The sequence below is a fragment of the Ptychodera flava genome, chromosome 19, assembly GCF_041260155.1.
Source record: "Ptychodera flava strain L36383 chromosome 19, AS_Pfla_20210202, whole genome shotgun sequence".
Lineage (NCBI taxonomy): Eukaryota > Metazoa > Hemichordata > Enteropneusta > Ptychoderidae > Ptychodera > Ptychodera flava.
The window spans coordinates 9679390-9784514 of record NC_091946.1 but is presented as its reverse complement, the minus strand read 5'-3'; the positions used below and the strand labels follow the sequence as shown (position 1 = coordinate 9784514).

General features: G+C 36.6%; 2 protein-coding genes and 1 long non-coding RNA gene across 12 annotated transcripts; 2 read left to right on the top strand and 1 right to left on the bottom strand.

Moving 5' to 3' along the window:
* Window positions 1-23724: 23724 nt before the first annotated feature.
* On the top strand, window positions 23725-41947 carry LOC139118510 (uncharacterized). The gene is made up of 3 exons (XR_011548749.1): window positions 23725-23950; window positions 26023-26301; window positions 41715-41947. It is a non-coding gene; the product is annotated as an uncharacterized lncRNA (long non-coding RNA).
* A 565-nt stretch (window positions 41948-42512) lies between these two features.
* Window positions 42513-82048, top strand: LOC139118509 (uncharacterized). Of its 10 annotated transcripts, none has more exons than XR_011548748.1 (11): window positions 42513-42737; window positions 65325-65402; window positions 68147-68230; window positions 69101-69184; window positions 70635-70718; window positions 71397-71613; window positions 73188-73231; window positions 73970-76631; window positions 77608-77784; window positions 78525-78633; window positions 78746-78879. XR_011548748.1 is itself a non-coding variant. In XM_070681827.1 (11 exons), the coding sequence occupies exons 1-11, from the start codon at window positions 42717-42719 to the stop codon at window positions 79601-79603; spliced, it is 3843 nt and encodes a 1280-aa protein (XP_070537928.1). In that variant the 5' UTR covers window positions 42514-42716; the 3' UTR covers window positions 79604-82048. The 10 variants fall into 10 exon arrangements, 9 of the variants coding, with proteins under 9 accessions (XP_070537928.1, XP_070537927.1, XP_070537934.1 ...); XM_070681827.1 differs by lacking the exon at window positions 78525-78633 and adding an exon at window positions 79398-82048 and having other exon boundaries at window positions 42514-42737; window positions 69104-69184; window positions 78746-78934; XM_070681826.1 differs by lacking the exon at window positions 78525-78633 and adding an exon at window positions 79398-82048 and having other exon boundaries at window positions 42514-42737; window positions 78746-78934.
* LOC139118725 (uncharacterized) lies at window positions 43428-49658 on the bottom strand. Its single transcript, XM_070682140.1, has 5 exons — window positions 49650-49658; window positions 46968-47076; window positions 45980-46225; window positions 45550-45697; window positions 43428-44641 (listed from the first exon to the last, which is right to left on the bottom strand). Exons 1-5 carry the CDS (start codon window positions 49656-49658, stop codon window positions 43822-43824), a joined length of 1332 nt encoding a protein of 443 aa, XP_070538241.1. The 3' UTR covers window positions 43428-43821.
* Window positions 82049-105125: the final 23077 nt, after the last annotated feature.

Here is a 105125-nt window from a genome sequence, read left to right as displayed (position 1 = left end):
AGAACCATTTTGTCACATTTCATGACTTTTATCTTGAAAAAAGAGAGTGTACGTTAGCAGACAGTTGTATCGGACCAAGTAATGGTAGTGTCCTTGTAGCGTTTCTTATGACATCTACGTTACGTTTGAAACATTAACAACAACACAACAGTTATGTTCGTAGAATTTTATTGGTCAACATCAACAATAACCCATTAACAACAATACAAACAACAACAACAACCAGATGTCTGGGTTCCCTATGGTTACTCTAACATAAGCAAGCGATGTAATCTTTGTATATCAGAAAAACTACACATTATCAACGCTGACAAATTTACGCTATAATTGAACAAACGCTCGGAGTTGGTTTCAAAATGTCGCCACCAAAACAAATATTATTTATCAAATTTTAACACCACCTACAAATAGAATGGTACGTCCCGATAATACATATATAAGACTGTCAAGCTAAGAATCCTTTCACTTCTTCTGTCTGATGATTGCAGGATGCATGAAACTTAAGTAACAGATATCATTACTTACTAGGAATAATTTTGTGTTATTATTTATAACGCTCTGCTTTAGCATCGCGTCGAGCATTGTAATTCTCCCTACGAGGACATCTGTATATATATATATATATATATATATATATATATATATATATATATATATATATATATATATATATATATATATATATATATATATATATATATATATATATATATATATATATATATATATACACGCTTATGGGTTGTAGAGTGGTCGATTCCGAAGCGGAGATGGGTAAATTACTATTTTTACCCGTGTAAACCAGTTTACATTCCCACTGCAAATTTGTTTCGTATAGTCAGCAAAGGCTGGCTACACTCGTCGGGTGGTTGTATCAGACTGATGAATTCAAGGCACGGGCTTGCATATGTTATCTTGGGAAATTGATCCTCTACAAATCTTTTGACACTTGCTGAAGTTTCAATAGAAGTTTGCACATATTAAACTGATAGTGATAACGTCATGGTTATGGCGGTTTCCCTCACTATTTGCACGATAGAAATTTCCTCCGATGTCTACAGGTTGAAACTAATTCATTTCTGTTATTGAGAGAGCCTGTTTCTGGATGGCAGATGAGAACAATTTCTCATGTAAGCGCAGGTTGCATCTTTTAGTAATATGCTTTACATTGTTTGATGATTTTCCATTTGACGGTGTATTGCACATTTGAGTAATTTAAAGTCCAAATATATTTGCATAGTTCTGTGTTGTTTCTGTATTTCTCGTTGCGGAATGTAAGCATATGATTTCTGTATCTGGTTTTGAAGTTTTTTTTCCGTGAGGCCAATGTATGTCTCTTGTGTCATATTGTCGTCCCTGGTTACCATGGCTTTGCACACTGCTCCTTGCGTGAGACATTTCCCCGATAGTGGACATTGACTTCTCTGTCTACAGTTGCACTCTTTATTTGAGGTTGAATTATTCTTGTTGTCTAGTTTTTTGGCAAGCACTGATTTGTTGTGTGAAGTAATGCGCTAACATATATATATATATATATATATATATATATATATATATATATATATATATATATATATATATATATATATATATAGGCTATATATATATGACCTATCTTGTCAATATATATATATAGACAGGATATAGTATATATGTCAATATATATATATATATATATATATATATATAGATAGATATATATAGAGAGAGAGAGAGAGAGAGAGAGAGAGAGAGAGAGAGAGAGAGAGAGAGAGAGTAAGTATTAAAAAATCTTTTGATGACGAAAAATTGTGAATTTTATTTTTGACCGTCAAAAACAAAGACTGTCAAATAGCCACCGCTAGTATTTATGACAAATAAACCAGATGGGCGAAGACTATCGATTTCTGATCTCTCACATACCTAAATATAATATCTCTACTGGTTGTTTGTTGTCTGGGCTTTGATGAGATGAACCATGTATATCTATAACACTAGTGAGTACCTGTAAGTGCCAGTCCAGTATAGGAGATATACGCCAGCTCACAGTCCCTCCACAAAAGCATTGTGCCTTAGCCACACATATAACTTGTGTGTCGTAGACGGCACCAAAACGGGTATTTGGAAAATTATAAGTGATCCTTTTTGTATCAGTTTCGTAAGAACAACACATTAAAAGTCACTTGTACAGTACCCAATAACTCTTCCACTCATTGACTCGAAACAGCCAAATTACACCTGGTCACATAGCAATGATCAAATGAAAGATAGAAGTCGATTGGATAAGTGGGAGCTGCACGTAAGATCACGTGTCACAAACCCGGGAAACTATTGCGCAAGACCTTGGACAAAGGTAAGAATTGTTTACACAACACTCTCGAACAGAATGGAAACTTACGCACTGAAAACGATAATATTGCATACTTGTAAAATACGATGTGCTAGGATAAAACATGCCAGTAACCTACCAGCTTTTCGCCAAGCTTTAAATCATGGGTTTGAAAAAACGGCGATTTAGGCTTACGGGTTGTGCGTATGTACGATCGCGACCACGCCCGTCATACATATTGTTATGCACTGTCGAAATTTGCCATATTATGCAACGATATGTAAATGACGATGAGGCAATTCTTGTCATTGTTACCATGAAGCTAAAAACGTAGCACCATGGTTTAATCCACGAAAAAATGCAAAGTTTGCCTGCTACGTGACCCTGTTAACTATTAATGTTTTCTTAGAAATCGGTGCCGGTCTTTGTGACAGCATTTTCGTAGGCCATGCGGAAATGAAATGAAACAAAATGGTGTTATTGAACAGAATGAAAATTGACCATGAGTTTGTAACTTATCACAAGTAAACGGCTTGTGTTTGTTTGGGCTCGACAAAATGACAACTTGACAAAAATGATGCTCCATGTCGCAACACCATCTGACTTCAGCGTTGTGCGTGAATGATTGGGATCCGTCCATCCACGCAGATATCTCAGACACGCCTGGCCTATTTCCTTGCAAACATGGCCACTCACTCACTCACTCCCTCCCACCAGAATTTCAATACATTTACTCTTACAGAAAGAAAGTACAGAATCTTTGCACAACTGGAATGACTGTTTTACAGTGACAACCAAACTTTTATTTTTTTCAATCTACAAATCAAGACGGCATGTTTGGGCCATGAAGACGCAGCAGGATAAGTATTTGAAAATCTCAAAAAGGTATGTTGGTCTTTTAATCTACAGTAAAAGGGACAATGATATTCATAAAATCTAATTAATACTATATTTTGTTTCTTTCAGGTATGTTTATTTTTAGGTGTGCTTACCAGAAGGCAAGGGCTGTGAAGACAATGGTGAGTTAATCCAAGGGTATGTCAATAATTTAATATAAATTCAGATTTTTAATAATAATTTTTCATCACATCTAATTAATGTTATATTATGTTCTCTTGTAGGTTTGATTTTTTCCAGAGATGAAGAATAAGAAGAAACGGGCTGCAAAGACAAGGACTGGTATTTTGGTGAGTTCCCCCAAAGGTATGTCAAGAATTTAATCTTCGTTCAGATTTTTAATAATAATTTGTTCAACACATCTAATGTTATATTATGTTCTTTTGTAGGTTTGATTTTTTCCAGAGATGAAGAATAAGAAGAAACGGGCTGCAAAGACAAGGACTGGTATTTTGGTGAGTTCCCCCAAAGGTATGTCAAGAATTTAATCTTCGTTCAGATTTTTAATAATAATTTGTTCATCACATCTAATTAATGTTATATTATGTTCTTTTGTAGGTTTGTTTTTTTCCAGAGATGAAGAATAAGAAGAAACGGGCTGCAAAGACAAGGACTGGTATTTTGGTGAGTTCCCCCAAAGGTATGTCAATAATTTAATCTTCGTTCAGATTTTTAATAATAATTTGTTCATCACATCTAATTAATGTTATATTATGTTCTTTTGTAGGTTTGATTTTTTCCAGAGATGAAGAATAAGAAGAAACGGGCTGCAAAGACAAGGACTGGTATTTTGGTGAGTTCCCCCAAAGGTATGTCAAGAATTTAATCTTCGTTCAGATTTTTAATAATAATTTGTCCATCACATCTAATTAATGTTATATTATGTTCTTTTGTGGGTTTGATTTTTTCCAGAGATAAAGAATAAGAAGAAACAGGCTGCAAAGACAAGGACTGGTATTTTGGTGAGTTCCCCCAAAGGTATGTCAATAATTTAATCTTCGTTCAGATTTTTAATAATAATTTTTCATCACATCTAATTAATGTTACATTACGTTCTTTTGTAGGTTTTGATTTGTTTTTTTGCGGGAATGAACTAGAAGACAAGAGGACGACGTGGGACCCCAAATGACTCTCGGATTTAGGCTGACACCATGCAGTACTGCGTGCCAACCAAATGGACACAATCTCTGTTCACGTGGAATGCCAATTTCTCTACCCTTCTCAATAAGGAGGCAATGTGATGATAATCTAAGACGCGATAATGCATTTCGGTATATAATATTTGGGATACATTTAAGATACTTTTCACATGTCAAGTGAAGTTTAAATTTAGAGTAGGTACATAACTTTGAACTTTGACATATCTCAGAATACCACTTTTGCATCGCAATATCGCAACATCGCTGTTTAAATTGTAGAAGAAAGACTCCATTATTTGTCACATGTTGGTTCAACCATACCTCACCAAAACCAAAGTTACAAAGCAAGTTTTTGACATATAATGCCCAGCAGTTAAAACCTTTCTGTGCTCTATCATATTGATATTCATAACAATCTTTCACAATTTCAGGGCAGTCAACCTGTATACACTTGAGCCAGAAACGTAAAATTTGCATATCTATATGAACTCTGATAGGATGTCTTCCGAGTTCCCCCCTTACAGCAGAATTTGTAGTATTCATATTAACCCCCAAAATAAACTTACAGAACTTATGATGTATTTTCTCAATTTCTACACAATTGTGGGTTCCATACATAGCACTGCCATATAGGAGAACAGGAAGGATCTTACAATCAAAAATATGAAATGCTAAATCAGGTTGAACTCCATTATATTTATAAAGTGTTTTTTCTAAACTAAACAAAGCTTTCCTAGCTTGAACAGCAATATATTTTTGTGCTTGAAACCAAGCACCAGAACTAGAAAATATAACACCCAAGTAATTATATTTTGGAACAACTTCGATTCTTTGGCCTTGCCAAAACCATTTCTCGGTTTTCTCAACCCCCTGCTTTGCGGAACACAATAATTTTAGTTTTGGCAAGATTTACATTAAGTCTCCATTCTTTACAATAACCAGCTAGTCGGTTGAGGAGACATTGCAAACCAATGGGGGTACTACTAATTAAAACCAAATCATCAGCATATAAAAGGTACAATAGTTTTAACATACTAGAATACACCACTGTTTCAGTACCTTGTTTCAGTGCCTCCTCTAAGTCATGTATGTAAAAACAGAACAAAAGTGGGGAGATTACAGAACCTTGTTGAACACCAATATTAATGTCAAAATAATCTGTGATGCCTTGGGGTGTTTTGACCGCAGCTTTCACATGAGAATACATGGAAAAAAGAGAAGATAAAAATTTCCCTCTTATACCAGTTTTAGCAATTTTATAGAATAATGAATAATGGCGAATCCTGTCAAACGCTTTTTCAAAGTCTATAAAGGCGCAATACAGTCGACTCTTTAAATGAAATACATACTTTTCTATAAGGGTGCGCAAAATAAAAACATTATCAAGAGTACTTCTTTTTTTCCTGAATCCACATTGTGCTTCAACTATCTCGTTATGCTCATCAAACCACTTACCAAGCCTGTCAGATATAATATTTGTGTAAATTTTACTAATAACATTGTAATTAGTTTAGCATGATACTACGATAGTTACCCGGAAGGTCTTTACTTCCCTTCTTGTATACTGGATTTATCAAACCTAACGCCCATTGTTCAGGAAAACTACCACTATTACATATTTCATTAAATAAAATATGTAACATGTCATAAATTTCTGTGGGTGCATATTTCCAAAATTCTGCTGGAATCCCATCTTCTCCAGAAGCCTTGTTATTTTTCAATCTATGAATACTATTTTTTATTTCTACCATGGAAATGGGACAATTCAGACTTGAACAGTCAATATCAGAACTGTCCAAATCTTCCCAGTCCAATTCATCAACAAAGTTCTGAATTGAAGAGTAAAAATCTTCCATGTGTTCTGCTTCCGTTAAATCTGGGTTAAACAAATCATTGAAATAATTAAACCATTCCTGCTGGGAAATTTGACTTGAAATACCAGTGGATTTCTGTCTCAGTCTTTGCCAGAATAACTTTGAATTTGGATTGGTTGCTAACCGTTCAAGCTCTTCCCGTTTCTGTTCTGATACAACAACTTTTTTCTCCTTATTAAATTTCTATAACTATTTTTAATCTGAATGTAATAATCTAGATTCTTTTGATTCCGAAAATTTCTGAAATGATTTAATGATCTATAAACTTCTTTCCTTGTCATAAGACATTCATTATCAAACCACGGATTCTGTCTATTACTTCTATGATATTGTAACTCCATCTTCATTTCACTACAACATGAATGAACAATATTTACCAGACACTTTGCTGCATCTTCAAGCTTACTGTGGGCAATATTCTCATAAAAAGTAAAACGCAAATTATCAGTAGCTTTAGGGTTGAAATTCTGGTGGTATTGCACCTTTTTCTCAGGATTCCATTTCAACCTAAAACAATTTAAGTTCTGAGCTTGTATACTTGGACAAAAGTTATCTCTGCCGCCTTGAACCATTAAAATAAACTCTAAAGGCATATGATCCGATTCAATTCGGCTATTTACTCCAAAGTCAACAAATTTAGAAAAGACATCTGCAGTGGTTAAGACATAATCATTAACACACGTTCCAGTACTTGCAATATAAGTAAAGTTACCAACCTCCTTATCACGGTACGGTCTTCCATTTACAATGTGGTAATTTACACATGAACAAAACTCAAGTAATTGTAAACCATAACTATTAACACCATTATCCTGTGACTTCCTTTGAGGAATGTTATAAGATTCTGTAGAGTTCATTGACTCATCGATAGGTAAGTGTTCACAATGCAAGTCGATGTAATGACTAGAATTACCTGTTCGACCATTAAAGTCTCCAGCTATGATTACATCACAATCATACTGGGATTTTTGTTTAATAAGGTCACTTTCAAGAATATCAAAAAAGTCTTTATCTGCAAATTTTGATCCTTCTGGTGGTCTATACACACCTGCAATCAACAAGATTGGACGCCCTTTACTTGTTAATAAAGACCAAGTGATGTTTTGTGAGCAACTTGGAAGGGATTTTAATCCTACATCACATGTATTTTCTCTAAAGAAAATTGAGATCCCTCCAGACGCTCTACCAAATTTTGTTTTCCGTACTCCTGAAACATGTACACTTTTAAAACCATCTATAGAGATGTCACTTTGGTTATAAAGCCACGTTTCAGTCAGACATACAAAGTCAAAAGATCGTAAATATTTGCAAAAGTCATCATTTCCAAGCTTATCTAATAAACCGTTGATATTCCATACCAAAAATTTCAGGTTGAAATTTACAGCCTCAGTATCATCGCTGCAGTTTACATTTTCACCAACGTTTGTTCTCACACAGTTCCGACCTTGGCCAATATGTCCTGAGGATGAATATCATTTTATTCTTGTATGTCCAAAATATGAGAACATTAGATCTAGATTTCTTTGTCAATTTTTCTACTTACCTGCAAGTGAATGGAAATTCCTTATACTATTACAGTCAGAAAATCCAAATACCTTAGAAAACCTAGGAAAGTATGTATTTCATTCTTTGATGATTTTTGTTTATGTGAGATATCATCTCAAGTGACTGCATGTTCTTTTATAAACTGTGAAGATACATTGTACATGAAGGCCAATGGCCTGTAGTACTGAATAAATATCACTTATCACAACTGCGTGCCAAAATGCTCCAAATTCTGCGCTTTAAATCTCTAAGAGAACGTGAAACTCTCTTCTCTTGGTTTGGTGAGGCCTAACACCAACGTCTCTGCATGCAAAATAGGTGTCGGGTATTATCAAAAGTATGTTGTCAGATTTTGAAATATGGACCGAGCTGTTCTGTGTTCAGAAGAAATTTGCGTCAGTTCAGCGAGTGATCTCCGTGTGTACGGATCATGGAGAATTGTGTGGGTAGCCCAGGTATGTAAGCGGTCTGAAATCACCAAAGTGCGCCAGCAAACTGCGCCGGCGCATTTCAAAGTGCGCCCCCCATTTTGCGCCGGTATATTGCGCCGCCAGATATTACAATCTATTGTATATATATATTGTAATATTGTAATAGCTTAATAGCTCAATAGTAGCTGTTTTGAGACCACGTACATACGTACGTGGACACATGGAGGTAGTTCGCGGACAGTACCGTAAGTTACTTCTCGAACAGGAGCTTGCAGTAAAGAAATTTTCTTTCAATAGGTGTGAAAATAAATCTTTCGCCAGTAAGATTTTTGACATGTTTTAGAATGGAGTCTCGGAGGTACGGGACCATGTTATGTTTGTATGGGACGGGTTGCATTCACTTGGCGGTATCGTGAAAGGATATGGCTTCAGCAGCAGTCAAAATTTGTAAATTTTGCATCTCCCTTAAAGGCCAGGGACTTGATACTCGGGATCAAGTTAATCCCGTTCACCTTTGCGATTCACGGACGGGATCGAATGTTTATGTCTGTGTAAATTACGGTCACGATTAGTGTGCACAGGAGGTTGTACACAGGCCAATGTGTTGACATGCAAACAACAGATTATACGACACTGAATATAACGGCGAGACCAGTATACATGTACAGAGAAACAACGTTTCATGAAGCCCGCAATGCTTGTAGCAATAACAGGTGTACTTCAACAGAAATGACAAAGGTACAGTCATTCCATGAGGCCGCTGCAACTGACATTATTACGTTCCGAATTCGGCTTGAAACACGGGGCTCTGGCTGCAACTGTACAACCATTGCAGCTAAACGATAGCGTAGACGTCGTGCAATTGCCAAGATACTCTGCTGTTTCCGATCGTTTCGTCTACAGAACTACTAAAAACTCTCTCAATTCGACCAGAAAAAATAAGTACGGTTTGATATCGGTGAATTTATATTTATAAAAATAATAAAATGTGACATCACCGATTATAAGAAACGTGGTGTTGAAGAACATATATATTTTTTGAACAGAAGACTACGGCGATCATTTTCTGTAAGTATACATGTAATCTAACTTTAGCAAACTTGCGAGTCAAACATCCGGAGAGTAACTTCAACATTTTTGGTTTTGTTCTACTCTTGTTATAAAATACGTCAAATTTCGGGAAAGATATGTAACTGATACTTACGAATGACAGCGATGCAGTAATTTGGTCAGTAACTATTGATTGGGTCTTTCGCGGCTGTTGTTTGAGACATCTGTTATTTTGTCCGGTCTCGTTTTGACCTCGTGGCCGAGGTACCACGTGTAGTGTAAGAAAGACTACGACAACCATAGACGTATTGTCTTGACGAAACGCTGAATTCACATTCAATAATTCGACTGAGGTCGTTGGAATAATTCGACTGAGGAAGTGAAGAGGCCTCTCCATTAAAAAAAAAACCCTGAAAATACTAAGTGGTATTTTCCTTGAGAGCTACGCTCGTGATGACTTGCAAGAAGGAATCTCTCCATCCGTGACGGCTTCAGATGTTGTTGTATGATGTGTTGTACGTCAAGGTAAGCTTACAAGGAATTTGAACTTGTCTGAACTTTTACGGAAAATGAAATCAACCGGTGATAAATCATTGTTGCGTCAATTTAGAACAGCTAAGAACAGAGTCAGTAGACTCGTTAGGATCGCCAAATCTGAGTTTTTCAAATCAAAACTAAACGAATGTGGGAATAACAGTAAAGTTATTTGGAAAACCTTGAAGAATTTGGGCATGTCTTTGAGAAAATCAAAAGCAACTTTGACTAACATTAGCTTGGTCATAGGTGACAGTCTATGTTTTGATAAGCATAAGGTTGCAAAGAAATTCAATGATTACTTTTGTAATATATCTTCAATACTGGTTGATAAATTACCACAGGCGTCTGGTAAATATGGCCCCGATCATGTTAAACGTTATTACAACAAGAAAGGTGTTGAACAAAATTCTTTTCAGCTGTCCATAGTGGATGAACACGAGATTTTGAAACATATTTTAGCTTTAGACGTACATAAGGCAACTGGTTTGGACAACATTTCTGCAAGATTCCTCAGGGATGGTGCGGAAGAGATAGTCACACCATTGACGCATATAATCAATCTTTCTATTCGTCAATGTATTATTCCCGCAGATTTCAAATGTGCAAAAGTGATGCCAATCCACAAGAAAGGTGATAAGACTTTTGAGGGCAACTATAGGCCCGTGTCAGTTCTATCAGTTGTCTCAAAGGTTTTAGAGAGAATTGTATTGACCAACTGGAAGCATATTTAGCGAAGTATAATTTGTTGTATGAATTCCAATCAGGTTTCAGACCGGGTTATTCCACAGACACCTGTCTTATTCACATCACAGATCATATCAAAGATCAAATTGACCGGGGTAATCTGACGGAATGGTTCTCATTGACCTTCAAAAAGCATTTGACACTGTTGACCATGTTATTTTGTTGTGTAAACTAAAAGCTATGGGCATGACAGATGAGGCCATTGATTGGTTTAAATCATATTTGACAGATAGACAACAGGTGGTTAGTGTAAATGGGTTACATCTTCGTTAAATCAGGTCAATTGCGGTGTTCCCCAAGGATCGATATTAGGCCGCTATTATTTTCGCTATATGTAAATGACATGTGTTCAGCTGTTGATTGTAAACTCTCTCTTTATGCCGACGACTCTGCATTACTTGTATCGGATACCAATGTTTGCGCAATACAAAACAGATTAAATCAGGATTTGAACAATTTAAATGAATGGTTGATCGATAACAAGCTATCACTGCATCTTGGTAAGACAGAGTCGATTCTATTTGGGTCTAACCATAAATTACGGAGGTGTTCCGAACTTTTCATAACGTGTAATAACACAAAAATCGTTGCGAGGGATGTCGTCAATTACTTGGGAGCTGATTTAGATCAAACATTATCAGGTGAGAGTATGGCCTGGCAAGTGATTCACACGGCAAATTCCAGATTGAAATTTCTCTACCGTAAACGTCATTTTTTGGAAACTAATTTAAGAAAACTCTTGTCAATTGCCTTGATAAATTGTCTGTTTGATTATGCCAGTGCCTATTGGTACCTTGGGCTGAAAACATACACGAAACATCGGTTGCAAACAACTCAAATAAAATTATTCGATTTGTCCTGGGGTTGCATCCGCGAAAACATGTTGATGCTTCTCACTACAAAAAATGGGGTGGCTCCCTGTGGACAAAAGAATTGAATATTTAAGTCAAATCTGATGCATAAAATTATTCATGGGAAAGGCCCTTCTTATCTCTCATCTATTGTGGTGATGAAAAGCAACGTTCACAATTATAACATTCGCCATGGTGACCTCTCTATTTATATTCCATTCGGTGCGAAATTCGCTCAAACTGGTTTTCACTATTCTGCCTCGAATTTATGGAATCAATTACCATGTAATATACGGCTGACTTCATCAAACAATGTTTTTAAAACGCTTGTTGAAGAGAAATTTTTATAGTGTACTTGACCTTTAGATTGATTTTGTATATCCATTTTACCTTGTATGTTTACAATTGGATGTTTGTTATTACCGATCTTTTGTCGTTGTTGTTTGTGTGTCTTAAACCGGCAGCAGGATTGTCTTTTTATTCGACTGTTTTCCGCATTTTTGTCTTTTCACTTAATTTTGAATTCTTTGTCATCTTTTATATTTATATTTATTGTGTAGTCTTCTTTTCATGGACCACAGTGGAAATAAGTCTTCGGACTTTTCTGTGCTATCCATGCACAAATAACTGCGTTGTCTCCTTTGGTGTTGTAAATTGTTACATTCTGTACTATTTTCTTATTAATTTGGTTATTTGTGCTAAATAAATAAATAAAAATAAAATAATCTTGTGTTCATCGCATCAAGCCTGTGCGAAAACTTCAAAGGAACAAAGTATTCATTATATTTCACACCGTGTCCGGAACGGTCGATTGAAATTTCGTTCCTCTTTTCTTGCCTTTACTGATTCATGTCAAATATATCCTTCCATTTTATTCCGCGACATAGAAATTATTTCCGCGTGTACGACTGATGCGTACTTTTTTATGATAATTAAAATTAAAGTTCTCTCAAGTAAGGTGATGTTCAGCACTGATCTGTAGCAAAGGCGTAAAAAAAATCTGCAAAAGTCTTTAAAATTTTGAATTTTTTTTAGATTTTACCGACAGGAAGCAACTTTCTGTATTTTTTAGTACATCCTCCAGGCACATTTTTACTTTTAATTTATACATGTAGAGTAACTGTATCCCTTATACTGGAAGTTGTGATTATCTTATCTTTTCAGGACTTTTGTATTCTGATCACTTGAAAATTATGAAATTATAGAGCCTGTTTTCTACTTGTTTCCTGCGTACAAACCAAGCAGGTACACTAGGTAAAACATTGAAACTATGGTATGGTTGTCAAGACAGAAAGTTGTATTTGCCTTTTAAGACCAAGGTAAACAGATGCAGGCCACATCAGTTTCATTTTTTCACAGCATTTTATTGCAATGATGAATGCAAGAATGGGTGAACAAGTAGAAACACGTCAATAATGATAAAACAACATATCAAGTCATTATGTATTATTTTGCTTTTAAAAAGGCATTTTCAATTCTTTTTTCTCAAAAAACAGCCTCAAAAAACAACAGCAACACATGTTTTAACATTCAACAATATACTACGTAGAATACTATCTATCCAACAAATCCCAACACAAAAACACACAAAAGGGTTGAACTTTGAAATTTTCTCGATAGCAAATACTGAATAAATCTGCATGAATAATCGTTTTTGTGTAGCAAATTTCAAAGAAATTGGACAAGCCCTTTGAGAATACAGATTTTTTGACCATGAATGGCATAAATTGCCCTAAAAAGACAAATATTGAAATTTCAACACAATCAATTTGGACATGCTGCTACAGAGAAATAGATGTTTTGATCAAAAAAGGGCAACAATTGCTCTAAAAACACAAATATGCAAATTTAACTATATTATTTAGCTTATTTTAGCTTCTCAGCTTGTCAAAATCAATTGTAAATCATGAGATATGCATGATGTTTGGTGGGGTGAATGTAGGCATTTCACCACGCAGTAGAAAGGGAAGCCAGGAAACCACAATAGTCAATTTTCTAAACTATAGGAAGCTAATGAGGAGCAAGAAGACCATGTTTCAGAGGAAGATGTGTAATCCGAAAAAAATGCTCCCCAAGTGCCACCAAATAACACCATTTTTATCTCTATTTTTCAAAAGCTCCAACGGCAGGAGGGGACACCCCCTCCTGACCACCCCCCGCAAAAATACTCCCCAAGTGCCACCAAATAACACCATTTTAATCTCTAATTTTCAAAAGCTCCCCCCGCAAAAATACTCCCCAAGTGCCACCAAATAACATCATTTTAATCTCTATTTTTCAAAAGCTCCAATAGCAGCAGGGGGACACCCCCCCCCCGTGACCGCTTGCGTGGCCGCTTGTGGTGCTTGGCACAACATCTTTGCCCTTTTTATCTTCAGACAGCGACAAACTAAAAAAAATTATAAATCTGAAAATTTACTCTGAAAAAAAAAATTTGCACAGCTAATCTAAATTGGAAAAAAAAATTTCAGAAATTTACAATAGTAAAAAAAAATTTTCACAATTTCATTGTGACCACCCCCCTCCCAAGGTCTAATGGTCCATCCCTAATTGATTTCTTTGCATTCCAATCGTTTTCTGTACAACGATAATACAAATGTATACACATCAGATCATGGTCGTTGATCTGAAGGTTTACGCGAAAGTCACTGTGCGTCACTCGATCTTAGTTATTCATTACTACTTGACTCCGACAAAATAACGTTTCTAAGACAACATCGCAGGGGATACTTATATATAATCCCATGGTATTTTTCTCTGTTTGACGTCATCGTATACGAGTGTTTTCGCTTCTCAGCGAAAAACACTCGACGCGATGACGTAAAACAGAGAAAAATACCATGGGATTATATATTTATCACATGAACAGTCTTCTTATTTTTCTTTTGACGTGAATGGATCAAAATTATCGTAACAAATTGCATGAATTTCGTCGCGATTTGTGTTTTACTTACGCGGATTACTTTCTTTTAAAGAGTAAAGCGGCCCGTCACCCAGGAGATACTTTCATTCATAAATCCCATCAAGCTGAAATATGCTACATCAAATGGTATCTCCACCAACTAGATGTACGGATTCGGTCACGTGAACCTGTCAATCATTGTCTCGCGCAGTACCGATGCCAAGGCAAGTCAGCCATCGGTACGGTGGACATAACTTTCATCATGCTAGCGACGGATAGCCATAGTATTCAGAGTTATTCAGAATATTTACAAATAGATTTATGAAGTAAATGCAACGACACGATCGAAACAGTTATTCTCATTCTCAGAGATTCCGTGGCTTTTGAAAATATCACACAAGTTTACGACCGTGGCGAGCGCGAAAGATTCCGTTCGATGACACACAGAGTGTACCTCATTGCATGTTTATGCCACAACACTGCCGTCACCGGTCTCTGCAATGTCGGTGTCAACTCGTTAATTCTGATCTCGGTCGTCAATGTTTTCGTCTTAAGGACTTTGATGTTTGCAGTGACATAAATCCTAATTTTACTTGACGGAAACTCTGTTTTGAGTGTTGTCTGGAGTCAACTTTCGAAGTAGCCTACATCGGATTCCACAGTGCACCGCAGTGCTGCAATGCATATACAGCTCAACAGTTTATGTCTTCGCTATAGCGAAGATAGGCTTACGCCGCTACAGGTTTGATTCCGAGCAAGATTACGGAATTTTTTGTATGATGAAGGAAATTTATCGTTGTTAGTCGAATGACTTTATGATTGTGCCTGTATGTCGCTTTCCCGAAGATTATACTGTACTCATTTATTTAGTTGAACTTCCGTTGAGGTGAAGATTTCAGGTTTATCGCCAATCGGGATCGCAAGGTACGACGTCCACTGAGCCTTTACGAGGCGACTCGACTGGATCGGCGGTATCCCCATTCGATTCTCGGGAACAGCTATAGTTTTAGCGACTCGAAATTTCGCTGGACGTGCCTTTTGTGTTTCCACGTGTGGATTTATTGGGTCACCTTTTAAAAAGTGTCATGAGAGCACGGCATCGATCACGACAAATCTATGTTCACGTCGCGACCCGAATATATGAACGCTACCATGCAAGAAAAAAAGTTCCGGTTGATGACGTACTACAGGGGTAATTCGGATTTCTTATCCGTCCTGTTCTACGTCACACAGGTGAGAATTCGGGCCATTTCATGTGATAAACAAATGTAGTTGTCTTAGTGTTGAATTTGTTCAAGGATTATCAAATTATTTCAATACAATGATGAGTTCCACACAAGCCCTTAAATGATTTTTTACTATCTTCACAAATTTATTACAACCGTTTAGCAACTTTGGTGTGCCTGAAAAAATCAGATACTGCATATCAAACCCTCGGTATCGATTATCTGGATTCGACCGTCCTAGAAAGCATCTCGAGAAAGCGGTTTTTGTTTGTCCAAATTTGCACGCTGCTTAGATCTTCAGACCAAAAGTTTAATCTAAAAGTAAACATTTCACAACCTGAAAAAAGAAAATAATTGATTCCCTACAGTTCCCTAGCAGTCCGAAAATGTTGATTATTATTCTCTGGCAAGTTTGTGATTTTCACAAAAATTCGCACAAACGTACGTAATCATAGCACTGGATTGGCGTATAAGAATATGGTATTTCTTACATGGCATAAAAGCAAAACACTAAATATTTTTTATTTAGATACAAATGTTTTGTGTTGTTACACTGCATTGTTTGATCATAGCATGGAAGTAGCACACAGCATGGACATAACAACTACTTGTATGGTCGACTAGGCGTCCATGCCAGCACTGTTTGGATCTTGTTACGGAACCAACTTGGATTAAGATTAAATACAAAGCTCACGATTCACCTTTATCTAATGGGGAATCGGGGTCAATACACGTAAAATAGGTTTACAGAAAGTAAATTTGTCGTGAAAAGATCTCTGTGGCAATGCAAAGCATCGTTCACGAAATATATGCTATCCTTTGTGGTTACGATGAGTATAACGTCATCTCTATAGTCAACGGATGAGACGCTTTTGAGGTTGCTATAACAACACTTAGACTCTCCATTTCCTCCAACATTTCCTTTCAGGTGGCGCTGTTCCGCATTTTTCCTGTAATGGTTGATTCAACCATTTCTGCTTCAGACAATCATTGTGACCACATGATAAGATCACTATTGTGAAGCTACAGATATCCAAAACCGTTCAGATCTAGATTTTCTCAAAAACCATCTGTTTTATCAACTTCAGAGCAAGTTTGCACGAAAACACGAGTATAGAAATTGTAGTGCAATTGAGCTTCTGAAATCTGAGAAATCAGGGTGGGCGAAAGTAATTGACAGCCAAGATCCTAGCTTTCTCTGTCCAAGACAATACATATCGTTTCACAGACACCTGCTTTCTAAGTTTACCATCGCCTTGCCCCCGTGCCCTGTAGTGTAACAAACGCACGACCCTCAACAAAAACTGCATGAGTCGCATTTAGCTTGAGAAGATAGAGCCATTTTCACTGCCTTGACGCTGGTGGCGCCAATAAAAAATCTTCGACTAACTCCATTTGGGCTGCTTGTATTTTCTGTCTGCAAACTAAGAAGGTCAAGGTAAGTTTGCTTTCAATCGAAGTACATCCCTGTAAATATAAAACCTACAAGGCTTAATTCCTTTCCAGAGTTCTCTCCTCCCGTTGACATGGAGACTCCCCAACTTCCCCTAAATACTGATCTTGCTGAGTTCACTGAATCATCACTGACCGCCAGTAAAGATGTACTGTATTGCGGATATTGTGACTCTCTGCGACAATTTTCTAAGACGAAAAGAAGTAACCTAACTTTACCTGAAGTTTTAGATGCTCGAAATTGGTTATTGCAAATTAACCGGTAATGTAACCGTCAGTCAAATATAGGTATCATGATGACAGAAGTCAAAATCTTATTATGTAATGTAAGGCTGCGTTCACAAATAACGATTAGGGGGGGGGGGCTGGAGGAATCGCGATTGAAATCTTATTTGTTTCAGCTCCCCCCTCAATGCCCTAAAAAAAATCAAATGCCCCCCTCAATATGATCAAAAATTTTCAAGTCCCCCCAACTATCACAAGCCCACAAAAAATTAAACACGTGTCCGCCGTTCCGCTCACATGTGTTAGAGACTACCTGTTATTAGCACTTTGTAAAGTCATATTCCTAAGGCAAGTTCTTAAATTAATTCATTTTCAAACGCATCAGTGAACTTTTTGGATTTATTAATCTAAGCCAACTTGAGTTAATTAAACTCTGGCCAGATCAATTGCTCCTGCCGAAGAGCACACAAAATGACGATCATGAGAAAGTAGGCAAATTGTGAATTCTGGCTAATTGCCATTATTGCCATTATTGTCATATTGTAAAAACCAAGCACAGTGACTTACCAAAAATTTGTTTCAAAAGTATAAGACATATGAATTAGATGCTACACATAATTGACAATACTAGGAAGTTACAATATTCCATCAAATAAATGTTTTAATCTTTGAAATGTTGGGCGTAATAATGGCAAATTTGGTTAAAAAATAGATAATTCCATTTAGTGTCACATATTCTTTCATTTAGTCTTTACTGTTCAACATTTTACTTTTGTATTATTTTATGACGAGAATTTGAAAATGTAGAAAATAAGCATGGTGACCCTATCTTTTTTCTTTAATATTTGATTATTCTCATATGCCAGAATTCAAAAATCCCTAATAACGTTTCAAGTCTCCTGGTCTTTCATGTGTTGCTCTCTGGCCTGATCTTTGATACAAGTATATGTTCCACTGTCATGAGCGTCATTTGACCCAAACTCTTCTTCAACTACCATATATAATTTTGACAATGCATTTGTATCACTGACAAGTGACTGTCAGTCTGGACTCTAATTAAATTATGACCTAATACATATTTATATATACAGGCTTTGTCAACAAACTGAATATTGTGTGTTTGAGCATGCTGTACGGAGACAGCAAGAAACTGCATATATTGCATAGAAATATTGCAAAAATCATCAGCAGTTGTAGCTTCTGCCCTGTTACTACGCTCAATTTGGGTTTTTTACAAATCACACGTTTAGATTTTTTCGAGATAAATGTCATGAAATGTAACAAAATGGTTCTAGATTTTGTTAAAATATTACTAATATTACAACAATTGGATGACATAAAAATGGTATTCACATTTTATTGAATTACCTACAAATACTTGAAATTGGAAAATCTAAAACACAAAAGGGAACCAAAAACTTTTCAAGTCCCCCCTACAGGCAGAGCAAAATTTTCAAGTCCCCCCCTCTACTAACCCAAAAATTTTCGAATCCCCCTAAATTCCTCCAGCCCCCCTAAACGTTTTTTGTGAACGCAGCCTAAACAAAACAATCCTTTCCGTGAATTCTTTGCTGAGCAATGAAATGTTGATCAGGAAATCTTGAGAGAAAGCCTCTAAAGAGTAAAATATAAATGCTATGTGTTGAATGTCGCTTTGTATAGTTGAAAATGGGGAGTTTGAATGTTGAATGTCGCTTTGTATAGTTGAAAATGGGGAGTTAGAATATTGGCCTTGATTACGCGCCATATAAATGCAATACAAGTTTTACGTCGGTTTTTAGCTCCTCTATAATACATGGAAGCTGATTGCCTTCTATAGTCTGTCTGTCTGTCTGTCTGTCTGTCTGTCGTTAGGGACTGGTCAGTTTCTTTAGCCTGGGGGGCGGTGGATTCATGGGGGGTGTCACCCTGTTTTTAACTTGGTGATGGGGGGGGGTCACCATGTTTTTGAAATGCCCAATAGGGGGGGGGGTCAGTGTGTTTTTGAATTTGGCACAGGCTCATCATTGCCTAAAATGCTAGTGTCAGCCACAGATTTCATCATTCAGTTGTCTTTTTCGGCGCGCCCTTTGGGCGCGTAACTTTAATAATCAGTCATATTTTTCAGCATGCCCAACTTTAACATATCAAGCATACATACATCAGAGATATCTGTATGTTCAATATTTTTCAGTGTGCTCTTCAAGCTCATTACTTTTAATATATCAGACATTTTTTAGCCTGCCCTTCAGGTGCATGACTTTAATATACAAGGCATATATATCAGAGATATCAGGATGTTTCATATTTTTCCGCCCGCCCTTCGGGCGCCATACTTTAATAAATCTGAGATATCTTGATGTTTGCTGAGTGAAAGTGTACCATTATGAAATCTGCATTTCATATGAAAAGGATGACAAATTCATGATACTTTTCTGTTCTCTCTATGAGAATTCAGTATGAGAAAGCAACATGCACAAATATTTCACAATATATATTTGATACAGTGACTTATATTAGAGATAGAGAAATGACAAGATATCTTTCCTTCTCCTTTGTGTCACAGGTTTTCTGTAGAAAGATGCTTTTTTATGAACAAAATAACAGTTAAAAAGGGCAGTTTTTGTCATTATTAGCTGTGCTTTTATGGTTTGAATGTTACAAGAAAAGGTCCTCTCAGATACTGTACACATCAGATTTGGCTAAAAAAGCTCTCTATGGCTCCTCAGGAGATTTATTGGATGGTTGGCAAGTCTTAACACCCATCAAAGTTTTTGATTCACTGCTTTTTCCTCTTTGATATTAATGATTGACATCCATTTCTGTACAACAGTTCAGGACATCTGGTTAAGCATAGAAAGTGTGAAATACATCCACAGCTCATTCAAAATATACTGCATTCAAACTTTAAGATTGACACTTTGAAATTCCTATCTTCAACTGACATGTCAACAATTTCATTAAAACATAGAATGACTATTTAAAATATAAATATATGTAAAATGTAATTTTATATATATATATATATATATATATATATATATATAAAATTTATGTCCACCTTTTGTTTTACCTTTTTTCTCACGCCGGGGGGGGGGGGTCACCCTGTTTTCGAAATTGGAATGGGGGGTCACCCTGTTTTCAAAATTTGGAATGGGGAGGGGGGGGGTCAGCCACTTTTTGACGTCGGCAAAAAATAATCCACCGGCCCCCCAGGCCGAAGAAACTGACCAGTCCCTTAGGAACAGTTCTTACCTTTGGGATTATACGTGTTATCGTTGCTACATCCACATTTACCATATTTTTGGGGGGATAAGCGCGTAGTAGCAGAGAAAAATTGACAATAGCGTTTGAATGTATTTTTCCCGCAAGCTGGTGCAGGATTCGGTAATTTTATAAAGATTCAATAGCTTGGTTTTCATCGTAGTATCGGTATTTCGAGATTCTAAATATAGATGTCATCATGAATATCACTGTTTCTGAGGAAATAATACTTTTATATGGTAATGTAAACAGTGGCACTTCTCCCTATCTTTAGTACAATCAGCTGCCAGAGTTGAAACAGCAATGCACAAAACACGTATTTGTACTGTCTACTTTCAGTAAAACAATATACCTGAAGTTCAATTTTACACCAGAACAAGTTCGCGATATTAAAGGTATACAGTCACCTGTAATCTAAATATACCTATATATGGTCAAAGGGGCGATCCTTGGTATTCAAAATGCTCATGTGAGGGCGCTGTTTTTAAAAGCGGCCACCCGCTTAAAATCTGTGATTGGTTAGATTTTCTCTTTCCATGGTAAATGTATCAAAATTGGAACAGGTGACAGTATACCTTTAAAGCATTGTTAGAGTATGTACACATTTTACCAACAAGAATAACTTATATGCCACGGAATCGTTTCCCTCTTAATAGCCTTCGTAGCTTCGTAGGTTTTTAAAGCCGTACTACTTCCCATCTTTACGTCTGTCTTTTGGAGTGATTTCTGTTATCGCGGCTCACACGTTTGATCAACAACAAGGTTTCCTCAAGAGTTGTTTACTAGTGTTAGGCTTTCCAACACCTATTGCATCTAATTTATTGAAATTTATTGACATCTCATGACATTAGGATATCAGCCGTATGTCATAGTCGCGTGTTCTCAGTAAAACTCACTGTTGGCATACCAACTGTTGTACAGGGCCCTGTCACACCTTGGGGATTTAGTCAGCGTATGCCGACGTATCAAAATTTCTCTAAAACGCTAGCTTGCTGAACTAACGATGTATTTTTCAATTTTGGGCGTATACATAGCGTATTCATAACACAGCATGTGCGGGGCGTATGAGCCATACGCTGGCATACGTCGAAAAGTTCTGTGCATGCACAAACGGTTTGGACGAAGTTGCCGTACTACGACGTGTACCAGCGTGCTTCAGCGTGCTCTTAAATTTACCCATAACGCATTCGGCGTACGCCCAGTGTATTCGCCAAATTTTTCATACGTTGGCATACGCTGGCTTAATCGTCAAGTTATGACAGGGCTAATAATACCAGCTATCTTTTACCTCTTACGGCTGTTGCAGGGATGTACACTACCTTCAGGGTTTGGACATAATTTTCTTTCTTTACGATTTACAGCGCTGTATTTGATTATGCACCGACTAGCAGCAGCTGTCTGGTACACTATGGAGGAATTCCTTGTAAGTAGCTGTATTCTTTTTTACAGTGTCTGGATTCAGGGTTGATAAATCTCAAATAAATCCCAAATCCTTAAAAATGAACTTTTGAAGTACTTTTGAAACTTTGAAGTACCATGTAAAGTACCAGATCCCCCATTCAGTTATGACGTCATGTTCATGGTCAGTTCATGACTGATCAAACAGTCGTAAGACTTTTACTACTCTTGTCGAAACAAAGATCTTAAATTTACAGTCAGGGCATGTCATCTTTGTCCTTTTTTAGGTTGCATTACCTCTCCGTTTCTTAGGGGAGAACCATTTGATTTCTTGGGGGAATATGGAGGATTTGGGAAAAAAATTGTCACCAGGTGAGATAGAAGAAAAAAATAATTGATCCTGTCATGGCCTGAGAAAAAAAAATTGTCATAACAGACAGAAGAGAAAAAAAATTGTCACAATGCACCAGAAATTAGCAAAATTTGGAAACCTTATTCTCATGTATTCTCATGTATTCTCATGTATCCGTTAAGACGAATCACTCAATCAAAAACATCATTTAAACATCCATCATTTAGTTTTGTCTTCTCTGCGTCTGTACATGTGTCTTGAACTGTTATTGTTTTCGTTTGAATTCGTGTCCTGACTAAAACTCACTAGTAAAAAATAGCAATACAGTCTGTACATGTAGGGGTTGAGTTGACAAGCTGAATACTGGGTAACTCAACATGCTTAGGGTGTAGAACAAGAAAGTGTAGTTAACACCGAAAATATGGAACAGAAATCATCAAACGTTACAGATACTAGCCCTCTAACTAAATGTCCAGCAACGAAGATATGAAGGCCCGACTCTGCCGATAATGAATACTGAATTGGACATCGAACTCAGACGGCCGTCATTCCCTATGGACAGGCTGATAGTGACAGTACTTATATACACTGACTACTTAAACCATATACAAGTCTATGTTCGATTTAACAAATTACCAAGGTAACGGCCAATTCAACCCCTGACGAACTAACACAGAGGAAGTGGTGTATTTCATGTAACAGGGCGTTGGTGCAGCGTATCGATGTACGCCCATGTTCAGCAAGGAAGTAAACGAGACCTGAATTAAAACTCCTCATGACAGTCACAATCAATAATTATTTACAAAGAAAGTAGATTAACGTGTAACGTTCTTATGACCGTCATTCACGTATACCTCTGTAGAGTTTAATTTATGATGTCAGCAAAAACGCGCAGTATTCGCGATGCGTCTCTTGAATAGTCTGTTGCACCATACGTGTATTCTCAAGCAATGGTAGCTTGCAGTTCATGTGAGAAGCATGACAAATTCCTGATATTCTTGTTTTGTGTGAGAATTCAGTATAAGAAAGCAACATGTACTAATATTTTACAATATATTTGATTCAGTGACATATTTTAGAAGGAGGTAAATGCCAGGATAATTTTAATTTCGTTGTCATGGATGCAACTAATTTCCTTTGTGTCACAGGTTTTCAGTGACAAGGTGTTTTTTCATGACTAAAATGATAGTTAACATAAAGCATATTTTGCCATTATTACGTGTTCTTTTATGGTTTCAATGTTAACAGAAAGGTCCTCTCAGACACTTCGTACGTCTTATTTGGCTACAACTCATAAAAATAGCTCTCTATGGCTTTCAGGAGATGTAATTGAATGACTGGCAAGTCCATCAAAGATTTTGATTTACTGCTTTTTCTCCCTTTGAAATTAATGATTGACATCCATTTATATGCAACAGTTGCTATGAACTGTAGGTACAATGGGTAACAGAAATATCGACAAATGAATATAAATATTAATAAATATTATTATACAATCATCAACCCTTTGAGCGCCAAAGTCAATTTTTCCACTACCCGATGCAAACTGTCCGGAAGTTTCTTTTGTTTTTACTGTTCCGCTTTCTGAGCTGTAAACATCGATCCGTCGCCCCTTCTTTTGTTTGAGCTGGGAAAGCGATGCACCGTCTTGAATAAACCTTTATCGGCGTAACAGAAGATTACTACAGTTTTGACATGAGAAGGTCGGAATCTATGCCTTGTGGGTCTACGTCGCATTTTGTTAGGGACTCGCGAACTATTCGCAACGCGCAAAAGGTAGGCCGATGAACTGTTTTCTATCGAAGAATTGGTGCAAACATTTGTTCCTTACGCATAATGTGCTTTTCTGGCAGTTGATCAGTAAAGTGTCCACGGGGCAGTTCAGAGCAACCCGTACACAATTCTCAAAAGTTCTTTCGGGAGACAAAGAAGGAAAAAATAACTTCAAAATTGAACGCCTCTTCGCGACGTTATTTAATAGGGCTACAGTCGATAAGATATTTTTCAGGCTGATTTAGTTAATGGCTCTAATGATACAGCCCTTTGATCAAGTGTATTTTTTCGTTTTCCACTCAAAGTTCTTTGTATACAGTCAAAAACACGGACAGGCGTCTGTGTGCCTGTGTACGCGCGGCTGTTTGCGTGGCTATGTTATAATTTTGTCTTGAAAGTGGTAATTTTTCTTTCTTGTCTTAAAAGAAAACGCAAGACAGATACCATAGTAAAATAACTATTATAGAATGCCTGTACTTGCATACTGGTTCTCGTCAAAGCAAAGTACAGCATGTTTTGACGATTTTCTTTAAAAACATTGATTAGCCGTACACTAAAGGCAGTATCTTAACTTCATCCATGACAAAGTCAATTAGTGGGTTTTAAATCACATGGAAGTGCAAATTCAAAAGAAACCCCAGATTCCATTAATTTTTTAACGACTTATTGACGTCATTGCCCGAGACGCCATATTGATTGCATGATTAAAAGCACACACTGCATTTTGGATAGCAGGTTGACGTCCTTTTTTACGTGCAATGCGCGCGGCGGTCTGCTGTTATGGAAGCTACACGGTAGGGTTTAGTCATCATCTAATTTTGTCAGTATCGTTCGTTTTCTTCTCGTATGGTCCAGTCTAGTCAAGCGTCGTATTGCTTATAGAAGAGCATATGCAGTACCCGGCAAATGAAAAACCTGACTTAACCCTTTTCCTGCCAGACAGTATCACTTCCCCATCAGCCAAGTCAGTAAAAAGCGGTATTGAGCCAAAACATGACGTATTTTCACCCACTTGGCTTGGTCTGTTATAACATCTTTTATTAAAAAAAAAAAAAATTAAGTTTACAGTATTTTTGTTTACAACAGCTTTCAAATGTACGGTGTTATGTTAAAATACACCGTATGAAATATGTTAACCATCTTGACCTGGTGGTGAAATATGGACTTGGCAGGAAAAGGGATAATGGTGCGTAGCTGAAAAGAACTTTCAACTGAAATAGGTTTTAAAGACAGATAAAAAGTGCGGATCATCGTACAAGACGTTTCGTTTTCAGTACTTCACATTGTGGTTGTTAGTTTCACGATGTTTACGCCATTGTTTGGTAATATAAACATTTAATAATCGCTATTTTGTCTTTATCTTTTATTTCTCGAGATTTCATGAAAATAATTGTCTCTTATCTTGACATGATTTTTCTACACTAGTGTGCAACTGCATGGGTGTTATAACTTACCGGAGGTTTTCTCAAAGCTTTGCTTAAATTAATGCACCGGGAAAAATGCATGGTGCACACCTGTCCTACTTTCAGACCAGCCCGTAGCCATATCAATGATTTTAAATTTTCTCCAATCAACAGATATATGAACAATTTTAATGCATTGGTTCATTAATATTGATATTTTCCGTGATTCATTTAAGACTGACATTTTGCATATTTTGATGACTGTTCTTGTCGATTTGTTTGCATTATTTCCTGTTCTGTGTGTAATCTACTCTCGATTTCAGTTTTGTAAATATTAATTTTTTTGTTACTCTTTGTTTTCTTTTGTCTTGTTCACCTTTACGCAGTATTTTCTCAAAAATTTTCATTTGAGATTATAAATACCTGTAAATGGTTCTTCAGCTCTTTGGATTTCCAAATAAATGAATAAGCAAACAAATAAACAAATAAATAAAAGAAATCAAATCCAATAAATCGCATAAATAATCCGAGTTGACTGAATTGTGCTGTGCCCTTTGACCTTTTTGGCGCTAAGATCATGGTTTGTACTGCACTACTGTATTTTCCATAAATTCATAGTTGTATATCACATATTTATCCGATAAAATAATCATCTCACGGTCCTTTTTTTAGATTCACACTGGACCAACCAAGTGGCAGCAATCGATACAATCGTTTGTTTACTTTATTCACGGTGTGACGTTTGCCTGCAAATACAAAGTCTTGGGAGAGAGTTTGTAAAGTCACACCCAGTGATTCTCGCCAGACTTAAAGAATGATGTTATGTCATTACAAGAGACGACTGTTCTGCATATTTGTACTGGTGTCAGTGATCACTTTTAGCAGTTATTTATTGCTGTACTCAGGAACCGATACAAACTATGTTTGGATTTCAAAGGGAAAAGGAGAAAGGTACTATTCGATGTTAATAGTCTTTAACCTGTTGATACTCACTCATATGTCTGTCTGTCTGTCTGTCTGTCTGTCTGTATCTATGTATGTATGTATGCATGTATGTATGTAAACACACACACTTATATAATTTGTGTGTCGTGACTGTTACACAGTTGAACAGTGTATCTATGTTTCTTTGTTTCTTGGTGACCACATTCAGTGTCTTTCGTTTTCTGCTCTACTCGTTTGTACAGACAAAGATAAAAATCACCAGCGTAACCATGATCGTCATTGTAACTCATACTTACCTTTTGAACTGTCATATTCACTGCATGTTTGATAGTCCTAGATATTCCCACCGAATTGTTTTCCCACACTTTTACAGTGTAATGAACATTGAGAGTTTATCTAATGAAACAGAAACATTGCTATATCCAAAAGTCTCTGCACTTCTGAATGTCTAGAGTGACATTATTCATTTCTGAAACAACTAAACAATTACAGCATAAATAAATAAATAAATAAATAAAATAATTTCCGTATTCGAATAATTTTATTTGTGTTCACTAGTTGGCTAGTGGTACCAATCATCTTTCATTTATACGACGAAAGTTTCTGATCAGAAGCGACGAGTTATTGATGTATCTTTCTCTACCAGCCTGTTTTGCTCACGTGTTTACACACGTGAGCATATGTCGCAGCGATGTCTGTCTGTCTGTCTGTCTGTCTGTCTGTCTGTCTGTCTGTCTGTCTGTGTGCTCAATATCTCAAAAACGGCTCATCAGATCAGAATCAAATCTGGTACATAGATTCAGTTTGCAAATGGCAAGAACTGATTAGTTTTTGGTGGATGTGGCTTGCTTACTTTTTGCTTATTTGCATAATTAATGATTTTAGAAAAAACGGCTATACATTGAGAACGACTGCACACAATTTGATGAGATTTGCTACAAATGTTGATCACATCAAGATATATCAGCTGTGCAAGTTGTTAAGGGGTGACGTGAAAGAAAATGACTAATTTGCATATTTAATGAAATCTACTAATTAGGCATATATATCTGAATTTACTCGATCAAAATTGACGAAACTTGGTATGCATATTGAGGATACTATGATCTAACATTACTGAAAGTCAATAAGCATTTTTACTTCATCCAAATCCTAATTTGCATATTTAATGACCTTTTGAAATAAAGGATATATATTTGAATTTACATGACCAAAATTGATGAAACTTGCTATGTATATTAAAGATACTATGATAGAACATTATTAAATGTCATTAAGCATTTTTACTTCAGCCAATTCCTAATTTGCATATTTTATGAACTTTCCTAATTAGGGGTATTTATCTGAATTGACGAGACCACAGTTGACGAAACTGGCTATGTACATTAAAGATATTATGATATAACATATTGAAAGTCATTAAGCATTTGAACATTAGCCAATTCCTTATTTGCATATTTAATGAACTTTCATAATTAGGGATATTTATCTGTATTGACTAGACCAAAGTTGACGAAACTTGCTATGTACATAAAGATACTATGATACGACGTTACTGAAAGTCATTAAGCATTTTTACTTCATCCAAATCCTAATTTGCATATATAATGAATTTTTGAAATTAGTTATATATATTTGAATTTACATGACCAAAATTGATGAAACTTGCTATGTACATTAAAGATACTATTATGTAGGCTAACATTATTGAAAGGCATTAAGCATTTTTGCTTCAGCCAATTCCTAATTTGTGTATTTAATGAACTTTCCTAATTAGGGATATATACTTGGATTTATTTGATCAAAGTTGGCATAACATGCTATGTACATTCATTTGATGATTATACCAGGTTATACCAATATTGATAGTCATTTCGCACTTAAGTTTTCGTGTCAGCTAATTTATAGTTTGCATATCTAATGAGCTTTTAAAGTTTGGAATATATAGTTTGAAGGACTTGACCAAAGGCATGCAATTACACTTGCTACATAAAGTGGTTATACAATGACAGCAGTCAAAGAAATTAACTATTTCTATTTCAGCTAATTGCGTATTTGAATACTTAATGACCTATAAAGTTAATCTGTGGTGAATATTGTTCATTATGTTGATCATAATACTTTCAATGAAGTTGCAAACATGTGGCAAAGGTTCAAATATACACATAACTTCAATATATAACTTCAACACGTGAGCATTTACAGTTCATATCTGGTTTCATATGTGGAGCAGGGTCAAACCCAATAACATGTGCAGACTTAAAACGACGTTTTTCGTAGTTTCATATCATTTTTTGCTCACGTGTTGACACACGTGAGCATATGTTGCAGCGATGTCTGTGTGTCTGTGTGTCTGTGTGTCTTTCCGTCTGTTTGTGTGTCTGTCCGTCTGTCTGTCTGTCTGTCTGTGTGCTCGATATCTCAAAAACGACTCATCAGATCAGAATCAAATCTTGTACATAGATTCAGTTTGCAAATGGCAAGAACTGATTAGTTTTTGGTGGGTGTGGCTTGCTTGCTTTTTGCTCATTTGCATAATTAATGATTTTAGAAAAAACAGATATATATTGACAACGACTGCACACAATTTGATGAGATTTGCCACAAATGTTGATCACACCAAGATATATCAGTTGTGAAAGATATTAAGGGGTGACATAAAAGGTAATGGATAATTTGCATCTTTAATGAACTTTCCTAATTAGGGATATATATCTGATTTGACTTGATCAAAATTGACAAAACTTGGTATGCATATTGAAGATACTATGATTTAACATTATTAAAAGTCATTAAAGCATTTTTACTTCATCAAACTCTTAATTTGCATATTTAATGAACTTTTGAAGTTAGGGATATTTATTTGAATTGACTTGACCAAAAATGATGAAACTTGCTATGTACATTAAAGATACTATGATATAACATTGTTGAAAGTCATTAAACATTTATATTTCAGCCACTTCCTTATTTGCATATTTAATAAACTTTCCTAATTAGATATATATATCTGAATTGACTTGACCAAAGTTGATGAAACTCACTATGTACATTGAAGACACTATGATATAACATTATTGAAAATCATCATATTAAGCAGTTTTACTTCAGCCAATTCCTTATTTACATATTTAATGAACTTCACTAATTAGGAATATGTATCTGAATTGACACGACCGAAGTTGATGCATCTTGCTACATATATTGAAGATACTATAAAACAACATTATTGAAAGGCATTAAACTTTTGTACTGCAGCCAATTCCTAATTTGCATATATAATGAACTTTCCTAATTAGGGATATTTATCTTTATTGACTAGACCAAATTTAATGAAACTTACTATGTACATTAAAGAGACTATCATACAACATTGAAAGTCATTAAACATTTTTACTTTAGCCAATTCCTTATTTGCAAATTTAATGAACTTTCCTAATTAGGGATATTTATCTTTATTGACTAGACCAAATTTGATGAAACTTGCTATGTACATTAAAGATACTATCATACCACATTGAGAGTCATTAAGCATTTTTACTTTAGCCAATTCCTTATTTGAAAATTTAATGAACTTTCCTAATTAAAGATATTTATCTGTCTTGACTAGACCAAAGCTGACAAATTGTTTTGTACATTAAAGATACTATAATACGATATTATTAAAAGTCATTTAACACTTTTACTTTAGCCAATTCCAAATTTGCATATTTAATGAGAACATTTCAGTCAATTCCTTATTTGCATAATGAACTTTCCTGATTGGGGATATACTTGGATTTAGAATTAATCTGTGGTGAATATTATTCGTTCTGTTGATCATAACACTTTCAATGAAGTTGCAAACATGTGGTAAAGGTTCAGTTTGCATATAATTGCGATATATAATGAAACACGTGAGCATTTTCAGTTCATATCTGATCAATACTAGTAGGCTGCTGCTGTTTCCTTTTACATCACCAAGAGAGAGCTCAACAATTCCTCCTATAATTTTTGACTTGTTACGAATCCTCTGTGAAACAAACAAACAAACGAAAAGATAAACAAGACAACGATATGATATAGAAATAACGGGCGACGCGCTGACCATTAACGTTTATTTGTGGGCAAGGGCGAGAGGAAAGCCAAAAATTAACGGGCGAGGCTTGCCGAGCCCGTTAATTTGGCTTTCCTCGAGCCCGCGCCCACAAATAAACGTTAATGGTCAGAGCGGAGTCTGTTATTTCCATTATATTATCAGCGAACCCAAGAAAACCTTCAAAATTTCCGAAAATTTCAGGAGCGAACGACAACTGGGCCCCAGAAACTGAGCAATACGCGACGCACTGTCACGCGCGCTGTAAAAATTTGGAAAAATCCAGAGATGTTTTCAGAAAAAAGTATCTCAACTTGACCTACAAGTGCTCCATTTTATTTTGTGATTGATTATGATTTCCGTTTGAGGTGTAAAGTTGCGATACTTTGAGTTGTTCATCTTATTATTCATATTCACGGGCGTGTAAACAAACCATTACTGTGTATTTGTGGTCAGTCACGTGGTTCAGCTTGACCAATCAAAGTGCGACGGGCAGGGCATTGTAATATAATACATTGCACTGGGGATGAGGAGGTAAAGAGTAGGAAAAATGCATCGTAATCTGCATAATCTGGAAACGTAATAGACCACGGCGAATCTTGCCTGATAGCGCCCTCAAGCAAAGTTAACGAAAGCAGGGAGACTTTCGCGAAGCGCATAGCGCGTCTTTGTTCTTTTTTGCCGTGTTTATACAAACGACAAGTAATATTCTCCAGACAGACATCCAGCGATAGCCACGATGTAAAGAGACTACTCGACATTGCGTTGATAAAAATTGTCATATTTATCCTTATATACTGTTTAAAAACAGTATACTCAATTCTAAACTATACTTTCCGATAGTGAGTTCATTCGTCAAAGTATCTGAAAGAGTTTTCTTCTTATACCTGTGGTCACAGCTGTTGGTTAGCCGCATCGTCAGGAATGCCGGAAGGTTCTGCTTCGGCGTCACGAGATGGTGCGTATTTCTCGCGCTCCTGCCAATTTACATTCCTATTTGGATTACAAGTCGACTTCTGTACCCAGTGTGTAGTAAAGTAGTGGGAGATTCTACACAAGGAAAAGCAAGCATTGGTTCCGTATTATCCGTGTTGAGATTCATCGTACTCAGCCTGCCTGTGATTGGCTCAATGTTTGCCTATACTCTGTAGAGTGCAGGATTCTGTTTCTCCAGCACATTCCAATCAGCACTATTATAGCTATGCAAGACAATGTGATCGCCGTCAAGACAGAGGTACTTGCCATGTTGGATCAAGTTGACCAAATATCCATCTCCAAGATCATTGTGGGATGTTTGTCAACTCAGAGAGTACAGGCGACTCCTCCAATTTCAACAAGAAGAAATGAAATACCCACCGGTGATGATCATATACTCTCTGCAAAGGCAAATGAAACCTCTACCCTGAGACCATTCAAAAGGCTCTTAGGCTGCGTTCACAAAAAACGGTTACGAGGGCTGGAGGAATCCAGGGGGGATTCGAAAATTTTGGGGGGTAGTAGAGGGGCGGGGGACTTAAAAGTTTTACTCTACCTGTAGGGGGGACTTGAAAGTTTTTGGTTCCCTTTTGTGTTTTACATTTTCCAATTCCAAGTTTTTGTAGGTAATTCAATGAAAAATGAATACCATTTTTATGTCATCAAAATGTTGTAATGTTAGTAATAATTTAACAAAATCAAGAACCATTTTGTCACATTTCATGACTTTTATCTCGAAAAACGTGTGATTTGTCGTAAAAAACAAACGAGCCTATAGTACAGGGTAGAAGCTGCAACTGTTGATGATTTCTGCAGTATTTCTATGCAATATAACAACTATAGTTTCTTGCTATCTCCCTACAGCATGCTCAAACACACAATATTTAGTTTGTCGACAGAGCCTGTATATATAAATATGTATTTGGTGATAATTTAATTGACTCCAGACTGACAGTCAGTTGTCAGTGATACAAATGCATGGTACACATACATAGGCTGTGATAGCAAGCTGAATACTAGACAATTCAACATGTTGTAGGGAGTAGAACAAGAACGCAGTTGTAAAACTGAACAAAAATATTGCAAAAATTATCAAAGTTAATACAGCTACTGCCTATGGGTAGTGTCACTATCATTAATGCTCTGCTACTACAGTGTCACTGTCACTGCATACCTGAACAGTGACAGAGATAGCTCTGACTCTGATGTACATGGTAGTTGAAGAAGAGTTTGGGTCAAATGACGCTCATGACAGTGAAACATAGGCCAGAGAGCAACACATGGAAAAACACATAGAAATTTTTGAATTCTGGCATATGAGAATAATCAAATATTAAAGAAAAAAGATAGGGTCACCATGCTTGATTTTCTAAATTTTCACATTTTTGCTATAAAATGATACAGAAGTAAAACTCTGAACAGTAAAGACTAAACAAAAAATATGAGACCAAATGCAATTATTTATTTTTTAACCAAATTTGCAATTATTGCACCCAAAATTTCAGAGATTAAAACATTTATTTGATGGAATATTTTAACCTTCCAGTATTGTCATTTTTGAGTAGTATCTAATCCATATATGCCTTGTAGTTTTGAAACAAATTTTGGTAGGTCACTGTGCAATTCGGCAATTAGCCAGAATTCACAATTTTCCTACTCTCTCATGATTGCATTTTGTGTGCTCTTCAGCAGGAGCAGTTGACCTGGCAAGAGTTGGATTAACTCAAGTCGGCTTTTCGACCAATAAATCTAAAAAATTCACTGATGCATTTAAAGAACTTGCCTTTGGAATATGACTATGCAAAGTGCTAATACAGGTACACTGTAAAGTTAAGTGTTCAAGGATAGAACACCAATTAAACGCCTTTTTGTAACACTTTTTGAACGCCTCTAGACGTTCAGAAATTTAACACTACGTGTTCAACCAACGTTCAATTTTTGAACATACGTGTGCAGATTTTGAACGCTACGTGTTCATCAGACATTATATTGAACACCATGGTGTTCCATATCTGAACACACGTTGCACGGGAAATGTGTTCAAAAAATTGAATGCTTTTACGCGTTCAAAGGGCTGTAACACTTTTTGAACGCATGGACGCCGTTCAACGATAAGTGCTAGAACACATGATGCGCGCTTGTTGAACACCTTTAATTTTGGGCGTTCACGGGGTGTTCAAGCCTTGAAATAACATGACAGACCATTGATATCCAGTAAAATTATTTTAGTCTAAAAATACACGAAATCATTTCTAGAGCAAAATACAATAATTTACTGTAAAATGGGCAAATAACATTGCAACTTTGTATGTAAAGTTTGTCACAGGAAAAAACCAACAGTGTTGACACCTTCCTATCAAAAACATAAGCAATAAAAATCACCATATTGTGGATGACGTTTTATGTTCATACTTGTTTAAAATGTACAAAAATCATCTGAAAAAGCTCAAAATTTGGCATACTTATTGTGTTGAAAAGACGTATATGTATGAAATGTATACTCCATTTTTGTAAGATGGTTTCTTAAAGACATTTCCTCTTGTATAGACAATTGTAAATTTTGAAGAAAAAAGAAGTTAGTCAAGGCTTCTCTGGTTTATATGGTATATAGTTGTCAACACTAAAGTAAACACAACATGTCAAGTTGTCAAAGTGTCACAGTAAGGCACAACATGCAGAAAGTGGGGAAAGTGGGTCCTTGGCAGGGTAAAACCTATTTCCTTGTCCAAAAAAGTCCTTCATAAACAAAAAGATTTGTTTGTTTGTAATATCTTTAAATAAACCCTGAAATAAATGGGTGACATTTCAAAAATATACTTCTCAGAAATTTAAAACATATTCATAAAGACCTTTCAAATTCTGGTGTACCCTGCTATTAATTTTTATACAATTTTTTTTACCAAAAATGGTAAAAATCACCCTTAAAATGAAAAATATGCACATTTCATCATAACTTGAATATATCACATTCTGGTAATCCCTAATGTCTTAAAAATGTCTGAAATGTCTTTAATGTCCTAAAAATACAAAGTTGCAAATTTCTGCATAATTTGAACAATCTGAAAAAGACTATCAGTAGAGATCTATGTCCTAAATATCAAAGCTGTTTGATTAGCACTTTTGAAATAGATTTTTTAAAGATTTTTGACCAAAAAATGACAAAAATTGCCATGAAATATAAAAATTTGAATATTTCATCACAACTGGCACAAATTTGACTAAGGTCATTTTTAGGGACATGTTTACCGAATATTGAAGACGGCAGTAAAAGAGAAGAAGATCTTTGCCAAAGAATAGCAAAATTAGCCTCAAAAATATAAATTTGCATATTTCATCATAATTTGAACATATCTGATTAGGGTAATCCCTTGGGACCTGTAATCCAAATATTAAAGGATTCGTACAGGCTGTTTTGAAGAAAAGCCTTTGGATGTACAAATTTGAGGACAATGCTACACATCCACATATTTAGCTGTCAGCAAAGCTAAAAACCACTTGCTAAGTACAAGAGACGTGTTGAGCCACAATACAAAATAATCTACGGTTTGGTAGCAGGCTATGATCAAATAAAAGTTACAAGGGCATAAGCTTTCAAAGACGTGAAGTCTCCTTCGTCAGATGCAAGGGGTGTGATGAAAAATTGAAGCAGAAAGTGACAGAAAATTCAGAGTGAAAATTTCAGAAAAATCAGTAATTCAGAGTGGACATTTTTACTCTGAATGGTCTGTCGCTTTCAGCTTTAATTTAAATAAGGGAGACTACACGTCTGTGAAAGCTTATTCTCCGACAACATTTAGTTGATCATAGCATGCTACCAAAGCTTGGATTAATTCAGAACAAAAATACAGAAATTTATCAAAATTCAGTTACTGACCCTTGGAAGTTTATATCTGCATTAGAGATGAACTGAGGTTCTCAAGCTTGTTTCCAGACAGCTACCTGTACACTCATCTTCTTCGTTATCTGTACCACCAGCTTCTATAACAATTCTTCGATTTTCAGTTTGATCCAACTTTTTACATCCTGAAAAAAATGCAACAATAGGTAATATTGCGAGATAAAACTTTAAATGAAAGACAAGGGGCTGATTAGGTTAAGGAAAAGGGGAGACTTTCATATACAGTGCCTCTCTTCAATACTGTTACATAATATTTGCTGCTTCTTGTCATCAATTGATTAAAATAAAAAAGCCAAACTCTCATATGCTGAAAAAATACATTGTATACTCTACGATGTTTAACGATGTTTTACATGCGATTGTGTTTACTAAAAGACATGTGTTAGCTGCTATTACGCAGCAGTACTATGCAAGGCGTATCGATCGCTCTCAGGTCAAGGTTTTCGCTACAGTTGTGTTTTGATTACCCTTGACCCGAGTGAGATCGATCGATAGGCTATGGCCAAAAGTACCACTGCGTAGTCACAGCTAGTTGTTGGTATAGCAGCCACGAAAGAAAAAAGGTTTCTTCACGTAGTTAAGCTATTTCAAGGTACAATACAATTAATTTCAAAGGACGATAATATAGATGCTTCAAAAATCTAATACTTTTTACTATTTTGGAGAGGAATCTTACCCTTTCTGGTCTTGCTTCTTCACGATCACGACTTCAGGGTGCGCTTACAAGAAAAATGTCGCAACTTCCGTTTTGATGCATCATGGGATAGGAAAAGACACCAAACTTGAACACCAAGTGTTTAGAAGTAGAACGCCTCTTGCACGCCGATGTTAAAATTAAAACGTTCATGGTGGTTTTCTGATTTTCTTTTCTAATTTTTAAACTTTCAACCCGTAATAAACGTGTAAAATTATTTTGTATACTTCCTTTTTTAGAAAAAACATGCTTTCAGCAATTGCATGCCGGAAATATTTTTCACTTAGTGGGAAATTCGTTACACCAAAATCCGTGTACGTTTACCTGACAGTGAAGCAATAGTAAATTTAATATAGCCATTGTAAAGTAAAAAACACAAAAGACTGTTAATTGTTTCACAGTATTGTAAAATTTCTGTGATGCTGAGTTTTTGAACACTTGAAGAAGATCGTTGTTAACACATAGTGTTCAGGTTTAGAACATCATTGTTAATATTATGAACACTGGTGTTAACAATGTGAACACTAGGCGTTCAAATTTGAACACTGACATGTACATTTTGAACGCGTAAAGACGCGTCTAGCGTCCGCTATTTTTACAGTGTAGTGTTGAACACCTGTGAGCAGAACGGCGCAATACATGTTTATTTTTTCTACACTCACATCCTTTGCAAACATGCGGCCTGTGATAGTTGGGGGGGACTTGAAATATTTTGACCATATAGAGGGGGGGGGGGCATTTGAAAATTTTTAGGGTACTTAGGGGGAGATGTGAAAAAAAAAAAGATTTCAATCGAGATTCCTCCAGCCCCCCCTAATCGTTATTTGTGAACGCAGCCTTAGTGGCGTTGCCATTCGGCAAGTACATTATCTACTTCATTGAAACAGTATTCGAACTCCCTTCTGCCTGTCGCACTCGCTGTGAAGACGTCGTTCGCAACACTGTTGAAACGATTGAAACCATTCACGGGTTTCAACAAGAAGTCATCAGTTCAATCAACGATTTGAACGACAGGTTTGACAAGATGGAATCGGACAGTGCAAAGCAGCCTCGCCGGTTTGATCAACTGGAAGATGACGTTGCCAGACACTGCAATCAAATATCGCAGGTACAGAGAGACTTGGCATGTCGTTTCGTAAAACTGGACAAAGATTACGAAGAGAATTTGGAGAAACTTCGGCGGGAATTCGTCGCATTGCAACTGATGACCCAAAATGATATCTCGGAGATCCTTTGCAAAGTGGATGGAGTCATGGAGAAATTTGAACTGGTTGCAAAACACCTAACAGTTGCCGAACGTTCAAACGGATAGAAAGTGACACTAGCAAAGCCCGAGGTAAGCGAGGTATCGCTGCATTCTTAACTGCATAAGAACGCCGTGAAACGTCACCAAGTCAACCAAAGCTCGTCATTCTCTTGACTGGCCTTGACAAAGCTATTGTTCTACAAGAGCGGTTGATAAATCGAACCAAAGAACTGAATTTCTTTTGCACATCTTTGCAGCAAATGTTTGACTGATGATTCTGCTCTAAGTGTAATCGCAAATTTGCCATCGAGAAAGGACATTTCAGTCTATCGTTCATGTACTTCTTTGTTGTTGGTGATGATTGTCATAAACTATATGATAAAATCAAAATAAATGAAATCACGTAGCAAAACTATGTTTCATATGTTTTTGTTCCTTTCTGACTCTGCATCTGCTCTTGTTTGTCTCTGTGTCACATGCCTGCTTCCTTGTTTTCTGGTTGCTCTGTTTATCTGGGCATCTGTATTTCTGTTTGCAAATCTTACCTCCAGCCCAATCAGAGACCCATGCACAAAAGAAAATGTGACCCGGGGGAGGGGTGTTCTACGCATATTTCGATTTCCTTGCAATGGATGATATGCAGAGAAACAAAGATACTTGCAAAAGAAGTCAAGTATTATGTTTCACAGCTGAGTCTTACTCATAGTTTGCGCGACAATGTTTCCATGAACAATGTTAGGACGTAGGGTAAACGTTATGGTAGAATGCGCCTCGGAGATAGATATTCGGACTTTTACAGTACATATCTGGTCTGCTACTTGTGGGGGCTCATATTGAAGCTCATGAAATAAAAACAAAACAAAACAAACTTCACCAACTTCATTTCGTGAAAATCGAACATTCAATTTTCAACATAGAGTTTACACAGGGATGGCGGCCATTTTGAATTTCAAGTGTCGGGAAATATTGGTTGATTTGTTTCTCTAGTACTTAATTTTATACTATGATTTTCTGGCTTTTCTTGATTTCAAAAGGAAATATTTTGATTTCGAGCAGCCAACTACCTTAGCTTACTTAGCTTACCAGCTACTTTAGCCAGCTAAACTATTACCATCACTGGCTTTAGCTCACTCCGTGCGAAAACTTTCGCTTTAACGAAAAATTCCCTGACATTGTTATTTATACTAGTCTTTGACTGATCTTTCTCTACAATTCGGTCCTCATTAATTATGCAGGGAAATTATATGTTCAGTATATTCTTGCTTTCTGCAATGCCAGATCGACACATTTCGAATTTTAATTTTCGGAACTTCTGTTTAATAATTTTACATTATTATTGAGAGCTTCACAAATTCCTCCATGAATTTCCTTGTCGAGGCCAATTTGCAATTCTTTCCGAAACAAAAAAGGGGACAAACAATATTTGCGTGCCACAGAACAGGATAGGTAGAAAAATGGGAAAATGCTAAGAAATCGGTATCGTGCGGAAATGCACCATGATTGTATATGTTTTCTAGACGGGCATAATCGTTTGATACCTCTCCTGCCTTTCGTTCCTATGCAGTAGCTACTAACACGTCAAAACATGGGTTTCGCTAACACCCACTATCTACGCGACATTCCGCTTCAGTTTATTTCTTCAAATTATCCTGGCATGATAACAATAATCCCACATACTGCAGACTCAGAGTAGGTCTGTAGAATATGCCACAGAAAACGCAAACTGACGCAGAGCTCATCTATTACGCCCTCTAGCGGGCCAGCGAATCCCAAGGAGGCTGTCAATGATGCGCATCGCGTTCTACATGCGTCACTTGGAACAATCGCGATTCTTTTTCTCCGGGCAACATTGTTCCATTTTGCCATGTTTACACAAGTAAGCAGTCTCAGAGAATCAGCGATAGCCACGATGTCAAGATTCGACTCGAAATGGCGTTAATGAAAATTGTCATCTTTCTCCTCATATACTGTCTCAAAACAGTATACTCAATTCTCAACTACGTTCCGGTAGTGAGTACATTCCTCAAGATTGCTGAGAGAATTTTCTCCTTTTACCTGTGGTCACTGCTGTTGGTGTGTCGTACCGTCCGAAATTTCGGAACTTTCTTCTTCGGCGTAACGAGATGGTGCATATTTCTGACGTTTCTGCCGATGTACATTCCTATTTGGATTACAAACCGACTACTGTATGCAGTGTGTAGTAAGGTTATGGGAGATTCTGGACAAAGAAACGCAAGCATATCAATATTATCCGTGTTGAGACTCATCCTGCACCGCCTACCTGTGATTGGCCAAATGTTTGGCTCTTCAGAGTGCAGGTTGCTGTACCTCCTCAACATTCCAACGAGCACTGTCAGAGCTATGAAGGGTAAAGTGATCGCCTTCCAGACCGAGATTAAAACCTTGTTAGATCAAGTTGACAAAATCTCAGTCACCAAGATCATATTGGGATGTCTGTCAACCCAGAGTACAGCGACTCTTCAAATTTCCACAGGAAGAGAGGGAAAACGCACCGGTGATGTTCAGATCGTTTCTGTCGAGTCATCTTCAAACGCAAATGGAAGCTGTGACCTGGCGTTTTTCAAAAGGCTCTTATCGGTGGTACCATTTGGAAAAGACATCCAAGACTTCACTGAAACTGTACTCGGACTTCCCTCCGCTTGTGTCACTCGATGCGAGGACGCCGTTCGCAACACAGTTGAAACTATTGAAGTAATTTACGGATTTCCTCAAGAAATTATCAGTTCAATCAACGATTTGAAGGACAGGCTTGCTAGGGTGGAAGCGGACAATGCAAAGCAACCACAAGAATACCGTCAACTGACCGAAGATGTAGCCCGACACTGCAATCAAATATCCCTGGTACAGAGAGACTTCGCTTGTCGATTGGAAAGACAGGACAAAAATCACGAACAGAGTTTGGAGAAGCTTCGGCTGGAGTATGGCGAATTACAACTGGCCACTAAGAACCAACTCTTGAAAATCCTTTGCAAGGTGGATGAAGTCACAGAGAAACTGGAAATGGCTGTAAAAGTTGCCGAACAATCAAATGGACAGAACGTGACACTGGCAAATGCCGAGGCAAGCAGTACTGCTGAGGTACCGCTGCATACTGAACTGCAGGAAAACGGCGCGACAGGTCAAAAGGCAAACTACAGTTTTTCGTTCCCTGGACTTGCTTTTGCAAAGCGACTGTTCTCCAAGAGTGGTTGATTTGTGACATCTATGAACTGCGTTATGTGCTCTGTATTTCAGATTCAGAAGACATTTGAGTGGTGGATAGAGCCCTATAAAGCGCAAATTTGCCATCGAATTATGTCATTTCAGCTTTGCTCTGTTTTCTTTTCATGATTAAAATTATTTAAAGAAACCAAAAATAGTGTCTGTCTGCTCAACTCCTTTACCAACAAGGTAATCAATTTATGGTGGTCCCAATGCACTCCGCTATCCCCCAAAAAACCCCCAAAAAACCCAAAAACAACAACAACAAAAAAAAACCCCACAAGCTTGAGATGAAAACCCAAGGAAAGCGATCTTTTAGATCGATTTCGTTGTATTTAACAACAACACATGAATGGTGAGAAGTGAATGACATATTTATATTATCACACTAAGGTACAAACACAGACTAGCGCTAAGATCAAAACACACTCTAGTTCACTTGACCTACATTGTCCTGTTTATTTGATTTATAAATAAATCTATAGGAGAAAATGCCAGTTCAGAACAAACGTGATCACTTTGAAATATTTTTGCGACATTTAAGTGAGATATTTCAGTAGATTTGTAGCTTTAACAGCGACGGAATCAATAATTGAAGATCGAGAACAGTATTTGCCATTTTAAATTCTTGATATGATATTTAATTCTTAACCTTATGGATCGTTTCGTTGATACAGTCTTACATGATTGTCATCCTGTGGTGGCTTGTTCGCTTTTTTGTTGTTTATGATTTGCGGCCTTTTCGTCCGGTAATACTTCAGTGAAAGATAACCTACATTATTTAAATTTCTTCACGCTGTTTCTCAACTTCTGACATTAGAGCGGTCGCTTAATTATTCACCATCGTTTTTTGAAATCTGATACATGAGCAATGAAATTGCATGAATGTGAAATGTGGTTTGTTATTAAAAAGCCTGAGAAAATGTATGTATGTATGTATGTATGTATGTATGTATGTATGTATGTATGTATGTATGTATGTATGTATGTATGTATGTATGTATGTATGTATGTATGTATGTAAGCTTATGTATGTATGTATGTATGTATGTATGTATGTATGTATGTATGTATGTATGTAGTATGTATGTCTTTGTGGCCTGACTTATTATGACGCCCACTCTCTCTTCCCCTCTCCCCTTACATCTCTCTCTCTCTCTCTCTCTCTCTCTCTCTCTCTCTCTCTCTCTCTCATATATCGGAAATATATAGGAATTTCCTTTCTTATTTTAGTGTCCATATTCTCGTTACCATGATGGTCTTAACTATACTTGAACATATTTCCCTTTTCTGCATGATACATCCTTAGGTCAGCAGATTTTCAGATCAATAGGGGAAAGATGAGAGCCGAAAAAGAATTAAATGAACAGGTTATCAAGATGGCACCGAACCTAAAGAAACTACCTGATGTACAGCCTCAGCTCGCGGCAAACGAAACCTTCGACGAAGAAGACGTAGAGGGCGTTCCAACGACAGATACCGGTGAACTTTTCGACTGCCCGCCACATCCGAAGTGGGCTCAACGGTCGTCAACCCCGGGGGGGGGGGTAACTCCATGGCTAATAGTACGGGGGGGGCTCCGCACGAACATGGAAACCCAAACTGTTGTGATACCAGTTTTGAGCAAAAAAACCCTACCCTTTCTGATACCTAGTTGTGGAAACGCAGCTATCTCTTGGCGGGGTGGCGTGAGTTGCTATGTGAGTGGCGGGGTGACCTTTGACCCGCATAGCAACTCACGCTACCCCGCCAACAGATAGCTGCGTTTCCACAGCTATCTGATACCATACAATACCATACGTATACAGATACGACTCACTCGCCTTGCGTACCAGGGGTACCAACAGTCAAACCGACAGATCGGAAATATTGATGGTAGATCTGGGATGTAGATACATGGGTTTCCAGTGTTGACAGCATGATTTTTAACAAATGTCAGTTTGTGTTTAAAACCGGACCCTTTCTCATACCAACACCTCGTGAAAAGTATACCCTTTCTGATACCAAACAGTGCAAAAAAACGACCCCTTTCGCGCGGACCCTCCCCGGGAGTTACCCCCCCCCCCCGAAGTGGGCTCAACGGTCGTCAACCTTGCCACCCGGCGAAAAAGATCCTGTTTCTCAAAACCCGACGCACGGGAAGTAGCACGGTACAAAACATACTATTCCGCTACGGCGAGAAACACAATTTGAATTTTGCTTTGCCACGAGAAGGCATACAGTTCAGTGATGTATCTGGGGATGCCGTTCCAGAGATCACAAATGATGAAAACTAACCACACGCCTGAAGAGTATAATATATTGTGCCACTATGCCAGATTCAACGAACCAGGTATGCTCATATTTTCGTTTTGTTAATTTTGAGGCAAAATTAAAAACAACTCATATAGGTAAAGTTTTCAAACGAAGTGAAATGCATCAAATAGCATAAAATCGCAAAGCTGAGAGGAAACGTAATATAACTATACTCTTCCAAAAGAGGAAAGTATGCAGAAATCGGTTCAAAATATATTTAGTAATGGTCTCGATATGACCATTGGGTGGTCGTCTCGAAAGATTGTCATGCGCTTCAAGAGGTGGGATCCTTGGTTACAGGTATTTATACAGCTACTCTCAGTAGTGAAAGATCTCAAACTTGTTCCTGTTAGGACCGAATATAATACACAGTGGCCGGGTGTGAACTGTAATCAAAAACCTGTTCGCATGTTTTTCAAAAAGGACTGACAGGCAAATGTACCCGCTTCAATGCTCCAACTGTCGTTTGGTCTTAATTGTATGCAAGACAACGTCTTCTGACATTTTGATGTTGACTAGCAAACACTCTTACATTAGTAACGAAAGCGCGGTACACTAGTTCGCAAAATATCCGAATATGTGCAGAACGTTACACATACGGACCGCGTATCCACTCTACGTTACGTTCTCGTTACGGATGAAATCTTAACGTCTCTAATAACCCTAACACGTACAACTGGTACAACGGCTTGAAAGACAGTAGCTGTAACTTTGGTCATTTTCTAAATTTTATTTGTTGTGTGTATCATCTGCAGTTTCTGGTTTTGAATCCCTGAACCATGGAGAAATTCATAATATTTAGCTTATAAATATACCCTATATGAGTATAATCTGCATTGTTATTGTTCAAATTTTGTATTCAGGTCCGGACTAGAATACATTTATCAACAATAGCAATGGTCATTTCACGTATACAGGCTGTGTTGGCAAGCAGGCATTGGTCATGATGATCGGATTATAGTAAAATTCTGTATTTGATACATTGAAACAGAGTAGTGAAAAATTAGTTAAAAGTTACAGCTAATGTCCCTTTAATAAAGGGACAAGAATATACACAGCCTATTTTTACGGGTAATATCTTGCTCCACTAAGCGACAACGAACACAATCAATATTGGGAATCTATACCAAAATGTTGAGATAGAATGTGCCTTGGGGATATATAGACAGTCTACGACTTGTTGGGGCTCCTGTTGAAGCTGATGGAATGACTAAAGTTTTCACCGGCTTATTTTTGTGAAAATTGATTTTTTCTTCAATGTCGACAACTTTTTTGCCACAGTCATCATATCTTTGAATGAAAATACCCCTTTTTATAACTTCTCGTTTACCTCTCCAAATAAATTTCCATAATTTACTATTTGCTTCATTAATAATTTCCTTAGGTACGTGATCAAATGATGCCAGGTACCATAATTTTGATGCAGCCAGCATATTAGCTACTATTGCTCTGCCTTTAAACGACAGATTTCTAGTATTCCAGATCTTAAGGCAATTCGTAAATTTTTCCATCACTGTTTTCCAGTTCTCCCTAGATGTGTTACTGTTTCCAAACCCAACTCCCAAGATCTGTAAAACCTTGTTTGAAAAATCGATCCCTTCCACTGAATCAGTGCGGTTTTTAAAACTCCCAGTCCATAAACCTTTGGATTTCTTTTTGTTCAGCTTTGCACCTGTTGCTTTTTCATATTTGTTGAACATTTTCAATGACTGAGTAATGCTTTTCAAATTTCTCAAGTAAAGAGTCGTATCATCTGCAAAACTCTTAATTTTTTCCTCTTGTTTGTCTGGTAGTATATATCCTGATATGCTGTCATCTTTACGAATATTTTCGGCTAGCACTTCGTACTCTTTAGGGGATTCTAACGTGACTGCGCCCTCAACGTCAAAGTTGTTTAACCTGATAAATCCGCCGTTTGTTGCTCCGACGATGATCTCCATTCTGTCGAGGGAAGGCAAAGACGGATTCAATTTTAATTTTAAAAATCTCTGGCGTCTCAAAAGTTTTCTCTTGAGTAAGCTCGTATTTGTGACACGTCTAAACTTTCCATATTCCCAACGTCTCAGAAAGAAGCCTCACAAACCAACGCCATTTTGTTAGTGATGTGATACAGTCAACTGGTTGAGCATGAATCTTGTTCCCATGACTTCTGTCAAGTGTAAGAGTTCTTTACATGATTATTCTTATTGCGTATTTCAAAACAGAGTTAATCGGTCACTTATATTATATTTTAGTAACTCGAGATTTTGCTCTCGTGTTTTCGTGCAATGATCGGTCTGTCGCTCGAACGGGGAGGCCAGAATCAGTACATCGTGATAGAACTGTTCTGTTTGATCGTCTTTCGGATAATTTGTCTTTCCTACCTACAGCGTCTTAAATTTGTGAACTTTTTATGGGCTAATTGATTTATATAGCGTTTGGCCGCCCTCTATTGTTCATTAAACCTTCGTGACAATTTCTTTGGTAACTCTGTATGGCCTAAGATCGGCTAAATGGCTGTCAAGGTACGCTGACATGAAAAAGTGTATTTTCTTGAATGTGGTAAATGTTAATAATCTTACGACCTGGTATTGAAATCCAACGTACTCGAGGATGATCAAAAGAAACAATGACACTCTATTTTGTTACAAGTCAAGCGTTCCCATCCGAGAACTTAGTTTTTCTGTCATAATTGCGTCAAAACATAGAAAGAAAATGAAAATAATTGTTCTTCATAATATCGCTAGAATAAATCTTTTATGATGTTCATTAAAAAAAAATATTAACATAGAAATGCACGAGAAACGTGTGAAATGACTAGGTAACGGTTTGCATGTAAACACGGAGCGGCAAATGTATCAATTACTTACAAATCATTGTGGTTGATTTCTGCGGTGATGGTTATGGTATGTTCACAGTTTCTCGTTTGTGCTTCATCGAGAGGAACATCAAAAACGTCTATGTTTAGATCTTCGAATGCCACACAGGTACTGGACCCACTGTCAATAGTTTTATGCCCTACAGAAATCAATGAGAATCAACAACCAATAGAAATGTGTAATACAGACGTACTTCAGTATGTATGTATGTATGTATGTATGTATGTATGTATGTATGTATGTATGTATGTATGTATGTATGTATGTATGTATGTATGTATGTATGTATGCGTGAATGTGTACTATATTCATACATAGCTTATGTGTTTGCATGTTAATGTAAAATTACATAATTTTATTTCCGTTCGTAGTGTATGTCTGCATGTATTGCATATGTCTCTCTTAGCCGAATATATCTTACCTCTCTGCAGAGTCCACTGCAGTTCAGCATCAACAATACCCAAGGCAGTATCGTTCACGTAAGCTGGTGTTTCAATGTTGCTTAAATCGGGCACGAAGCTCGTTACCCAATCAACAACCACGCTCTCGGCTTTAATAGGACAGTACTGCGGCGCGCCAGTACTGCAGTCAAGTGTGCTCGGCAAATAGCCGACACCTGATCTGGTTAAAGTACCTGTGCATTGGTCGATGGTTGGGCTTGTATCAACTGAAGAGAAAATGTACAAAGATATAGGTCAATATGTAACGGACTGGCTTTTAATTAGATTACATGTTTTGTCAATTCAAGTGCATGACACTGCTGATAATTCGCACAAGTGAACTTAAAACAATGTCCTATCATTGCGGAACATAAACATCACTGGTCATTTTTCGGAATCGCAACATCCACAATGAGGCCATGCAAGTTACATCAGTGAGTAGGATTTCCAGTAAAGCAGTCTGCCTGCCCCTGTTGAATATTTTCCCTCATTCATAGAAGTCGCAACAGCAGAACTCACTGCTTGTGCATGGTACAATGAGGTAGATATGAAAACAGTTTTGAAAGTCGACTAGAAAATTCATTCAATGTTCTCAAGGTGTAAGGACAAAATGTAGATAGATAACGAATTTGTTGAGGTAGTATGGGCCTTCAATTTTCACAAAAAGTTTCATTATTGCTTGGAAATTAGCTCCCCCCTCCCGAAAAAAAAAATACAGTAGACAAAAAGTATTGTAAAAAATTGAGAGTCCGAATAAAAGTCTCCGAGGCGCATTTTACCTTAATATTGTAAGGAAGGCAAATTCGGGAGATTTATGTGATAAGTATCATTTCACAAGGGTGTATTTCCATTCATAAGAAGAGCCTTCTTGTCATAAAGGTGCGAAATCTTGCATACGAGTGAAGAATGCTGGTTGATAGGTAAAAAAATTTAAAAGAACACCGTAATGCAAAATTTTATGCTACTCACTTCTCAGGCAGTCTGGGCCACTGAAGCCCTCTGCGCAGACGCACGTACTCGGAGCACCTGGACAGGTGCCAGGATAACAGAGCGTGCTGTCAGGTCGCCAGGAGCAAGTCTATTATAACAACAAAAACAAATCAATTTATATAGTAATTATAATAATAATAATAATAATAATAATAATAATAATAATCAATCATCATCATCATCATCATCATCATCATCATCATCATCATCATCAAAATCATCATTATCATAAACTTTTTAGGTAGTACAAATCACCATTGAATTTCGTAAAGCTTAATTAAAGTTGTCATGGTCAAAGTTTTAAAAAAATTGTCGTAGTCGATTCTTATCACTGCAGATTGTAGTGTTGCAGCCAGGATTTTTAAACCAGGGAACACTTCTGTTTATTTTGGGGGACATTTAGTACAGTTTGCATCCGTTTTCAAAATTGATTGAAGTAAATTTTTGAACAAATTAGTTTCACATGACAAAATTCAAGCTACCGGGACAGCGTTGCTATGCTTAAATTTCAGGCAATTGTTACGGTACACCCGTATCCACCGCCAATGAAAGCTCAGTCCGACTAGATTAATCACAGCTCCAAAAGTACATAGATACTGTACGAGTCTAAAATAATAATCATAAAAAACAAAGGCAACCGTCGGTTTCAGATATTACTTTCTGACTACATCCAACACAGTTCACTCATGAGTGCGCCACAGGTGACCCGCAGTATGCGAGAATGCGAGACGAGTTCCGTTTTAGAGATATTGTCGCAAGGGCGCGTCATGGCTGCAACACTGATCAGATGGTATATAAATACAGCATTAAGACATTTTCCAATAACATCAAGATCACAGTATTAATAATTAATTATGAATAAAAATTAGTTTACACTTATTGTGATACAGTGACTTTCATAAACGCGAGCAGTTATTCCGCTATGTAGATATGCTTTAGGGAAGATCTTGACGCCGTCATTTCGTCCAAACTTTTCTTTTCATATTCTCGTCACTGACAGATAAATAAAACATCAGCAAAATAGATCACAAGACTAGTTTTCTAGTCATAGCCTATAGGGCACTCCGAAAGGTAATTTATAATTATGGATAAAATTTTGTTATTTGCTTTCAGTTTTTGGCCCTTGCACTAATAGTACAAGTACATTTTACAAACAAACAAACAAACAAAAGCAAACAAACAGACAATCACCTTGAAAATATGCATGCATTGCGACCGACACCTTTCATCGTTCACGACCGTAGGACTTTATTTGTCGTTTACGCTGATAATATGGCAGCAGTCGAGAGAGCATCGCGCCAGAACCGTTGTCCGACATGTTTCCGTGGATGATTTCGATATCCAGATAATGGGTTACATTTAAGCATAGCCAATAATCGATCACAAAAATACGACTGCACAACTGAAAATACAGAATAAAGACGATGCACATGTCCTGTATTCCCGACTTGTAGGCCTACAGTGATTCGGAGAGGCCATGATTGATGGCGTTCCGAGGGAACAGTGTAAGTCTCAGGGATACAGAAACCAGTTACAAATTATAAGATACTTCCAAGAACGTCAAACTTTAGTGTAGGTCATTTAGCCAAGAAATTCATCTTCTACTCGGGCAAGCCAGTGACGGAAATGCAAAAGAAGGCGGTCCGAATACCTGCTTTTTGAAATATTCGTATTGAAGGAAAACGCCCGATGAATTTTCAAATGAGTTAGGGCGCTGTACTCACTTTGAGTTTTCCCTAATCCACTCAAGACTGATTCCTGTCTAAGATGGTGAATTCAGCAAAGGGGGAGGGGGCTATGGGCATGTACATCCTTGAAGAAAGCTGATTGCCAGGGTTACGATATCCATATTTCGTTCGTTAATGCTGGTGTACTAGTCACTCTGCGAGGTCGCTCGAGCACCCTCTTGAATCCTAGCTGAATAGCGCTAGTGCGACCCATTTTGTGAAGGACCCCATAACTCTCGTGAAGGGTTATTGTTCACAATACGGAAAAAAAACACTCATTTTACACACTCCGGCTTTGTTTTACATCTACCGTCGTACTGGATATAAATGCATTCGTCCTTAAATTATGAAAACAAGCGTCGACATCTACATATTTGAATTGTTTGCTCTGGCAATGCATGACAACCCCTCAAGCCGAGTGGAATGGCCCTACTACGGAATAATCTGCGTCTGAATATTACTATGCAGTTTTCCTTCATATGTACAGCATTAAACAATGGTGTATTACAACATGCTACATTTTCTAATGAGAAACGTTGCTTACAAGTGTGAATGTCTGCAAGTTTTAGGGGAAACAAATAGCAAAGTTTGCGTGTCACCAGGTGTTTACATTTATGTCATATATGAGCATGCGTACTTCTAACAATATCTCTTGATCGCCACAAGATGGCTCATTATTCTGCTGAAGGCGTACATTAAAGATACTGATACTGCAGATAGGTTTTGTCCGGTTGATTCTGAAAGTAAAATAATCACCAAACGATATAATGCCAGGTGGCGAATCCCGAGGGCAAAGCAGCTTGTCGGAGAAGATTCTAATCAAAGTTTTACCAAGTCTGTATAATGAAACTTTCACTACAAAACACGTTTGTGTCAGCCATGACAAAAATCTACTGGCCACACATGTTATGCTAATCAGATCGATCAATCTTACATTCGTCATCTCAGTTGTAGTAGTATTTTGATAGTGTTTCTTTACTCGAAGTATACTAGATATCCTCAAAGTAAGCAATCGCCGTACTTGCTGGCAACAAAAATGGCATAATTTACTCCACCATTACTTGACAATTTAACTTAGCAATCGCTCTCGCAACCTGTCTTTTTTGCAAAGAGTAGTCTGTGGTACATGAACCAGTCCTCACCACACGCACAGGCGATAACACGGCACCATGATGCGTGTGTAATTGAAGACGAACGTACCGGTAGAATTGAGGTTGATGGCTTTGCATGTATTTACATAACGGGAACTCACTCTGCCTTAGTAAAACTTCAACTCTTTTTTATCGTCTCTCTGAGAGTGAACTTCGTTTCTCATTTATTACAATTCAGGTGTGCCTTGTCACTCAATCTACATTTACTTTGACGGAAAATATTTCAATAGCAAATCGTCTCAAAATAATAAGAATTGTTGATCGTCTAATAATCCGTGGGCTCTGCAAACCTACATTTACTGTCCCGTTCTCTAATACCATGTGGAGACATTGTCAATTTGAAACATCACGCAGCATCACCTGATGAACAGGTTACCAGGCCGCGTCGTACCGTACAGTGTCAATAATATAGGATGTATTTGAAATGTTTTGTCGGATTGAATGTATATCGCTGAACTAAACGGTAATGAGTCCGAACCCCTAAACACATCTTTATAAACATAGCTGCTCTTATGCCGTTTCACCTCTTGAGGCGCTGTTCAAATACAATTTACATATGTGGATCGTATCTATACAAGTTTCTCGAAAGGTCACTTCCGTGTCTGTGGTAGTCTGGCAAAGACAAATCAGACAAAAGAGGCACAGTGAACATTCTGAACAGACGTTCTGCACACTCTTTGTGCCTCACATCATCGTCTGGTACGTCAAAAGAAGTCTGGCGAAAGGGCGGATAAGGCTGTTTGATACGTTTGTGCTGCGTTCATTGTCTTAGCGAGAGAAGGTAGGAGTTTGTTTGTGTAGAATCGTCCAATCATACATCTGTGGCCACTTAAGTGTTGATCAAGGGATACTTGATACAGACAGAAATTCTGCTAGTAAAAAGGCAAAATAAGCTCTGTCTGGGGTTGTAAATGAGAGTTTACGGTTGGCACCCTGTGTTCAAGATACGATGTAAATTAACATGCACTGGTCCATGTACAAGTCTTATATATTTCAATTTCCCCAGACACACTGTCTGAATGGGACATACAATTTTACTTGCTGCTATAGCAGTGAGCTCATAAAAGTGTGTTGCCTCAATAAACTAACTACAGAGTAGAGGCTTTCATGAATGGAAGTGGTATCTTGTGTCTTAATTTTTAACACGGGGTGCCAATCGTTAGCTCTCATTTACAACCCTTGGCAGGGCCTGTTTTGTCTTTATACAAGTGGAATTTCTGTAAAATGATCGGTAAAATGGTGCGAAAACGATAAAATGGCGGGAAACACATCATCTCTACAGATAGACGATTCGCCATGCAAAGCTTTGTCGCTGTTATATAAAACCGTACGTATAGTGTGTATCTTACGTAACACTGGCCTCGAGCTCAACGTTGCCCAGCCCCATTACAGTGACGGCACCAATTATTTTGACGATGAGATACAGCTGGATATTGATACACTACCGAATTAGGTTTTTCAGTTTGCTCTCAAAAATTACCCTTTTAGTGGTCAACGTTTACAACTTTGCGCCAACATCAGACAGACTAAAACAGCACACTCTAAAGTCATGTGTTCAGTTATTGAACACATATTAGAACGCTTAACTGTAACACTTTTGAACGCAGTTTAAGTGTTCAGTAAGAAAACTAGAATGCATGTGTTCAGGTTTAGAACATATAGTGTCTTTATTTTTGAACGCATTTCATATGTTCAAAATTACATGAAATAGAACACTGTTTACGCATCAGAACACTGTAACACTTTTTGAACACAATGTAAGTGTGCAGAGTAAGTAAATAGAATACATGTGTTCTGGAAAGCACTGAGACCACCATGTGTTCACCTAATAATGTACACATAGAAATGTTGTGACTGACAAATATTGTAATGTGGCAAAATGGCATGTTAACTGGCCTGAAATGCATTTGAAATGTAACAACAGACTATAACGTTTGGGTTACAGTTATATTAGAAAAAATGTTGCATGGTCAATGCTGAGCATTACCGAACACTAGCATTCTATTTGTGATTTACAAAATTTGTGTTTGGACTAACGATAATGGCCCGAAAATTTGCAACTGTCTAGTAGTATAAACACAAAACGAGATAATTATTAAAATTAGACCGTAAGTGACTCACAATATTGCGAGAGAGGGTACTCTACGGCAAAAATACACTTCTGAGGTGTGCCATGTGCTTATCGCCGGGCCACAGTTCACACTTGGTGCCTATTCAGTGCCATTTTGCCACGATATACAATACTTACCGTAGCAGTCAAACTCTCTGTGTAAACAGCTATCACACCGTCACAAAATACTGGCAGAACTCAATCGCTAAAATCATAGAATATGAAAATACCGCCGGCAACAAAATATGTCGTCTGCAGCAGCGGCGCGGCTTGCATCTAGTGTGCGCATGTTCAGAGGGGCCCTCGTGTGACCCGAGGAAGCCCGATTATCCGTGACGTCATACATCGGGACACCCAGGAACACAAGTGTTCATTTAGTTGGTAACACTAGTGTTCTCTGTTTGGCGTTCTGTTAGAATACGAATATTCACAAATTGAACACCAGTGTTCCGGAAGATTGTTGTCTTCACGATTTTATCGAAATAAAGAGTTTAAAGACATTTACCCTCCTTTATTATAAGCAATTAATAAACTTGAAAACATTTTCGGAACTACCAACATGTGCCTTTGATTTCAAAAAGTGTTCACTGACTCGAATTCACATATATACGAGTCAAACAAAATATTTTGTTCGTTTTTTGTTTCAGAGGAGTTTACTGGAGCAGAAAACAAATTAAAGATATCGTGATGTGTGTCTCTCACTAAAAATAATATTGTCTGGATAAAAACACACGACAAACACTGTTGTCAGTTGGTGTTAGAATGGCAGCGGTCTATGGCTGACCACATCCATTCTATTTCTGAACACAAATGTTCAATACTTGAACACACATAACACTTAACTGAACGCATCCGACGCGTCATAAGCGTCCAAACGTTTAGAGTGCAGGTGACGCAGCAAGATGTCTGTAAACTAATTTACTATGTAGTATGTTTATATCTTTACAGCAGCTATCAGTTTCAATGGTGACACACACACAGACTGGTTGCCAAGTTTCAAATTTCAAATTTCAAGTTTCAAGCAGTTCAAATTCACGGAGAGGTGGTAAAAGAACGACGTTACTGCAAATTTAGACTCAGAGGACAGTGTTCTTTGTAGTTGAATATCAATAAAGTTCATGACTTCAAAATAATAGAGTGATGTGTAAAATGAACAAACTTTACTTTGGTTATCAACAAATGAATGACACCACATTTCTCAATGAGCTGACATCGGGGCCTACTTCAGTACGAAGTGAACTTGGGGGTTTCAGGCTATTTCGTGAACGTCATTTGTTTTCTATATTGACAAGATTGTAGCGACAAGCGATAAAAACATTGCAACATTGTAAGAGTGTTTATCATTTCTAGTTGATCCGACGTTTTTATTAAACACAAAAAAATCTAAAACTAACAACCCAAGGTCTTTGTGTCAGCAACTTTCTAGCCTAAAAAAACTCAGACAACAGTTTTCTATATTGACAAGATTGTAACGATAAAAACCTTGTAACATTGTAAGAGTGTTTCTCATTTCTAGTTGATCCGACGTTTTCATTTACATGAATAGCCTGAAACCCCTAAGTTCACTTCGTACTGAGTCTAAATTTGCAGTAACGTCGTTCTTTTACCATCTCTCCGTGAATTTGAACTGCTTGTAAAACTTAGCAACCAGTCTCTGTGTGTGTCACCATTGAAACTGATAGCTGCTGTAAAGATATAAACATACTACATAGTAAATTAGTTTACAGACATCTTGCTGAGTCACCTGCTGTTTTAGTCTGTCTGATGTTGGCGCAAAGTTGTAAAAGTTGACCACTAAAAGGGTAAATTTGAGAGCAAACTGACAAACCTAATTCGGTAGTGTATCAATATCCAGCTGTATCTCATCGTCAAAATAATTGGTGCCGTCACTGTAATTTATAGCGAATAGTTCTTTTACCGCCGACCGGTTCCATGATGCAGCGCGCGCTCCAGGGTATACGAAGCGTACGTCAGTCATACAACGTTTTAGCCGAGGGGTATACGAAAGGTATGTTACTCATAGAACACTTTGGCAAGTTACACCCTGACTTAAATTTTCATCGCTGATGAATATAAAATACACGAGGCATTTCGGCATTGCATATGTGTGTCATTTTTGTTGAACGATTCATTATACAACATAAAGTCATTATGTTTTTGTTGGTTTGAGTGTGTAAATGGTATTTGACAGCCACAGCAATGCATTTTGGGATAACGGGGAAAAGGTATATTGGGAAACAGTGACACAAATTAAAAAAAATTATCTCACGCCAAACTGTTGCAAAATTTGACATAAACCATATAAGGCCAAAAAAAAGAAACGTTTCTGGTCAGGTCCTTCTTTAAAAAATGGTGCGGCGACGCGCATTTTATTTTTTTTATTTTTTATTTTTTTCTCTCAAGGGAGGGGGGGAGGGTCAGTTTTATAGTTTTATCAATATAGTCACATATATACTGTTCATGCAGTCACTGATCATGCCCCCCAAAGAATTTTCTCTTTCTCTTCAGCCATTTTGGTTTGGTGTCAGCCACGGCCGCCGGCCACAAACAGAAAAAAAAGGGTGACGCGCTGTTGTTCAAGTGACGCGCGCGCTGACCAGAAACATTTCTCTTTCTTTTTTTGGCCGAAACCTTGTTCCTGTAACTCTGCTGACTCAAATCTTCACAGTAGGAAAGACTAACATTACGTCTCCATGTCTAAAGTGCTCGCTTTTAACATATCGCTTGTAAGGAAAGGGCCAGGCAGTGAACAAGCTGCATATGACGCGTAAGCCCATTACCGTGTATCAGCATTGTACCGACGAGCGCAAGCTATATGGGGAAAGCGTTTCACAGTTTCAGAGTGGGACATACATAACAAGAGGTTGACACGGGTCAAAGCATCCCCCGTTGTTTTCTGTAGGAATATCGTGTTTCAATGGAAGCAGGGCCGTAGTCTGACTGAATCGCCAAGGGGAAAGACCTACTTTACCAACTAAAAATATTGTTTCATTGCTCAGGAATCATATTCTATTCGCGGCAATTCCTGTCACTCAGAGCGATTTTGCTTTCGGTAGAATATTTCGACTGAATCACTCAGCCTTCATCAGCTGTTGTGTCATTGTGAATAGTACGATGACGTAACCGGTCTGCTGGCTGCAGGAGGGCATTGTAATCTGCTGGAATTTCCATCCCTTCATCGAGATCATTGCGTCTACTGAAGTTGTGAGTAACCAAAATGAAAGATAAGTCAGGAGCAGACAGTATACGAGCAGATGTTGTAAAGATATCAAAGAACAGTAAACCCCAAAAAAGTAACATAACAACAGAAGAATGCCATCGCACAGTTGTCTAGAGACCGTAACATCGTGAATTTACCAGCAGACAAGGGTAAGTCTACTGTTATTCTGAATAAGGAAGAATATAAATCTAAAATGAGCGGATTGGTGAACGACGAGACCATGCACGTATGTAAGACTCAGAAATGACCCCACAAGAAGAGTAAAAACCAAGTTAGTCAACACCTTGAAGAGTTAGAAGAAAGACAACAAAATCGACTTTAAATTGTACAACAAATTGTATCCTATATCAGAGGTAGTACCTAAAGTGTATGACCTTCCGATAGTTCACAAGAAGGATTCACCTCTCCGCCCTATAGTTTCTAGCATTTGTGGTGTTAGTATGCCAAATACCTAGCCACTACACGGCCGTTTGGCTGGAAAAAATAAACACCACATCATTAACAGTACTGACTTTGTTCAAAAAATTAAAGGGTTGGAAGAAGTGCCTCTCACATACGGAATGCCTACATTGAAGTTGACTTTCCTTGATTTGCAGAAAATGAAAGTGCCAGATGGTCTTTTTCTTTTTTTCAGTATTCCATATTCTTCAATACGTGCACATGCAAGTTCAGCATTGATGCATGAAAAAAGGCCACCCTCCCCATATGCTTGTTCAAAAGTTTGTGACCCTTCAAAAATGCTTGCGCGAAAAATGGCGACCCACCCCAAAAAACACCGGCCTACCCTCCCTGTAATTCCTGTCCAGTCCCATAAATATTACCACTCAATCGTGTTTTTGCTGTCGTGTTTAATATTGCAACTCTTTCAATAGTTGAATTTCACTCTCAGAATGGACGTCTTTTTCATACGTCTTTTTCTCATTTTGATGTTTGTTTTTTATAAAAAAAATATTCATCAGCCTGTTACGCAGAACTGGAGATTTCCCATAATTCATCATGATTGGTACACTCGGAAACTCCCCAGTGGTCTATTGCGTGTCCCATGTGTACATATATTCACAGACAAGTTTTTAAAAATCTGAAAACGTTCTTTTACGGATACCATACTTCTCAATTCTTATTTCAAATGAATTAGAAAAACATGCTTGATTGAGAAAGGATATTGATTTATTCCAAATAAAGACAAAAGAAATTTATATGCTGACTTTTCACAGAGAATGATCCCTTCAGTTTGTCATGATAACTTGCTACCCAAAAAACTGGTATTTGTAGTACCTGCAGAATATGACTTGTATGGCTATTTAATGGTTTCTTTGAAATTCATACTGAAATATCTAAACATACTTTTAATAGATATAATTAATCAATTATCTGGAGGTTTTATATTAGTGCTATCAGGCAGAACAGAAAAAGTTATAAACATTTTAACGTGGTGTGTACAAATCAAACTGTATTGTGGGTAATTTATTGTACTTTGTGTTAATGCTAGCGTAAGGTAGTACAAGTAGACTACCCAGAGGCTATGCAAAATAACCGATGGTATAGGATTGCATGCGGAAATATTCAAAAACATACTAGGAATTTTGTCAATTTTCTGAAATTTCCACAAATGATTCATTGAAAGATGCTTTATTGAAAAGTATAAAACCATGTCACCATGCTTGATCTTACAGAACATCATAATTGTAGGTTTTCCTTTGAGAAGCCACGGATGCAAAAGTGCTGACTCGGCACTTTTTCATAACTTTTAATATATTAAATAGGTGGCATCTTTGTTATTTGATCAGTAAATCATACTTGTTGTTTATATCGCAAATACTACATGCAGAAGACATGTGTAATGCAACGTACATGGCATTTTGTCAACTTTTGTCAAGTCTATACTGATATATATTCCTTAGCAGGAAAGTCACTTAAATACGTTAATTAGTTATTAGTAATGCAAAAATGTTAGACCACTTAGACTAATGTTCTTTATGTAGCAAGTTTTGTCAACTTTGCTCCGGTCAATCCTGATATATATCTGTGATGAGAATAGTTAGTTACATACACAAACGAACAGTGTCATCTTTGTCATAATTCTTAGACAAACAAACAAACAGACAGACAAACAGAAAGAGAGAAATACACAGAGAATTTAAAACATCAGTACCACAATAGCTCATTTTAATGAACACACAAGCTAAAAACGCTAGTAATGGTAATATTATTTCCAAGCGCTCTGTGCCCCACTCCTCATAATTTAGCGCATCCTCCCTTTCCATGTAAATGAGCAAAAATGAGCAAAATAAGTAAAAATATTACTTCAAAAATTAATTTCTGCTGAACTATGCAAAAACCTAATCAGGTCTAGTTTCCATCCTAAAGATTCTGTGTACCTAATTACGTGACATTTGATGAAGAAGTTTGAGAGATATCGACGACACAAATTCAAGACACACACGCGTATGCACAAAGACTGACTGACAGACCCACTTAGCTGGGCTATGCCCATCACGTGGGCCAACAATGACACTCTCTGGTACATCTGATGGCACAAACTAGGTCATTAATTTCATATAGGAGACCAGAGTAGCAGTGAGCTAATTTTTCCTTTTTGAAAACATTCATTGGCAACAAATCTTCTGAAAAGGTTTTAGATCCGTGTCAGCTTGAGGAATGATTAATTTTTAGCATCAACAAGTCCATAGAATTAATAAAAACAAAGGACGATTCAGTTTTGTAAGTATTCAGACGGATGAAGTTTTACAGCACCTAGTTTCTATAAAGTGACACACGTCTTTCAAGGTTTGCAACTTTTACCAGCATAATTTGTTCTCAGAAAGGCCATATACATATTTGAGTCATCTTAAAGGGTGCTGCGCCCAAACAGAGTACGTATATTGCTCAAAATCACTTTGCAAACATTCATTAATTTTAACTAATTTTCATTTTGCAGAAATACAAATTTAGTAATCAAGCACTGACAGTAATTGCTGATGACTAGACAGTTGTCTAGAAAACATTTTGCAGAATTACTTAATCATCTCAGAGTTGGCCAGTATACACAAGAAGATATAAACCTACTTCAGCAAAAGGCTGATGAATTTTCTGGTCAAGCAGATCAATGTGAAAATGCAGTCTTTTATACTACAAATTTAAATGTTGATAAACACAATGAAGCAATTTTCACTAGAGTGCTGACAGAGAAATTACAGTGGCTCACCTGCATTCCAATGCAGTAAATGGCGCTTACTCACTTTACTAGTCGCCTAATAATAAACCGCGACATACTCCATCAGGATAGATTGGTGTTAATGTATGCAACTTATATTAATGAGCCAAATCATGCCCTATATACAATTAAATGCATCTAACACAAATCTTGTGTATCCCGTATCCCAACCCCATGCCTCCAAGTCAATTACTGCTTACCAACAACCGACTACTTCAACTGGCCTCACACTTGAGGAGCTTCAGTGTCCTTGTTAGTATCTATTTTGGCAATTGCATAATACAAGCCTAAGGTATTTGAGCTGCGGGGTATCAACACTGATATCCCTTGTTATCTCATAGGGAACAAGTCTGTCTCGATAGCATGGTCCAATGGCAGGTGAAATGGAAAAACATGGGTGGAGTTGTTCTAACCAATCAAAAAAAAAATCGAAAATAAAATCGAAAAAACAATGGTGAACAGCCCCTCACCGGCTTCGCCGGCTCGCTGAGCCGAGCTTTGCTCGGCTCAACTGCGGAGGGCGCCAGTATGGTCGAAGGCGTAGCCGGCGAGGGGCTGTGAGAGAGTCTAGTACAGCCTTAGACTCTCTCACAGCCCCTTCGTTCGCTACGCAGTTATGCGCCCTCAACGGTATTTCTAACAAGCGCGCTCACTGAGCCAACCGTGTATAGCGTAGCGGAACTTGGGGCTGTTAACACTTGTTTTTTCGATTTTTTTTTTGATTTTTCTGATAGGCCATATCACAGGCTCTTGAGTCAATGCAGGCGAACCGCTAGCCGCCACTGATACAATAAAAATCAAAAGGTGTGTAACAGCGGCAGCCATGCACGGAGCCCGAGTAAATTTCAACAGACGGTTTCGCCCTCTTTTATCTCAAATACAACTTGCTTATTGGGGTCGATCGATGCTCCAGTTCATCAACTTCATGAAAAATCACACCAATATCCAAAATCTCTCTGTTAAGTCCATGAAAAAGCTGTGTTTTCGGAGCAGTGTCAGCTAGGAAACGCTGTTATCATACATGACCCACATTGACCTATCACGAAATGTTCTGATTGGTTGTTACTTTTAAGGGATACGTCATCCGTTTCAGGGGGTGCTACACTCGAGAGATTTAGTTACACGTAATTACGTTCGATCAGTATCCGTAACGTCTTTGTCATGCAGTGTGCGAAACTCATGCAAAATCTCTACTGGCCCAGCGGGCCAGTAACTTTAAAAAATCACTGGCCCTGAAGGAAATCAACTGGTCCGATCATCAGGTCAAATCCAAATATAGTGGAGATATATACCTGCGCTCAGTCTAGGGGCCAAGATATGATGGGATTGAAAAATGAATAAAGACACCACTTCAAAATCCTAACATCAAACTGTTTTTTTATGCCTTTTAATTCTTTTATTCTTTTTTAATTCTTCAAATGAAGATGACTATCAAAACCGAAAGTTGGGGCAACTGATCTCAGTGTTGAAAAACATGAAATCAGTAAAAGGTTAAGCACTACACATAAACGTTTTCATTTCCTAAAATAGCCTTTCACAACAAATATTTCTAACATTGAGAAAAAGAGCACAAGCGTGGGCTTGAAACACGTCCCAACACAGAAATGCTAAGCATCCAGAACTCCGATCAGGGATGGGTAAGTTTGGCAGCACAAACGCCGGATCACACACAAATGGAGTCAATACAACACTTGACTCACGATTCTGACTTCTCCCTTTTGAGGGACTCATCATTAAAGTCAATGAAGGGAATACAAAAAATTAGGTCAACTGATAAAGAGAAATAATACTGAAATGTCCAAACCCACGTTAAAAGACAAATCACAAATTTAAAATGTAAGCGTAATCTTTACAGTGACCAACTTGAGGCAAATGGCCATCAAGGTCAATGAAGACGGTACCATGCACAATGTTTAAATATCGGACATTTACTTTTTACTATCGGCGTTTGACGTCCGACATGTATCCGTCATCGTAACGATCTATATATCTGGTCTAAAATCGATACTAGACAATACAAGAATGACTTGCCTCTTGTCGCTGCACGACGGGTTTGAGAAATTGCCTATATTTTACTCCAGGCTGATACATATCGGCGATTTTAGGACTCTTTATAGCTAGGCAATTCTGGAATGACTGTGAAATCAAAGATGTTTACTCGATATTTATCGGCGATTGGGACCCCAATATCGTCACCAGAATGACTCATCTCGTGTCTCGGGCACGTGTGGTCTATTTAAAATCACCGATGTTTATCGGCGATTTCGGGACAAACGTCCGATATATATGTTGGAGATTTGCATTGCCACCTCACAGATCTTGCCAAGCCCGACTTCATCATTGCGGCATCAACTTCGATACTATACTTGTCAAATCGGGGTAAATAATCGATGTATATCTGGGAGATCAAAACCTTACAGATTTGGCCCAGCGGTCTAGCCAGGCCCGACTTCGATAGTCCGACTTTAATTATACGATTATTAGACTTGTCTAAAAGGTGGGTAAATATCCAATATATATGGAGGTTTCACCATCTTATAAATCTGACCTTAGTTTTAGTCAAGGGTCTATGATCTGACCAAACAATTCTAATTTCGATATTGTGATGCCCAGTAGCTGCAAATATCCGATATCATATAATGTTGAAGTGTCATCGAAATCCAGTTTACCTCGACACATGCAACTCGATCGATACGCTAATTATTCTTTTTAAATGATCACGACGAGATCTCCACCCTAACACATGTAACGTCTTTCGCTTTGATGCAGTACCGTATCATTGAATAATTTTGTCAGGTATTTAGCTTAGCAAAACATTCTGGTAAACTTCTGTACAATAGGAAAAGCTACTGGCCCGTCTTTAGGAACAGCAGGACATATTTCAAGAGTTACTGGTACGTCCGGCATGGAAACTGCTGGTCTCCGACCATCGGGTTAGCGTGAATTCCGCACGCTGTTGTCATGTGATAACCAGACGTTGCGTGCGTGTGGAGCAGTAGTTTGTAACGTCGAATGACACTTTTACACGTGGTCATAATTACTAATAGTATTTTTTTATAGATTTTCTAATGATTTCCGCGAATTTTGACAAGCAACCTCGTAGAGTATCACTGTAAATTGGCAATTATCTTTGAGGCCAAAAAAAAGAAAATAAATTGTGCTGTTCTGTTCAGATAACATGGTTTTCAAAAATAAGGTAGGTACGTCGGCAGGATTTTTTTTTTCTTTTTACAAAATATTTTTATTTTTAAATATGCATTGTTCAGGGGTTCAGGGCGCTCAAACACTGGCCATAACATTTCCAGATCACAATGTACCATATAGGTATATAAAGGAAAAACATAAGACACCCTCTTTCAAGCAAAAATCAAATGCCAAGTATCGAACGTGTGATTTTACGGATTTTTCTTTGTTTTCTTTTTAGTTCCTTGTTTACGTAGCTCCAAAAAAATTAGGGTCGGCAGATAAAAAATAGAGTAGGTCGGGTTATCGGAACAGCACAATATTTTTTGTTTGACCTAAGAATACTTCGTATTTGCAACAGTACAAGAAGTTCTTGCTATGAGTTCCTGATACGAACGAAATGTAGTATTCCACATTATATCTGACGCCGTCACAAAGATTTCTGTAAACCATGTAAATAATTTTATCTAATAAGAGAATCGGCAAGTTTAATTCGAGGGTACGACGAACTAAAGTAGTCCTCGCGTAGAGAAAATAATGTTTCTTTAGCTTGCACGAATTTCGCTTGTTTCACATTGTACTACACATGATCAAAACGAAAACAAAATAATGTTTCTTAGAGCTTGCACGAATTTCGCTTGTTTCACATTGTACTACACATGATCAAAACGAAAACAAAATACTATAGCAGTAGCCTGTACAATATATGCTTCCACTCCGACTTGCACTAGGTGCAAACCCCCTGTTAGGTATGGCAACAAGTCAGGAATGTTAAAGAAAATTTCATTCAAAGTAAGATAAGAAGTGAAAACATTAATGAGGAAAACTGTAAATCTTACTTACCAGTATGAATACGCTGCCATAGCGAAGCTTGTGGTGCGGACAAGTGAAAATTAACCGATATTTTGAAATTACGTTCGTAAAACCGTCATCCAATCACAAGCTTCCCCTTGTGGGTCATGACCATTGACCCCAGTCAATGTGGGTCATGTATGATAACAGCGTTTCCTAGCTGACACTGCTCCGAAAACACAGCTTTTTCATGGACTTAACAGAGAGATTTTGGATATTGGTGTGATTTTTCATGAAGTTGATGAACTGGAGCATCGATCGACCCCAATAAGCAAGTTGTATTTGAGATAAAAGAGGGCGAAACCGTCTGTTGAAATTTACTCGGGCTCCGTGCATGGCTGCCGCTGTTACACACCTTTTGATTTTTATTGTATCAGTGGCGGCTAGCGGTTCGCCTGCATTGACTCAAGAGCCTGTGGGCCATATGCTATTACATGTCAGGCGCCGTCGAGGCCCAATCTATGCCTCTGTTTCCACCCCTATCATAATTGACAGACTGTGTTATATGTCAAACATAAGTCTGATGCAGCTGCGAAGTTAATTAATTAAAGAAGAACAAACAACTCCGTCCCTTTATCTAAACGTAGGACCTTTGTACTTGCCAGTCTAAGTCATCACTGTCCCAACCGTAATACTATTGAAAGAGCTGTGCATAGTTATTCGTTAGGCCTACAGTTACTTCTCCTCAGAGATGGAAACTTTAAATTTGGCAATGATGACATTATGTACATGTCTTATTTCTACAATGGCAGTCTTATACTCCAGAACCGTCTACTGAACTGTAAGTGTTGGTTATAATACATGATGGTTTTGTTTTGACGTTTGTCTGCAAGCGTTGCATAACATTTCCTTGTAAATTTAGACCAGTCACTGAGTGAGATAGGTCCAAGGTTCAGTTCTCTTACACATGTCAACTTCATAACAGTCCAAAAGTATGCAATAATTCATGTTAAAATTACTATTTCATTGGTCTACCGTCCATAGGCATTACTGTCAATATCGACAACTGTCTAGTCATCAGCAATTTTGTCAGACTTTGTCAAACTTAATAGATTCTGTAGCATATGGTCATGTGCATATATTATCAGTCTTTAGTATCTATTTCGGCAATTGCGTTACAGTACACAAGCGTCAGATATTTGAGCAGTGTGCTATCAACACCGATATCACTTCTTATATCATAAGACATGTCTGTCTCGAAAGCTGGTCCAATGGCAGGCAAAATGGAAAAAGTATGGGTGGAGTTTTGACAACCAATCAAAAAAAAATCGAAAATAAAATCGAAAAAACAATTGTTAACAGCCCCTCGCCGGCTTCGCCCTTCGCTCGGCTCACCTTCTGAGGGCGGTATTATGGTCAGAGATGAAGCAGGCGAGGGGCTGTGAGAGAGTCTAGTACAGCCTCAACTTATTCGACAGAACGTACTTGCAGTGTTAATTAATAATTTGAGAGTTAAATGTACTTGGTTAATAGGATGAAAATACTGATAAAGATAACCAGCTAATGAATCTTTATAACCTGACAGATATGCTGTTTTTATGACATTATCTTGATAAGCAAGGTATGTTTACTTTAATTAGAATGTTATTATAAGTAGTAGTATCATGTTGAACAAGCTGATATTGATAGGCTGGTCGGCTGTTGGAGGTTAAAAGCTGTAAAAATAAATGTATGTATGCATGTCTGTCTGTCTGTCTGTCTGTCTGTCTGTCTGTCTGTCTGTATGTATGTATGTATGTATGTATGTATGTATGTATGTATGTATGTATGTATGTATGTAAATGTTTAAATTGCACCACTACCTACAAGGTGTTTTGAAATTCAGTGTCTGACTTTTCTTGTAAAAAACATATGAAGTGTGAGGTTGCATAAAAATGTATATTCTAGTACCTTTTCATTTTAAATTACACATTTGTCAATAGGACCTTGATCAAATCTCAGCTCAGAAATGTATTTACTTTGGTTAGAAATACTTTCCTGTTCTCTTCTGTGTAAGTTTTTCTAGTCCTCACTAGGATAGCATGGATATAGGTGTAGACGTCCTCTCTTTGTATTGAATTTTAAAAGCACATACGATTATTACTGGTGAGAAAAAAAGGGTTGCTGTGCAATGGAATAAATTTGTTAATGAACGTAATTTACAAAAATAATTATTCTTTCCCGTCTACACACTGTGCACATATATTTCAATACTATTGAAATACATTTTGTTTTATTTTTGGCATGACCTAAGATGACTTTTTACCAAGATATGAATATCTCACCTTCTTTATAATTGACAAGGGTAGTGGTTTAGTGCAATGTGACTAACTATGCAAACTTAGGTTTTTTCTAATTTTGCGGATGACCTTTGACTTACTTTAGCTTATTTGTACGATTGGCAAAACTTGTGTATCTTGTAGCATCCTTGAGTTTGGAGCCAAACTTTTCAGAAAAATCAAGGCTGCCTGCATTGATTTTTATGCATTATAAAAATGTCTCTTTAGACTGATGATTTGGCCCCAACAATTCTATTTTCAGTGACAGTGTTTCAATTGTATCTCATACTGCCTTTTTTGCATCTTCCATGTGGTGTACATAGATCTAAATTACAAAGACTAAGGAGGTGTATTCTTTTTTATTTTTCTTCATTTGTAGTACAAAGGTGCCTGAGATGATTTTTATGTCATGTCAATGATTTGACTGTATGGCAATCTGAAACTGCTGCAAAATGATAAGTAAATGTCCCTTTAGACTGCTGTTCAATTATTCTACTTTCAGCATCAGTGTTACAGTTGTATCATATACTGTCTCACAGCGTATCATATGTGGTGTACATAGATCTAAACTACAAAAACTATGTAGGTGCATTAATGTTCTACGTTTTTCTTAATTTGTAGCAGGAAGAGATTGAAGATGTTGAGCACAACTTTCTGAATAATGCCAAAGAGCAACCAGACCTTTGCCCTATACAGGCTGTAAGTATATAGTGTGTTGTAAATCTATAGCTAAGCAAATCATGTATTTGTACAACATTGTTCTTGAAGTGCAGTATTTGTCTCTCATACATTTGAGTCTTACAGCTATTTTTACATGTTTGGAAAATGCAAGAGAAAATGCATTGTGTACATTTACCATGCTTGCTGGAAATTCATTTTGCGATAGCTGTAGGATATATAGTAGATATATATATTTACAAGCAGGTAATTTTCGATATATCTAGAAATCACAGAAAATATTGCATTTAAATTTTCAGATTGTGCCATCACCAACATGATGTTTGAAATTAAGTATAGGAGCCTCAAATGTAGAAACACATTCAGGGAAAGACGCTTATTTTTTCTCCACTTTTCCTCTGGGCAAGTGATGGTTAAAATTCACTTGCCCGAACTAGAAAACCACTTGCCAAGTACAGTACTTAAGTTTCAGCATGCACTGAACACAAGTAGGCTTGTGTATGCAAACAGCCCCATGTAACAATTTCTACCGAATAAAAACAAAATTTCTTGAGCCCTGACAGTGCTTGCAATTTATGATATATTATTTGCTATTTTGGTAAGTAATGCTTTTTTCCACTTGTCCCGTCGGGCAAGTGGCATCAGCAGTTCACTCGCCCGAATGTGATTTTCACTTGCTCCGGGCAGTTGGGCAACCCTTAGTGTCTTTCCCTGACATCCAGTCTAGTTGCAGGAAAAAATATTGTGATGACCTTTGACCGGACTATGCATATTTTGGCATCTATAACCCGTGCAAAACTTGCCTATGTTGCCGTGCCCTTTAGTCAGGAGTAAAAATATTACTCAAAATATAAGAGTGCCCTTAATGATTTTTAGCTCACATTTGGTTTTACCAATGTGAGTTTATCGTATAGGTTGAAGTCGATGGCGTCTGTATGTATGTGTGTATGTATGTATGTATGTATGTATGTATGTATGTATGTACAGTATGTCCGTCAACATCAAAAACACGCAAACCGCTGCACAATTCAGCTTGGTATTTGGTGTGTGGATGCATCCTGGGCTATAGATGGGATTTTGTTCAAATGAAGTCTGCATTGCCAAAATTATGCAAATGAGCTTACAAAATGTGAAAATGGTTAAGAATTAATAACTCAAGAACTGCTTTTTTGATTGCTTTGAAAATTTGTGTGCAAGTAACTCAAGAACTGCTTTTTTGATTGCTTTGAAAATTTGTGTGCAAGTACCTTAGGTGAACCTTATACAGTTTTATGAATATTGTGAAGATTGAAGATATCCTTAATTTTGTATTTTTGCTGAATTTTTTGTGATTTTTCTCATTTTCAGTAAAAATTCTTCTTCTCTGAAACCGCCAGCCCAATCGCTCTCAAATTTGGGTTGTCTCTTTGCAAGGGTGTTACTCTTCTAATTTGTAGAAATTATGACAAAATTGGGAAAATTACTATTTTTAAGCAATTTTGTCATTTTTGGTCAAAAAATCTTAGACAGTATTTCCTTTTTAAAACCCCTGGACAGACAGCTTTCATATCTGGTACACAGACGTACAGAGATGACAATAGTTAGATATGTGGAAATTGTCCTGAAATATAAAAAATTGTATTTTTAAGACAATATTGTCATTTTTGGTCAAGAAAACTTTATCTCAAAATTACTTGTTTGATAGCTTTGTAATTTGGTATAAAGTCCCTTGTTTGATAGCTTTGTAATTTGGCATAAAGTCCCGAAAGATGTTATTAGATAAATTTCCTGCTCAAAGTGTTGGGAAACCCCAAAATTTGTATATATTAGGTACTTTTCTCAGTTTGTGACCTTAAATGACCTACACCAACCCAGGATATGTTGTGAGACAATTTTGAAGGCTGTGAAGATAATTTTGTCATATTTGGTACCAATTTGTAGGAAAATTTGATCCAGAAAACAAAGCTGAGGTGATTTTTTTCATTTTGGACCAATTTTTGCAACTTTTCTATGTAAGACATACAAGAACTGATGAGAAATTTGGATCCAGGATAATTCCAGATGTTGTAATCACCGCCCACAGTGGAAGGCATTTCACTATCTGTAACTAACTTAAGTGCTGTTTACATTAGAATGATAACACTCATGGCATTAATTAAAAATCTCTAAGGTTGTAAATGTACTTCCTTTCATTTGGTCTTATGTAATACCAAGGGGTGGAACATTTGATATTCAGGAGGGGGTAGGGTCTAGAAGATCGATGATGCAGCATTACTTTTTTACCAGATCCCTTGTGCATTTTTGCCCACTCCCACCTTTTCTTTTTTTATCAAGCCTTCTCTGTTTTTTGTTGTTGACATTTGTGTATGTATTTAGGATCTGCTTCTCCCATTGCTATAGAAGTTGATATGCATGTTCCTAAAGATGACCTCCAGTACCTAAGTTGGAGACCTTATTTGCTTTTGTCATTCTTGTTTTTTCTGGTTTAAATATTTCTTGAATGAACCAATTCAAACCGAATGTGAGCACATAGTGTCCTTGACGGTATTTTTAATGTAATATCACTGATTTGCCATGTATGGCAGTCTTAAATTGGAAACAAGTGCTAAATGATCAGTTATAAAAAAGTCCCTTTAGACTGCTGATTTAGCCCCAGTGATTCTCCTTTCAGTGTCAGTGTTACAATTGCATCACTTACTGTCTCTTCAGGTCTTATATGTGATGTACATAGATTTAAACTACAAAGACTTATGGAGATGCATTCATTTTTTAATCTTCATCTGTAGAAGAAAGAGATTGAATATGATGAGCGCAACATTTCAAATAATGCCAAAGAGAAATTAGACCTTTGCTGTAAAGAGATGCAGTCTGTAAGTATAACATGTGTTTTAAAACTTTATCTAAGCAAGTCATGTATTTTTCAAAAATCGTTCTTGAAGTGTAATATTTGCAAATTACATATGTTATTCTTAAAGTTCTTTTACATGTTTGGAAAATTAAAGTGAAAATGTGGTGTGTGCAGCAAATTAAGTTTCATGACAGCAAGGAACTGATTTGGCAGACATTTGCAAGCAGGTCATTTTCATTTCACCATGGAACCACAGCAAATGTTCATTTAAATTATTAGATTGTTAAATTTGCCATCACTGATACTGTGTATTGAAATTCAGTGTTTGACCCTCAAATTTAGGAACACATTCAGTCTATTTGCATGAAAAAATATGTATTCGTAGTTTTGCATCACAAATGACATAATTTCCACTTTGACCTTGATCAACATTCTGCATAGCCATGTTTGTACTGCTGGTAGAATTTTTTTTCTGGTCTAGTCTGTGTAAGTTAGGTTAGTCCTCACTAAGATATCACAGATGTAGGTCAACAGGTCCTCTCTTTGTATTGAATTTTATGCAAGTCTAATACTACCAATATGAAAACGTATTTTTATAATTGAATAAATCCATTGCAGTGCCCTGAAGTATGGACTAAATATTTCTCAAAATTTATGGTTGCCTGAAATGATTTTTTGTAATATGAGTGATTTGGCTTGTATGACAGTCTGAAACTTTAAAATCATTGAAAAGTGGCAAGTTATGAAAAGGTTTCTTTAGACTGCTGATTTGGCCCAAAAGATTCTACTTTCAGCCTTAAAGTTGTATCACGTACTGTCTCTTAGCATCTCATATGTGGTGTATGGAGATTGCTATAGGTGCATTCACTTAATCCTTATAATTCATTTTCAGCAGAAGGAAATAGAAGATGTAGAGCCCAACATTCCAAATAATGCCAAAGAGAAACCAAACCTTTGCTATAAAGATGTACACTCTGTAAGTATATCGTGAGTTGTAAGTCTATAGCTAAGCAAATCATGAATTACGCAAACATTACTCTTGCATCGCAAAATTTGTCTATTGCACATGTGAGTCATCGAGCTTTTTACATGTTTGCACAATTCAAGTGAAAATACGGTTTGAACATTGTCCATACTTGCAGCAAATCCTCTTCACGACAGTAATGAACTGATTTGGAAGATATTTAACAAGCAGGTCATTTTCAATGAATCTTTAAGTCACAGCAAATATTGCATTTAATCTATAGACTGTTGAATGTGAAATCACTGACAGATGTTTTGAAATTCACTGTGTGACCCTCAAATGTAGAAACACATTTTCTGCATGAAAAAAATATGTTAGGAGCTTTCCATTATAAATGACATAATTTCCAATATGACGTGGATCAAAACTCTACATAAAGATCTTGATGCATAGACTGCTTGTAGAAATACTTTTCTGTTGTAGTCCGTGTAAGTTGTTCTAGTCCTCACTAAGATAACACAGATGTAGGTCAACAGGTCCTCTCTCTGTATTGTATTTAAAAGCATGTATTTATTACCACCAATAGAAAAAAGTCTGCAGATAATTGAATAAACTGTTAATTAATGTAATTAAGATAGTCATTCCGCAACACACACTGTACACATATCTATCAATACTATGAAAATAAAAATTGTTGATCTCAGATGTCGTTTGCTTACTTCTGGATATCTCAGCTTCTATTTAAGTTACAAAGCTGGTGGTTTAGTGCAATGCCTTACCTATGAAAGCAATTTTTTTCTTTAATTTTGGGATCACCTTTGACCTACTTTGCATATCTTGGCATCTATAGTGTACAAAACCTATCTAAGGTGTAGTGCGCTTAAATGTGGAGCTAAAATATTTATCAAAATCTTAGGGTGCTTATCATAATTTTTGATGTAATGTTATTGATTTGCCTTGGATAACAACTGTGATACTATTTTTGCTGCACTATGTAAAAAGATGCGAGCAGTCTTGTCATAGATTCTCTAATGGGCCTTTAATATGACCCTTAACCTACATTTCTGTATTTAAGCGTCTATCAATTGTGCAACACTACTGTTTAATGCGATATCATAATGTGTTTGATGACCTTTGACCTCTTGTGTATCTTGACTTGCATAACACTGGTGTTTGATGAAATAGAATTTACTTTTCAAAGCAGATTTGAACCTGAATTTTTAGATGAGATGACCTTTGACTTTTTCTTTATCTCTGCGCTATTTGTCTGCATATCTTGGCTTGCATGGCAGTCTGACACTTGGAAACTACTGCAAAATGATGAGTTATATAAAATAGTTTCTTCACACAGCTCATTTGGTACAACATATTGTCTCTCAGCATTTCATATGTGGTGTACGTAGATTTAAAGTACAAAGACTATGCAGGTGCATTAACGTTCTACATCTTTCTTCATTCATAGCAAAAAGAGCTTGAAGATGTTGAGTCCAACATTCCAAATAATGCCAAAGAGCAATCAGACCTTTTCTGTAAAGATATACACTCTGTAAGTAAATCGTGTGTTGTAAATCTATAGCTAAGCCAATCATGTATTTGTAAGACATTACCCTTTAAGTGCAGTATTTGCTTGTTGCACATGTGAGTCATAAAGTTTTTTTACATGTTTAGAAAAATCAACTGAAAATGTGGTGTGTACATTTACGATGCTTGCAGGAAATTCAGCTATAGGAGCTGATTTTGCTGACATTTTCAAATCAATCATGAAGGATGTAGCATGCTAGCAGGGTACGCTTACCCATTCCGGATATCTTGTACCACCACTCAGCAAATGGTTCAAGATTGCACGATTGATTTTGTCAGTGGTGTTTGTTTGTTTGTTTTCAAGTATGTTTTTTACTGTTCCTTGGACCTGACAGCTTTTTTCCTTGTATGGTTGTGATTACTGGACCTGATTTGATGTCATATTGAATCACAACAAATATGCTGTGTACATGTTTAGATTGTGCCATCACTGACACGATTTTTACAAATTCAGTGCGAGACCATCACTTTCCCAAAACAGTAGCTGGCTTTGTCATTGATATGTCCTTTTTGGTTTTTATATGATTTTACAATTATCCTATGTGTGTTTAATCATATATATTTTACGAGTTCTTTCTGAAAAGACATTTCAAGTGTCATCATATGCTAATATTTCATTTTTATTTTCTTTTTTTCTTTTCAGGAAAATGTGGTAGAATTGTCATCAGATAGTGATGAAAAAAACAAAGAATTTTCAGAAGATGATGACGATTGTGTTGTTATTGGATCAAATGAGAATGAGGATACTAGACCATGCATTGATTATTATGTCAATGGGAATGTTTGGATCTGTAACCTTTGTGATAAAACAATAAAAAGCAAAGGAACATTATCCACACATGCTGCTTTGCATTTTAACGGTACGTAAGCTTCACATATTTTGGCTTGAATGAACTAAAATGGGACATTTGGTCTGTGATTCCCAACAGACATTGATGTCTTAAATCGCGTTGACTGATATACTTCTACATGCACTGTCACATGCCTTCTGTTTAGGTTGTCTTGTAATGATTTAGTTTGACTGCATAACTAAATGTGTATGTACTATCATGTTTGTATCTAAAACTTTTAAATATGATGTGATAAGATGCAACATTTCTCACAGTTGATTGTACTTGCAGCAAAGTAAAATTGAGTCAAAAATTTAATTCAGATCAGTTAATGGCAGAATATGGATAGGAGAGAATCTCTAGCCTGCTTATAGTTAGTTGTGCAATATATATTATCTTTGATCAATGCAACACGTATGTCATCAGATTACTTGATTTGAATGTGTATTATGGTAAAAGTCATACCAACGTCATAAGGCAGCACTGTTTCCTATTTTCGATGGGATACAACACTGACAAAGTTAACAGACTGTAAATGCCAAGTGAATATAAAACTTTCTCTCAATATGTTTTTATGATTACTATTACACTGTGGAAACTATCATTTTATTTATAGTAAAACCTGTCTTAATTGAACCCTGCTTAATTAGGAAATCTTATCTGTACACTAAACTGAACCCTCCCTGTTTAATTAGGAATCTTATCTATACAATTTTATTAGTCCCTTCAGCATTCCATTGAGACAGGTTTTACTGTGACAAATTTGCTGGTAGTGTGTGTTTGGAGAATCATAAGTACAGACTGATCACATTTGTTAAGATAAGTTACGTCTGGAAATGTACAATTTGGTCAATATTCTTTACTTTAAGACTTGCATAAGTTACTATAAATGACTCTACCCAAATGCTAATCAAGAAATCGGTTTAGAAGCCACTTTGCACTCCTGTTTGACATTATTTGGAAGAAAAGAAAATTAATCTGCAAAAGTCATATGTAGTATTTTGTAATTTGAGCAAATGTCTGGTGTCTTTAAATTTCTCTGAACATTACATTGGTCAATTATTCATAAGTTGTAAATTTATTCCTATGCAATTTATCTTGAAATTAAAACTGGACATAGATTTGTCCTGTATCACTACTATAGATAAGCCCCAAGTTTTACATGTGGGGCATGATGCGCTTACTATTTTCGAAACACCTGACGTCACTTCTTGGCCTTTTTGCCAGAGGTCCATATATCTTTCTTTCATAGATTTGACTTTGTTGTGTGTACCAGTACTTTACTGTTTGTTGTGTGCTGTTTTGTATCTCTGACATATGCTTGTGTGGATTGATCATGTAGTAACGAATTGTGGCCTTATGATTATTGGATTCTGGATTGGTATTATTGAAGTAATTTCACTCGAATTGTTCTTTCATGCTAGCTGTCAGACCTTGAAAAGGCTTAATGGTATTCATTTTCCAATACACAGAGTTTACAGCTTTCCCCAGTATTAACATAAGGGTCATTGTTTATTTAAAGATTAAATTGATTGCCAAGAAATTGTAGAATAGCATTGTATAATGTCTTTTTAACAGTGCATGTTTCTTTTATTTTGTTTCAGAGTCAGAGAGCTGGTCTTGGCAAATAAAATCAACATTGATGAAGGTGGGTGTAACTTAATCAGTTGTTACTCACCGCTCAAGCTAGAACAAACATGCATACAAATCCATGGTCATCCCTATTCATCAATACACAGAAATAGAAATTCAAAATGAAATTCTGGGTCACCACAAGGTATGAACCCCCTAAGTTACAGATCACGAAAGTCAAGAATATGATAGTACTATATTTGACTCATCCACATTTCATTTCTTTTACTCACACTTTTGGCATATGTTTACTAGTTAGTATCCAAAGGGACCTTAAATATGCCTCAGAGGGCAGAGTGTGAATGTTACAAATGCCAGTATGTTTAGAAATATGGGAAACATAAACACACACAACAACCAGATCATTGTAAAAAAGGTTTAGCAGCACTGTAAAAAGGTACATGTAGACAATATGTAAATATGATATCAGATGAATTCCAACAATCGTTACCATTCAAGGCAAGCATACTGGAGGTCCAAGAAACAATAAAACAAACAAACAACAACAAAAGTACACTGACAAAATCAATAGTGCAATCTCAAACCACTTGTTAAGTTGCTGTACCAGGTGTCTGGAATGGGTAAGCGTACCTTGGCAGCATGCTAAACCCGTCGACTTTGAAGGAAATGAATGTAAAGAAGTAATAGTACTTTACAGTCATTCAGTAACTACCAAAGATACTGTTGTGAGTCAAAGTCAGGAACACTTTTAAAAAACATGCAACTCATAATGTGCACGCACTTTTTACTACAGGAAACCCGGGATAATGAACCCGATCACATACAAGCTCTGACTAGGCAGGAGGGGGCCATCGCTGTATCTTCAAGTAATACCCACAAATCAGTCACTACAAATAGCCAAGAGAAAGACAATACAGACACCTTCCATAAACGAATCACCAAATCTGTCAAAATACCGAAAACTAAAGTGCTTGTTCGAAAAGATGAAAGGAAATCCAAACAGAACAGTGGCGAACAACTACCAAATGTTCAGGTCGGTGTAGTAGACTGTCATGGCAGTGTATTCAATACGGACTCTCAAAATGAGGCACATGTTACCGATAAAGTCCGCTCTGAAAAATGCTGCAAAGATGTTAAAAGTAAAGGAGTGAAGAAATTACAGCAAGCAGGAAAACTAGCAGAAGCTCTAGTAATCAAAGCCCTAAGACATTGTGAGGAAATATGTGTCAATGGTGTTGAAAGTAATCAGCAAGCCCAGTGCAGCAGCACAGGAAGTGAAGAATCTGTGTGTGGTGATCTGTACAGAGTTCAAAGTGACTTTGATCACAATAATAATGATGATGGTGATGATGATGATGGTGATGATGATGATGAGGATGACGACAATGATGAAGATGATTATGACAGCATTGATGATCCAGACTATGATCCTGATCAAGATGGTGAAGTAACCTCAGTGACTTCAGAGTTTGAATCAGATGATGTACCGAAGAGAAGTATCAACCAACAGAAGGAGAAAGAAAGTGCTGTCAGAACTCCCAGAATATGGAAAGGTGGAAGAGACAGAAAAGTCAAGCGACATAGAATGAGCTCAGATGTACAATGTGGAAGAAAAGAAAAAGTCACACGACATAGGCTCAGCTCAGTGAGACAATATAGCAACACAGAAACCAGTTCAGATGAAGAACTTCAGAGCCCACTAGTGTCTACATCTTCATTATCATCATCATCGACGAATATCAAGGTTCAAGTTACAAATAACATTGGAAAAAGGAAATGGGATAAGCAATACTATTGTGTTTACTGTGAAAACCCATATGCCAAGTTACCTCGGCACTTTGAAAAGAAACATAGTAATGAAGTTGATGTATGCCATGCACTAAGTTATCCAAAAGGAAGCAAGCAGAGGAAAATGTGCTTGAAAAGACTTGCGAATAAAGGCAATCATGCACACAATATGAAAGTAATGGAAAAGGGCGAGGGATGCATTGCAGTCAAAAAACGTCCAACTTATGAGGTATCCGGTGAGGACTATTTACCATGTGAACACTGCTTAGCATACTTTGTTAAAAAAGATCTATGGAGACATGACAGAGTATGTACCATGAAACCTGCAAATGAGAAAGCAGCATCTTATCGAAGAGTACAGGCAAGATCTTCCCTACTCCTTCCATTGAGTAAAGATGTCAGTAAGGGTATGAGAGACCATGTCCTTTGCAAAATGAATGTTGACAAAATTTCGTTGGTGGCAAGGAGTGACCCTCTCATTTTGCAGTTCGGCGAAAAACTCTACAAAAAACATGGACCCAGTGGACAATATCAAAATGTTACTCAACCAATGAGAGATTTAGGGAGATTTGTGATAAAAATAAGAGAAGTCACCAACGATAGCTGTTCAACTTTAACTAGCTGCATACAGCCACAGAAGTTTGATACTGTGGTCAGTTGTGTGCGGCTGTTAAGTGGATATGATGAAGTGAAGTCATCGTATAAGGTTCCTTCTTTGGCTACAAAGCTTGGCAACACCTTACGAAAATGTGCGATCATCTGCAAAGGCAATGCAATAAAACAGGAAGATGAGGCCCTTGAAGAAAGAGCAGAAAGGTTCCTGCAACTGACGGATATGAACTGGGTGGAAGACATCAGTAGTAATGCACAGAGAACAATGAATGAGAGGAAGCGGAAGAAGGCAAAGTATCTCCCACTGGTTAGTGATGTAGCCAAGCTACATAAATATATGAGAGGTGTCGCCAGTGAAACAAAAAAGCAGTTAAAGGCTGATGATTCAAATGAAAAAAAATGGGGTGAACTCTGCCGGGTCACTCTTGCCCAGCTGATACTTTTCAATAGAAGAAGAAGTGGTGAAATGAGCAGAATGTCTGTGGAGGATTATGGGAACATACATGGAGGAAATGATGATCAGCGCGTACAAGATATCAACTCATGTTTATCAGCCTTTGAAGAAAGTCTATGTAAGAAGATGAAAATAGTTCACATTAGAGGAAAGAGAGGACGCGACGTCCCTGTGATTCTGTCAAGTGATCTGAAGGCTCAAATTGACCTTCTCATGGAAACAAGGGAGAAGGTTGGAATAAATCCAAGAAATCAGTTTGTATTTGCATGTTTGAAGGATTCAGAAATGCCGGTGCGTGGCTCAACTGCCCTACACAAGTATGCACTAAGTGCAGAATTAAAAGCTCCTGAGATCATAACGTCGACAAGATTAAGAAAGCAGATTGCAACCCTTTCCCAGGTCTTGAATTTAAAAGAAAATGAACAGGATATCATAGCAGGATTTATGGGACACAACCTCCAGATCCACAGAGAATACTACAGACTGCCAGAGCAGACTTTACAGGCGGCAAAAGTAGGACGACTACTTATAGCATTGGAAAAGGGCAATATAGCTGAATTTAGGGGGAAGCCTCTAGAAGATATTGAAGTAGATTCTTATGGTGAGTAATAATATTGTTAATTCTTAACTCACATGTGTCACGCATGTTAGCTTATGGTCAGTCTGCTCGTGTTTGTCTGTGTGTCTGTCTTTTTACACAATATCTCAAGAACGGCCACACACACTTAAACCAAATTTGATAATTAGGTTCAGATATCAAATGGCAAGAACTGATTGCATTCTGGTGAGCACATTAATGATGTTATCTTATCTCAGTTTCAATTTTCCTGTTACATGGTTGTCTACTGGGAGCATGATGATCATTGTGTCACATATCAAGATTTACTCCACCAAATATCATTAAATGTACCACATGAGCTGTTGTCTCAAGAACTAGACGATGTGACAAGCACCATGGCAAATGATGGCTACTTTGCATATTGAATGGACTTTTGCAATTAGTGAGATTTTAAATTTAATGTTGTATAGATATTGATCTGACAGACACCTGGTTGTAGAATGAGACTGTCAGGGATCCATGCATGTACTTGATTGCTTCTTGTAAAATTAATGCACTGACATACAAACAGCCAATTACATACCAAACATGCACACATTCATAATGTGTCACCATACAACCACTTGTGTTTTTTTTAAGGGACAAAGTTGTCCATTTTTTGACACTATGTTTCTTAAATTATCTTTTTATGACAGGCCATTACGTTTTTTATCTCACTAGACGAAAAATTAAGAAATGAAAGAACCTGCTGTCAACCAGTTTTTAGCCTGATAAATCACCTGTCATAAGAAATTAATTAACCAATTTGAAAATAATGTCAACAGTGGGCGACTTTGTCCCTTTAAGCAAATTTTCAAATTTGGAAGAAATTTGTAAGAAAATTTAGCGGAAAATGTCACATACACTGAGTTTGTTTGCATGAAAACCTTAAAAACTCACATTGCTTTGCCGTCAGCCTTGAAAGTCTCTTAAAAGACAAAATCAGTAATTTCAACATCTTGTCGTATTTTTATTTCAGAAGTAACTGAAGATGAGGAAGAGGAAGATGAGAAATCAGAAAACATGGAGAGTCCGGGTCCTCTAGAGCTTGAGTTAAAAGGTAGTGCAACAGTTGGACAAGTTGAAATATCTGACAATCCAAGTCATGGTATCCAGGAAGACAATGAAAGGGATGTGTCTGTTTTGAGTAACAAAGGTATGTGAAATTGAAGTGATAAATAGCCTTGTGTTTCAACAGGTACTATCAGAAATATATGAAGACCCACATCTATCTTCACATTTGTGTAAGGAGACAAAGGCTGTGGGTCACCAGGATTGTATTCAAAAAGTCGAATGGATCATACAAGAGGTATCCCAAATGCCTACAAGCGAAGAAGTGAAGGCAATCTACCTAAATATTTTCTTTCGATTATATATTACATAATTATTTGTTTCTCTCTATTTTCACTAGTACTGAAATTTGCGAGAAATTTGCGAGAAATGGACACTTTCTCGCTGTATTGCGAGAAGTAAGCGAGAAAACATACTTTCGTGCAATCAAGCTGCGAGAACTGTGCTTTCTCGTATGCATCTGCGAGAAATTGATTTCTCGCGATCAATCAGTGAGAACTATGTTTTCACGCTCTGCATCTGCGAGAAATTGTGAAATTTTTGTGAAATGCTTACACAGAAGAATACAATTTCTCGCAGATGCAAAGCGATAAAACAAATTTCTCGCTGACTGATTGCGAGAATTCAGTTTCTCGCAGATGCTGAGCGAGAAAACACAGTTCTCGCCAGTTGATTGCGAGAAAATTAAATTCTTGCTAAGTTATTGCGAGAAATATATGTATTCTCGCTTACTTCTCGCAAAAAGCGAGAAAGTGTCCATTTCTCGCAAATTTCTCGCAAATTTCTATACTAGTGTTTCATGCTTCATATCCAAATTTTACACAGATAACACTGGACTTTGACCAGAGTATGTTGTTGAAATGTTTCATAGAGATGTGTACTCTCATAGAATGTCTGCAGCGTCTTTCCGTGCAAATGCAAGGTTTAATGTGAGGTTTGTCAAATATTTTTCTTTTCCGATTTTTTAAGGATATCAGAACTTTATCCATCAGCTAAAATGTAATGTTAAGTGATTTTTCCGTGACTAATCTCTTGTATCTAACCAGGTCTAGGTGAAGTTGGCATTGATCCATTCAGAAACCCATATGTCGATACCAAGGCTGCACATGGTGCTGGTATGGAATCTGAGACTGCACATGGTGCTGGTATGGAAACTGAGGCTGCTCACGTTGCTGGTACGGACACTGTAGCTGCAGACAGTGCTGCTATAGATACAAAGGCTGCACATGATGCTGGTACGTGAGAAATATTGTGCCGTATAAAACATTTTTGTCTCGTAGATTGGAAGCAGGCCCCGTTGTCTTTCGCATTAGAAATTTTCATTAATGGTCACAGTTTTCTTGGGTTTGTTGATAATATAATGGAAATAATGGACTCTGCCCTGATCATCAACATTTACTTGTGAACGCGAGCTCAAGGAAGCCAAATTAACAGGCTCGGCAAACCTCGCCCGTGAATTTTTGGCTTTCCTTGAGCTCTTGCCCCCAAATAACGTTTATGGTCAGGGCGTCGTCCAGTATTTTTATATTGTTAGGTGTTTGATACATAATAGCATTAAGTTTAACAATTGGCATTTTAACATGCATTAAAAAACAGCAAAAATAGTTGTTAACCATAAAAAGAATGAGGGAGTTACCAAAATTAGTGCTCCTGTTCCCTGAACTACTTTATGATGATTTGCAACACATTACTTTACAGACTCAAAGAGAAGAAAGACATGGAGAAAATGGACAAAAGAAGAAAATGAAGCTGTTGTCACCTGTTTCCAACAAGCAATAAGGCTTCAAAAGGTGCCGGGAAAGGACAAGTGTGTAGCATGTCAAAAGAAATATCCTATCTTACATGGGAAGAAGTGGTCAGACATTAAATATCATGTTTATAATAAGATTAAAGGGAAAAAGTGATCATCCTAAAAGTTAATAGTGAGATGATAAGCTGCTTAATATGACAAACAAATATGTCGAGCATATATTTGTTCTACCGTAGAAAAGATTCACTTTGCCAGATTTCCTAGAGCCCAACCTTCCTTATATCTTCTTGAATCATATGTCTGCCATGTCATAAATTTGGAACATTTTTCTTCTCGTGACATTGCTTAGTGAATACATTTGATTTTTTGAAGAGAAATTTCACCATGCTTTCCTTCAACCTAATATGGCCTCTTTAAGCACCAATTTGCTTAGAAGTTATTCTTATACACAGCTAGAAAAAGACATTTGAAGACATTTCTGCTACGTGTTTGTCATTGCATCCACAGGGTTGGCAAAAAGTAAAAATAAGTCGGTTTTCTTAAAGGAAATTCTTTGTTTGTTGTTCACATGTTTGACATTTGGAGTTGACAAAATATAGCGAAACCAATTATACACTCATTAACCACAGTAAACCTTAACCATTGACAAAATTCATAAGGACATATTATACTGAAATGGTAATCGAACATTAGCAAAGGAGATCACAATTAATATTGTTGGTAAATCTGTGCATTTCTAAGTATTGTTCTTATTACACTGTTGGTTTAACTGTTTGACCTCACTGTGAATAAATTTATTAAAGATAGTTTATTCAAAAGTTGGGAAACAGGATGCCATACTTTCATTTGTCTCAGAGAAGTGCCCAATAAATGTAGGCCTTAGTGCCTAATAAATGTAGGCCTTTTGAATGAGCTGTTATCCTGGCATTTTCATTAGTTTTTGTGTGTAACATTTTATGTAGTGTAGTGAAAACAGTTCATATTTTTCCTAGATGATGTAGAGTAGATATTCAGTAAAATATTTTGAAGTAGCTTTAGATGTTCACAGTGATGCTGACCTACTTGTAGACATAATTTTCAGCACTATTTGAGAGGTATTCTACGAGATTTACAGCCGTGTGATTGACGAATTGCATTCATGGTTTACAACAAATGTGTTGGGGCTAGTAAATTGACTTTATAAAAGTATAAGTCAACCCAGACCAGGGCAAATGTCAAAGTGTTAACGGTAGACTACTCTTCCTAATTGTGTCTACAAAAAGGTATCTCAGAATTTACACAAGGTGTTTTCACGCAGTCATTCATCAGAGTTTGACACCCAGCATTCTAACAATGTCTAAGATGTCATTGGTAATTACTGGTGTCTTAGAAAAGTTATCATAAAAGAGATACGATTTTAGACCACATGTTGAAGTATCAACAGTTCAATTTTTTTAAGGGACACAATCTGTAAGTTTTTTGCTATTTTCAGTTTTTAATTTTGTATGGTTTAAGTGACAGTACAGCCCAGTCTATATGGTTTTCCTTAATTTGGTTTCATTTTGGTTTCTTTAGTAGGGTGTTCACGTTGTTCAGCTAACAACATGCTCAGTGTCAGTGACTGACTGTCAAAACATAACTCACATCCTGTGCACGAAATTAACCATCCTTGAATTTTGTTTGTCTTAACAGTAATTGTGCCGTAGTAATATTCATATATTGGGTCCCTGTAAGGGTTGTGAATTGAGCTTTAGCAAGTCATGTAGCATTTTTCTGTATCTTTAAAAATGAAAGGCACATCAAAAGAAACTAAAAGAACCAAAATAATGTGAAAAATGTGTAGCATTGTCCCTTTAATTCCTAAGTTTTGGTTGTCTACTTACAAGAAGCTAAAATGATTAGTAAATTCTTTGTGAATATCACCTGTGCATGTTTAAAGACCATGTATTGTTATTGCTGTCAAAGGAATTCGAGTGTGGACATGAAGCTAAATCCTGCTGCACAGAGATGAAAATGGAGCATTAGTTCAGGATGAACAAAAATGATGATATGTCAAAATTTACAGTTAGTTGACCTTAAACCAGCCCTTTGGATTTTGAATTTGATTTACTGGTTTTCACATGTAAATTTATCACATGGTAACTTTTGATGTTTCTCACCATTCTGTAAAAATCATTTGAAGTGAGAAGAGGTGACTAAGATTGCAATGGCAGATCCCAAGTATTTACTGTATTCTTTGTATTGATTCCAAAAGATCAGTACTAACAGTCAGACAAAAGCATATATCATTGTAAAAACTTACATCAATTCTGTCCGTTTCCGGTGTTCCATAACCACATATAAAGCTGAAGTTGGCATTGTTTTGCAATAAAGAACAAAAGTTACTTCGTGATATGGTAATTGTTCAACATATGGCAGAATTTCACAAAATAAAGTAACTCATATTTCATAGTTTGTGTAATACAGTCAGTACCCTTGTATGAAGGAGTTTGTGTAATACAGTCAGTACCATTGTATGAAGGAAATACTGATGATTTACATATTCTACAGCATTTGAAACAGTTGTAAGAACATGCATTATTGTTTGTTTGTTGACAAGTTCAAATAAACTTTTAGAATGGTTGGCATATATTTGTTGTTTGTGTTATTTTCAAGCCAATCTTTGAAATAAATATAAATGCCTCACATTCATTCAAAGTTAAAATCAAATACAAAATACTGTTCAGATCTACCTGTTTTACTGTGCTTTTTAACAACATATGGCGTATGAAAATGTGCTTTCAATCATCATCAATTTATTCATCACTTTAACCAGTGCAGATGCAATCATTATTAGCAGTGCTGAAAATCTGAACTAATATTTTGCCACAATGGTAACAGATAACAATCACATGTACTACAACCATATTTTCCAGATCACAGATTTGAATTGACAAACACAAACAAATTCAGCAGCCAGTAGATGCAGATTATGCAGAAAATGTGACCAAACGCACAATTTCTATATTCTGACGGAAAAGAACTTTCTGCTGTAAATGAATTGGAAGTTGTAACCTTTAGATATCCTTAGATTTAATTTGATCTGTTCACGTGAACATGCTTCAACAAGTCTGGTCAATCTCAAATTATTCTCAAAAAAGGTAGTATTCTTGGGAAGGCTGATCAAATATGTGATTGCTGATAAATAAATGCTTTATTAATTGTGAAAATTCTTGACAAAGTGTGCTGCAATCTTCATTGAATGCTACTCTCAACTTTATGAGAGTGAGAGTTTATTCAAGATGACAAGATGACCTGTGAAACGCAGGCGTAATATAACATTATTTGATATGATAATTTATTCAGTATCTTAGGCCACCGGCCTTTCATACAATAGGTTGAAAAATAGATATACAGACAAGTATGGTGGGGCTTCATGTGAAAGAACTACTATGGAAATTGTACAGAGATAAACGTGAAGAAAGTCAAGTTTTCTCTAAAAGGCTACCCCTTAGTTTGAAACTATAATAAATAAACTTTGCCAGGTTTAATATGGTATGAGTATTTTCCGAGCTTAAAAGGCTAGAGTATTTCGTCAGTGATGGTTGATCATAAAAGAATGGTGAGAGGAATCTTTTCCTTAATTCCTTGTAAACTGGACAAATTAAACAGAAATGAAATTCTGTTTCAACTTGTTGCAAATCACACAACTGACATAATCTGTTTTCTCTTGGCAAACCTTCAAAACGTCCACTCTCTATTAGTAGGTCATGATTCGAAATTCTAAATTTACACAGATATAATCTAAATATCTCGATATTTATACATCTCAAATACTTTTCACATGACAAATTATTTTTGAATAAACGATATGAATCCATCTTTGTGGATTTGGCCAATTCACTATGCCATAACTGTTGCCCAATATCAATACATCTTTGTTTAAAAGTGGAAATAAAAAGATATTCATTGCCCACAGCATGCGTCTCCCATGCAATGCCAAAACCATAACTAAATAAAAGGTCCTTGACCTTTTTAGCCCAACAATGGTAGCCTTTGTCAGCCATTTCACGTTGGTAATCATAACATTGTTTGATATATCTATCATTATGGCATTGAATTAACTTTAACCAGTATTTAACAATACGTGGGAGACGAAGTGTTTTCAAAGGGTGTCTTCCAAGTTCGCCCAGGACAGCTATATTGCTTGCCCTTGGACTGACCTTAAGTATGTATTTACAGAATTCTGTCTGGATTTTTTCAACGTCTTTGCCTTCATGAAACCCCCATATTTCACAACCGTACGTGAGTATGGGTAAAATTTTACAATCAAATATGCGTAAAGCAATATCTATATCTATGTTCTTAAACTGACTAAGACATCTTTTGACACTATACATAGCCTTTTTTCCTTGTTTAGCCAGGATTTCTTGTGTCTTTGACCAGATTCCTGAACAAGACAGGGTCAGTCCGAGGTAATTAGTCCGTGGGCTGGAGGGGCCCACCGTGCACCCCCCCCATAAACCTACTACTTGGGTATTTTTTTGTTCTTTGGGATCTGCTGAACTAGAAAAAAGATGTTAACATTGGATATTTTGGGATGCACTACCTGTCTGCACTGGTTTTTGATTTGTATGTACCGCAAAAAATGGCGAAAAATGGGTAGGGGTAGGGGGTACTATATCCTCCCCTAAATCGAGTAAACTAGCATGAAATAGCACAAACCTTACATTTTTGGAAAGCTCAGATACTGCTCTTTCTGAGGAATACCAACTTTAGCAAAATTAATTTGTGTACATAGAATAGGACGACTTTAAAATGAATTTTTTTGACAATTTTGAAATTTTTTACCCAAAATACCATGTAACAATTGTGATTTACTTTTTATTAAGCAAAATTTTCACAACTTTTTGTGTTTAAATTATTCATTCCGACATATTAAACAAGAAAAAAAGTGTTAACATCAGATATTTAACTATACACTACTTCTCTGGCGTCCATTTTGAATTGCGTGTATCTGTATGGGTGTGCAAAGCTAGGGGTAGGGTACAACATTCTTTCCTTGATGAAGTAAACTGGCTTGAAATGCCATATACCTTATAGTTTTAGAAAGCTTAGATACTGGTCTTTCTAAAATGCATAAGGTTTTAGTAAAAAAATATGACGTCATAGAATTGGATAACTTTAAATCGATTTTTTCTGGTAATTCAGCAATTTTAACCGGAAGAAAATACGAAAACTATTGTTTCCTCCCAATGAAGCAAATCAAACAGATTGATGGATGTTATTTACTAATTGCAATGTGCTGAAGAAGAAAATAAATGTCAAAATTGGGTATTTACAATGCATTATTGTCTCCACTCACTAAAATTGCAAGTTTTGCTACATTGGTATATCGTGAATGGGCATTTTATTGTTATGCAATGAAATAATGCACAGCCTTAAAAAGAAGACTTTAAAACGCACACACATAGTCATATTGCCATTTTCTCCTTAAAGTCAATAGATTGTTGATGACTGTCTATTTTTATAATTTACTTTTTAAATATTTTTTTATAAAATAATTTTGATAAGACGTATTTGGAAAATTGTCTATGCCTCCTTGTCTTACTTATACAGCAAGCATTACTAACAATCTATTAGGCCGTGGGCTAGAGGGGCGTCTACGTGCACCTCCCCCCACCCGCAAAGGATAACAAACCTGTATTTTTCAGAAGCCTTGGGATCCCTAGAATAAGAAATAGGATTTTAACAGACAAAACATAGGGACTCAATAGCTGTTACGGTCATGTTTTGAAGGGTACCGCAAAATCATGGTATTGTCAACTCGCATACGTTTTTGTTTAACCTGTCTTATTGTAATTCATCTGCTGAGCTTATTTTTTAACATAAGTTGGTTTTTGGGGTATCATTAAAAAGGTGATTTATTCTTCTTGAAAATGGTATATAGCAATATGCAATATACTGTATAGTTTTCATGAAATAGGACCAAACCTTACCCCATACCCCAAAGTTTTATGTCGTAAATTACTGTCAAAACTAATCTTAAATTCTACCAATTATTTACCTTGACATTATACAAAAGGCAATGCTGCGTATCAAATTTTTTATTTGATACAGGTACATGTTAAAAACTTGAGATAAACTTTTAACACAAAAATATCCGGATGCTGTAGCTGTAACAGTCATATTTTGAATGGTACTGCAAAATCACAGTATTGCCAACTCGCATACATTTTCGTTAAACCTGTCTTCTTGTAAGTCGCCTACTGAGCTTATTTTTTATCATAACGTGGCAAGTTGGGCGTCATTAGAAAGTTAATTTACTCTTCTTTAAAATAATATATTGCAATATGCAATATCTTTTACAGTTTTCATGAAATAGGACCACAACTTACCCCACACCCCAAAGTTTTATGTTCAAAATAACAGTCAAAACTAATCTCAAATTCTGCCAACTATTTACCGGGACATAATACAAAGGGCAATGATTTGTATTAAATTTAGTTTATTTGCCACAGGTTCATGTTAGAAACTTGAAACGAACTTTTAACAGAAAAAATATTGTGATGCTGTAGCCGTAACAGTAATATTTTGAAGGGTGCCACAAAATCATGGTATTGTCAACTCGCATACGTTTTTGTTTAACCTGTCTTATTGTAATTCATCTGCTGAGCTTATTTTTTAACATAAGTTGGTTTTTGGGGTATCATTAAAAAGGTTTTTTTTCTTTGATATGACATATTGAAATATACAATATCTTCTTTAGTGTTCAGGAAGTAAGACCAAAACTTACCCCATACCCCTAAGTTTATATTGCAAATTACTGTCACTACTGATTTCAAATTCTACCAAACTTTTACCTAGACATATTACAAAAGACAATGATTTGTATGAAATCTGTTTTATTTGCTACAGAGACATGTCACAAATATGAGATAGACTTTTAATAGACAAAATACTGGGATTGAATGGTTGCTGCTGTCATGTTTTGAAGGGTACCGTAAAGTTACAGTCTTGCCCACTTGTAAGTGTTTTTGTTAAATGTGTCATCTTGTAAGTCGTCTGCTAAGCTTACTTTTTACTGTAACCTATCTTATGGCTATCATTAGAAAGACAATTTTGCCAGAAAGCGACCGACATATTGTAATATGCAATATCTTCAATATTTTTATGAAATAGGACCAAAACTTACCCAATATCCCAATTCGCAAACTGCAAAGTTTTAGAACAGATGTAGTTTGCAAATCAAACTAAGGGCTGGGGTGATGAGGTTTTTGCTATGTCATTACAACTTAAAGATGATAATGCACTTTATGATATGCTAAAAAATAAGAGTGATAAAATCTTTGTAATGATACCCTACAATTTGGGTTATGGACAAAATAAAGCTTGGCAGATAAATTTCATGGAAACCTGTTTAATAAAATTTCACGGGTTTCAGCAACATAAATTATCCTGCTATCCTTCAAACTATGATGCTAACAGCTATTAAATCGCAATAATTATCCCGTTAATGGTATCTTTCATAGTTGGAAATGTCTCTGTAACAAATAAAATAGGTTTCATACAAAGTTTGTCTTTTTTTATAGAATTTTTCAAATTAAATACTAGTTTTGAGAGTAATTTACGACATAAAACTTTGGGTATGGGGTAAGGTTTGGTCCTATTTCATGAAAACTATAGAAGATATTGTATGTTACAATATGTCATTTTAAAGCCAAATAAATTGTCTTTCTAACGGCAGCCCATAAGCTAGGTTATGGTAAAATGTAAGCTCAGCAGATGACTTAAAAGACGACAAATTAAACAAAAACATATGCGAGTCGGTAATACCCTTCAAATCATGCAAGTAACAGTCATTCAATCCTAATATTTTGTCTGTTAAAAGTCTAACTCATATTTTTGACATGTCCCTGTACCAAATAAAATATATTTTATACAAAGCATTGCCTTTTGTAAAGTGTCTAGGAAAATAATTGGTAGAATTTGACATAAGTTTTGACTGTAACTTGCGACATAAAACTTTGGGGTATGGGGTAAGTTTTGGTCTCATTTCATGAATACTATAGAAGATATTGCATATTGCAATATATCATTTTAAAGAAAAGTAAATTAACTTTCAAATGATACCGCATATGCCTCTTTATGTTCAAAATAAGCTCAGCAGAAGACTTACAAGAAGACAGGTTTAACAAAAACGAATGTGATTCAGTAATACTGTGATTTTGCGGAACCCTTCAAAATATGACTGTTACAGCTACAGGATCCCAATATTTTTTCTGTCAAAAGTTTATTTCAGGTTTCTTACATGTACCTGTAGCAAATAACACAAAGTTAATACACAGCATTGCTCTTTGTATTATGTCTAGGTAAATAATTGGTAGAATTTAGATTAGTTTTGACAGTAATTTGCGACATAAACTTTGGGGTATGGGGTAAATTATGGCCCTATTTCATGAAAACTATACAGTATATTGCATATTGCTATATACCATTTTCAAGAAGAATAAATCACCTTTCTAATGATACCCCATAAGCCAGGTCATGTTAAACAGTAAGCTCAGCAGATGACGTACATGAAGACAGGTTGGACAAAAATCCATGTGGGTCACAAAATCGTGATTTTGCGGTACCCTTCAAAACATGACCGTAACAGCTATTGAGTCCCTATGTTTTGTCTGTTAAAATCCTATTTCTTATTCTAGGGATCCCAAGGCTTCTGAAAACTACAGGTTTGTTATCCTTTGCGGGGGGGGGGGGGAGGTGCACGTAGACGCCCCCTCTAGCCCACGGCCTAATAGATTGTTAGTAATGCTTGCTGTATAAGTAAGACAAGGAGGCATAGACAATTTTCCAAATACGTCTTATCAAAATCATTTTATAAAAAAATATTTAAAAAGTAAATTATAAAAATAGACAGTCATCAACAATCTATTGACTTTAAGGAGAAAATGGCAATATGACTATGTGTGTGCGTTTTAAAGTCTTCTTTTTAAAGCTGTGCATTATTTCATTGCATAACAATAAAATGCCCATTCACGATATACCAATGTAGCAAAACTTGCAATTTTAGTGAGTGGAGACAATAATGCATTGTAAATACCCAATTTTGACATTTATTGTCTTCTTCAGCACATTGCAATTAGTAAATAACATCCATCAATCTGTTTGATTTGCTTCATTGGGAGGAAACAATAGTTTTCGTATTTTCTTCCGGTTAAAATTGCTGAATTACCAGAAAAAGTCGATTTAAAGTCATCCAATTCTATGACGTCATATTTTTTTACTAAAACCTTATGCATTTTAGAAAGACCAGTATCTAAGCTTTCTAAAACTATAAGGTATATGGCATTTCAAGTCAGTTACTTCATCAGGAAAGAATGTTGTACCCCTACCCCTAGCTTTTGCACACCCCATACAGATACACGCAATTCAAAATGGACGCCAGAGAAGTAGTGTATAGTTAAATATCTGATGTTAACACTTTTTTTCTTGTTTAATATGTCGGAATAAATAATTTAAACACAAAAAGTTGTGAAAATTTTGCTTAATAAAAAGTAAATCACAATTGTTACATGGTATTTTGGGTAAAAAATTTCAAAATTGTCAAAAAAATTCATTTAAAGTCGTCCTATTCTATGTACACAAATTAATTTTGCTAAAGTTGGTATTCCTCAGAAAGAGCAGTATCTGAGCTTTCCAAAAATGTAAGGTTTGTGCTATTTCATGCTAGTTTACTCGATTTAGGGGAGGATATAGTACCCCCTACCCCTACCCATTTTTCGCCATTTTTTGCGGTACATACAAATCAAAAACCAGTGCAGACAGGTAGTGCATCCCAAAATATCCAATGTTAACATCTTTTTTCTAGTTCAGCAGATCCCAAAGAACAAAAAAATACCCAAGTAGTAGGTTTATGGGGGGGGGGGGGTGCACGGTGGGCCCCTCCAGCCCACGGACTAAATTGAAATATGGTACTGACTGAATTTTTACCCCATTCAATTTCCAACTTTCGTAAGATTTCAGCCTTCCCCCATTCCTAAAAACTACAATTTTTGTCTTAGACACATTGACTGTAAGTTTCCATCTTCTACAATAAATACATAATTTGTCAAGCTGTCTTTGAAGTCCAATTACGGAGTTACTTACAATAGCTAGATCATCAGCGAAGCAAAGATACAAGAGCTTCAAAATTCCTACATATACACCATTAAAGATGCCACTTTTAAGGGTTTCACCAAGATCATCAATAAAAAGATTAAATAATAAGGGGGACAATACAGATCCTTGCTGAACGCCATAGGTACATTGAAAAAATCTGTGATCCCATGCGGTGTTCGTACACAGGATTTCACTGTTTTGTACATAGATTTTAACACTATTAGCATTTTACTTTTCATTTTACGTTTCAGTAACTTATAAAACAAGGAATTGCGGTCTACCCTATCGAATGCTTTCTCGAAGTCTATGAATGCACAATAGAAACATTAACTATAACATTATTTGTTTAGGGTAGTATGCGCCTCTTTTGCTCAACTTTTCAAAATAAAACTTTTCACCGTTTTCATGCCAAATTTCAATAATAAAAATCGGGGATCACCGTGCAAAGTTTAGAATCTGCGAAGCAAGTTACACAACATTTAGCGATATTTGAAATTCAAAATGGCCGCCATCAATTTGTTAACTCTATGGTGAAAAATTAAATTTTAGATTTTCTCCAAGTGCTGGAAAATGAGTCCCCACATGTGGTTGATCTGAAAAGGATTGTAGACATTTGGGAGTCCGAATATCTGTCCCCGAGGCACGTTCTACCTTGATTTTCGCGGTTTAGGTGTCTATCTCATTGGAATGATGGATGACGCAATTTATACTCATCTGCGCTCAAAGAAGGCCATGAAGACGCTAGGAAAATGGTTCGTCTTTCCTATTCTATGGGGGATACTAGTTACTTTAGATGGTAGGTAATAAGCAGTCTCATTATTTATGCTGATAAACGAAAATTGTTTTACACCCATGCCATTAACTTGATCATTGCACAAATGGAATAAGCCTGTCAAATGATACGACCGGTTAATATAGAAATAACGTGCGACGCGCTGACCATTAACGTTTATTTGTGGGCAAGGGCGAGAGGAAAGCCAAAAATTAACGGGCGAGGCTTACCGAGCCCGTTAATTTGGCTTTCCTCGAGCCCGCGCCCACAAATAAACGTTAATGGTCAGAGCGGAGTCTGTTATTTCCATTATATTATCAGCGAACCCAAGAAAACCGTCAAAATATCCGAAAATTTCAAGAGCGAACGACAACTGGGCCCCAGAAACTGAGCATATGCATTACGCGACGCACTGTCACGCGCGCTGTAAAATATTGGCAAATCCGGAGATGTTTTCAGAAAAAAAGTATCTCAACTTGACCTGCAAGTGCTCCATTTTATTTTGTGATTGATTATGATTTACGTTTGAGCTGTAAAGTTACGATACTTTGAGTTGTTAATCTAATTATTCATATTCACGGGCATATAAACAGACCATTACTGTGTATTTGTGGTCAGTCACGTGGTTCAGCTCGACCAATCAAAATGCGACAGGCAGTGCATGGTAATATAATATACATTAGCTGTGCATTTCGGATGATTTGCTATAATTGTCCAGCAGACATGCGAAATTCGTGCCATTTTTCACGTACAAAGACTTGACGACTACGCTTTTCCCTTACATCAAATTTGATTTAAATGGATTATTTTCTTGGTACAGTGATTACGTTCGATTCAATGTTTGTCGCATCGTACGCTACAATATGGAATGAGACTACAACATGGCGTCTATGTCCGGAAAGCATTGCCGATATTCTTGTGATCGTGCAAACTGTTCTTGTTATTGAGATGGAAAAAGCGCTGACTAATAGTTCGACAGATTTTTAGAAATATCTAAAGCAAACCTTATCTGTTTTGCAGTTGTATAGACTGCATGACTGGGGAATGTTCTGACGATGAAATCCATCCGAGTGAAGTAAAGACGATAGCTCAGATTCTTGGTATGGTGCTCACCATGTTAGCTATGACCCTTGTATTAATTTACAACTGTCGTGCGAACCACGGTAGAGGGTTCGAATACTTAATCCACGAAGAAGTAAAATCGGCTATCAAATTAGAAAAAACCAAAGTAAGTACTAAATATTCAGCAAGTTTGAGTCACATGATCAACGTACTATATGTTTACGTGTTTTTATGTTTTCTTTTGACAATTTTTACAATGTCGGTTTCTGGAACCAAATTCCCAGTATTGTGATTCCTGTGAAACGAACAGCGCCTTCAAGGCAACTCGGTCTCCAATATATTGGTTTGTGCAGGGATTTAGTCCGTTTGCCAAGGAGGTCCACCTTGCACTCCATACACCCCAACTTTATGGTAGTTTTTGTTCCCTGTAGTCTGCTGAACAAGAAAAACATGTTAACAGTGGATCTTTTGGAAATGCACAATCTCTCTTGAGTCAATTTTGACTTGCGCATATTGCTCTACATATCGGTGATACAATTTTTCAGACTGCAACCCCTCCACACGCTGTAGAGTCTGTCCGTGAAGCACTCGCACACATATACTCCTTATCACACATGATCGCACAAAAATTTTATCAAATCAAAGGATACATCGCTTAACAGGGGAAAGACAAAACCAAAATGTTCAAATGACACTATCTCTTTCAAACTAAGCGGTATCAATGACCCCATCCGATCCACAGAACAAAATCTTGTGATGATATAATCCTTGTTTACAAGAAACACGATTGGAACTAATTTGGGATACTTTGATTTTTCATATTTTTCAAATTTCTTAAAAATGTTAGGTGCCGTTAGGTGCCGTATAGTTTCAATATTGCAAATTACTCATAAAAACAAGTTTGTAATGTAAAAAGAAAAGCAGATGAGATTATATTTGTAGATTAAATTGGCATTACTTCGCTATCCAATTATCCGAAATTAGTTCCAATCGTGTTAAGATGTTACCACTACCTTCGGACACATTGATCGTAACACTTTGTTATGAGACTAAAATACATATATTTCCCTTACTTGTTTGACAAAATGTCATTATGTGTTGTTTGTTTATGGTGTAAGTAATTCTTTGAATATCGGCACATTGATAGTCTGGTTCCCTGCCCCCTTTCTACCGCTGGCTGCGCTATGCCAACGAATTTTGTGAGGTAGCACCAGCAGCGTTAAAGAACCAGACGCGGCACAATGAATACATTTGTTGGCATACTGTCGCGAGTAATCACTCCACTGATTCGTAAACATGCCTTCTCTCGCCGCAGGAAGAAAAAACTGTTGAAGTGATACGAGAGATATTTTTTGGTGAAAATGCAATTAACGAGTCGGACGTCGAAGCGCTGGTCCAGGCAGACTTTGAGAATAATCGAGAGTATGGGCGTTATTACAAAATAGCGAGGCAACTTAATGCAGCAGAGCAAGTGGGAGAGAATGCACATATACCCCCATCACAGCGGGACAAAGAAGCACCCCAAGCTTCTGGTGAAGAGGGAATTCACCTGCTAGAGAAAACCGGAGCAGAATCAAGCAACTCACAAAATGTATAGAGGTCTGTTAAGAACTCGATTTTTATGAGATCAAACAGTCATCAATGTCGTTTTCTATCGAACTCATTATCTGGTCAAATATTAACTATTTGTGTGGAAAGCCGTAGCTGACTTTAGTGAAGTGAAATGATTATTAAAGGTGCATTTGTTATATAGTGATGCACATCTGTTATATGGTGATGCGCATTTGTTATATGGTGATGCGCATTTGTTATATGGTGATGCACATTCGTTATATGGTGATGCGCATTTGTTATATGGTGATGCACATTCGTTATATGGTGATGAGCATTCGTTATATAGTGATGTGCATTTGTTATATAGTGATGGGCATTTGTTATACAGTGATGGGCATTTGTTATACAGTGATGGGCATTTTTATATAGTGATAGGCATTTGTTATATAGTGATAGGCATTTGTTATATGGTGATGGGCATTTTTATATAGTGATAGGCATTTGTTATATAGTGATAGCCATTTGTTATATGGTGATTGGCATTTTTTAAATAGTGATGTGCATTTTTTATACAGTGATGCGCATTTGTTATACAGTGATGGGCATTTGTTATATAGTGATGAGCATTTGCTATTTGTGATGTGCATTTGTTATATAGTGATGGACATTTGTTATATGGTGATGGGCATTTGTTATATAGTGATGCGTATTTGTCATACAGTGATGTGCGTTTGTTATATTGTATAGTGATGGGCATTTGTTATATAGTGATGGGCATTTGTTATATAGTGATGGGTACTTGTAATATTATGAGCATTTGTTATGTTGTTACGGGCATTTTTTATATTGAGACCGGCATTTGGTATATTGTTATGTGTATTCCTCATATTGTGATGTGAGTTCCTGATATTCTGATGGCCATTCCTATTATACGTAAGGGTTCATTCTAATAGTCCGTATATAATATTCATTGAATTCAATCACAGAGTTCAATTTGTACTTTCATTCAAAACTAATTCGCTAATAGGTCTTAGCATGTAGACATGCCATATGGATGTCACAAACACTCCAGCCAAAAGTAGAACTAGTAGGCGCAACGATTTTTCACTGTGGCGAAGTCCAGTTACTTTTGTATCCGCTAAGTGCCAACCACTCCAAGAAATAACCACTTTCAGTTGCTTTAGTTTGGAGTAGGTTTATTCAAGAAGCGGTGAAAACTGGATAAATAAAAGGATTAAAATACAAGGTCATTCATTGTCTATACCGGAGAGTCGAGGTAAATCAAGTCCAAAGTAAACGAAAGAAAAGAACTAAATACTACTAAAAATGTCTAAGCACTGCATTCAAAATGGTCCTCTAAATAATTGGAAAGTCATGAAGGGAAATCAACTTACATCGTTGTGCCTACAGTCCTACTTTTGGCTGGAGTGTTAGTGAGATCCGCGTGGCATGTCTACTTGCTTTAAGACATCGGAAGAAAAAAGTGTCTGAGTAGGTGTAATTTAATCTTAACCTTTTAATTGTTTTACCAAGAAGTTTCTTGACCTTGTGTCAGAGGGCCTTAAGAAAGATAGAGGGCGAGCTTCTAAAAATCTAGTTAGGGACATGAAGGGTCAATCCAACACTCTCCCCGTATAAAAATGCGCGGTAAGCTGAATTTTTACTAATCATAAATTTCCAATAGGATACATGCCTACTAATATTTTAGGTCAATTAAATTCTAAAAGACTAAGAGTTTATACGTAAGGGTTAACTCTAATAGTCCGTATATAATGTTCATTGAATTCAATCACAGAGTTCAATTTGTACTTTCAATCAAAACTAATTCGCTAATAGGTCTGAAGTGTGTGTATATATATATATATATATATATATATATATATATATATATATATATATATATATATATATATATATATATATGTATATATATGTATATATGTGTGTGTACTAGTATTACAGATTATATGTTTCGCCATAGTTAACTCAGATATATGACCATATATCTTTCATGATATTTCTCAATTATATGATAATTCTCAAATGGAATATGAATTAAAATAGGATTTTCAAATGATAAAGCCATGACATCCATTAGTTGAAATCCAAATAATTGGCTTATGAGAAGAATGTGGTTCAGAAATTACACATCGAGATAATCCTGATTTTCTATAATTTTATTTAAATATACTTCAACCTTACCAAACATTATGGACTCAAGTAAACTCTGTATACGTACTGCATAGTGTACTCGTATGGAACGCCGTTGCTGCCTTCTGAGGTTTATTTGCTGTATTTGATGAGATGACATCAATATATAATTTAGTAATACCTTTATATGATTAGGTCGTGTCAATATATGATTAGGTGACGCCTTTATATTATGAGGTTGTGTCAATATATCATAAGGTGCCGTTAATATATAATTAGGTGACGTCAATGTATGATTTGGTAAATTATGCATTTATGGTTAGCTGACGTCAATATATGATTTGGTAATGCCTTTATGGTAAGGTTAATGTCACCTAATTATAAATTAACGACACCTTATGATATATTGACAACTCTTCACAATATAAAGGCGTCACCTTATCGACACGACCTAATCATATAAATCATATATTGATGTCACCTAATTATATTTAAACGGCACCTTATGATATATTGAAACCACCTCATAATATAAAGGCGTCACCTAATCATATATCGATACAACCTTATCATATAAAGGCATTTCTAAACCATGTATTGAAGTCATCTCATCAAATACAGCAAATAAACCTCAGAAGGCAGCAACGGCGTTCCATATACTCGGCTTCGCCTCGTAGATTATGTCGTGTAAAATGTGTACCCGACTATCCAGTATTGTGGCCCCGGATTGGCTTTCAACATCTACAAATTCACTGGTATTGACAAAGCCATATATGTCATTATGATTAATGGACGGTTGGATTATTAAATACAATTAATAATTATCTATAATATTCATAATATTTTTATATTTATGATAAATAATTGATTGTGATTATACATTATTATTAATGCATGATTAATGGATTCTTCTTGTAAAGTGACACCTTACATATATGTTACGAATTATAGCTGATATATGTAGCAACAAGATTAAATATTTTTCATGGTACAAAAACGTAGATAAAACTCACTTTCACATATGTATAAGACGGCACTCTAAAATAGACGATTTACATTCAAAGATAGCTGTTCTTACTTCATTCAACTTGTCATAGACATAATTGACACCGCATTTTTGACGGCTTCGTTTGTGTAGTAGTAGTAGTAGTAGTAGTAGAAGTAGATTTATTTATTAGAGTGACATGTGACATGACTCAACATTACATTTCAATAATGATACAGCATCTACAGTGAGTGGTCACCCAGCCCAATGGGCTTATAAGTCACTATAATATTGGAACTTTTGAATAAGGATAGCTCGATGAAATGAAATTTAACTAATAGTGTAATAATAATATAATACATTAATCATTATTACTGAAATAAAATGTTACGTCTTCTTTGAAATGATTTTGATATATACTTTGCTGTTGCCCTACTATTTGTTTCCATTAAGTATAAATTTTTTCTATATGTCGTTATAATAAATAAACTCTCGGTATCCGTTAATTAACTCATTCGCCTTTTCCCGTACATTCTCATCATTTTCTGCAGCCAAGCCAGACACAATCACAGTGCTGTCGTTATCAAATGTCTGTGTACGAGTTCCATTGTAGTGTGTAAATGATTAAATATCGTGAAGCTTATTCGAGCTTACCAGAGAGACGTTTTCAGATTGTAAATTTTGAGTTATATCAATTGGTGCCTTTTTGATAAATATGACTGAATGAAGGAAGAGATTATTTCATGAAAAGAATGGTTTTCATATCGTAAATAAGCTTAATGTTTTCACCTTGTCTTTGATTTGAACATCTCCTCATATGTGTCCTGAAATTACTTCTTGTAGAGCAACAAATACATCAGGTCATTCATGAATTAAGTAAACCATCACAGCATGGGAGCTAGCCAAGTGCAACTCACACACAGGATTAATAAGATGAGCAATTCAGAATAATATTAGGAATACAAAAACTCAACAAAACAAAAACAAACAAAAGAACAAAAACAAACAAAAACACAACTCGTTCTTATAACCAGATATTAACTGAATATGCCCACGTGTAGCATTGTGGACATGGTCGAGTTGTTACTGTGATTGGTTGACCAAATGGCAAGATCATTAGAGAAACGAGTGTTGAAATCGTTTTGGATTTTAGTGTATATGGTATTGCACAACCTTGATCAGATTTAGACATGTACTGCCTGTTGTCATCTTGGTGACCGAGCAGATTGTTGCCATAACCACAGTAAAAAATGCATATAATACATTATCTCTGTGAGATTTTTGCCCAACTTAGGGTTGCATTCACAAACACCTCTACCTCAGAAGGGGAATCCAAATGTAATTCTCAATTTTTTTTCAAGTTACTTACACAATCCCCGCCGTAAGAAACTCAAAATGCGTTCAAATGCCCCTTTCTAACTCGTTATAATTTTGAAACCCCCTTCCAAAGTAAATCGGGACAGATTTTTAAATGTTCAGATTTTTCGGGGTGCTTGGGTGAGTCTTTATTTTCCAGGGAAGGAGGTCTGAGGGCGCTCTTGTGACATATTTACTTTCACAGGCGTAAAACAGAAAAAACACAAAAAAGAACAAACAAAGAAACAATAACCGGTGGTCAAACTTAAAAGCTTTTGAAACAGGATGACTTCCCTCACCTGACAGGAAAACTGAACTTAATGACATTATTGTATAAAGGGGGTCATTAGCTTTACCGATTGGTCAGTTTTTCGGTACATTTTGTCTGTCTTTCAATTATCTGCAGTTTCTTGCTCTACTCCTCACAGCTGTCTCTGTACACGCGTAAGGACCGTAATGATTGTTATTGATAACAAAGTAATTCTTGTCCAGACTTGAATTCAATTTTTATCAAAAACAATGCTTACTGTACACATATGGCTGTGTTGATATGTTAAAATGTGGACTTTCACGAGATCGAAAACAAAACCACCAAAAACATAGCCAAAAGTGACAATAATAAATGTACAACCCAAAATATACTTCATATCAATAAGAAAAAGGTCCGTTTCGAGTCCCCTCCTTAGTCCCCCAAAAGACAGGCGCTAGACACGCCACTTTGCGATCGGTACTGATTCACAGTAAACAGAGAGAGCTCTGTTTACTGTGAATCAGTACCGATCGCGAAGCGACGTGTCTAGTGACTGTACCTCAATACCCTTCAAATGCCGTCTTTCATATCCTTGATATTTTCAAAATTTTCCCCTCAATTCTTCCGTCCCTGATGAGATGTTTTTGAATGGCGTCTACCGTAATTGTATATCCCATGGAGCTCCTTTTTCAGCTCCATGTTACATTGTATATTCAAAACGTATAAACACTTCATGTAATTGATCCGATTTCCTATCCGATATCGACATTGAAGCGAACTCTTTCTCCACCAAGTGTATCCAAAATATATAAACATATATACTTAAAGGTAATCAAGCACATTGCTCTTATAACCACATCAAAAAAGTCACCAATATATGCATTTTCTCTTTGAGATTTCGTAGCGCACCCCCCCCCCCATGTGGTTTACGTGGTGCGTGCCTTCACACCGTGCGCTGGAAAGTGCGCCCTCAACGTTGGAATTTTGGCATTATTTTTTTGAAAATTATCACCATATTTTGCCAATTTCTGTTCAGGATTCCACCTGAGCCTATCCAAAAGTCCTCAGAATTGTACAATAACTAGAATTGAAGGGACCAGCCGTGTTTCAGTTTTTCTAAAGACTTTCATTGCACTCTAAGAAGACGAAAAACCGTATCTTGCCCACTTTCTCTCTAACGGTCAAAATTGACATCGATTGGACTAGTGAAAGGGATTTTTGAGAGAAAGTTGCTCTGGGTTACTTTTAAGGGATAACCATCAACGGATAGCAATGGGGTAAGATATCTGAACATACCGTCAAGTTTTCTGTCAGAAGTACTGACTAGTAATTTCATAAAATCTATTTTTCAATATAGTTTTACCCACAGACGTAACATCTATGGCTCTTTTGATTGGCATGGTAAAGGCATATTACGATATCAATAATTATTAATCAAAATCATATTTATATTTAGTAATGGCTTCAAAGTTCAATGGAAGATGAAAAGGTGGCTAGCTGTTGTTGTGATTTCAAAAAGATTTCTCCTGGTCGCTCAACTCAATTTTCAAATTAGCCCTGTAACTCAACATGTAGGCGATATCAAAGAAACAAAACTCTGTTTATTCCCACGCTCGTTGGCAAGCCCATTCTCATTTCAAATTACACAAGCAGCTCAAACAAAGGATATGCAAATTATTCAAACAGGTGGCATACAACCGATCAAACCAAAGAGGTCAAAGTTGGCAAGGTCGAGGCACACATATATTTCTTTTCAAAGTGTTGTAATGAGTAAGCCTACCGTATATCTAAATCAAGCGAGCTGGTACGGAGTATAACTGCTCTACATTTCGCCTATGCAGCGTTAATATTGAGGAAAATTGGATTATTTCCTGCGAGCGGTTGCTATGGAGACAATGTTGTTTGGAGGAGAGGACACTTTTAAACATTTCCATCTCTGTTATCTTAACATTGTTAAAACACCGCAGAAAGTAGGTCTACTGTGGTAGGGTTCATGGCCAATGATTTTAGTGCCCCGGTCTTTCCGCATGGCACCGATAATTGCTATTGCCTGTCTGTCTATACAATTGAGAGCATTTTCGTAGTAAATAATTTTGTTTTATCATCTGCTCAACAATAATTGTAATACAATTGTGCATGTTCTTTAACGTATATTCCCAAGCAACAAACACTTCTTAAATTTGATCCGCTTTCCTATACGATATAGCCAATTTATGCAGATTAAAGTGAACTCTTTCGTCACAAAATGTATCCAGAATATATAAACATATACTTAAGAGGTGACCGAGCACATTGCTGCCATAACCACATAAAAAATTGCACATAATACATTATCTCTGTGAGATTTTTGCTCAACTTAGGGCTGCATTTACAAACCCCTCTAGCTCAGGAGGGGGATCCAAATGTAATTCTCAATTTTTTTTCAAGTGCCTCACACCATCCCCCCGTAAGAAACTCAAAATGCGTTCAAATGCCCTTTCTAACCCGTTATAATTTTGAAATCCCCTTCCAAAGTAAATCGGGACAGATTTTTCAATGTACTGATTTTTCAGGGTGCATTGGTGAGTCTTTATTTTCCAGGGAAGGAGGTCTGGGGCGCTCTTGTGACATATTTTCTTTTACAGGAGTAAAACAGAAAAATCCCCACCTGAAAAAAAACACAAACAAAGAAACAAAAACCAGCGGTCAAACTTAAAAGCTTTTGAAACAGGATGACTTCACTCACCTGACAGGAAAACTGAACTTAATGACATAATTGCATGAAGGGGTCATTAGCTGTACCGATTGGTCAATTTTTCGGTACATTTTGTCTGTCTTTCAATTATCTGCAGTTTCTTGCTCTACTCCTCACAGCTGTCTCTGTACACGCGTAAGGACCGTAATGATTGTTATTGATAACAAAGTAATTCTTGTCCAGACTTGAATTCAATTTTTATCAAAAAAATGCTTACTGTACACATATGGCTGTGTTGATATGTTAAAAAGTGGACTTTTCACGAGATCGAAAACAAAACTACCAAAAACTCAGCCAAAACTTACAACAAAAATGTACAACCCGTAACATACTTCATATCAATAAGAAAAAGTTCCGTCATTACGTCACGAGTATTTTCCGATCTGAACGAAGAAAAATATTAGGGAATAATATACTTATCATATGCACAAGACAAGAATTCGTTATTTTTTGCAAAATAAAATAAGTTTTCCATGCCGATTCCGCGTTTAAACTTTTGAACTACTTTAGGAATAATATCAGTACGCCGTGCACAAGAAGTCAATCATTTCCAGTCGTCCGTCGCGTGAATGAGCGTTCCGTGACGATCGTTCGTGTGTGGAGCAAATGACAGCCCTCGGTCTACACGTAGGCTACCTTCCGCAAAGTTATACTCTATTTCAAAGATAGCATAGTCCGAGAAATTTATCACAGACGAAGATACGTTATTTTTCGGCAACAAACATCGACTGAATCTCGACGGCGAGAACACTGTAAACGCCTGACCCTGTTTGCAATGCTTACGGAACCCATGGTAACGCGACCAGCTTCGAGTTCGTTGTTTCCGCAAAATTATTCACGTAATTCCTTCGGAATATACACGCGGTACACTCTTGTGTTTAAATTGTTCGGATAATTAATTTCGTAGTCTGTGAAAACATCGATTTCATTACATGACTTTTGGAGGCATGGACACCCCACTTGACCCCCTTGTTGCAGAGGAAACCATATGTCTACCGTGGTCTACCACGTGAAAGTACACAGTGCGTCGAAAGTTCAGGCGTCGGCGGGGTCCATACGAATACGAACCCCAATGCATATCGGCGACAAAACTCAAACACGAGGTCTCAAAAATTTGCCTAGTTGATGTATTGTCAGACTCTGATAATCATGACAAATGTCTGCGATATTTTCACGTCAGACACAGTTTGATCGTGGGAGAAACATCGGCCGCCATGTTGTTTGTTTACATATTTACGAGCACACCGAAGATCAACAAAAACAGGCCCGACGCACCAAAATTGATGACATAGACGCGGGTTGTCGTGACGTAGAACGACCAGAGAATAAATCCCGTATTTTTTGTTCGGAGACGACAAACTTGGCTTGTGCATGTGATAAGCTGGTGTTACAGCATGTGAAAAATCTAGACTATATCTGTGGGATTTTCAAGATGTATGGGATATTAAAGCAGAAATTTCTTGTTGAGAGCGTCTTTTATTGGTACTGTTACACAGATATTTTAAAATACATTTGTAAAGTAACTGGTACTGTGAAATCTATACTCTCAAAAGCTTTCATGTTATCGGGAATTCACTTACACTAGAAAAGTACCTCTTCTCGGCGAAACTTAAGATACATATGGTCATGCTAGCGGCGTCTAAGATACTCTTCTCGTCACTTACGAATTGAAACAGATGAAAAATTAAATAAGATTTATACATGCACGTACGATAGGAATGAGGTTGAAAACGAATACCACATTGTTTTACTATGTGACTTTTCCGATAATTAAACGGTTAAGTATAATGCCCGATATCATTTTAAAATTCGATTAAAAATTTATCGAATTCAATTAACTGATCTAAATATTATTTATCCTTTAACATAATATTCCATGCTATGAAATTCAGAAGAGAAACAAGTAATGAGAAGGTGGAGTAAGTGCTTGTACTATTTACCCGTCTTGTACTTTATCTCACTGTATTTTTAAAGTGTATTTAACCGATGGCCTTAAACAAAAGAATAAAGACCTTTCTTGGCATTCCCTGTATTTTTACTCTTTTTATGCACTGGCACAGTTTCACATATTTGTATATGTCATTCAATAGTCTTGGAATGAGTATACCATTACAAAGCAGAGATGATTCACCAAAGTTACCTATTTTGAAACACGCCCTCAGCGACCTCTGTTGGGTTAACCCGATGAGAACGCACACGTATATATCGAAATAGGTCACAGATCTTTTAAAATTAAAGGTTGGTGATTCCAAATCGTCTCACTTTTCTGAAGATTTTGGTTTAATCCTTGGCTTTGCCTACTAGACGTGATGTTGTCGTTTGAACAAGGACAATAAAATAAACTGATATTTGCAGCTCTTCAGGTTCAATGTCAACGAAATGAAAATTCACACACATAAGTACACAAACACAACAAGAGAATGACAAATATTTAGATAAGATAAGTCTCCAAGTGTGTTATCGACTGCTTGTGATGTACACCTATCTCATCCCATCAATGTGTATTTTAAGACTGGCTTCAACGAGAAAGTTTGAAAGAACCATTCAAAAGCAATTATGTGCTACTACGAAAGAATTTAATCCTAGATAGATTCCTATTTATACGTCGTTGGGCCTACACTGTTTTGTTGTCGTTTTTCCAGGTGTTGATAGAGTGTATACTGTATTAGGGAGAGAGAGAGAGAGAGAGAGAGAGAGAGAGAGAGAGAGAGAGAGAGAGAGAGAGAGAGAGAGAGAGAGAGAGAGAGAGAGATGGCTGCCAGCTCTGTTTTAAACGTTTTTTGGGGGAAATCAATTTTCGATTTCGCAAAACTATTATCGGCGACACACCTATTTTTCACATTTAATTTACCCACCTTACATACAGCCACATCATACATCATTTGAACGCTTATTGTCTCTACTTCAAGAAAATTGACGATGTGGAGCTGCCGAGATCATGACCCATTAATTTGCATAATTCACATGGGTACCCAATTTGCATAAATGCGATTAAAAATTGCAAAATTCAATTTTAACTACTCTAAACATAATTTTAAACTATCAAGTGATATATTAAATAACAGGTATTTGCATGTAAAATACAAAAATGATATAAGAAGAGATATTCAAATTGACTTTACTGCAATATTTTCATATTTACAGAGATAAGAACATTTTCCCTTTTGAATAACGATATTTCAAAATTTTGACACCTACAGCCCAATCATACAGCCACATCACACAGCATTTGAAAGCTTATTACCTCTACTTCAAGAAAATTGACGATGTGGAGCTGCTAAATAAGGCCATAGCCCCGTAATTAGCATAATTTACAGGGTACCCAATTTGTATAAATCCGATATAGATTAGAAAATCCATTGTTAACTACTCTAAAGCATACTCTTAAACTATCGAATGATATATATATAAAGACATTTGCATATAAAACACAAAATTGATATCGAGATTAAATGTGATTTTACTGAAATATTCACATATTTATATTGAAAAAATATTTTCTCCTTTGAATAACGATATTTTCAAAATTGTAACACATATAGCCACATCATACAGCCACATCATGCGTCATTTGAAAGTTTTTTCATCTCTACTTCAAGAAAATTTACGATGTGGCGCTGTCAAGTAGGGCCATAACCCCCAAATTTGCATAATTTACAGGGTACCCGATTTGCAGAAATCCGAAAGTAGAAACTCCATTGTAAACTACTCTAAGCATGTTTTTAAACAAACGAATGATATATTAAAAAAAGGCATTTGCATGTAAAACACAAAACTGATATCGAGATATATTAAATCTGATGAAACTGAAATGTATGCATATTTATATTGAAAAGAATATTTACTCCTTTTGAATAACGATATTTTCAAAATTGTAACACATACAGCCACATCATACAGCTACTTCATACGTCTTTTGAAAGCATATTACCTCAGCTTCACAAAAATTGACGATGTTGAGCTGCCAAAATGGGCTGTAACCCTCAAATTTGCATAATTCACACGGTTACCGAATTTACATAAATCTAGTATAAAGTTACAAAAATCCATTGTTTGGTAGGCTCTAAAGATTCTTTTAAAATATCGAGTGATATATCAAATGAAATGTATTAAATCGTGAATATCTTGACTTATTTTTAATATTCTTAAAAAAAAAAGTTGTGGGTAAATATGAATAATGCCCACGTTACGGAGATTAAAAACCTGAACTTTGCTTTGCGATTGATTTTTGTTCGTGAGGATACGCGCACTGGGACCTTCCTCTGTCTAATAAGTTCGTAGGACGCACAATTATAAGAGGATCATGCAGTCCAACCTTTCACATATCAGAACTCATTGACTATTTTCTCAAACAAATCGTTAAGAGAGCCTACCAACATACATCAAGGATACAACAGACTTTATACGGAATATTGAGACAGTAAAAGTTCCGGCCAATGTGGCTTTGATAACTTACACTGGACATTGTGTCGATGTACATTAATACTCCACACAATGAAGCAATTGAATTGGTCTGCAGAGCATTAAATCTGAAAAGATCATCAAATGATTACATAATCAACAAACAAACAAACATGGAGGAACCGGAATTTGAATCTTTTTCCGACTCCCCCTCAGTACCCACAAAACATTTGCAAGTCCCCCGTCTATATGATCAACATTTTACAAGTCATCCCAGTTCTGCTCGCAG

Coding starts and splice junctions, on each gene's coding strand:
- LOC139118509 (XM_070681826.1), top strand. CDS start 42,717: ATGCCAGATTCAACGAACCAG. Junction 65,403..68,146: donor ACCTTTGCCCTATACAGGCT/GTAAGTATATAG, acceptor CTTCATCTGTAG/AAGAAAGAGATTGAATATGA. Junction 71,614..73,187: donor TGCTGCTTTGCATTTTAACG/GTACGTAAGCTT, acceptor ATTTTGTTTCAG/AGTCAGAGAGCTGGTCTTGG.
- LOC139118725 (XM_070682140.1), bottom strand. Junction 45,698..45,979: donor GCAGTGGACTCTGCAGAGAG/GTAAGATATATT, acceptor TGATTTCTGTAG/GGCATAAAACTATTGACAGT. Junction 44,642..45,549: donor GAAATCAACCACAATGATTT/GTAAGTAATTGA, acceptor TTCCCTCGACAG/AATGGAGATCATCGTCGGAG.